At 37.4% G+C, this 144,179-nt stretch overlaps 5 protein-coding genes across 8 annotated transcripts; 3 read left to right on the top strand and 2 right to left on the bottom strand.

Moving 5' to 3' along the window:
* Positions 1 to 31,550: 31,550 nt before the first annotated feature.
* fndc5b (fibronectin type III domain containing 5b) lies at positions 31,551 to 62,698 on the top strand. 3 transcript variants are annotated; one of them, XR_454777.4, is made up of 7 exons: positions 31,556 to 31,953; positions 44,552 to 44,667; positions 47,469 to 47,667; positions 51,860 to 51,949; positions 53,800 to 53,986; positions 55,643 to 56,134; positions 56,823 to 62,698. XR_454777.4 is itself a non-coding variant. In XM_015605834.3 (6 exons), the coding sequence occupies exons 1-5, from the start codon at positions 31,878 to 31,880 to the stop codon at positions 53,937 to 53,939; spliced, it is 621 nt and encodes a 206-aa protein (XP_015461320.3). In that variant the 5' UTR covers positions 31,551 to 31,877; the 3' UTR covers positions 53,940 to 53,986; positions 56,823 to 62,698. The 3 variants fall into 3 exon arrangements, 2 of the variants coding, with proteins under 2 accessions (XP_015461320.3, XP_007249471.3); XM_015605834.3 differs by lacking the exon at positions 55,643 to 56,134 and having other exon boundaries at positions 31,551 to 31,953; XM_007249409.4 differs by having other exon boundaries at positions 55,643 to 62,698.
* A 9,597-nt stretch (positions 62,699 to 72,295) lies between these two features.
* On the bottom strand, positions 72,296 to 95,235 carry ldlrap1a (low density lipoprotein receptor adaptor protein 1a). Its single transcript, XM_049475302.1, is given in 10 exon segments — positions 72,296 to 75,520; positions 75,523 to 75,617; positions 79,474 to 79,508; positions 79,768 to 79,889; positions 80,631 to 80,726; positions 81,472 to 81,544; positions 82,542 to 82,656; positions 83,605 to 83,717; positions 84,806 to 84,948; positions 94,951 to 95,235. Coding segments are annotated over 10 exon segments (882 nt in total). The 5' UTR covers positions 95,012 to 95,235; the 3' UTR covers positions 72,296 to 75,491.
* Positions 95,236 to 97,202: 1,967 nt separating this feature from the next.
* On the bottom strand, positions 97,203 to 117,661 carry maco1a (macoilin 1a). The gene is made up of 11 exons (XM_007249415.4): positions 117,357 to 117,661; positions 114,741 to 114,882; positions 113,505 to 113,631; positions 108,537 to 108,660; positions 107,552 to 107,730; positions 105,831 to 106,347; positions 105,582 to 105,740; positions 104,128 to 104,310; positions 101,516 to 101,636; positions 100,053 to 100,227; positions 97,203 to 98,918 (listed from the first exon to the last, which is right to left on the bottom strand). The coding sequence occupies exons 1-11, from the start codon at positions 117,440 to 117,442 to the stop codon at positions 98,716 to 98,718; spliced, it is 2,016 nt and encodes a 671-aa protein (XP_007249477.3). The 5' UTR covers positions 117,443 to 117,661; the 3' UTR covers positions 97,203 to 98,715.
* A 563-nt stretch (positions 117,662 to 118,224) lies between these two features.
* On the top strand, positions 118,225 to 123,314 carry srfbp1 (serum response factor binding protein 1). Of its 2 annotated transcripts, none has more exons than XM_022683165.2 (3): positions 118,225 to 118,323; positions 119,400 to 119,955; positions 120,820 to 123,314. In XM_022683165.2, the coding sequence occupies exons 2-3, from the start codon at positions 119,425 to 119,427 to the stop codon at positions 122,359 to 122,361; spliced, it is 2,073 nt and encodes a 690-aa protein (XP_022538886.2). In that variant the 5' UTR covers positions 118,225 to 118,323; positions 119,400 to 119,424; the 3' UTR covers positions 122,362 to 123,314. The 2 variants fall into 2 exon arrangements, with proteins under 2 accessions (XP_022538886.2, XP_022538884.2); XM_022683163.2 differs by having other exon boundaries at positions 118,235 to 118,343.
* A 995-nt stretch (positions 123,315 to 124,309) lies between these two features.
* On the top strand, positions 124,310 to 135,893 carry e2f3 (E2F transcription factor 3). The gene is made up of 7 exons (XM_049475300.1): positions 124,310 to 124,833; positions 128,213 to 128,315; positions 129,160 to 129,379; positions 129,493 to 129,661; positions 130,365 to 130,475; positions 132,611 to 132,749; positions 133,745 to 135,893. The coding sequence occupies exons 1-7, from the start codon at positions 124,558 to 124,560 to the stop codon at positions 134,026 to 134,028; spliced, it is 1,302 nt and encodes a 433-aa protein (XP_049331257.1). The 5' UTR covers positions 124,310 to 124,557; the 3' UTR covers positions 134,029 to 135,893.
* Positions 135,894 to 144,179: the final 8,286 nt, after the last annotated feature.

The raw sequence follows: 144,179 nt of genomic DNA, 5'->3' as shown, positions 1-144,179 counted from the left end.
CCTACGCCAGAACATAGTAGGTCAGCACTGTAATTAAAAGGCTATAAAAGTGAATGGCAGGGAGATAACCGCGATGAAAGGAGGAAGACATAATGATAAAAAGTCCCTCATCCTGCCTGCAGGGGGTTCTTGGCATGGGGAGAGGGGTGTCGGAGAACGAGGGAGAGCATCTGTTCTCAGCAGAAAGCAGGTTCAGTTCGGGACAATGACACGGGGACCAGGCAGCAGTTGTCAGTTCTTTAACTCCTACCTCAGGCTTCATGAATATGTGATGGGTCCAGTCGAGGTCACTATTCCCCACAGGAAGCGTTCTCTACAGCCTAATCTACAAATGAAGCAGCTCAGCAGCAGAGCAAACCCATCGTTTAGTGCGTAAATCTTCTGTCGCACAATAGGGTTCCTGGAATGTCAGTAAAGAAAAAAAAAAGGATAAGCCAGCTTGCTGAGTCATTTTCAGTTAGGTGCACTTGTTGTGGAATAGAATAGCTTTGTGCCTTCTCCAGTCATCTAATGAATGACTCAATTAATGTGGGGAGTCTCATCATCTCAGTAATGGTGGAATTCAGGCGAGAACATTTGCGTGGTAATGAGAAACAGGTGCTGTTTTTTCTTGCTTTTTTTTTTCTTCGCTAGCGCATCATTTGCTCTCCAGGTTGGATTGCCTCTTAAGACTCTGTGGAGGTACTCCAAGGTCACGGCCGAGCAGCTTCACCGCTTATTGCGCTGGATAACACAAAGCTTTAGAAAACGAGAAGATGCTCTATAATCTGTTGGCTGGCAGAAATAGAGAGTAAGAGTCTCTAATATCTGACTACAACATCTGTCTTTTGCATAAACCGCCCACAGTGTCAAAGAGAAAAATAAAAACAGCAAAAAAAAAAGGCAGAATCTCTGACTAATCAAGGTGGTAACCAACTTTGGCTGAGTGGGCGGCTTCTTCCAGTAAAGCTGGCTGCTGTTTGTGGAGTCAAACATTTTAGAGCTCTACTCATCATGCGTCTTTTTAAACATATTTATACATACTGTATGTAAATTTGAGGCTTCGTTTGAACTGTATTGAGAGATAAAGCTTGTATAATTAAGCAATAATACTGGCACTTACATCGCAGGCACCTTGCAGGCATCTTGTGTCTGTGACCGCAGCACAGCAGTGCCAATACTACACGTTATAGCACAAACCTCGAGTGTATTATTGTGATTATACCACAATTCCATTATCGCTGTTTATTGAGAGATTTTGAGTTAAAGAGGACGAGAAAATACGATCCGTTTGGTAAAAAAAACTCCACGAGTTAAAATAGTTCCATTGCTGCTCTGTTTGTAGCTGCGTGGTTTGGGTTGTAAGCGCTGCATCGTTGCTAAGTTACCTGCACATGGTGGAGTAATACATAGAGAGCTTCGGTTACAGTGCATTACTGGCTGATAACGGCACTCACAGAATGCCTTTCATCCAATCACACTGCAGGGTTGAAAACTAACTGTGGTAAATAAACCATAATGCTGGACAATATGGGAAAAAAAAATTATATCATGGTATATTTCCTAATTTCGGTCGACACAATATAGTTCCGAAAAAAATATAATCAGTATAAAACCAGTGACATAAGGAAAAATATTATAATATATTATAGAATTTAAAGATAATCCTATGATAAACATTGTTGATTATGTATTGACTCATGATCAAAATGCACCAGTAGTGGAAGATTCTTAAAAATCTAATTTAAATACTCTTTCATGCATAGCACAGACATTTAATATATATAATTTTTTTATGCACATAATTCAGTTTAACAGGATTTTTACACTCTCTGTAATTAAATGTACAGTTTAACGTCAGTGTTCTTTTTATCTGTGATATAAAGGCATATTATCAATATCACAATACCAAAAATATTGATATATTGTCCAGCTCTAACTAAACAAATAAAACTGAAGAAATCATTTAAACAAATGATTAAATATAAAGAAGAAAAATGTGTTTTTTTTTCTCAGGAGGAAAACATTAACACACTTTAATACCCTAATAGCTTTTATTTCCTCCAGAAATACCCGTGGAAAATGTTTTTTTCACACCTCCATGCAGAATTCTTTCAGTTGTGTAATGCTCTATCTATAGTCTGTATGGATGGTTTCAAAATTTCCCTAAGCACCATCTGACACATTAAAATTTCACAGTTGATTTTTATGATGAGAGCTTTCCAGAACCCGATTTGCTATTTATTTATTTATTTATTTTTTTAATCTCTTCCTAGACTCTACAACCTTCTTTCTGAAGGTCTCAGGAAGCTCCAGGGTGATCTACTCACTTCAAAAATCAACACCTATCCAAACTAATGTATAAAATTTTCATAAGACAGACTCATGCATGTGCTCTTCAAGCATACTCTAATCATTTGCTGCTAATATCCTGCAATGATTCTCATATTAGACATTTTAAGTAATAATACATTTGGAAGTGTCCTAGTTTTTACCTCACAAGAAGTGTACATTTTTGTTCATTACATTTTGCAACATATGTTTAAAAGTCATTATATGTAAGCTCTATCTCGCAATCTTGTTCAAATGAAGCTAAAATATCTATATGAATAAATAAATAAATGAATGAAGTTACATGTATATAGTGCCTTTCTAGAAACCCAAGGACGCTTTACGCTTTACATACTCAGCACTCATCCACACACTGGTGTCTATATCTGGACACACACACACACACACAAACTTACATACATACCACACACACATACACATACTTACCACATCAATTTAGAGTGTCCAATTTCTATGGGTAATTTTAGAGTATTCATTTAACCTGATCACTTTTTTACATTACACTTCAACTGTATAGATGCACAAGTTTTTCTGTTGATTAACAAGCTAAAAGTATGTATTGATGTCCAAAATCTCCTATAATCTTTTCACATTCTGTTCTCTATAATAGTGTAAATGTATTTTACATGTGCAGAGTATGAAGAATGGAGGGTGGAAGTAGAAGCTGGAGAGCTGTAGAGATGAGCAGTGAGAATGGGAGCAGATGAAAGAAAGCCGCGCCAAGAGGAAAATGTGACACTGTTCTCATTTGAGGGGAAAAATGTGGCAGCAAAATGTAAAAAAAAAATCACTTCCTCACCCAGTGCAGACAACAAATGTGCTCCCATTTTCCCTAATGAGAACACAGTGGCAGCAGTACAGAGGCTTCAGAGCATGAAAGGGGATTGTATGTGTGTGTGTGTGTGTGTGTGTGTGTGTATGTGTGTGTGTGTGTGTGTGTGTGTGTGTGTGTGTGTTTGTGTGTATATGGCATATGTCTGTTAATAAATGAACAGAAATTCTTATGTGAAAAATTTCTCAGTCATCAGTCCCCAACTCCCTCCATAAAAAAAAGCAGACGTCACGATACTCATTGCCATTGCTATGTTTTACCCAATAATAGTCTATTTTCACACCTTGTACCCGCACTGTTAAAATATAGTGTCAGAGTTTAGGAATATATTTACATTGAGAGGAGTGGTGGTCTGGAAATGAGGTGTGTTCAGGTACATTTCTGGCATCTATCTCTATGGTGCGCCACTGACTAATTAAAACCCTGACAACAGTCAATAGTCAGCCACCCAATCCTATCTTAGCCATGCAGGAGCTCTGTACGCATTGTGCAGGGTCATTGCGTGTACACCCCTGCTCGTTTCACAAACATATGGACACAAGTCCAGCTTTTACACCAACAATTAATAGAATAAAGAATAAAATAAAAGAAAAGAAATTTCCTGCTGGCGCATCTTCACAGCGTGAACATGCATGTCAGTTTCCTCTGCTGAAATGCTCAAAGCACCACGCTGTTAAGATATCAACACGCCAAAGTCAAAGCGTACATGGCTCTTAAAGGGATTGAAAACTTGCACACTGATAGGTTTTTTGAAATAATTATTTATTAATGGGAATGATTAATTCAAAAAAATTAGCACATGCCTTTTGCACATTTCGAGCCGCACAAACCACAATACCAAAGACAAACCGACACACCCTAAATCCAGCTGCATAATGTGCAATTTATCACTGAGCAATAGATTGCTAAAATAGGGCACACAGTGACTAAGATTTGGTTTTGGCTTATTCAGATAAATGCAGTCATTGTCAAGCCAAAAATGTTCAGTAAGACTCACCCAACCCACCCCAAAAACTGTCGTTATGAGCCTGATTTAAACTCAGACTATTTTTTTGAGCATGACCCGACCTGGCCCAAGGAATAGGAATGGTGATGGGAAATCTTGGGTTGGGTCGAGTTCGGGCAGAGAATCTAAGCTTTAAGACCAATCTGTAAATCTATCAGTCAACTACATCCTAAACGTGTTCTATTGGATTGGTCAGATTAAACTATATTACGATCTTTAAAGCTAAGTTTTGGCGAGGCTGTGATCACTGCAGCCTCAGCTTTCTGTTCTTGGCTGAGAGAACTGGAACCTGGAACGTGGTCCTCTGCTGCTGTAGCCCATCCATCTTAAAATCTGACATGTTGTGCATTTTAAGATATATTTCTGCTCACTACAATTATACAGACTGGTTATGTGAGCTATTTTTCTTTAACAATTCTCATCAACAAGGCTGATCACCATTAGGAGTGAATTGTGAATTGCTGTACTAAAAATCAGGAGAACAGCCATTCTAGAAACACTCAAACCAAACATTACTTGAGTCTTTTGATCTATATCTACAGGATTTTATTAAATATATATAGGGCTGGCTGTAGATATATAGAATGCTACATATATTAGACCAATAGCCGAAAGCTACAGACCGTAAGAAAGCATTGCTCCCTGTCAGCATGAAAAGTCTTAGGCAGGCTTACTGCTGATCTGAGCGGTGGCCTGAATAACCAGTGGCGACAGAGAAGAATGAGAGCGGTAAAAGAATGAGAGCAATAACTGAGATTGCTCACAGAGATCTGCACATTCTGCCTACCCCACACTTCTCTGAATTGTTCTCCTGCAGGCTGATAGTAGCCACTAGTAGCACACACTCATACTGGGACAAAAAAGTGTAATTTTATCTGAGAGTTAGAGCTTGTGTCTGTGCACTGTCAAGGGAAGCTTTATTTTGAATATTTTTAATAAAAAAAAAAACATGATTTGCTCCTGGGCTCCCCCTACAGTCAAAATGCTGAACGTATTTTTTGAGTCACCCCTAAGAAAGAACAAGTTACATGCAGTGTTGGACATTTGAAGAGTTAAAAAAATTGTAAATTGTCAGTGAAAGTGAAAGAAGCATGTAAACTGTCATGGTAGAGAAATATAATGGGCTATATGGCATGTCCTGCTCGCCTCTCCAAAGTTTCATAGAGCTGTTAGCGGTATGCTAAGCCCTGAGAAGTAATGATACAGATTATTCTCACTCTTCACAATTCATTATTATGATTTGCCAGCTGTAATTTTTTTGTTGTTGTTAGAAATGCTTCATCCTGCTGCTTTACGAAGATCAGAGAGGGTTCTGATTGGCCTGTTCTCTGCAAAGAGTTTGTGAGTCTTTGCACATTGTGGGTGTGCAGTGTTTTTTCCACTTCTGAACTGGATGCATTCAAGAGCATCATGGCTCCCATTAAAACTCATTTCACCTCTGAATTCTCTAAAGTATATCCATGTCTGGTAAAAGTAAAAAACAATTAAAGTCTTGAGTTTTGGCCTTTAGCCACAAGGTAAAGTTGGGGTTTGATTAATATTTGCAACTTGGGATGTCTGTAACGCTAATATTGACCTTTCTGGAGGAGAGAGGTGCTCAGTAAAGGCAAGCTAAGGAAAGTCTATTTTTCCATAATCACATAGTCAATGGGGAATCTGCATGTTTTATTCTGCAAAAAAAAAATACAGATATGTAATTAGGCTTCCTAATGGTATCTAAGCATTTGTGTCCAAAGTATCACTTTTTCTATCACTTTAGCTTATTATTATTATTACTTTTCTTAAGTTTCAAACCAATGCTCATAATAATCTTGTTTTTTTTATGCAAGTATCAGAACTGCCTGTTTGTTTCCGCATAACACAGAGCATTAAAAATTTCTTACCTCCACAACTAATCCATGTGTATCTTTAACCTCTTGTTGAACCTCTAATCAGCAAAAATAAAAAGAGAGAGAGAGAGGGAGAGAGAGAGAAAACATACACTAATTTCCTGAAAGGTTCAAATTTATTGAGTTTCAGACAGTGACACACACATAACAAATAAACACTTTTTAGTTACATTCTGGACTTTCTTGAACATTCTTATTTTAAACTCAAGTACGAACTGTCAGTGTTTTTGGGACTGTGGAAACAGATCCAGGATGCTACCTTTTACACTTTACTGCCAATATTATTGCAAGCTGTATTAACCACCCCAGGGGGGACACTATTTGGCACTAGGTGGAACAAACTGTACCCTGCACAGCTGACTGTTCAAAATAAACGCATAGAAACGTTATGTTCATGGAGGAAAGAGTAAAACTTTTACCTTTTTTATTTTGCTTATAAGACACACAAGTTGAAATGGAATGATATGATTTGGTGAGATTGGGACCAATAAAGTCTAATCATCAGTTTTGGTAAATAAGTAAATATGTATGTATCCATGTTTAATAACAAAGCTGCATGGCTTTAGTGGTGTTTATCTACTTCCTACTGGCTTACACATATATAATGTCATGGTCATATAAATTAGGTTGTAAACTGTAAGATTGAAAAGAGGCTCTAATACCTCTACTTTATCTCTACAAGATGAGATAAGTTTGGACATGGAGGCATGCAAGTTCTATAAAGTCCGATACAGACATGATTAGTTTCTCAGGGGTCTGTAATTTTATTTCCATTCGGAACAACCATGTATATGTTTTTCATAGATGTCGTCTGAGAAAAATACAGGCCGAATTACCTACTGTTTTTTGCTGAACTCTGTGGTCCTCTGGAAATGTTAGTGCTGTTCGGCTCAACATCTCGAGTTACGTCACCTCACGTTTAATAAAATTTGTCTATATTTGTCCACTGCCACGCACCGTAATAAGACTTTGAGTGGCGTTTCCACGGAGATCCATGTAAACACAACAGTGAGTGGAAATGGAGGAGCTACTGAACATGATGTCATGTGACCAAGAAAGCCAAAAAACTCACTGCTCCTCCTGCTTTTTCAATTGCAGTTCAGGTGTAAGAGTTTTATCACTGAGTAGAAGTTTAAAATATTTTTACAGACGTCCCCCTGAGAAACTAATCCCGTCTGGATAAGGATTATGGCATACTGGGGCATATTTTCCCACAGATGCCCTACAATCAGACTAGGGCAGGTTATGTGTGTGGATGAGCATTATCCTGCTAAAGAAGAAGCCAGACAAAAGCTGAAGGATGTCCTGCTTTTTTGTTTAAATGGTGACCCAAGCCCTTAACCACGACAACCTTTCCTCTTATTTTCAGCAAACTCTTTTTGCTTATTTATTTACTTACTTAAAAAAGTCAAAGTCAAAGTCAAACATTACTCAGAAAATGTCAAAAGAAGGCAAAATGTTCCCAATCTCCTGTAGACAATGTACCTTGCAGGCAAAAAAAAAAAAACAGCTGACCTAGTAACAGCGTGCCGTTCATGTTTTTTTTCTTTTCTCTGACTGCTACTTTTTTTGGCCTTGAATGAAGTGAATGTGTCCGCTATGCCCGAGCCACAGCGCTAAAAAAGAGCAAAAACAGCTCACTGCCTGTGCCTGGTTTTTCGCATTAAGTGCAGAATGTCTACATCCAACTCCAGAACACACAGTGCAACAAATACAGTGAGACACAAACACACACACACACACAGACAAAGAGCGTGGGCGTGAGTGATAACAGAGTCAATAGAACATGCTGCCAGAGAGCCTTTTCTTTCAACGTCAGGGACAGTCAGTGTGACACACTGTCTTTCTTCTACATCTCCAATACATACCCACACACACATCCATAAGAGCGCAGATAAAGCTCCACAGCTGATGTCTGCTGTCAGTGGGAGTGCCGCAGTTATTCATCAAGTCCTTTTCCTCCCCCCCCCCCCCCCCTCCCTCTCCCTCTCTCGCACTCGCTTCACTCTGCCTGCAGCTCTCTGAATCCCAGACTCAACAGTGAAGGTGCATTTCATCGAAGACAATCTACACCTGCAGGACTGTAATCCACAGGGATTACAAAGCTGTGTAAAATTGCTCTGCTAAAGCCCATCACTGACCTGTGCCACCTAAATACATCACCCAAGATACTGCAGGTTTATCCTAGCCAGCCATGTAGCCTGGATTTAATTCAGAAAACAAGATCAACAATGATGCACTTTATCAAGTGTAGCATAGTGGATAACAATACCCCTTTTTTAATCACTTAAACCACATTCTGACATTCTGGTCAGACACACACCTTTTCAATATCAAAATGTGTTACGCAACATATGGGGGGGGGGACGTTAATGCAAGAAATTATGTAGATCGTGGCTTACGTGTGTGTGTGTGTGTGTGTGTGTGTGCAGGTGTGCTTATGTTCATGCTTGTGCTGATTTACTGGAAGATCATCTGTTCATCTGGCAGAATTAAAAGTTACCTTTAAGTCTAATTAGTGCAATTTCCAGTTGTTACTTCAACAGAATGTTCATTGTCTCCATTTCCAGAGAGTCATGGGAAGAACAGACTTTTTATTTGTTTGTTTTCTTTATTTTTATTAATTGTGGAATTGTGACAATACAAACTGATACCTAAACAAATTAACGGTTTGAACACACTCTCTCATTAATATTTGTATTTATTTGTATCATGTACAAAAAGGGTTTGGTCTTCACAAACACGTGACATTAAAACCCAACCCATGTGGTTTGGGATGAGTTGGAGCATAGAGTAAAGGAAAAGCAAAAAAAAAAAACACTAGGAACTCCTTTAAGACAGTTGGAGAGCCATTCCAGGTTCCTCCTTAAGAAGCCAAAAAAATGCTAAGAGAGGGCAAAGTTGGCATCAAAGCAAAATGTGCTACTTTAAAGAATCTAAAGTATAAAATACTAAAATATTTTAGCTTGTTTTACCTTATATTGCATTTGTGTTCCTTCATTGAAAGCTGATGTCTGATTCTTATCCTCAGTGGCCAAAGTCTGTCTGAGACTCTTTTAGTTGTTTCACATACACATTTGACCATCTAGTGGACTTGCTTATAGCATAATCTATTTTTTTTATTTCAGGTGCTTATTCTGAAAGATAAATAGAGCTGATGTCTTCAATATTAATCCACAATGTAGAACATGATAAAATAAAGTGAAAAGTGAGAAGGGAGGTGTCCAAACCACCAGTATGACCAAGCTTAACCATGCTGGTTGAACAGTGTAATGGTGTTGGTAGAGACAAAGTAGAGAAGGGTTTTAATGGCATAATGACAACTTTGCATTTCACTTTTACTGTCTGGATAACTCAGGTTAGGCACCTGCCTCCATCAGTATGGAGGTTAATGCTTCAGCTAGAGAAGCAGCTCAGTAGCAATGTGCAGTAATGCAAAACATGTGAGCAATCATTACACCAGCATGATTAAATGAGCAGATTGACCATCTGGGCCGATCAGCATTACCAGAATCACCAGGCTGATTGACAAGCATGACAACCATACCAAAATCAAGTGCAACACACACTGCTGGTTAACCAGCTAGCTTATGAATACAGGGTATATTTTCACCTGAATGACCAACTTTTCTACCAAACCAACCTCTTCAACCATGAAAAAACATCCTATTAGCAAAGACCGCTGTTCATCTGGAGTTTTCAGCAGGTACGAGTTTGTATGCTGAGTATGCCTTTAACTAAGGAACCGGGAGCAAAGCTAAGCTTCCATCAGTGATGATAAAGAGAATTTCATAAATACAAAAACATGCAGTGTTTTCAAATTAGTTGGAGATGAGCAGCAGATGAGAGATGGTTGTGGGCAGCCAGAGGCAGATCCCCTCAGAGACTCATTCACACATCTACATCCATCCACTCAGACACTCCGATCCACTCATCTACACACATCCACACACATCCACTCATCTACACATCAACTCCTGCTCCACAACGTGACATTTATAAATATGCATTAGAGCCCACACAACAGCTCTACCGCACGCAAAAAGGTCTTCCATCAGCAAGTGCTCTCTCTCTCTCTCTCCCCCTTTTTTCCACCCACACTGGAGCATGCAAGCAGCACAGCTCTCACACTCTCTCACAGGAAGAGGCTCATTTTACTGCTCATATTTTCATATTGGAGAGAAAAATCCAAAGAGAGAGGAAATGAAAGAGGGAGACACAGAGAAACTGAGAATGAGAAGAAATGTAAGCATATAAATTAGGGGTGAGAAAGAGAGAGAAAGGATAATATTAATTCTTTAGACCTCTGCAGTCTCATACAGCAAATTCTACTCTCTCACAAACAAAAACAGCTGTAATATCCCTTATATTATACACAGACAGAGCGAGATGGAGGAAGAAAGAGTATGAGAGGAAATGACTGAAAAATTAACATGATAAAAGAGAGACAGTAAAAGAAAGAGGAAGACAGAGAAGAGGAAAAATACATAAAGAAAGAGAGGGAAAGGATAGTAGTGAGAAGGAGAGTGTGCACATCAATAAAGCATAACATTAAGATACTCTTCTTGTTTATACACCCATTAACCAATTCCGTACATGTCTGGCTATGTTCACATTTACCAGGCTAAGTTGACTTCAGATTTCTGCTCAATTTGGCTTAGATCTGATTTCTTGATTGCTGTGTGAACATGCTAAATATATATTTTTTTCAAATCAGATTTGAGCCACTTTCATACAGTATGTGGTCCTAAATTGGATACATATCTGATCCATGAACATGAAACATGAGTGTGAATGGTAAAATCTGAATTCACATGTCTTTTTTTTGCTATTACGCATGCACTACGTGCTTCTCTCTCGTAGCGGCAAAAACAGCAAAAGCAAGACGCCTGGCCTTTCTTCACCTCCTCAACCTGAGCATGTACAGACAAGCTGTTTGCTCTCTACTCGAGCAGAAGATGCTCCACATATGAGCCTTTAACGCATCAATTTCCCTTTATAAAGCTATGAGTCGTCTCACAAATATGACGTTTTTGTTGGTGGTGAAGAAGGCGATGTTTATACACGTATCAATGTGCGCATGTGAGGCGATTCAGGGACAGATTTGTTCACATTAAACACAGATACAGGTGACTTACATTTGTGAATGTGAACCTTCAAGATAGCCAAATCCAATCTAGGCAGAAAAATTGGATTTGATGTGGCTTGTAATGTGAACGTAGCCTACGATCCTAATTTCCTTCGGGATCAATGAAGTATCTATCTATCTAACAGACTGTAGTTGTACTGTTTCTCTTATTTCTTAATTATAGAACTACAAAGTGCTACTATATGAACGAGTAAATAAATTTGATGTTATGTACATAATGTTTTTGTAAGAGTGAGAAATATGTATGAATATAAAGAAAAGACAGATGAAGGAAAAAGGAATAGAGTGAGAGAGGTACTGGTCTTTATAGCAGTGGTTTGCCGTGGGGCTGAATGGTAATGAATGGTGTTAGAAGAGCTATAAAGGCTGTAATGTGCTGAAACGGCCTCTTTAATAATGTGTCTGGATGAGCTTATAACAGCATTAACATCAATCTGAAAGAGTCCGCAGCAATTCATGATCATCCCCATGACTCCACCCACCCCTCAATCCTCCCTCATTACTGCCAAGAGACCAGGACTGATGCCCTGCAGCATAATGTTCTTCCACCCAGGACTCAGAGCCTTTAGTCCAGCAGCTGGATGAGTGACAGGTGAAATATACATGCACGATGCACAAGCAGATGTTTCATAGCGCACTCATGGGAAGATCTAATATCACTGCAGGAAAACTGAACAGTGATCCAAGCCTCTGCAGTCTCATAAAGCAAGTGATGCTCTCTCACAAACAACAGCTGTAATATCCTTCATATTATACAGAGAGGGAGAGAAAGAGAGAGCGATGGAGGGAAAGAAAATGATGGAACAAATATGAGAGGGAATGACTGAGCAATAAGCAGGATAAAAGAGAAACAGAGAAAGAGAGAGGAACACAAAGAAGAAGAATATATTCTAAAAATAAAGAATACAAGGGGGAAAATAAGGGAATAAAAGAGAGAATAAGAGAAAAAATAGAAACAGGAGGAAGAAACCAAAAAGAGGGATATAAAGAGAATATTAAAAAATAATAGACAAATAAACAGGATAATTAAGATATAATGATTAAGCCAGAAAAGAGAAAGAGAAGGGAACAGAAAAAAACAGACATAGGGATAAAGAGGTACAAAAGAAAAAGCCAAGAAGTAAAGAAGAAGTGAACAGGATAAAAAAAGAAAGAGAGGAAAGAGAGAAAATGAGTGAGAAGCAGACATGAGAGATACAAAAAGAAGGGAGAGAGAAAGAATCAGAGAAAACAAGTTAGAGGTAGACATGAAAGAGAGAGTGAACACAAAGAAGAGAGAGAATATAAGAGGAAATACAAAACAAAACAAAAAAGGTAGGAAGAGAGAAACAGAAAAAGACAACATGAGAGGAAACAAGTGATAAATAAACAATTGCAAAATAAAAAAGATGAGTAAAAACACAAAGAAAAAGTAGAAAGAGAAAAAATAAATGAACTAAGACAGGACAAGAGAGAGCGAAGGAAATAAGTGAGAACGAAATAAGATAAAATGAGAGAAAAAAGTGATAAGTTCATGTAAAAAGAGAAGAAGAGAAGTCAGAAAGAGAGAGAGATAGACAACATAAAATAAAGAGAAAATAAAAGAAAACAAGAGAAAAATAAGCAGGAATAAACAAGAGAGGGTAATGAAACAGGAAAGAAATGAGACAAAGAGAGAGAGACCATAGGAGAGGAAACCTGTGAGAAATAGAAAAGAGTGGAGAGAGAAGATGAGGGAGAAACACAAAGAAGAAGAGGGAAAGAAAGAACAAAATGACAGAAAATGAGTGAGGAAGAGATAAGATAGAAGTAATAAAATATAAGATACAAAAAAATTGTTAAATACATAAGATAAAAGAGAGAGAAAGAAAGGAGAAAAGATGCTGAGAAACCACCAAAGAGGACTAAGAGCTAGAATGAGAGAAAATAATGATGGAGTGATAAAGAGAGAAAATGAACATTTCAAGGGAGAAAATGGTACCGCCGTTGTTTTTAGTTCTCTTTCTGTAATAATTTTGTAGTATATTCATATCAATAAAGCATCATTGAACTGGACTCAAACAGTGAGAGAGAGAGAGAGAGAGAGAGAGAGAGAGAGAGAGAGAGAGAGAGACATAGGCTAACATGATATTTCTCCCTCCCCAATGGCCATGAATACAAATGAGACATGGGAAATGGCCAGCAGCTCAGGAATACAATTTAAAATTCCTAGGAAGTATTCAGAGTGTCCTGGGGCCTTTCCAGCTAATTAAAGTGCAGCAGGAGCCACGACTGCTGGAGTAGGACTTTTAGACATCTCCTTTAATACCCCTCCAACACACACACACATACACAAACACACACACAAACAAGAGGAGGAGAGGGCACATTTCTGTTCAGCCTTCCCTACAGTGTGAGCCCTTCCACCACATCCTGACTCATAACAACAGTTTATTATCGCAGGACCTTTCCTTTCATTGATTTTCAGAGAGCTAAATGACATTTTTTGCATGCAAGCATTACAGCTCCCACAGGCTCATTTCCACATTATTATAGAACATGCTAGGAGACGGCGAGTGAGATAAAGGAGAAGCGAGAGCCGCCTCGAGAGAGTGTAACAGGGTCTAATGTCGAAACCCATTGCTCAGCTAATGTTGTCTGCTGTACGTGTAGGATGTAAACATCAAGGAAAAGAGCAGAAGCCCTTTAGCTGCAGACTAATCCAGTCAGGGTACAGGAATCCCATGCATTTAGGAATATGCAAATTGTCTGTATATCTGTCTACCAATCCACTCTATGTGTCTATATATAGAGTCAATGAAAAACAGAGGGAAAATATATACAAACCTTTTTTTAACATAGTTACTCATTTCCATCACCTTCCAACATCCATCCATCAACCACTTATGCAAGAACACCTTAACAACCATTTGAAAACATTTGGAATACCATAGCAACTCTCTAACAATCATTTAAAATACCATAATAACCACCTGGGGTATCCTAGTGACCATTAATTTCAGGTTATCACTAAATAATTTAGAGCTGATTGTTGCTGGCTGTTTGTAGAGGTGACAAACCTCAGATCTGAGGCAAATCACTGTGTGTGAATTTTTGAAAGACACAATAAAAGTGATCACCAAGTGATCACAGATGCTTCCAAAGGCCCCGACAAACATCCAGCAGGTTTAATATCTAGTTTTATCTCCAAAATCAGTAGAGTGAAAGTAGAGTAGAGAGTAGAGTGTTTTTACAAAAAACTTCCATTCTTGCACTATTTCTTGACAAAATATTGTTTAATTGCAGATCCCTGCAGGTGAAAGATCTTGTAATTTCTAACCCCACACCCCTAATCAGTAAATAAGTGTGGAAACCACAACTACTAGCTGTATAGTTGTATACAAGTTGTATATGCTCCCTGAACCACTCTTTTACTATTCCACCCCGATGAATTCTGGCATTGTCATCTTGGAATATGCTCGTGTCATCAGGGAAGAAAAAAATCCATTGATTGAATAACCTGATCTATATTCAGTATATTCAGGTAGTCAGCTAACCTCATTCTTTCAGCACATACTGTTGCTGAACCCAGACCTGACCAACTGCAGCATCAACCCCACTTCATTTACTTACTTAAATCCAGGTGGAGATAATTTTGTTTTGGACAGGCAGCATTATTAAAGTCTTTAATCGCCTTTTGTAGTGTAAAAATCCTTTTATTTTGAAGGTAATTCTTAAGTTGACTCTTTAACTTATGTTCAACCACTTGACAGATGACATTTAAATCACTATATCCTAAGGTGTTGAACTTAAGACAACCAGATTGTGCCATTTTTACCAATGGACAGACATTTGTTTGGCTAATAAAGTCTATTAAATATCATTTCCTTTAGTAGTATGCCTTTGCCATTCTCACCCATAAAGCACTTGTTTTTATTTGTTTTTATTATTGGCCCTCCAAAAAATGTTTTCTTGGTCTGCACATTAAATGATTAAGTAAACTTAAGAAAAACTAACCATTAAACAACTTTGTTCTTTCCTTTCTTTGAAATAAAATTACTAAAGGCAGCCAAGTGATCATTCAATTCAGTGAGTTGAGCAGAGTTTTCTTATTTGATCTCACGAATCACAAGGACACGGCTCCACAGAGCTGCCATGGGATACCCAAGCCAAGTCTACAGTGTCCAGTGACCAAATACAATGCAAGTATGTTGTGTTGTCTACTTTGTGTCCAGCTAGCTCCTAGCCTAACTGTCCTCTGAATGTTCCCGCGCCCACTCACAGGCTGGCCAAATATTTACTGAGCTAACAAAGCTCGAGGTCCATCTGTGCTGAAGTTCCGGCATGCATGTATTCTTCGCCAAGTGTTTGTCTCCAAATCTGCCGCAGCGCTGGATGAAACAGGAGCAAACAACACCTAAATATTGACAGAGATCAATCATGTTGCATGCATGTATGCAGCTAAAAACATTTTGCAAACATGTTAACCCAACTACCCAACAGTCTTAGTGTTTGCAGGTAAAATGTGCACACTATGAAGTGTTGTTGAGCTTAACTGACATTTTCATTAAGATGTATGTTACTTAGGATGAGTCTCGAGGGAAGTTTTCTATACTGTAGACCTAATAGCTTCATCGACCATATGGAAGTCTATCATATGGCCACACTGCATAGCTCTAGAATAACAGTTAAATGTAAAAAAAACTACTAGACAGAAGCCAAGACACTTAAGTACTGTTGCCCCTCTTATAGCTCTTCAATCTGTCCTCTTATTATTGCCCTCCAGAATGTTTTGGGACACAGTCACATTTAAAGAAGCAGTCCGTATTATTTTGTTTCTAAACTGAAAGCAGAAGCATTTCTGAGATTAAAAGGGACAAAATGTGTTTAATGGTATCATTGTGCTGGAACAACCCTCCCTGCTAAGCCTAGTATATTTATTTTAACAACTGGGGTGTTGGGTCGCTTTTCGCGGGAGTTCTTCTGGCCACGTCACTCGTCTTTAAGTACTTATGTCACAAGTACCGCCTCTAAAAGAGGATCTGTCTCAGTTTTACTGAACGCGAGCGGCTGGTGGAGCAATGGAGACTTCAGAAGGGGAAACTCAGAGCTCAGTAGCTCATTCACTCATAGTAAAAACAAAGTTTTGAAGATTGAAGTTTCTGACTCTCTCTGCCTGAACATAACCTGGAATCGGATTCATCCACTCTGATAGAAGACCACATCACATCCACCCAGTTTAAAATGATTTTTCTGCATGCTTGATGCAAATACCCATTCTCACCAGAGACGGCCCTGAATCCCAAAACTTATGGATATCAGCTTTAATATAGCCCTCAGTTCCACAATTAAAAATTTTAAATCAAAGCAATGGATTAAAGTATACAATTTTACTATACACTTCAATTTTTGCCATGTTAAAAATCACCTTTTTCCTTACAGTTCTCCTTATTCAGGATGTCATAATGTTTGGCACATAGCAATTATAAATACACTAAAGCAGTCAGGAGTACTACTTTTGCATTATCTTTTGCATGCAATGGCTGTAAGCTCTAAAGGAAGTATTTTGCCAAGCCTTTAATGAAGTCATATTTAGATATTGCTTGTTTTGGCTATCCTGTTCCCTTACGTTTTCTGTTTAGCATATGGAATTAACTGGCATGAACTGAATTTAAGTCAGGTGACTGACAAGAACTTACCTTACGTTCCATATTTAAAGAAATATGTATTTCTTTAAAGTATATTTAGGATCAATATCTTTTTATAGAATGAAATATCACCCAGTTTACAGAGATTGAACACATTTTCTGTAAGATATTCCTATACATCTCACTGTGTCTTCAGCAGTTACATTATCAATGAAGATAAGTGTGCTAACACCTGTGGCAGCCATACATATTCAAGGCAAGATGCCCCCACCACCATGTTTCACAGATGAGGTGGTATACTTATTTTTTGTAAAATGAAATGGCCATACTGTTTTTGTGGTTTGTTAATTGCATTGTTGCCTCTACATAATCTGTTTCAAGAGCATGCTAGTCTCTGATAATTGCACACCTTCCTTTTGTCTCTCTGAACTGTTGGAAAAAAAAAAGAAAAATTTAATAACTTTCCTTTTCCCTAAGTGCCGATTCTTCAGCCATTAGCAGTGGAGGTTTTCCTTGGCCTACATTTCCTTTTGAGATTAATGAGCACAATAGATGAACAATAGGAACTACAAACCCCAAATATATTTGGTAGCTTAAAGACAAGGCTAGGTTTCTAATGAAGCAATGTAACACAGCTAAGCTAATCATAAACTCCCATAAAGCCAAGTGCACCAAACATTATGGTGACCTGAGATGAGAGGAGCTGTATGAAAAAGTGTGTTCATTTCTACAAGGTGAACGTGAAATGTATGCAAATATGTGTAAATAAAAATCTGGAATGTGTTTTTAAATTATGTTTTCTTTTATTTGAATTTTTAAACTATGGAGCAGAGGAGCATATCAAGGACACATTCTTAGTCCCATACATTATGGAGGGCACTGTACACTAATGTTTATGTATAACTTTTGATTGGTCATATTTTTTAACAAGGTCAGCTCTGATGTTGATTGGCAGTTGTCAGATGTGATAAAAATGAATTTATTCACTTACAGATATTATGCATGACAGCAATAACAGCAATGTAGTGCATCTATAAGGCGAGTGGACCAGCGTTGAGTGAGCGTAAGTGCCATGCAGGTGTTTCTAATAAAGCAGATAGTGAGTGTGTTGGTTTTATGGTAATGACTTATTAATAGTAAAGGATTAATAATTGAGTAATAAACCTGCAGAGGGTTAATTAGAGCACTGTGTTTCTGCAGGAAGAGCAGGAAGAGGAGCTAAGCCAGACAGTACTGGTGAACACTTTCCAATCACAGGGACTGCACCCTCAGCAGCACTGTATTCTCATCCATGCCCTTGGTAGGGGCTGAGGGAAAGAGCTGACGTCAGATCCAGGGTCATTTACCAACTTCTTCCAGCTACTTTTCTCCAGTCTTGTCGGGAGGACGGGCTCTCCTCCAGTAGCCAATGCCAAGTCTGCATTCCTGCACCACTTTAGCAGATTTACTCATCACCACCAATCACCCCACTTGATGGCTAAGGGGGGTTGATTGAAGCCAGACTGAGTGGGAAGAAGAGGGTCAATACATGTTTGACAAATTAAAACCTCTTAAAGCCAATAGGGCCCACACTTCTGTTTGCAATAACTGTAATAGCTAATATAGTTTTACAGTAAATAGCTTAGTAAAGGCCTTGAAATCATAAAAATACTTAATATAAGTATTTATACACTTAATATAAGTGTTGTTAATCAATATTTATTACTCTTATTTTTCCTTTTTACCAGGTTATATAAGGTGGGCTTTTGGATATATGTACTCTATTTGGATACACGCATACCTGTCTACTGTAATTCTGCTTGACTGATACACATTGTTTGGATATACTCTCTTAAGACAGACCTTAAGAACAAATTCATAGTCATTTTGACCTGGACTGGTTTATTTGTCATTTTCTTTTCATCCTTTGTTACTTTCTTAATTTGCATATTATGTTTTATCCAAATCCCAATCTTTCCTTTGTCTGACTGTCAGCAAACTGCCTGTACACCATTAGGGCAGGTTATTAGGCTCTAATACTAATGGATCTGACCACACATGTACTTATTATTATTCATCCATTATTCCTCCCATTTACTCTCATTCATTTTTGCACATGCACAAGCCATAGAGTTACCATGTCCCAACTGCCACTAAATATAAATAACTCCATGAGGGCAGTTCATACTTATCCACGCAACAACTATTTATGATATTTTATCCCCTATTCCTAGCATTCCCAACTATTTTTTTCTTCCTCACCCTAGGCCTAGAAGTTACATTTGATAGTGTAACTGATAGTCCAAACTTCATGTATTTCTTCATGGCAGGTCTCCAAGCTCTAATCCACAGCCATATTGACATACACTCATCTACTTGTTGTTTTTTCCACCGTTATTTTTCCTACTCCTTAAGAAAATGCACTTTTCTAGTTCATCAGTATGATTTTATGTACCAAAAATAGCTTAAGGGTCTCCTTTCGCTAACATCTACTTTTTGGTGTTCTTTGTGAAACACTATAGGTCTCTCTGAGTTGTATATGATGCTGCATATGAAACTGTTTCTCAGCCTCCATTGACTGCAGTAGCTAGTAAAAGAAAATGCTCAGAAATACGAGTTGATCAGAGAGATGTTAGGTGTCTACATCAACCAGTGACTTCACGGCCTCAACCTGCAATTTACAACAGCTCATTCAAAGCAGTCTGGTCAAAACACACTGTTTAGAAGCTTAATTAACATATATGAATTGTATAGAGTAAAAAGGGCATTCTGACACTTAAACATTGTTTATGTATCACATCAAATGCCTTAATTTAAAATTTAAAATAAGATATAGAACCTATAAGATTAATAACTGAAAAAAAAATCCAAGCTCCAAGTTCAAGCGGTCAACAAAAGGAAGTTTAGAAGGGATTCTGATGAATAGGGCTTTGGCAGTGTTTTCAGCGCCGCACAGTAAGTGCTGAATTTATGATTGTGTGTTATCAGTGACTCCGCAGAACAGGGTGGCCTGTAAGAGCGCCCGAAAGCGTACTGCGGCTGCTCTCTCTCTTCCAGCATGTCAGCTCTCTCAACCTTGAAAAATCCACCCTCGTCCATCCGTCTTTCCTTCTGTGTGCCTATTTCTATCTCTCCCTCATTCTGTCTTCCCTCTCTAGCTGTCCTGAACTGTATTCGCCCCTTCATTCCTCTTCCTTTCACTTCTCTGTCATGCTCAGTTGCATTCGTCAAAATGATTCTGGAGGTCATTCTCTCGTTTTAATGAGTATTAGCTGGTCTAGTATGGGAAGCTGAATAGGCTGCATGTAACAGGAAACACCAAGTAACTGGAATACATTAGAATAGCAGAAAACAACCAGATTATGTATGGGAAAATAGAGAGAGGGAGAGAGAGAGAGCAGGGCATAACTTCGGGCAAATGCAATATGGAAATTTTCAAGTATTATATTATTTCTCAGTATGCATTTTTTTTGTACGTTTCTATAATCAATTTTTTTTTCTTTCGTTCTGGCTACTAAGTTCTGTATCTAAGTAACAAAATTCCCTCCTGTATTATTATTTTCTTCCTCCTGAAATATGTCATATAGCATAATTTTTAAACCGTAAATCTGTAGTTTATCTTTTTGGTTTGTCAGTTTATTAATGTTTTGACATAAAATATTGATAAATGTTTATTTTCCATTGTTCTATACACTAAGTGCAAGTAATTATCTTATAACTGAAGAAAAATCAGATTTTGCCAATAATCCGATCTGCATGCACTATAATGGGTGTTCAGATTATAGTAAAACTCCAGGTTTACATGAGTCAGGCAATTGGATTTGTACTTTTTAACCAGCTATTAATCTCACAAAACAATGTGACGTAAAGTCAAGCTTCCTGCTGTGGCTTTTTATAAACATGGTCCTACTTCATAGGATGTGGGTCTTTTTTTTTTGGTGAATAAAGACAGGCTGTAATGATCAGGTTGTACTTAGACATGTGCAGATGCTAATCAAAGTATATTTTATTAGTTAAAGTACAAGAAAAAGGGGTAGTCAGAACAAGCAAGGTCAACACCAGTTAACAGCAGCAATAGGGATACCAGAATCGATATATATATATATATATATATATATATATATATATATATATATATATATATATATATATATATCATTTAAAACTAAATTCAAAAGCACTAAAACATGCTAAAAAGCTCAAATTCACAAGCACCAAAAGTGCTTCAGGCAAAAATAGAATAAAAATAATAAAGACTATCTCATATGAGGCCTACAGAAAAAAAAAAATCCTTCTTTCGATAGAAATAAAATACTCACACTTACACTCCAACACATTACCTTTGCATGTTATTTAAAAACAAGCAGAAAGTAATTAATAAATGCGGCTCAGGTTGTGTGGTGTGTTGCATTATTTTGCTGATTAGGCCAGAACTTTAATCAGGTCATCAGTAATCAGAGCATCGTAATGAAAGCAACCTTCCTAAGCCCTGGCATTAGCATAGCTACTCTGGGAGAAACTACAAATGAGGAGTATAAATCATACTGTTAACAAACAAATACTAAAGCCAAGCCTGATCAAAGCGTGCCGTTACAATGCATTAAAGTGTTAATCTTTAATTTAGCACCCTCAAGCAGTTTACAATGTTACTGAGTGGAAGACAGCAGACGGCTACTTAACACAGTGCTTAATGGTTATTTATATGCATACTGCACTATATACCTATAATGGTAGGCAGCTTGGAAACACTCAGATTTACATGTTTCTCTGCAGTCCCATTAAGGACGATTTGGTCAGTTATAATTATAAATTCATATATCATTCATCTTCAGCCAGAGCTGGACTCAACCACAACAGGAACAGATCACTAGGTGGGAACAGAAATACACATCATCCAGTAATGTGAGAATAAGCTGAGGTAAACATGATGGGCAAACAACATTATGTTAGCTGTAAGTTGAGGCATGCAACTGTGTTGAAATCATCATTTAAACCCTTTATTTATTTGATCATTATTTGGTAAGTGTTTGGTTTAAAATATCTATATTTTGACACCCAAGATTCTATTTTGGGGTATAATATTTATCATAGATTACATCAAAAATCTGCAATTTATTTAAATCAGATGTCTACATCATTTGACATATTTGACATATACCAACATAAATACTGTATTCAGTTTGGGCAGTAATTATGTTGATGTGGAATATCGAATCGGGTGGGAACAATGAAATCATCAAGTGAATGCAATCCATCACTGTTTTATAGTGTTAAGGGAAAAAGATCTTCATGAACACTGTCACTTCATCTGCATCTCCCGGCTTTTAATTTTATTTGTTTTACAGCTGCATGATACTGTTTCAGTAATTAGTGGAAGCAAACAAACAATTACTTAATTAAGAAAAAACATTGTCCCACCTAATTAAGCAAAAAGCAGTCTAGTGCTAATATGGACCTCAAAGTACAGCGAAATAACACAGCCAGGCTACCTCAGATGAACCTTACATGTCCTTTTACCATTTGAATCAACAACACATTTAATAGTATGCTTACACAGTATATATATAAATATATATATTTATATTAGGGGTGGGCGATATGGCCCTAAAATAATATCACAATATTTCATGGTAATATCCCGATAACGATACTCTTGGTGATATGACAAAAAAAAAATACACTACTGCAACAAAACAAAACTTATATTTTATTATTGTATAGGATATGATATTGCACTCCTCTAACTGAGATATTAAAAAAATACCAGACTTTTAGCAGATTTGTCACAGAACTCCAAATATAGGATTAAAGTAAAATTAATGATACTGGACAGATATAATCTAGTAGATATATAATATATAATAGGAAATGAGAAATGTATGAACTTTTCTTTTGCTTAAAACAGCAAAAAAGTAGAACCTTGATGTGATAATTAGGGGTGAGTGTTATGGCACGATATTTCAGGGTATAATATCGTTCACGATATTCAAAAATGTTGGCAATATTATCACGTGCGATACGTTATGGCACACCCCTAATATATATATATATATATATATATATATATATATATATATATATATATATATATATTGTACATATGTAGTATGTACATTCAAATCTTTTGTAATAATACCTTTTAAAGTGCAATGCATTTAAAACTGCCATCAATCAATGGCATGTACATATAATTTAATTAAATTGCTAAAAATGCAATCTGTTTAAAATTATTTATAAGTGTTTGTGAATAAGATCAGAAGGTTAATAATTATTTTACATCTAATAACTCTATTATGCATATTAGCAAAGCTTAATAACACCTGTGTACCAACATTTTGTGTATTTTACTAGTTTTATTAAATTATTCAGACATTTAGTTGATATTTTCAGAAGAATAGGTCAAGGAAAATTTGCGAAAAGAAAGAGTCAATGGAATGTAAGTGGAAAATAAAAAACAAAAATGTCCAAAAACTAAAGATTATAGATTATTTAAATATCCAATTCAAGTGCGACAATTTTATCTTTTTTGCTTTTTAACAATTCCATTATGTGGATAATGTGAAACTTTTTTCGACCTGCTTGCTTGCGATTCCAAGCAAACAGAGTAGGGACCATAAAGTAAAGTGTAAAACATGCAGAATCATCTCTCTACACAATGCAAAAATCTACAAACTAAGAATCTGGAACGCAGTCCCTTCAGCAGTCTCTATTGTTACTGTGTCGTCACTTTAAAGACGGAGCATTGACAGCATTTCAGATTTGACAAGGCATAGAGCTGAAAACTGAACCAGCCATAAAACATTAAGTACTGTGGGCACCATGCAGTGGAAAAGCACCACTTGGTTAGAGTTTCTTTCCAGAGCTACAGAGCTTGGGGTTCTGAAAGTTGCCTCAACCATTTCACTCTAGGTTTCAGTATGAGGATAGTTGAAATATTATGAAATATTGCGAATGACTACTGAATGTGTTGAAAATTATATTCAGCTGTTAGAACTACTGCAGTACATCAAACTGTATGAGTTATTATTTTTATTAAACAATTTCAATATGAACTGTATTTTAGGTGCCTGCTTGGCTTTAAAAGAAGAAGATAATGAGAACATCACAAGAAAAAAAGAGAAGCAATATCAAAAGAAATATGCTTTACAAACAAAAAAACACCCGTCAGCATGGGGGAGCCCAGCATGAAGATCCTCTGAAGCAATTGATTGTAAACTCCAGAGAAAAAAAGACTCACTTCTCAATGTGGGAAAAGTTTCTGCCAGGTGGAAAACCTTGGAGCACCTAAAAAGTCAAACTGACAGCCTCAAACAGCATCAGAAATTACACACTGGAGTGTGTAGAGTTTCATACCTTCACATCTGAGTGTGAGAAGAACTTCAGTGATGCAACCTGCTCTAAACATAAAACAATTCAAGCTGGAGAAAAGCCTTACCAGTGCATTGTCTGTGGTAAGAGCTTTGCCTGCCTAGGACTGCTGAAATCATATGAAAGAATACACAATTCACCTGTCTGCAGTGTGGGAAGGCAATTCTCCAGCAACTTATACCTAACAATACATCTGAAAATTCATCTGAAAACATCACCAGTGTTCTCAGTGTGGGAAAAGTCTCAGGATACATAAATCTCAAGTGTTCACACTGATAAGAGGTCATTTATCTGCAATAGATGTGGGAGTACTGTGTTAAAAGGTACGAGAAAATACACAAAGGTAAGAAACCCTTTCTCTGCTTGTAGTTTGGGAAGAGTTTGTTCAGACATGATCAGACATTTAAAGAGCATCAAATGTGCAATAGAGGAACGATTTTTGGTTCAATGAAGAAACATGTTTGTAACAAAGATGTAACATAAGTGTTAAAAAAACAGAGTAAAGCTTTAAATAACCCTATGATTTCTGCAATGTATAGAACATGGACAAAATCATAAAACATGGTACATGGAGTAATTGAAACAGATTTTAAAACAAAAAACATTGCTTGTTATCCCAAAAATGAAAGCTCCAGTAAAAGTATACCAAAACTATACCAGAACGGTTTTAGCTTGACCAATCATAAGCTTCTACCTGTCTTTAAAAGATTTTTACTTACACACCTGCCTTGCTGCTTTTAGATGCTGATATTTTGACTTTTGTCTCCATCCTCCCTTGTGAATGCCTGGCAGGGTTGGCTTCTCCCCTTCCTTCTGTGTATGGAATGATCTGCAAGGGTCCAAAAAATGAAAAGACTTTTACTTTACACACTGTTTCTTATCAACTGTAAAGATTTTGACTAACATTGAAATATGTCTTTTGTATGCTTGCCTTTGGAATTGTTTGGTATTTCACTCATTTCCAAAGATGCACACCAAAATCTAGAGTATTCCAGTGAAAGGTCTACTTCTGCACTCCTTTGAACAAGCTATGAAATTCAAACAAAAATGTACATTTTCTAAAAGTGTATACACTACAATACATTTACATTTTTACTAATCAAACAAATGAATTTCAATAAATACAGTGCCATGTTTTCTATTGTTTGTAAACGTGGTTTGTCTATGGCATCAGCCAAAGAACCCTTTGTAGCACCTTTATTCTTTGCCCTTAATTGATTCAGTTACAGCCTCTTCTTTTTTGGCACAGCTTTACATCAGATTCCAGGACATTTTCTGTGATCATTTGGTGCTTTCAGCCACAACATCATTTGTAAGGTCAGGAACTGCTGATGTTAGATGACTAGTCTTGAATCACATTTGTTACTCCGCCTCATTCCAAATGCTTTGAATGTAACTCCATCACTGCCCCACATAGTCTTATTCTAGTGGTAATTCAGGGCTACAGAGTTTATCATGCACTGAACTCAGTGAACCTTTACTTGCTGGAGTTACTAAATATGAGATTGGAGATGGATACTTTTAGTCATATAAGGCATTCATCAGGTGTTGTAGTATTGATCGGATTTTCACGTGAAGTTGGTGGACCTCTCGTAAAAGATTTGAAACTCTGATAAAACAGCACCCGGCAGTAAGACAGGGCACAGCTGCCCGCTGGACCGTTCTAATGCGATGGTTGACTATGAAATATAATGGTCATCAGGCTAGTGTTGAATATTCATGATAGCTCTTTGGTGTTCTTAATTAATCCCTCTTTGAATGTGTGAATTTCTCTAAAGTGCATGAATCATCTGAAGCACCTTCAGGAAGGACTTGAAAGTGATTCATGAGGCTAATGAAAGGAAAGATGAAGAACATTTTGATTTATTTCAAATTTGAGGGGGGAAGTACAATAAATGTCTCAAAATGTCACCTAGGACAGAGGCCAAGGTGAGATAAAATATTGCACTATATATGTCACTAATATTCTCACAATTAATCTCATGTATCTCAAAAATAGCAACTTTACACAATGTCATCATACAAAAGAAGGCAAGAAATTGTCTTAACTTAACTTAAACTCAATTTAAATAGATTTAATTCTACTTATTTTTTAATCAGTTTGCTGGTCCATTCATGATGCAATTATTATTTACTGTACATTATTTACTGTTAAAAAAACACATTTTTCTCCTTGTGGGTGGGGGTGCATCTCATTTTGAGTGTCAAATTGATAATGGCTTAATGTAATGGCTCTTACGCTGGTCAGCCTGAACAGGCATATTTGGACAGGGTGAGAATAGGTGCTATGGATTGATAGTTGCAATATTTTCTTTCTCGTATTATGACTCATTACAGTGATATTTGGGATTGTGGGATTGATACTAAGAACCCACAATCCTCTAGTGTCACATAGAAACATGACTCAATCTGCATTTTTAGAATATGAGTGCTAATTTGCTATTAAATGCTATCAATAACATGGGAGTGAATACATTACACAGATATGCAGCTATGGTCATGATTGTCCCAGTTTAATTATCTGAATTTCACTTTGCCTATAAATCTCATATCTCATATCTGCTGTAATCAAATTTAAGACTACAGTAATGCACTCCTTTCTTCTAATTTACATACAAAAAAGCAGGAATACGTGTTCTCAGGCTAGTACTTACATGTGCAGTTAAGCGTGACCAGGTAGAAGTGGAAGGTGCCCTTTTATGCAGCTCTGAATCTAATTTTCCAATTACTCAATGAATCAGTGTAGAAGTGAGCAGCCTGTACACTGATTAGAAAGTAGAATGAAAGTATTTTTTTGTCTTAAGTTTAGTTAAAGTTTAAAGATTATGTAACAGCCTGACGTGGTTTGATGCAGGTGTGTGATAATTCGTGCATGCTGTTTAAAGGATTGCAGAATTTTTGGTGTACATGATAACTTTACTTGACAGTTCATCCAGGATAAAACAAATACTGAAAAATTTAGATTTCCTTAGAACAGTTAATTTTATAAAAACATAAATAGAGTTTTGTTGATTTTAGGTGTAAATACAGAAGTATATCAATATACTATTCATTTACAAAAAAATGTTGTAATATATAACTTTAGGCTCAATACTACAAATATATATAACCGGTTTCACGGTATACCGTGGTATTAAAATGCACGGTTATCATACCGTGTGTGTTTGCTTATTACCGGTAAAACGCAAGCCAGCGGAGAAACTCCCCCGCGCATGCGCAACTCTGCTCCGCTTCAGCTACTCAGCACACAGCGGTGAGAACGGCAGAAAGTGCATCAGACTAGAGCTTAGATTCTCTGCCCGAACCAGACCTGACCCAGAAAATAGTCTGAGATGTAGGCATCTGTTTTTTAATTATATATTTTATTTTTAAATAAAGCTCTGGTGTGATAATCACAATGTTGCTAAGTAACCAATTATTATTGTTAATGAAAACGAACCAAATAACGAAAACTGAAAGTGAAACTTAACTAACTCATTTATAAGCGCTGTTTTCACTCCCGCAGTTCTACAGCGGGAGGTGTTGTGCCGATTCGGTCTGCGAAGCGGGAGTCGGATTGAGCAGGGAGTCGGATTCGGCATAACAGCGGCAGCACCTCGCGGCCCGCGGTGTTAGTTGTAAGCGCTCGCGCTAGCCGCAAAATACGACAGAAAACACTGAGAAACTGCAGAATTATGTATTGGACTAAAATATGAGCACGAGGAGATAAAAGAGAATCTTTACCTGTGAGTAGCTCATACAAGAACACGCAAATCTCTCTCTCTCTCTCTGTGTCTCTCTCTCGCACGTGAACTTCTCCGAACTTCTCCACTGTGTTTAGCTGTTCTTAAAAATCATTTTAATAGTTCTATGCTTCTATGTTAGTGTTAATTAACATAATTCTGATCATATTTCGCTCATTCAAACAGCCCGAAAACAGACTTGTAATCTTGTAATCAACAAGCTTGTAATCAATGTGGCCGTAAAGTCACAGCTAAAGGAGGAAATACATCAAACCTGATCTCCCATCTCCGAGAACACCACCCCGCTGTGCAGCGCTAAGTATGTGTTTAGTTTATAATTTTAATCTGAACCTAAATAAAACCTCTTTGTAGTCGTGCACAACCCATGCGGTAAGCGCCCGCAAAAGCGCTGAGTTATCCGAAATTTGGGCACGCAGGTACAGGCGTGAAGTGCGTGCTACGATGGATTCACGTGTCCGTGTAAAGGTCCTGGCCGGACTGGATGTGAAAGACGCCATTCATTTACATGCGTTCATTTTCAAATTCTGATGTGCCTGTTTTTCATATGTTGAAGGTTTTAAGGTGTGAAAGCCTTAAAATAGAAATCTCTATTGTGAGGATCATGTCAGAAATAAATCCCCTCTTTCTGCAGGATCTGGTTATATATCAACTATTTATGTATACACTGCCCTTAAGAGTAGTGGAAAAACATGGTTTCCTTCACCTGATGGTGTAGTTTCTACAATAAATAGTTAATTGAACAAAAAACCTTTGTTGTAATTTCTTTAAGGGTCAGTTCAATAATATATGTAACAAACTGTGATACCGTGATAACCGTGATACCGCGGTATTTTCTGAGACGGTTATCATACCGTGAAAATCTCATACCGTTGCAACCCTAACTACAACTGTACCCAGTTTAAAATGTACTATCAATATGCACAATAATCTATTCTAGAAGTTAGAATGTAAATTTCTAGTAGTATATCAATGTTTGTTTGCTAACTGTTTAAAAAAAGTAGTAAAGTAGAATTAAGTAAGTACAAGACAACAGATTGAGTCACACACCACAATTTTGCCAGTGTTAAATCAACAATTTAACAATTCAAATCAATTGAATTCTCACAGGGTTAATTTAATACTAATCGCGTTGATTCATTTTATTTAATTTCTGATTTATTAAATGCAGCTTTAAAGGTGCTTTAAACATGCTAAAGCTTGTTCTTTGTCCATTGTTTTTCAATCAGCTGAATGTGATTAAATGGTTTACACTACACAGGATTTTTTCTGCATTTTTAATAATAAAAAATGCTACAAACAACATGTTTGCTTTCATTCAAAGAAAGCATGTTTAAAAAGAGATGTGTGAGTTTGAAAAGCCTTTTAAAGTTTAGAGCTTTGGATATAACATTTCTTTACCATTTACAATGTTTCTTCACACTCACATCCCTATTTTTCCTTGGGGATCTCGAGCAGGGCAGCCATCTTAGTACAACCCTATCACTGGGAGGTTGCAGGTTCAATTGCATGGTGACGCCACAGTCGTTTGTGGCCCAGAATCCCTGAGAGAACAGTTTCTCCTCACTTTCAGAACTAGCAGTTAACATTCTCCTCCAAAAGAGTTTAGCCATCCAATGATTTTAAATGAGTGGCACTGTGCAGAAAAAAAAAATAAACATTGGTGGCACCCTCAGTAAGGAGCCCCTGCTTACTGGATGGAAATTATAACCTTTTTTTTTTACTCTGGTTATATGGAACTTAGGGTTTAGAAGAAAAATCCATATGGGTTTAGAATTCACTCAATATGTAACTTGTAGCTATAAGGCCTTACATGCTTAGATGCTGAAACACCTAGACTGGTTCACACACACCCACACACACACACCGCAGTATTGACTGTGTCTGTTTACTTTTTCCCAGGGGTGAGTTATTTTCACTAGAGCAGCAGGCCACTGACTGGTAAGAGTTCACGAAACGAGGATGTGGAATCGTCTCTACGGACCATCCACAACAGCAGGAAGGCACGGATTCACCTTCACACCAATTTCCAAACTCTCTCCACACACACACACACAAACACTGATCTGCTTGCCACAGCCTGACCTCACCAAAGGCAGTAATGCATCTGCTGTCCTGATTTCTTTTATTTATTGTTATTTTTTTATGGAAGCAGAGAAATGTGCTAAAATGCCTATAGTATGCAGGTAGAAATGGAGGAGAGCATGTGAAAGCATTACGTGGGGTTGGCTGCAGCTGTATGTTCGTGTGTGACATAAATGTATGCACTGATGTATGTATGGATGTGTGTATGTGTGTATGAGGGAGTCCCTAGTGACTGGGCTGTCTTCCGCTTCCTTGACTACGTGTGTTCTCCGGTGGAGGAATGATGCTGGAGCACCTGCTGAACATATTCGAGTGGGCTGTGGACTGTACTTGTCAGAGATGGTTCCCCTGACAACAGGTAATGGCCTGAGGGACTCTTCCTGGAGTCCTGTATGCATTTTCGCCCACCAACTTGCAAGTCCTTCCTCCCTCCATTTCATTTGTGATTTTTTTTTTTTTGGTTTGCTTTTGCAGAAACATTAATTTTGCATTTATTTTTTAATACTTTCATAGCTACATTTGAACTGTCTACTGACCAGGGAAGGAAGTCATTGCTGTGAGGATTTGATTACATTCAACAACTCCATTGACATTGCTCTACAGCTTAATGCTGGGGGCTTTAAACCCTCTTATTTGTGGGACTAGACAAGTTGTTTGTGAATTGGAACATATGTGGGTTGCAATTTTGATGCAATTTTAGTGATGCAGGGTATTTTGAGGCAAAATGTAGAGAACTCAGGAACCTTTTTTTTTTAAAGAAGCAGATTTTGTAGTACACGATTTTACCACGTTTACAGTTATGTATGAAAGTCAAGAAAAGTTCAGGTTTGCTTCTGTTTGTTTTTTTTTTTTTTTTGCATTTTTTATTGAAACAATGACACAGCGAATGCGTGACGCAATCAAAGCTAAAGGCGGTCCATTTTTTTTTTTAATTAAAAAAGTTTCCAAAGAAAAAAAATCTAACAAATAGTAGTGTGATATTTTGAGTCTCCCTAAAAAATATAATTTATACAATAGAGGGTTCATAGCATCGTTTTTTGTTTTTAATAATAATAAAACAATTATTTTACAGGTACTGTAAAATTTGGAGAATTTGGCCTATGTTGATTTTGTATGCAACAGTCACTGGGGCATGTGTTCGTAATACAAAAGGTGTGTAGAGAGAGCGTGTGTGTGTGTGAGAGAGAGAGAGAGAGAGAGAGAGAGAGAGAGAGAGAGAGAGAGAGAGAGAGAGAGAGAGAGAGACTGGACCGGAATGTAGATTGAGAAGTCTGACGACAGCAGCAAGCCTTCTTCTTCTGCAGTAAAGAGTAAACTATAGCTTGTTTATTCTGGAGTAGCTCAGTGCAGCGGTGTTTATTTAACGTTTTAATACTAACAGAGCTCTTTCTCCGCTCGTTTCTATATATTGTGTTGGTATTCTGGACTCACCGTCACTCTGAAAAACCGTTGGTGTTTAAAAAGCGCCCTTAACGGCCATGCGCACGAGCTGAACGTTTTTTTCCCCACCCGCACTGATATAAAGCCCGCTGATTGGCTGTTCGCATGCGAGTGGGAACTAATGTCCAACTGTATGGTAGAAGCCCAAACCAGAAGGCCAATCACGTATCGAGCGGGGCGGGCTTTAGCGGAATATGGGTGGAAAAGGAAAATTAACGCCGTGTCTCAGGTAGACACCGCTGAATAGTGCTCTGATGGCGCCTTTCCGAGTGTGTGTGAGGGAGTTTTGCTCTTCGCCGTTCGCTCATGAGACGAAAAACGCGGCAAAGACGACGAGCCGTGGCTAATGCTCAACAGAAAAGCGGCCCAGGCTTAGCTTTAGCCGAGCGACGGCCCTCTTGCGAGTAAATGGGATTCAACGTCGTCCGAGAATGGAAAGACTCTTCTGAAGGATGGGAGGAAAAAGCTTCGCTGCTGCTACGCTGCTGCTGTTTTTGGGCTGCATCTCCGTGTCCTCGGCTGATGCCGGTAAGTTTAGCGTGGCAGGCAGCTTTAGAAGCCTTTAAACGACGTGTCTGAGGAAATGTCTGTGATTCTGGTGCCCTGAGGTAAAAAACAAAAAAAAACTGAAGCCAATATCTGTCTCCCTGTTGTGAGAGAACGCATTATAAGGCAAAGGCAGAGACACTGTGTGTGGGACATGTTCACTGAGGGCAGGGGCAGAAGACATGGACAACCTGTTCCTCACATAGATAGATAACGTTACATGGCTACAGATAACACTACATGCATGGAGCAACAGTAGCTAGTTAGCTGTTTAGTCAGCTAACTTTGCGCAATTATAGTTATAAGTCCTATAGCTACGTAGCTAACGTAATAAAGATGAAAAAATGGCAAAACCTGGGCCTTAACCTTGCGTTTTTGTTCTTTAATCTTGTAGCTCATTTATCTGCTCATTATGAACCAGGTAGGTTAGTTAAAATGGTTGTCATTATTGTAGGCCAGCAAGCAATAAGAAAAAAAAATCAAAGTTTCTACTATAATTGGGTGCAAATGGGGTCTTACCTAATGATGAGGGTCATCACCATTTCATTTTTCTTGAAATTTTGTTTGCCAAAGGCTGAAATGAAAAACTATATAATTGAAAAAATTGGATGAAACCCCATTTCTTCTCCACTCTACTGAATGAAAAAAAAAAAGAAGTTTTATAACCCATTTTCTATTTTCGAATTTAGCTTGATACAGTCAGAAAATTAAACTGTTTAACGCCACACTGACCAATGAGCATTTTCCATGCCATTCTTAAGCTTAAATGTGTGTCTAAGGTGAACTGCTTCATACACACAATCATCACAGCAGCTTTCAATTAAACTACAGGTTTTGAAAGCATGCTTTGGATAGAAGTGCTTCATTCGGTATTTCTCATCCATCAGTCAGTTCATCAGGGTCATTCATTCATTAAATGGACTGGGTTAGACTCAGATTAGGGCTGCACAATATTGGGACAAAAATATTTTGACTCCAAATTGCAATGATCTTAATCAGAATCTTGATCAGTTTCAACGATTAGAGTTATATAGCTAGCTAAATGACACTGGGTCGATATTATCAGCCTCAAGTAGATATGAATAACCGTATTTTTTTTTTTTGTAGCATGACTTTAAATTTAAATGTCATGTTACAAGATAAGCATTATAACATAAATTTACACCATAGATATATAGTTTATTATTTTTATACGAAGATATGAAAAATGACCATATCACAATATCGCACCTGCTATGCAAGTTATCATCTATATGTGGTTACAATCTTAAAAAAAATGTATGTGCATGGGATGACACAACAGAGAATAATAGTATGCTGTGAAACATGGTATTAAATAAGGAAAGGAATTAAGGAATTCATTTGATTGTATTATTATGAATATATTAGCCCCAAAAGCATATCGAGATATTACTTTTTATTTTTATTTCTTTGTCATATTGGCCAGCTCTTGTTTTATTTGCCTCATGTGGCATTTATACGTCCTGCAATATTGGTGCACTGAAACAATTTTCTAAATATTTTCTTCAAATATTTTCTATCCCTACTTCAAATATAAACTGCCTTAAATATATATGTCTTAAAATGTGTATTTATTTTTCTTTTAGCATCAATCAATTAGTAGCATGAACTTTATTAAACATCATATAACAAGGTGGTCAGTTAACAAAAAGTGTATAAGATGCCAGTTTTCCCATCAGCTGTGCTATAGTACTGGTAATGTCCACTATGTAAAATAAGAGAAAAGGACCCTTCAGCACCCATTGTGGAAGAAGAACAGAGTGATCTGTTTCCACTACAAGGCCAAAGAAAAGCACTCCTTTGTGTATACAGTACATTACAGCCCTAATAATGTTTTGCTCAGTTGTTTTGATCAGCAGCGCAGTAGGCCCGTGGGTCTGCTAACCTGTAATATTCATTGCAGACTAACTCAGCAGGTCTGATCCTAACCACCCACGCTCCATTATCCACATGCATTCAAGGAGATTCACTCTGCGCTTGCATGCATGTACCTTTATGAAATGAGGAGCAAATAAGCACAGTTGAAGAGGTACGGAATCCAGGCTGCATAATAGGATTACATGTTCAAAATACAAATCAGTAATGACAATCCTTTAATAAACAAATCTGTAAATAAGCCATAAACAGGTTGGATTTCCATGTAATTTGCTCCCCACCCCCTCCCATCACAGGAAATTGTAAACAAAGAAACTGCAAATGGAGGAAGATGTGACATACTATTGTATATGATCTCAAGAAGGAATTTGTTTACTGGAGCTGAAATGCAGCCAACCGTTTCTATCTTTAAAATAGAAAATTGGCTTATAAACAGAGAGAATCCAGAAAGCAATGGAAGATTTATTTTATATAAATAGGCAGTGAATAATCTAACACAATACGTTTTCAGTGTAACCTTTTGAACAGCATAACCTATCAGATGGTACACGCAGCATCTAGTTTTCCCTTTCATGTGAACAGGAGAGGCTCCATCAACAAAGGCTTTAACCATATCATCTCTAATCAGGCAATGCAGCAGAGAACAGCACTGATCCACAGCGCGAGAACAAACGGGCAGCGCATTCACTCCTAATTGAGGGAATAACCCAGTTTACAGACCGCCAGTTTACTACAGAGCCACAACAAAGACAGCAGGTGATGCCAACATGCAGCAAATGTGCTAAAACGCTGAATAGCCACCAAGGTTTCATGCTCCACTTTATCTGCTCGTTGTGATGAGTGTGTGTGATGAAAGATAGAGGTGTGAATCGCTAGGCTCTTCTGCCTCACTCACTAAATGGCTGTTTCGTTTGACAGTGACAGTTGCTTCATAAAAGTTATGGAAGGACATCATGAATATTTCATGAGGCTGATATTGTTTTGCGAAGATTTGCATGCTCCTGTGATGTGTGAATTGCGCACAGAATGACGACACATAGCCAGCCCTTTTTGCGTGTGGCAAAAAATATATATAATAAAGCAGAGAAGGAAATTCAATAACAAATACTGCATTAGCTATATTTTAATGCGCTATTATATGTTACAAATAGTATACTATAAAATGAATACACCTGTCTATTTGTCTCACCAGCATAGGTTTGCTCTGGCTAGTGCAAGTATAGCTGTAAACAAGTACACATAGACAGGATTCAGATGATGTTAAACTCCACAATGGCACCAATGGCCTGTCAGACTCAAAGAGACAGGGTTGCACTTTGGCTCAAAGGCTGGAGCTTGGAGTTCAGAGGGCTAATCCGCTCAGCCTACGGCTTGTATTCAGCCTTGAGTGCCGCTGACACTGACTGTGACTTGAGAAATGAGACTGGAGGAAGAAATTACCAAGGACCTCACCGATTTCCATAAATACACTTTAAGCATGTTTTAATTGCCTTTTCCACAAAATGCAAAACACCAGTATAGGCTGACATGCCCAAAGTAATTGGGTATGAACTAGTATTGTGTCCCATGACATAACACATGCCCACTGGAAGCTAAAAAGGGGAATATGTAACATTCCAGAGGCAGGATGCAAATGCAAACTGCTTAACTTAATGACATTTCAAAAATAAACAAAGAACAAAAACTGAGACAAAGAAACAAACAACACAAAGACTAAAAAAACAAACAAAGGACACTCAAATACTAACAAACAAAGAAGCAAAATAAGCAAACAAAAAAAACACATTAAAGAAAACAAACTAGAAATTTGGCTGATTCTAACACAAGACTGTGTTAAAAACAAAAACAAAACCAGCAATTAAACATAAATAGAACAAGACGGTCAAACACAAAAAGAATGATGAAAACAAGGAAACATGTATATATACAAACTGGGAGACTGGGAACACCTGAAGAAGGAAACAAGGCGACAGGATAACAAACTAGACAAGTGGGAACACTAATGACTGGGTGGGGCTAAAGTGGAGACAATGGAGGAGACAAGACAGAAACAAAACAGAGCCATGTGCTAAGGTGCACATGACAAGGAAAACAAAGGAACTGCAAAGCAGGAGAGTTATGACAAAAAAAGAACAAAAACACAAGGCATACAAAGGCTAAAGTGTGACAGAATATATGAATGTAAAGATCAACTAACTGTCCAATTAACGTAATGATAAAAAGCAAAAAAAAAAAAAAAAACTGCAGAATGGAGAGTTTTTAGATTTAAGCAGGTATATTGCTAGTTCAGAACATGCCTTTAGCGTATTTGTTTTATAAATTATATATTTTTAGCTATATTTTTTTTATTTCAAGTTTTTCCTAAAACCACTTACTTTTAATACAATTAATAATTTCTAACTCATTTCTGTTGGATTATTTATCATACTATAGCATTTAAACTATATAATGCATTTTGTTTATTTAATTGTATTTACAACTCTTCAGAAATGTAGGTTCAGTCATAATTTCTACATGATTAAATGGTTATATACTAGATTGTTTTATGAGTATTGGCAAATGTGTGTTACAGTGTACATATTAGGGATGCAAATGATTAATCGACTTTAGATTAATTGTCGATCAAGAGGTTGCTCGAACAAAATGTATTACTCGCGATTAATCGCTAGAGGGCGCTACTGTAGTAACTTGAACAGAGCGTGAGAACGAGAGGTGAACACGACTCGCGAGAGACCAGGGTTGAAAACAAAATGAAGCGGGCGAAAATAAGTGCGGTGTGGGACCATTTCAACAGTGTTAATTTAGGCAAAGAAGTCAAATGTTCTCTGTGTAATGCGGTATTGAAATACAAAAGTTCCACTAGCTCACTCAGTTATCATTTGAACGCCGTCACAGTTTCACTGAGAGCGCGAGCGTGTGATGAGAGAAGGGCGGAGGACATTACAGAGAGGATATGCAGCATGATCAAGAGAGATTTGATGCCAATCTAGACAGTTGACGGTACAGGGTTTCAGGATCTCATTGCATTGAGGATTGTTGAGGATTTCCTAATTAATAGCCTAGATGCAGTTTCTTCATAATCTATAGGCTCAATAATAATCTGTTTGGCTCTCTATTTAATTTCTTCTATTCTTTTTTTTTTTTTTTTAATATGTCTAATGGTACAAAAACGCAAAAACTGAGCCAGTCCTTAATTTATTTCTTTTTTTTAATTAAAGAATGTATTTTCTTATACCATAAAAAGTCTGCTTTCTTTTCCTAATGCATAATTACTTGAGGAATATATAATATAATATAATACAATATAATTATCATAATATAATATATACTTTTTGAGCTCAGTGTTTTAACTATTTAGCTGGTATTTTTAAAGGCCCTATTGAAACACTAAAATTCAGGTAAAAACGCCGCTTATCAATTAATCGAAAGTCGATCGATAAGATCAATCAACTAATGATTAACGAATTAATCGATAATTTGCATCCCTAGTACATATAGTTATATAGAACAGAAACATCCATATTTATTTGCTATATTAATTTCCTATTTGTCATTTATGGCCATTCAGTGTGTTGAAATAATTGACATCAGTGTTATCTGATCCATAACTTTGAGACAATGTCTGCAAATTCCATCTCTATGAAGCCAATTCCTTTTACTGCCAGCTCAGTTTGAGAGTAATTATATTTCTATTCACTTTGTAAGTGAGGGCTAGGCCAAATTTGTCCTTTCAATTAACTGGTTTATTACCAAATTTTAAGCAGACTTGCCAAGATAGACTGATTTCCAAGCCATTGCATTTGTATTTCTCTCCGTATGTGCTGTGTGTGCTTCACGGTCCACAGCATACAAAACCTTGAATAAAGGCTGCATCTACAGTATGCTCTCCAAACTTCCACAAATCTGTAGATAGTCTATCCGCCTTCCTCATTTCCTACTCTTTCAAGTTACCCAAACAGTGTCCAATTAAAGGAGCTTAACAAGTATAAAAGTGCTGTTATGTAAGTGAATCAGTGTGAGCCTTGGTTGAAGATACAGTCACAGCTGCATACTCGCTCATCAGACAGGCCTGCGCTCTACCCTCTTCACTCTTCACCCTTTTAACAGATTCGCTCAGGCTTGATTGTTCAAAAGAATTCTGAAAAGCTGTTTGCAATCAGATGTTGACACAAGAACAATAGGAAATCACACAGTTAGGAAATACCTCTTCTCTGCATCTGTGTTTGCTTTCAGAAATCTAATTCTGAAAAAGCTGCATTCACAGTGGGCTTGCAGTGATCCTCAGAGTTGCTTAGTCAGAAGCCCTGGATATGTGGCTGTATGTTAAATTTTAGACCGTGGAGGATCTCTGAAATTTGTCACTGTAAATATTCCCTTTAGCCCGCCTAAGGCAGAGATAGATGTTGAGACCCTGCTTATTTACGAGGCCTGGCATGGCCAAGGGCTGATGAGGCAGCCAATCCATGCCAGCATCCTCAACCCTGGTGGAGTAAATCACTGCAGCAGGCGCAGGTGGTGAGAAAGAGAACTGGCCATGCCTATGTCCTACATTTTTCACACACCTCATACTCATGCTGAAACTGATAAACCTACAGCAGATAGAGCAGCACAGGAGATCACAACTGTGATTAAAAACCTTGCAGAGCTTTAATGTAACATTGTGTGTGGGCCTGTGTGTGAAAGTGAACACCCTGTGAGGTGGTACAGCCTCGTAAAAGAACTCATGATCTCACCACTTTACCAGCAGATTAAGGCCAGAAGCCAGAAGTGACAATACAGTGGAACTGCAGTAACAGTACAGTAAAGCAGGTTAATAGGACAACACGAGATATAACACACAAAGCAATCCAGACTGTTCTCATACAGAGTTCCCCAATGGTGGACAAAATACCTTCCACTACCAGATCAGGAGAATCTCTCGCTATCTTTAAGAAACTCCTGAAGACAGAGCTCTTCAAAGAGCACTTACTCTCTTAAACACCTCTAACACACTAACTACTTCTATCCTCATTTCCTTCTTCCTCTCCTTCACTCCTCTATCCTATTATTCCCCTTTGTCCTCCTTTTATCCCTATCCAAAGATGTTTTACCTTTAAACTTATTTTACATTGTACTCAACTATTGTAAGTCGCTTTGGACAAAAGCGTCTGCCAAATGTAATGTAATGTAATGTAATGTAATAACTGAATATAGTAACATTGCGGTAGCAGTGGTGGCTTAATGGTTAGAGCACCATGTTATTGATGACAAGGTTGTGAGTTCAATTCTTGGATTCACTAAACTTTCCACTGTTGGGTTCTTGTGCAGGGACATTAAACATCCCTGGTGCCCATGTGCCAAAGCAAAGGCTGGCCTCTCCTTGGGGGAATGTGTGCTCACAGCTTCGAGGCCACAGTAAAATTCCACCTGTGTCTGACCGAAATGGTGATAGAGGTTTTCTTTGTCCTCAATTGAAGATACAAGCAAAACTAGTTTTTAGGGAGTAAAGAGTATAGAACCAGGTCATTTATACCACAAAAATGACACATTTATTTTAGGCTATGGTTAGGTCATAATTACTATTTTAGAATTTCTTTCAGCAGTCTTGACACTTTTCCGGATTTCAAGATGCAAAACAGAGGCAAAAAGATAAGAGGGCTCCTTATAGCCACAGGGCAATGCAAAGACTCCTCTCACACAGGGATTTTAGGTCAGCAAGTAATCCAGCTTAGAAAAACAGTTAGCATTGTGCTTCAGCCCAGCCGAGGGTTTGTTAGCATCACTTGGAGGCCTGCTTATGTCTGCATCCCTCATTTCAATTTTATGTATTTTGCTGCATTTTTTATTGTGATTTTATATTTTATATTTATAACACTGTATTATGCTTTTTTGGTATGCAAGCTGGAATGTTAAAAATATAGATTTGTAATGGCCTTTTCTTTTTAAAGCAAGCAGAAAATACATATAGGCTGTTTAATTCTAAGTGCTAGAGAGGCAAAATAAATGAAAATATGTGAAAAACCCTATTCACTTTTAGGCCTTCTGTGAAATATTTGTTTTGTATAGTTTCATTTTCAAGCTAAATCTTACATTTTGGTGCATTACAATTTTTGTAATTCTTTTGTAATGTTCATTTATCTTCTATATCTCATTTCTTGCCTGAATGGATCAAAACTTATCATAGGAATAGCGGTATATAACGATTTGCCATAAGAGTAATGTAAGATTAAAAGAAAAGGTATGAACTGGACTACACATCACTCCTGTTGACTACATGCACTTGGATGCTGGAGTGAGCGAGTGAAATATGCTGAAGGGTTACAGAGCTTTGGGTCAAGTGGAAAGCCTAAGAGCTAATCAATAGTTTCAGAACACATTTGTCTCTGAGGACAGACCAATGCACTTTGCTTAGGCACGATTTGTGAGTCGTGGGAATATAGATCACTCATGCAAGTCCAGTGAGACGAGTTATTACTAGGCAATGAGATCCAGTTAAACTAATTGAATGCACTGGGACATCATTTTACTCTTGATAGAATAACGACTGAACAGGAAACATCAACAGAATTGTATTCATTGCTTGGTTTTAGCACCATATGACAGATGTCAAGTGCAGCAGTAGATTTGTGCCGTTATGTTCCTTTCCAAAAGAAATAATCACATTCTGGGTAAAGCAGCTGTAGAAATACATTATGTAAGGTACCCTTTGTAGTAATTGTATGAGCCAATGAGTGTAATCAACACGCTACACTATATGTCCAAATGTCTCTCCTTTCTAATGAATTTAATCATCTAGTTTTATAAGTTGCTCCCACTGCTGACACAGATGTGTAAATGCACACATACAGCTTGTCAACTCCCTGGACTAGGGCTGGGTGTCAAAATTTTCTCACTCGCTCTGTTTCTCCCTCTCTCTCACTCACGCTGTCTTTTCATTCTCTCTCCTGAGATATTATAATACAGTCTGCCTGACCTAAACCACACTACACTATTGTTACTGCCCCCTCTCAAAAATACAGGGAACTAGCAGCATAAAAAATAAAAAGAATCATGATTATAAATTATTTTTAAGCGATTGACACCACTAAAATCTTTTTTTTTTATATTGTCAATGTCATGCTGATATTTTTTAAAAATAACTCCTACAACTGAAATGCATAAAGCAGTATGCGTAGGGGAAAAAAAAAATATAGTTTAAACACATGCAATGATATTTGTTTTTAATAAAGCGCTACAAACATGCTCACTGTTTGTTCCAGCCAGAGACTGTAAAAAAGATGGACACCGTGTCTCCGTTACCATTTATTTAATGAAAATGAAGCCAAAATCTTCCGCCATGTTGGTGATCCTGATACCCGAGTCTGCGCAGTAGAGACCAGAGGAGGGAGAAAGACTGTGGAGAGACAGCCTACTCATTTAAATAAACCCTCCTCTGAGGGCTGCCTCGAGGTCACAGGCTGGTCCCGCCCATAACCAGCCCTTTTACAATAACCACACCTTTTTGAATCGAGCTGAATAACGTTTTAAAACAAATTCTTTGGGGATATAAAAACATTACAATATAAGCAGAGGTTACACTGGCTGTTGCATTTAAATAAAGGAGGTAGAATTACAGTATATTGGAAAAAAAACATGATTGAAAGTTGTCTGTTTTGCCATTAAAACCTATGGGAATGGGTGGGGTTACACAGCTTTCTGCAACCGAAGAGCAGGGGGCGCCCGACCTGAGTTGGCTTCACTTTTGAGAGATGAGATTATTGGTACCAAATTTTTTGTATTGTATAGATAACGGTATTGAAAATCTTAAAACGATACCCAGCCCAACCCTGAACTCAAATAAATAGAAACATTTAGCAAATAAGTAGAAACAGTAGAGTCAATATCTTGAACAAAACTGAATAATGTGAGAGTATAGATTACCTGTATTTAAAAGTTCATGAAGTCTAATACTGGAGTACCATCATACATTGTGTTGCTGTTCCCATTAAATCCACAGTCAATCTGCTCCAGAATCCTCAGGTCCACAGTGACACCTTACTGTATCCAGGTGTCCTTGTGGAAATAGAGAACATACCAGTGATGACTCAGACTTTTAAGCTTTACCTCCCTCGTTATTTGTGCCTGAGGCTGTGTGTAAATCTGTCCTGCACTGTGGATCACCTGCATTAAAGCTAAACTGTTGTCTCCTATTTATGGCTACTGGAACCAGTGTAAATGGAACACCTGCAAGCACAGGGGGATATGTTACATCACTAACCCCAATATGACACCATACATCTTCAGATTAAACACAAATAAAAAACACTGTATGTGGTATAGATACTGTCATAGTCACTCTGCCTCATAAGGTCAAGGACACCTCAGGGCAACACCTAAAGGGATGCCCTTCCTGACATTCTTCCTAGGACATCCTCAACATGTCCTATCTGATCATGTGTCACTCTTTTCTCATAAAGGAGGAGTCAGTGTTGGCTGTGTTTTGGAAGTTTTCCAAATGCACCAGTTTCTAAGCAAATCCATAAATAAATCATATAACTTGATTAGAAATGCCAGTCTCATCAGAAAACTGTACCGTGCATGTACTTGCATCCTGAAGTAGACAGCGATCATACTAAATTAAGAATGACAGCACATATTTTTGACCTTATCAGTGTTTGCTCTCTGTAAGATCCTTGAAAGACAAGAAATCCGCATTATTGTTTGTCACATCCAGTGTCTGTTCTTTAAATTACATTTATGGCTACACAGTATATATCAGTATATGTTACAATAGAAAATGTTTCAGTAACAGTGACTATAATTTTTAGGCGCATTCTTTCTGATATTTCCATATGCACCATTTACATCGTCTCTGACTTAATTCACATTATATGAATTGGTAAATTGGTAATGAATTAGTAAGTTCCATAAGAGCGGGGGAATTTTTATTTGAATTAGTAAGTTAGCAGTAAGTATCGTGAGATCTCGCGAGATTAAAACGGACAATATTTCTCGTCAGGCTTAAACCTGTCTCGTGGGGCAAAAAAAACAGTTAAGTGTGGACTTTTTAAGAGGGATCTGGTAACCCAGTAGCGATAGCGATAGAGTATGATGGCTGAGCAGTGAGAGCAGCTCTCAGCAGAAGAGGAAAATTCTACTTCTGCTATTTTTAAATTGTATGTCTGGCTGCATTTTGGCTCCAGTGGAAACAATAAACGGTAACAGAGTGACCAACAAGACACAAACCATATGTAAATACTGTACATATTTCATAGGCAGTTCTAATCCCTCTGTACTGTATTTAAAAAAAATCTGTCTCTGTTTGCACTTCAAGCATAGTCTTAATATGACTGGTTATGGTTATTCATAATCAAATTACAGGAGATTTAGGAGAAAAAACACACAAACCATAGTCTTAATCTGACTGGTTATGGTTATGCATAGTTAAATTCCAAGAGATTTAGGAGAAAAAAACCCTAGGCTTAATATGGCTGGTTGTGGTTTGCACTTATTGTTTGCACTATATAAGTTTAATTTTATTTTTTATTCTTATTTCTATTTCTTATAAAATCAATGTGTGAGAGAAACTAGTCTGTTAAGTTTGCGTTAGATGATTTTGTCAAATAAAACTCTAGTTTTCAAGCCATTTTTCATGTTTGACGTTTTCTTTAAAATCTTATTTTTAAATCTCGCCTCATCTTGTTCTCGTGAACCCAGTATCGTGTTTCGTCTCGTGATATTAGTGTCTCGTCACACCCCTAATCAATACTGATCAGTGCTGTCACTGGTACTTGTATATGGTATTGGTACTGTATGGGCAGTAGAGAGCACCATTACCATGAAGCGGTTACTGACATGCATAATCATCATAAAACTGCTTTTTCTAAAATAAATCCTATGAAAATGGAATGCTATAAATGTCAGGATTTACAGGCACCTGTTGAGTAGTTATGTCAAAGGTGGTGTTGGTATCGATGCGCAGTATTGTTAGATACTTGAATATCTGGCATCAGTATCTTTATGTTAAAGGTGGCATCAGTTCATCCCTAACAATAAGTAAGTGTGTGATGTGTTTAAATGTTAAACAAGATTAACTTTCCTTTTAAATATTTTCCATAATTAAGGGCAGTGAGTGTGTGATATTTTGATAGATGGTGCAAGGCAGTTAGTATCCTCCTCTGCTGTCAAGCAACATTAGGGATGACTAGGTATTAACTGTGGTGATTTATGCATCACCACTTTACTATTCTGACAAATGACAACACAGTCATACCATCTGAGGCCTTTTTCTCTGCTGCTCATTTAATTCATGAGGACAAAACACAGCGGCAAAAGGCGGGCGGCAGCATGTGCTGTGAGCTGTGCCCAGCCGCTTGTTTTGTTTTTCGACCATTAAAGGCATTGTGGCTAGTCCAGATAACAGTGTGGAAGCTCCCACATGAGTAAATAAAAGTAAAATGTAATGGAAGTATCGATTGAGAGCAACCTCAGAACATGTTCAGCATCAGTGGGCTTCTGCGAGCTGGAACTTAAAACACATGGTTCTGTTTGGTGTTAGAACCAAGAGAGAGGGAAGATTTGTGTAAAAAGCAGCATATGATCTTTACCACACACACACACGGGCAGGGATGTTTTTAGATGTGATGTCTGTGCTGTGAGTCAGTACTGCTAAAAGATGCCGCCCTCCGAACACCCTTTAACTCTCTTTTTTGACTTTTATCTTCAGACAGTTTGTCTGCCCCGCTCAATGTGACCATCAAGACATTGGAGGGCAACGCGGCTGTGGTCACATGGGACATACTGGAGGGGGACCCAGTCATCGGATTTGCCATAACACAGCAGGTACTGACAGTTCAAACACATTTGAAAGTGAAATGGAACATTAAGCATGTTCACAGGCAGGGGCTGCCACTAAGATCAGGAGATCGCCAGTTCGAATCCTGTTCATGTAGCTTGCCATCGGCTACCGGAGCCCTGAGAGAGCACAATTGGCCTCACTCTCTCTGGGTGGGTAGATGGCTCTCTATCCCCACATCATTCCAAAGGGTTATTTGTCGCTAAGCACTAGGTCTGCAACTTATGATTATTTTAGAAGTCGATTAATCTCACGATTATTTTTCTGGTTAATCAATCAGTCACAGTTATTTCTGCCATGCCCTCTCTTTCTGCTTGCTGTGGGTTTTGCTTCTGTTTCTAGCTTTCACTTTTGATTCAAAACGATAGAAACAGCTAAACGTGGGATTTAAATGCATGTCAGATGTTTAGAACATTGCCTTTTGAATGTGGAAGGTGCTTATATTTAATGAGAAAATGTGAAATCTGTTGTGATTGGGTGCTTTTTGAGACACAGACCGTGTTTTTGTCCCCAATAATTTGTTTAGTGCTACTAATTGTCGATTAGTCAACAGCGAACTTTTTATTCAGCGAATTTTTTTTTATAATTCAGCCCTACTCAGCTCAAAGTGTCTGTGAGCTGATGTATCGGCACCGAGTCGATGCGCTTTCCTCCGAGTGTGCTGGCTACTCAGAAATGCTGTACATGTTTTAGAGGAGGCATTTTGCTAGTCTTCACCTTCCTGGTTTTGGAGCATCACTAGTGATGGGGGGAGTCCTAATGATTGTGGGTTGGGTAATTGGCCATGTACATTGGGAGAAAATGGGATAAAAATGAGAAAACAAAAAAAAGACATGTTCACAGGTCCAGATAAATCTTCAGGATCATAGTATTGGTAGATAATTGATACATTAGTCAATAACTAATATGTAGTTGTACAGTAATGCTGTAATGCTGCAATAATTTTGATGTGATATAGCACTTTTTTGTTGGCCTGGGCACACATTAATTTGTGTGTGTAGGTGTGCGTGTGCAGCAGTGACTCAGGGAGATTGACTGATTGTCTGCATGGACCAGTAATAAGCACTGGAATTATTGTTATTACTGCCTGTCACCCAAATCCCACACCAAACACTACGTATACACACACAACAACTCTTTGTGTAAAATGCTGGCTTTTTTAGTGTTCTTTGTTCTGCAAGATGTGGTGAAAACATATAATCTAGGTCTTATATCAAACATGAGTGCAGAATGTCAGCTTTAGTTTGGGGTTATTTACCTCAAAACTGATTGAAGAACAGGATTTTTGTTTGTAAATGTTTCTGTTTTTTGTGGAGGGTTTTTGACTCCCCGTCTGACTCGTCTTCAATAAATAAAATATTGCTCAATGGCTCACAGGTTGACTGATTGACTTTACCAATGCAAGAAATCCAACTTTTTTATGGTATAAAAGCTCTTAGGTTGTTATGTCTTTTGGGTCATTATCCTGTTGATGTTTTGATGCATTTGTTTGGTTCCAGTTAAAATGCTTCTGTACACTTCTGCACTTATTTTGCTGCTGTCATATCTAACATCTATAAAGATGAATGATGTTGTTTCGCTGGAAGTAAAATATACCCATACAGGATGTTTGCCCTGAGCCACAGTGTGCAGGTTATTATTTGCAGGGACGCACACAAATATCAGAATCGTATTGGTATTGGCAGATAGGTGGAAGGTCATTATGTATTTATTGTATTCAGGAAGAGCAGAATGTTTAGGTGACACTGGTTCACTGTTCTACAGTCTCTGAATTTCATTGATTTAACTTCACTTAATTTCATGTGTAAGTGTGTAAATGCTGCAGTAGAGAGTGCAGTAACACAATCTGTTCCAATATTGCTTTACTACAGACAAAGGCTTTGTAAATTTGCATTGTTTGCTTCTTTTCCAAACTTTTGTTTATTTCCATTACTACAGACCAGCTTTCATTTGTTAACAAGTTTCCTTTTTTCAGTTTTACAAGATCTGATGTGCTTAAATGGCAAAAAATGGCTTAAATGCTAAAACTTTTGAAAGGTAGAGTATATAGTGAAAAAATTCTAGTATGAATGTGGTTTATTTTATTACAGCCTCATGGTAAATAATATCTTGTTTGATATCTGTGCAAATGTTGAGAGAATAGGGATATTAATGGTGCTTCTGCTGTGGAATCTTGATTACTGATCCTATGTTCATTCCCTTCTAAACATGCATGAAACAGAACTGAACTGCTTAATTTTTTGCACCAGGAGGGGCATAAAGTTATCCAAAAGCAGTGTGTAAGACTGGTGGAGGAGAACATGTCAAGATGCATGAAAACTGTGATTATAAACCAGGGTTATTCCACCAAATGTTGATTTCTGAACTCATAAAACTTTGTTATTTCAGCCATTTCTCATTTTCTGCAAACAAATGCTCTAAATAACAATATTTATTTATTTATTTTACTTAAATTGCAAAATCAGAGAAACTGATTCAGAAACTGAAGTGGTCTCTAAATTTGTTCCAGAGCTGTATATCGCAATATCAATATTTTATCCCATCTGTATAATAATCACACTGCTTTTGAATAGAATAGTAGCATTTAAACAGTATTATTTTGTTGATTTGTTGGTGCATTTAGGGAGATATCTTTCACAGTCTTCGGTCCTGCTTTTTTCACTTTTTTGTTAGATGTATTCACATTTGCATTATACTAATGAGAATATTAGCTTAGATACAGGCAGGTATATGTGATGTGTGGGTTTGAGTCCCTTATATTTCTGTCTATGTGTTTGGTTTGTTCTAGAAGAAAGATGTGCGCATGATGCGCTTCATTCAGGAGGTGAATACCACCACTCGATCCTGTGCATTATGGGATTTGGAGGCAGATACAGAGTACATTGTCCATGTGCAGTCCATCAGCATGAGTGGCACCAGCCCGCCCAGTGACCCGGTCCTCTTCCGCACTCCAAAAGAATCAGAGAAACTCGCCTCCAAAAGCCCTGGTAAGTCAGTGTAAATGCTTCAATATCTGACATTTAGACTAAATATAGAGCTAAATATATAACCTCCCCCTCCAGAGCCTGTTTATTAGTAGAGATATTGACCAAATGCATTAGGTTATTGCCAACTTATTGAAAAAGTGCTGAAAAATGTTTTTCAGACTGATCTTTCTCATTGAATTTTGGCTGCATGAGGGGATAAACACAGTGGGGAGGCTGTTATACAACCATTCTAAATATACACTGTAATTAAATATAGAATTGCCTGTTTGTGTATTTCGCCACATAACTCCAAGAGAGCATGTCTTATCTTAAGAACCCCACAATATGACCAATTTTATATTTTATAATCCATTTAGTGACCCACTTACTCAGATCAACTTTTTTTCTGGGGTTATTTGCTCTAGCAAGGCAGCCATTTTATTATCCGCACGGGTTCCCAGCACTGAATAACTGGGCTAACCGGTGCTGACATTTAGCTTAAAACCTTGGCCTTGCAGTAAGCGGTCAGGCATGATTCACACTGTGCAGGGGCTGAGGTGACATGGAGAGTGATGGAAGACTGCTACGGTGAGATAGAAAGGCTCAAGAAAAGCTTTGCTGGAGGCCCCTTTTTAACTCCAGACGTCTGTAAATGCTTGGCCATAGCCGCCAACATTTCTCGTGACTCCCACATCCATTTCTGAGAGATGGAATGGACGTGGAGAAATGACCAAACATTATTTTCCAAGAACTTTCTAGCGTGACAATCTCTCACAAACAATAGGAAAGCCTTTAGCCTTTAGGAGAACACCCTAAAGGTATAAAAAAACAAACATGCTTTTGTTTAGTTTTGTTTCAGCAAGGCATAGTTTATAGTAGGGCTACACAATACTGGAAAAAATTAACATTGCAAATCTTTTTTTCAACGATATACATTGCGATATTAAACACTGTGGGGTCCATGATGTTACCAGCCCCGCCCCAACCTATGTCTCACGTCCAGACCGATCAAGAGCTGAATCAGCACCGAGCACTCAAAACAGGAAAGCAAAACAACAGTTATCTGCCCTTTACAGACGTCTGGAGTTAAAAAGGGGCCTCCAGCAAAGCTTTTCTTGAGCCTTTCTATCTCACCGTAGCAGTCTTCCATCACTCTCCATGTCACCTCAGCCCCTGCACAGTGTGAATCATGCCTGACCGCTTACTGCAACGCCAAGGTTTTAAGCTAAATGTCAGGACCGGTTAGCCCAGTTATTCAGTGCTTCAAACATGGGGATCTCAGACAATGTGCTGTCATGGTTTAGATCATACCTCACTGGGCGCTCGTTCAAGGTGTCGTGGCAAGGACAGCTGTCCTCAGCCCACTCCCTATCCACTGGGGTTCCCCAGGGTTCGGTACTGGGTCCCCTTCTCTTCTCAATATACACTGCCTCTCTTGGTCAGGTTATCCACTCACATGGCTTTTCCTACCATTGCTTTGCTGATGACACCCAGCTATACCTGTCATTCTCACCTGAAGATAACGCAATCTCTGCACGGATATCATATGTCTCTCTGACATATCCTCTTGGATGAAGGAGCATCACCTTCAATTAAATCTCTCAAAGACTGAACTTCTGGTCATACCAGCAAAACCATCTTTTCAACAAAACTTCTCTATAAGCATCGACTCTCTCTCTCTCTCTCACCGACAAAGGTTGCTAGGAACCTGGGTGTTATGGTTGATGACCAGCTCTCCTTCACGCACCATGTGGCCTCGGTTGCTCGATCCTGCCGCTTCACGCTTTATAACATCAGGAAAATTAGACAGTTTCTGTCGCAACAGGCCACCCAACTCCTGGTACAAGCAGTCGTCATCTCACGCCTCGACTACTGCAATGCCCTGATAACTGGCCTCCCGGCCTGCGTAGTAAAACCACTCCAAATGATCCAGAATGCAGCAGCACGTCTGGTCTTCAACCAACCAAAACGGGCACATGTCACCCCGCTGCTCATTGAGCTCCACTGGCTACCAGTTGATGCTCGCATCAAATTCAAAACTCTTACAATCGCCTACAAGGTGATGACAGAACAGGCTCCTTCCTACCTGCACTCACTCCTGAAGGCTTACGCTACCTCCCGGCCGCTGCGCTCCTCCAATGAACGTCGCCTCGCTTTGCCAAACACTCACACAAAGCAATCCAGACTGTTCTCATACAGAGTTCCCCAATGGTGGAACAAACTACTACCTTCCACTACCAGATCAGGAGAATCTCTCGCTATCTTTAATAAACTCCTGAAGACAGAGCTCTTCAAAGAGCACTTACTCTCCTAACACCTCTAACACACTAACTACTTCTAACCCCATTTCCTTCTTCCCCTCCTTCACTTCTCTATCCCTTTATTTCCCTTCGACCTCCTTTAAGCCCTATCTAAAAATGGGTTATCTAAATTCCTATTACTTTTGTACTTCATTATTGTAAGTCGCTTTGGACAAAAGCGTCTGCCAAATGAAATGTAATGTAATGTAATGTAATGTAATTAGGCATTTAAATGGCTTTTTAAAAGGTAAATAAGAGCATTTTTCTGTGATTAAAAAAATTCAGCTGTAACTAGAAAACATATCTGTGCAAAACTGTGCTGGACTGAAGTGCACAGCTTTCAACACGTGCATTTACACCTACTTGCCCAATCATATAGATGGAGGCCATGCGGTTACCTCGTATTTACTCCCTCCCTCGCAGATGACACATTAGATTTCCGAAGAATAATTTCTGCTTTTAATGGGACATGGCAAAAGTAATGGGACACTTTGCCAATTCCTGTCCCATAACATCTGATAGGACAGGTGTGTGGCATGTGTGGCAGTGTATATTGAATGTGTACTTTAGCTGCATTGAATTTTACAAGGCTACTAATTGCAATCATTACTATTGACACATGCTAATGTCTGTCTGTATGCAAAAAATGCATATATTTATGAGCCACTGAATTCTCCTGGACAAAATCAAATACCTACTACACTGATTTAGTCTCTATTGCTGCCATCAGAATGCACCAGAAAAGGCGCCAGAGCTGCTTTACAGCTGGGTCACTGAGCTGATGGCACGTGTCAACTGTGACAGGCAGATAACAGGAGCATTTACTAAAAACACAGTTTCATAATCAGCCATTAGCACTAACGATACTCTCCAATTAATCAACCAAGCAGTATTACACTTCACTTCATTTCACATGGCTCGAGGGTGGCTAATGAACACGGACAGTTAATCTTTTCCTCCATACGCCTCCCCTTCCCAGCGCTTCGGGGTGGCTTCATGTTGTTTTTCTTACTGGACTCATGACATGTATTGACATTGATGGTGAGCTGAAAAATGCCCAGACTTTCACTGCTCAGAAGCCTGAAATAACTGATAACATTTCAGTTTTACCTGAAGGGTATCGACGTTTTTATCCAAGCGACAGAGAGCAGAAAAGAGACAAGTGGAACTTCTTTCATTCGTTACGAGACACTGCTGCTCCATCAATCCAGAAGGCCACTGCAGAGTGCCTAGTCTCCAGGGCTTGTCTAAGGCTAATCAGTGAACACAAATAGGAAACTCACAAATTATCTTAATTACCACCAGGCACTTTAGATCTACTGCCAAGAAGAAGACCCGGTCTTTTCTCCTGGCGAGGCGAGACATCTCTTTCAAGGCAGGAACTGAAAAAAGCCTGCCCTAAAGAGAACCTCTGAAACTCAGAAACTGATCAAGGCTCTGAAGTTCTCCACTAGTCGTCTTCATGATCAAACGGCAATACAGAGAAGCTACTGCTCATATCTGCTTTTCCTTAATTGTGCCACCATAAACACTTCCCTTATAGATTAAGACGCGTCCAATCAATGTAGATAATGAGGACCAAACTTTCTATTTTTAAGTGACAGATTGTAGCAAAGTCTAATTTATTTTGACATCCTTTAAAAAATATCAACATATAGCCCACCCCAGCTTAAATCATCATATGCTGACCTCAAACTGCATCAAGTAAAAGACTTGTTTTTGTGTTTTCAGGAATGATATATGACATGCTTAGATTTGATATCTTTGAAAAAAATAATCTAAGTCAGGCTTTAAGATGGTTGCAGGTGCCGTTTTTGCTTTTGTCATTTTTCCCTAGCAACAAAATATTGACTAGAGCAAACTGGAGTGTTCACTGAATTATCCTTTTAAAAAGTGTCTGTGTCTTCTATCAGATGAGGTGACAATGAAGGAAGTTGGCCAAGCAGCACAGCTGAGGGCTGGAGAGCTCATCATTATAGTGGTGGTCCTGATCATGTGGGCAGGTAAGATTTTTTTCAGGTAAAGGCCAGCAATACAGAATTTGATATATAGTCTATTTTGAAAATACAAATGCCTTGATGTAATTAAGCAGGGTATGCCCCTATTCATTACCATCAAAATACATTCTAGTGGTACTTGTGTCCATGCTATCCGTGTCCAGTCATACTCACCCTAAAGTGACAAAATAGTTACTTCTGGTAACTTACAGCTTTTACCTACCTGGGGGAGTCCATTCTTGTAGAAAATAATGAAAAATAGAACCTGTAATTGAGGAAAAAATTGCAGCTGTGAATGGGATGCTTGCACTGTTTTTTAAAGTATAATTATATATAAATAAGAGGGTGTGTAAATAAATAGTGACGGATAAAAAGCATAACCTTCCTGCCTGTTCTGCTTCTTGCCCTGTCTCTGAGCACTCACCCTCACTACTCATAAAGTGTGATTCTCATCTTACTAAGGTGTGGAGCGCACTTTATCACACTTGTTGAACAGAAAAGTCGACAGAACAGGAACAGACTGGCTTGAGTTGACAAAAAGGCTACTGTAGCTCCGATAACCACTGTGTACAATAGTGGTTTCTCTTCTGTCAGTCAAGAACCAGAAGGCTGAGGATGCAAAGGTTACAGGCTGTACTGTTGTAGAATGGAAAAGCATAGCCTGGTCTGATACACATTAGTTACTCTGCTAAGACAAACCCGGTGCTGGGGTCAACTTTTATTGATAACAGCATGAATTCTTGGACCCAACCTGCCTTGTCTCAGACTGGTGTATGTGGTGTAATAATGTTGGACAGGTTTTAAGCACATCTTAGGCCTGTTAATACTTAAATAAATACTTATTGCTGATTATCTGCATCCCTTCTTGGCCACAGTTTACCCATCTCCTAACACCATGTGACAAAGCTGCAGTTATCCTAACTGGTATAAAAAACATGACATTCGGTTTATTGAATTTGAATCTTAATTAAACCCCTCTGAAGTTTGGTAGAACATGAGATGCGCAGCATGGATTTCTCTGAAAAATCGAAAACTGTTAGATGCAGTAATATCAACATGGATAAGAATCTCACAGAAATGTTGGGGAATTTATGATACCAAGATACCAAGAATTTAAACTGTTTTTAAAGCTTAAAGATTCATCTCATATAAGTTGCGTGGTAAGGGGAAATTCCATTCAAGTTAGTTTTCTCATCCTCGTCCACAGAATATTCCTCTTCTAACGGAACGTTTAGCATACATACAAATAAGATATCTCATTAACTTAGCGGCTTTAAAGCCTTGCTGTGTTTAATTAAGGAGTTAACGATATCAAAACAGGCTTTGCATTGCTGATCAGTGTCCTGAGATTGATTAGATACGCCTCCCCACACTCTGATCTATCCGTGGATATGTTTTCCTGCTGCAAGTGTGGCTTGTTTGAATGATTCCCTGCTGAATGGTGTACAAAGTGGCTGAAGTCCAATGGGAAAAAGTCCTCACTCAGTGTGTGTGTGAGAGGGAGAGAAAGGGAAAGCACGTTGAGTGGGAGTTTCTTTTGGTCTAATTGGACCTCAGGGGCTTTCCAATCTCAGTGTAGTCCCCATCAAGCCAGCGGAAAGACCAGAGAATAAATCATCAAACATGACAGTTGTGGCACAACTAAGAAAAAAAACAGAGGAGCTCATCACACTTCCTGAGTTCATTTATAATTGGTTTGTAATGTTTTCGGTCACAAACATAGAGTGATCCATCATCAGCTTTTCTATTATCTCCTTCCTCCCCCTGACGTTTCTCATCTGTCACTGCCCCTCTCTCCTGTTCTGTCCATCTCAGTGTCTAATTCGAACTCTCTCTCCCTCTCTGTCCTCTCTCAGGTGTGATAGCTCTCTTCTGCCGTCAGTATGACATCATCAAAGACAACGAGCCCAACAACAACAAGGACAAAGCCAAGAACTCGTCAGAGTGCAGTACCCCTGAGCACCCCACAGGGGGCCTCCTGCGCAGCAAGGTCTAACAGCGGCCTTTCTCCACAGGCAATAACAGGCTTTAGCCTCAGGACACGTAAGTTAGTTTTGAAGTCGTTATTTTAACAATTTAGGACTTAAAATTCTCTTAACAGAGGGTCAACTAAAGATAACACACACACACACTGGCGGTTACAAGACGAGGTGTGTTTAAAAAGGAACATAATCAAACTTTATTGACAGGCACTCTAAGACCACGACTGAGGATTTCTGCTTTAGCCTATATTGCCAAGATCAGCCAAGATATCTTTGTGTGTTAATAAGGGTGTCTTATCCTGCTTATCTTGGAGTTTTAATGCTTTTAATTGGAGTCTCTTCTGATGAAGAAGGGCTTTCTGCTAGACGTTGGAGCTTTGCAACATCTATCAGTGACAATTTGCAATCAGTGACAAGAACATTAATATGGTCAACAATTAGTAGGGCAACAATTAGTCGGTGTAATCGGCAACGTAGCCTATAAAAAATGGTCGACAAGGAATTTCATTGTAGTCGCGTCGTAACTGTGATGGAGCGAGAGAAAAGGAGAGAGCGCACTCAAAAGAAAAAAAAAAGGCAGAGAGAGAGAAAGACACGCACACACAGTGAGAGAGTGAGTATCCTGATTCAAGCTTCAATCCTTCATAAACATTGATAACAGTTTAACAGTTTGTGTGAATGTTTCCTATATATGATGTATTTTTTAGTTTAATATATATACATCAAACTATCAAAATGTACTGTACAATTTGTCTTGGGGCCTAAATGTTTAGCTGTCCTCACCAGTAGGAAGTACAAATAGAGGGCATGACAAAAAATAATCGTGACTAATTAGACAAAAAATGGCAGATTAGTCGACTAATAAATAGTCATTAGTTGCAGCCCTAATGGTCAGGATGTTGAAAGATCACCACCCTGCATATATTGGATGTAGCATGTATCATTTTAAAGAACACAATTCTACATAAGGCTACATGAGATTGGGGGAAAAAAAATTCATATTGCAATATAAAAAAAAAAAACAACAAGAAGTCAGTCTATCCAGTACTGGAAAAAAAAATTGCCAGATATAATCTATTTTTGGTCGATATGTCATGGATAATAGCAATTTTTTGCGATATTTTATTAAATTTTCCTTGACATGAGATTACATGTTCTGCAGTGAGACTACTGTGTATGTGCACATTGCAGCAACAATACTGAAACAAATATAATGTGCAAAAACAAGTACAAATCTGCTGGTTATAAAGACTAAATGCCTACTGAAGAACATAGATGGGGTGGAAATAAATGACTGACCCATCCTAATTTTTAACTGGCCTATTATCTTGTAATACGTTTATTTTTTTTTTAATTCTGCTTTACTGACAATATTTCTGCTTCTAAAGGGTCAACAATGGGTGCAATTTACAGTGGATGAGTATATTCGTTAAAAGGGGTGTCCACAAACATTTGGACATATATTTTAGCCCTTTAACTTTAGTGTAAAATGAAGGAAGCAAATATCAGCCACTAGACACAGTCCTGGCTGATTTCGTTTTTATTATTTTTACTTTATAAAACATGAGTTACCTTAAAGTGAGTACCTTAAAGACCACTTTGTGTTTCTTTATTGTGTGTAGTTATATTTACAATGCGCAGCTTTAAAAAATCTGGTTACAAGCCAGTACTACAACACAATACACATCTCCATTATGGTTTGTGTTTCCTCTCACAGAGCTCCGAGACATATTAGAAAGCCATCCAGTGACTTCATTGTGAAACAGACTGACTGCCCATCCTCATTTGAAAGACTCTTTAATATTATATTCTATCAAAAATGGAACCATGGACCTTGGTGCTTGTCTGAGAAGGACACAGAGACAACCTCCCACTTGAGCACATCTAAAGAGCAAAGTGGACTAAAGAAGTGAAACGTGCCAGACTGTGGTGCGAAGAATTCCCTCGGGTCTGCATCCAAACTGGGAGACGGTACGGAGCTGCTGCCTCAGCAGGGTGTCCCGGCATGCTGAAAGCTGCAAAGCCCGGGATGCTGTACCACCTGAGGTGCATACCTTTGCCTCCAGCGTCGCCTCACACAGATAAGGCGAGATGTGTCATCCCCTCGGAGGCAGATGCTAAATAAACCAGGGTTGTGCGATGAATGGAGGGGAAAGATTTATTTTTCCTCTTTTTCTAGTATCATCAGACTACACTTGCTCTGAGGAAGGTGATAAACTAAAGATATTTCATGCATCTCTTTTCCACTCAATATTCTTAATCGTATTTCTTCTCTTATATTTTTCTCCCACTTTTTACTCATTAAACCTTCTGTTTTCTTTTCCATGCATTCTGTTCTCATACCTGTAGTTCTGCCTCCAAATCAGTCACAGTTAATGAAAATGTTTATTGGTGCAGCGGGATTTCTCTCCATAAGCACTCTCTTGCTCTCAGGGCATCCAAGTAAACACCCACAGGACAAATAATAAGAGTGACTCATGCAGAACTTCATCCAGAAGCATTTTGACCGAATCACACCTTTCAGAAGCACCACCATTGAACCAACTACGATATATTGATGGTATATTCGTATATTAATACAGTGATAGGAAATATATTTAATCACTTGTGTGTCTTGAGTAAATCAAAACGGCTCGCTCTGATGTCTCTGATGAGCACATAAATGTACAGTATAAGTTATTTTGGTCCTCATAACGTAGTAACGGTGATTAGCATATGTTTTATGAGTGCCGCTTTTATGCTTCTGCTGTGAAGTGTGGCTACAATAGAGAATCAGGTGCCTTCCCTCCAGGCGTTTCCCTAACATTTTTTTATGCCTCCTTTAAAACCTTCACTCTTAAATTCCCTCTCCTCTCGTTTACAACTTCTCGTGTAACAATTTTTTTCTTTTTTGACAGTTCAAAAGAAGTGGGTGAGATGGCGGAGCAGCTTGACAGCAGACTGTCACAGATGGACTTGTCAGTTACAGCACAGTGTCTGATGGGCCACTGTCCTAACAGCCAGCCTCCAGAGTGAGCTGAACATGTGCTCAGTTGTCGAGCAGCAATATAAAAACGTGCATACGGCAGGTCAGAGGTCAACAAAGAATTAATTGATTTCGCCCATCACAGACACTGCACTACACACGTGGGTTATGTTCATAACATTACAAACTATAATACTAAAAAAAAATATAATAATTCACTTACACTGCAGGCTAAGGTAACTAGGAAAAGTTAAACCATTAATTAAATATTAATAAATAGGTCTTTTTGACTGCTTATTGTTCATTTCTGCCAATGCAGAGTTAATAATTGCCATATTCTTCCCCTTTAATTAATTCATGGGTTATGTAATGGGGAAACAGATGGGAATAGACAATGATTTGGGTAAAAAAAAAAAAGTAATAAAAAATCTAGCTCATAAATAAATTATATAAATCAATATCTAACTGTGCTTTCACACCATCAGGCGACAGAGTGGCATTTCCTAAAGAAGTACACAATTTAGTGACAGTTACTTTGTAAGAAAATTTAACTCCATTTATGATGCAGTTAAGTGATATTCTAAACCGAATGGCTCAACAGATTATGTGGACCAATCATAGATATAGACACGGGGGTTTGAGTTCCCAAGATTCTCATCTTTGAACATAATTTGGATCCTACCAGTATTTCCTTCATTTTCCTGGATTAAATGGTGCGTTTTTGGGGCTACACAAGGACAATTAATAGAAAACGGATATCTCTGGTGGGTTGGTTAATTGATAGGTAGCTTGCTAAATTAGCCAGCCTGTTACTCACAAGAGACAAACTTGAGGGGAATTGAGGGACTTGTCGCCTGATAGTGTGAAAGCAGGGTACGAGTTAATCCTATCATCGGGGGATTGCCAGTAAAGTCCTGGGTGATGCTGAGAGGCACAATTGGCCTCACTCTCTCTGGGTAGGCCCATAACTCAGCTGATATGAAAGAACTGGCAAACTAGGCTAAGCTGTCCAATGATGTTGCATTAGCAGAAAAGATGCCTCATGTGACCCTCCTAGCACTGGGATCATTCTGTGTCAGAGTCTCCTCCCTACTAGCTGGGTAAAAATGGGATTAAACACTTTGCAAAAAGCTCGGCAGTTTGGAAATGACAACAAGAACTTACAGACATGCAGTAAAAATGTCTGTAAATGTAGCTGGAATTAATAGCATACTGTAATTTCCACACACTGATTTTGACACACAGTTGTGGGCAGGTTCTCCACAAGTCAGTTACATTTACTATTATCCAGCAGTAATCTGTATGCGTGTGCATTTAAATGGGAGGCCCTGAGGTGAGGCAGCCATTTGTATTCAGTTCCCTCTCTGCTCAGATTGATGGCGGTGTTAATCAGGTGTGTTGAAGGGTACCTGAAGGAATCTTGGTGCAATTAAACAGTCTCCTGTTCAGACGAGCGGCCATTACTCCCCATCCCTATCACTGTGGCAGCGGGGCTAAACGAACTATCCTCTCACAGAGACGTTACGGAGTACCCATCTCACCTGCTTCATCGTTTTTCATTTCGCCCCTCCCACCACCATTGCCAGAAAGCCGGTAGTTCTTATTTTAATGACTGCTAATTAACCTTGGCCACGGGGGAGAGAGCAGGAGAGCTGCTGGGTGAAAAATGGCTTTTATCAATACTGTGTCTAGGCAGCTTACATAAAGGGACAAAGGGGAAGTCAGGTGTGAAAGTTAGCTTCCGCCAAAGAGGATTACGCTTTCCTCTCCACAGATCATTTTCCTCCCGCGTTCACTGTGTTCCCAGCTCCAAACAGATACGACAGGGAAGGGGGCTGGCTAATGAGAAAAAGGCTGCAGTAGAATCTGGCTCAAGTCAGACGCAATGTTCCTAAGCAGTGTCCTGCCACATTGACCGCAGACGATATCAGGCTGGGCGCTCTGGCTCCCGACCCAAAAAACAACCAGAGCAGCAAACCCTCATTACTGAACTGGATTCCTGCAATCACAGACCCCGACTTACATTTCAGGCTCAGTATTGCAGTATTGGCTTTCAAAGCCAGCGCTCTCACAGCGTCCCAGGCTCCTGTTGCGCTTACACCTTCAGATTCATTCATTTGACTCTTTGATTTCAGCACCTGTACACCGTAAATCTTTACGTAAAGCAAGTATTCAGTAATGAGAGTGTAATTCTTCTTTCAACTGATAAATCTCTGGAAGCACAGTTTCACAGTTTCAGCAAATATAAAGAAAAACCCCTAAAAACTGCACCTGTCTGTTAGGGGTGGGCGATATGGCCCTAAAATAATATCACGATATTTCATGGTATTTTCAGGATAACGATACTCTTGGCGATATGACAGAATACTTAAAAAATAAATACAATATACACTGCAAGAAAAAAAAAAAATATATATATATTATTACACACAATATAATACTGCACACCCCTGAGTGGGATATAAAAAAAATAATTGTAACAGATCTAGAATGTCATGCTAATTATAATGCACTCAAAATATTTCCATGTATCCAGGATTAAAGTAAAATAAATGATACTCGACAGATATTTTCGGTCTCAAGTAGATATCAAATGTGTGGGTGATATGGCACGATATTTTAGGGTATAATTTCATTCACGATATAAAAAAAAATTGATGAATTTATCGCATACGATATGATATCGCACACCCCTACTGTCTGTTTCTATTTAAACTCTTTTCTATCAGAATGTAAAAGCAGAAGAAACGTTTTGTTTAGTATTTTATAATCCAATAACATATAGTCTGATTGCTGTATTATTGTGACTGTAAAGTTTTCCACTAAAAATAACTGCTTAAAATGGATTTGTTTACATCGGTTCCACATAAAATGTTACGTCAACACAATAACTACCTTTCAGTTGACTTACAGTAACAGCATTTGGCAGTCTCCTATGCTCCCTAATCATGTTAGAGAGAGCTAGGAGAAGACAGCGTCTTGTCTGAGCAGTGTGCCGTGTGTACTGAGTCTGCTGTGTGGACAGCATCAATGTGGCACACTGTGCTATTACAACCACTAGTTTATTGCAACATTAATTGTTGTGTTGTGTTCTAGTGTAGTTATGCTTTATTTTAAAGGCACAGTCCAAGTCCAAACATACACGCATCATCAGAAAATAGTTGCACCTAGAAGGTGTTGGATTGCATTTCTATTCAGACGGAAGATAAAAGGCACTATCTATTGAGCTTTACATAATAAGAAAATATTTATTATATTTATTGAGCTACACATAAAGAAGATACACAACATGGCATAAGCCTTGGAATGGAGGTGTAGAAGTTCTTTATGTTGTTCTGCGATAATCCATTCCATGCAGCTTGAATATTCCTGCAGATTTTGTTGTAGAGGTGGAGTGTTGATAGCATGACCAATAGAATCCACACATTTTCATTGGGGACAGATCTGTCAGACATAGCATCTGTGTTGCGGCAGCAGTATGTGGACAAGCATTGTCCTGTTAGAGTGGTGCACTGAAGTGCGAGTTCAGAAAAGGGTCTGGATGCAACTCGTTTTTTGATGAGTGTACAAGACCCACCCAAACTTGGGCAGTGTAGAACCACCATCCACATATATGTAGAACCTTGATCTACAGATATACACTATGATATATAACATGCACCTCATAGATATTATCTATTCTGTCCTTTACAGAGTGTCATTTACATCAAATAGCGAATACGCAGAAGCATATTTCATTCATATTTTGGAGGTACAATAAACAGAGAGCGTTTGTGGTTTTAATCATAAAAGAAAGGAAATATCTTTGTTTCTAACTGGTATATTAAGTTCTACTAATCTGCTTGTCCATCCACATACTATACCAATATCTGTAAACCATCAATTAACATGGCTAAATGTAGATAAATACTACGGGTCTGTGTATAATAATGGAATGCTTCAGTGAATAATCAGATTGACCAATCAGATTGGTTTTTGGTCACACCACGACTAAAAAAACGACAAAAATCCTGTTTACACCTGGTCAGTTTATTTGTATTGAGTATAAGGATCATATCTAAATAAGGCCATGCCACATAAAATGTTAGTGTAAACACACCCAAGACACAGATACAAATCTGATCACCCAAACCACTTTACGAGGTGGTTTAAGTGCCCGTCCACACAAATCCAGATATTTTTAAAACGTTTTTTGGCTTAATTTTTTTTTAAATATCCCTGTCCATACCACTCAAAGATGCTGAAATGAACATTCCCCTTCAATGCAAAGTCGAAAAATTTCACTCAAAGACACGTAGGATTCTCCAGACATTCGGAAGTTTTCTCGCCACTCTCAACTACTTTTCAAAACTGTCCCACCAGGTGCTTGTTAAACCAGGCCTGGTCCAGAATCTCTCGATTAGCGGTAAGGTTTGGTAAGGCTCCGGACAGGAGGATTGGAAAAGATCTTAATGCAGAGCATTTCGATACCTTCGCTGTGTTAGGTTATGTGAGAGTTTTCAAAAAATCTCCATCTTGGAAAGCGTTTTCGAAAAACTTTGTTTTCAGTTGATCGTTGACCAGAAATGCCATTTTCATGTAGACGGAAGGCCAAAATGGAGACAAAAATCGTAGTTTTTAAAAATATCCAGATTTGTGTGTCTGTCTATATATATATATATATATATATATAGAGAGAGAGAGAGAGAGAGAGCAGTGTAAACACATCCATGTCTTCAAAACACATTTAACAACCAAACCTTCTCCCAGTACAACTAAAATCAGAATGCAATCCAGACATTAGTCACATGAAGTGTCCAGGTGTAAAAAAGGTCAAAAACATTGCCAATTATGTCTTGGTATAAAGGGTGAAATGTACTAAATGTGACTCTTCTTTGAAGCTTTGTTTTAAGATACTCAAGACCCATACAATCTGAACCACATTGTTATTGAGGCTTATAACAAATCTGCTGGACGTGTATTTGTGAAGTTGGTTTAATGCAGAGTGTAAAATCCACTGCTGCCATTGATACTACATTCAAATCCACATGAAGATACTTTACCATGTCATGGTTGAAATCACAATCAGGGATTTTCAACAACAGTGGTAGTCACCTCAGTCTGAATTTTGTGAAGCACTGAAGGACCTGCAAACAAGTTTCCCCACCCAAAATAAAGCAAGACTGCAAGAATACTATAAAGAAATATTCTCAAAGATTTTCATTCTGTTTTCTTTTCTTTTATTATTATTATTTTTTTTTTCAAAAAAGCCTTCTGATATTTGGACTGAAACATCTAAGAGATGATGTTATCTTCGAGAATATGTGGGGCACACGCTACTGTAATCTTGCTGTGACACCAAACAGCTTTTATAAATCCCTGATTATGGCTTTATGATAGTAATGTTAAAAAAATATATAAAAAACATTTCTTGTACATAGATCTGTGTTGTGGCTACTTCTATAGCATTCCCAATAGTCCAGTAGGCCAACGGTAAGCTAGGAGACCAAGCCTTAAAGCAGCTAAAAGAGAGAAAGATGCTAATAGCGTAAAGGTGGGACTTACCTTAAGTTGCATTTAAGCGTAACTGAGACGGTCATGAATATCATTTGTTCCACATATTTACTATGACGCATGGACTACAAACAGAAGGAATGTTTAATGTAAATCATTGAGTCTGTTAATTGTTGTTCATAAAACAATGCTTCATGAGGGCTAGCATGTTTCTGCTATTCTATACAAAGTTATACAATTTATATGGATAAAAAAATAAATAAATGTCTACTTATGTACTGCCACAAAAATAATAAAGTATGGAATATTTTCAAACAGGCTATGATTCTTTTTTTTTTTTGTACATGAAATTGATTTACAGTTACTCGCACAGATTACATCACCCAAATTGAACATCATAAACCGATGGTTTGTATCCCAAAACCAAAAGACACAAGCCTGCTGTTAACTTGTTGTAACAGCTGGTAAGCATGGTGGAAGTCTGTAGCATCTGTCAGTGTAATTTTATTGTGCACAAAATAATTACTTAGAAGTCTTAAGTAAAGCCTTAGGGCAATTATCACACTTGTAATTGGTATCTGTGGTCCAGATCAGTTGATCAGTTTGTTTACTTAGAGTGTTTTCTCCCTCTGTTTGGTTTGGTTTCAGACAGGCACAAACCTAAACGTAACAAAATGTGCAACAATAAACCATGCAAGCTAGGGGTGTCACGATTTCGATATTATATAATAACGTCATGGTCTCGAGCATCGAAGTCAAAAAGAGGATCGACGATCCCTCCCGCAAATGGCGCAGCACACTGTAGCCGACACCGCTGCTCAAAGAGCAGCCCTTTCTCCAAAGAATGTGGACATTCATCTTCTTAAAGAAAAACTTGAAAATATAAAAATAACAGTTGTTTTGTCTAGCCTCAAATATGTTAGTTTTGGTACCTTAAGGAGCATCTTTCTCACAGATAAAATTAATAATATATCTGCCCGACTAGCTCAGTCGGTAGAGCATGAGACTCGATACTTTTTCCTAAATTTCCTTCGGGATAAATAAAGTATCTATCTATCTATCTATCTATCTATCTATCTTTGTTAAAGAGAAAAAATTGTCATTCTCAGGGACTGAAAAAGTCTTATTTTTCATGTTTAACTGTTATAGTAGGATAGAGTTCAGTTTGTCAAGGCTCTAATTGTTCTATTATTTTTTACATGACTGTTCCTGTATTTTTTGTATTATTTATTTTGTTATGTGCACACTGCTGCTACCAAAAAAAAGCCACTAGATGGCATTACAAATATATCTTAATTAAATTATTTAAATTTGACCATAAGTGCCTAATGTGGTGTGTTACAGATCACTTGTATCACTTTGCATCACTTATATCAAGCCCACCTTTTAAAATAAGATATTGTACATTTGATGAATCAAACCAATGACTGACCATAGACTAATCTAAAACTGGCGTTGGCCTCTCTGCTGTAAAAAAAAGAAAATAGAGAATCGAATCGTGACCTTAAAATCGGAAGTAAAATCGAATCGAGGATTTAGAGAATCGTGACACCCCTAACGCAAGCACATTGCCTCCTCTGATTGGTCAGAGCTGTCTGGCGTGTTTTAATCCTGGCTTTACAGTGCAACCAAAGATGGATGTGTGTAAAATAAGCCTAATATGTTAGATTAGCTTCTCTGGATGATCAGTGTGCAGACTGTAAAGTGTGTGTGCACATGGATGGATGAATGAATGATTGAATAAATGAATGAACAGGCAGTCCAAAATTTATTTACTCTGGAGAACGTGTCGGGTTAAGCAGCCCTCCTGCAAATGGCTTTAGTGAAACATTATGAGGCTTTGTGTTGCTCCAGCCTATAAGCATTTATCTCCGCAGAGCTGCTGCTGAGGGCTTAAGTGCTTTTCCCAAAGCAAACATATGAGACGTTCCTCTGCGTGATTGTGATTGATTCAGCAAGGGTCTACACTTAAGGCCAGCTTATGTTTGAGAATCATCATCATCCTTGAAGCATCCGTAAAGTCTGGCCTTCCTCTGTGCCAGCAGCAACATCAAAGTCATCCATTTGACTGTGACACACACAGATGGCACACACACACACACACTTATCAGATTTCCTGCCTACAACCTAGACCATCAACACGACATGGAGAAAATGAGAAGATTCCTCAGGGAGGGAATTGAGTGTGGAGACTGAACTAAACAGAAGCTTCAGGAGAGAGGGTTGTGCATTGTTGAGTAATCAACTGTATCTTAAGAGAAATATCCATCATTCTCCCAGCTTTGATATGTTTATCCTCAGCAAGTCTGATGAAGTATCATCAACCACACTCTGACAGGTCTGTACACACTCACAAACACATTTGTCTTATAACAGATCAGGATGTGGATATTAATTTTATAGATGGTCATGACATAGTAGCTGAATTTTTTTGGAGTTTGCACCAATATGTGCAAGAGCATTGTCCTGTTGGAATAGCACACCATGCATGTGCTATTCCGAGTGTGCGTTCATAAAATCATAAAAGGTAAGGCCACACTATTTGCAGGGTCTCATTAATGTAATGTTGGGCTATTAAGTTGCCTGTAATGAAGACCAAAGATGATCTGGCACTTTAATGCAACTCCTTTTTTTTTTTTTTTTTACTTTTTCCAGTAGTCTCAAAGATTCAAGAAATCATGACTATGTTAAGAACACTTGAACATCATAAACTTATCATGGACACGAAGCTCATGACAATACTGGGATTTTAATTATTTTTTTTAGAACTGTCCCTTTTCTGAGGCATGAAGGCCTGAGCCCAAATCTATTGAACATACGTGGCTTCAGTGGCTCCCATTGCTGAATAGTGTAAATGTGATCACACTTCTCAGTTTACGTCAAATGAACTAATATTAGCAAGTGTTTTTATTGAGTTTCCAGCCAGTACAACTCAATAAAATGAGTTTAGAGAACTTCAACCTGAACACAGTCAACACAAAAGAAAGGATTTCAACCATGCTCCAAAGCACTTTCTTCAATATTGGTTCTTTCAGCTTTTCCATTGGCTTCTAGCAGCATGGAGACACCATTGTCTGTCACCCAAAGCATTAGTTTTTATATATTTTGTGTAGCTGCCAGGCTTTAGTGTTATAGGCTGTAAGAGCAAGCTATCTTTATTCTGTGTTGTGAAAAGTAACCGTATGCTGGCCTGATGCTACAGTGTTCACTTTTGTGTTACCACAGGATTATTCTGTCACTACTGGCCGTTTTTTAATATACAAAATACCATAAGAATTGTTTTTGTGATTGTGACAACTATATTTATTAAATATGTTAAGAATACCTGTTCCATTTTTAACAACAAACTTATTTCAAAAACTAAATTCCTTGAACCCACGATACTAAAAAAAAAAAAAAAGTTGATTCAACTTAACTGAGTCAAGTCTTCATTTAGCTTTGACTCGGATAAGTTGAATAAACTTAACAAGTTATGTCTTCACAACTTAACTGAGTCTAAACTTAAGAGTGAACTTAATTTTATTAATATTTTTTTAGTGCAATGATTGTCATAAAAAATATTTATTTTGTAAATGTGAGCGCAGAGATGCTACCAGCTGTTGTCAATCATGATCATCAACAGAAAGTAGAGAGGCCTAAGACTGAATGAATTGTCTCAGTGAGAGTAGATTCTAAAATAGATCAAAAATACGTATTTACCCCATTTTATCCTCAGTGTAGCTAAGCCAATTAACCTACCCGCTCACTAGGACATGCACATGCCTACTGTGATACATGTGAAGTCAGCCTCTGCCCTCTTCATTTAACCACCACTATCATTGCATTACTAGGCAACCAACACACTCGGAGGAAAGCAAAGGATCCCCAGCTTTGCTTCATCAGCTGATAGACACCTGTACTGGTCAGTGTCACAGGGGGAGTGATGAGGGTGGAAAACGCCATCTACCCACCCAGAGAGATATTTTTTTTAATTAGACATGTATGTTGTATACATTTATTATCCTCAAGGTGAGTGTTTGTAACCTTCCAACCACAACAGCCCACACACACACTCACCTTCTTTTTATCTAAATCATTCAACCCTAGCCTGAGAAAATAAAATAAACACAGTTACCCTTATTAACCCAAATACAATAAGCTAAGCCTTGTTTGGGGTTTAAAGTTGGATCCTTAGATCCTTAGATTACTTTCTGGCCTCTATTGTATCCACTAGAATTTAACAGACCTTGCCTGAACCTTTGACTTCTGAAATATTGTATATTTAAATGACCTCTGTTCTGATTGGCTGACCTCATTGTGTGCCTCAATTTAAAAAGCAGTCTAGGCTGAAACACTCAATAGCTTGCGGGCAGGGGTAAACTTCTTTATGCTTAGGTGAATATGTAAATATGCTGGTTTTCCTGACATCACAAAAAACACCCAACTCAGCCTTTTGCTTATTATTGTACTCTGTATGAGCTATTCCAGTCTGGATTTCACACACATCACATTCACACAGTACTGAAAGTGCCAGCTCTTGAGTTTAAATGACCTTCTACTCTCAGCTCATACTGGTCATCGACTCATTCCTTTCTCCTTGATTTACTGTAAATGCAGTAAGGGTTATTGAGGAATAGGCTGCCTGGTCACTAGGTTTGTTGCCAATTGGGCATTTACGGGACCAGCTGGGATGCTAGCATCAGCAACCTACGAGTGTGCAGGATCTACAGACCCAGCTGCAACATTTACAGGTGCATCTTAAAAAATAAATATCATCATTCAAAAAGTTACTTTATTTTAATAATTCACTTCAGAATGTAAAACTCATATATAATATAGATGTATTAAACACAGAGTGATCTATTTTAAGCGTCTATTTCTTTTATTGTTTATTGTACAGCCAATGAAAACCCAACAATCAGTTTCTTAAAAAAATAGAATATTATATAAGACCAATTGGTACTTTTGGCAGCATCCTGCTTGAAAATAAAATCTGCATCTCCATAAAAGTTGTCAGCAGAGGAAATCATTAAGTGCTGTAAGATTTTCCAGGAAAACACTGCACTGATATTTGACTTGATATAACACAGTGGATCGAAACCATCCTTGACCATCAGTTAATTTCACATTTCATTTGGAAATCAAGGGAGCAGAGTCTGGAGGAAGAGTGGAGAAGTACTCAGTCCAAACAGGTTGAGGTCTAGTGTGAAGTTTCCACAATCAGTAATTCAATTCAATTCAATTCAATTTTATTTATATAGCGCTTTTTACAACAAAGGTTGTCACAAAGCAGCTTTACAGGAAAAACAGTAATTGTTTGAAGAGTCATCTCATCTGCTGGTGTTGATCCACTGTGTTTTATTATCAAGTCTAAAATCAGTGCAGTGTTTTCCCACAAAATCTTACAGCACTTCATGCTTTCCTCTGCTGATATTTTTTTTTTTTTTGAGATGCGAATTTCATTTTCCAGCAGGACTTGGCACACTGCCCAACTTTTCAATAACATTATATTTTTTTGAGCTGCACCTGCATGTCATAAATGTGCCACATGATGCCATATGGGACATGATGATATGGGACTAACAGTATCTCATCATGTGTCCAAGCTAGAGTCCAAGCTACAGGGTACTAGAGCCTCCAGTCTTTCAATTGTAACGTACATACATCACCATTACATTCACACATATACAGATTCATTTAACAACTCCTGATGGGATGGTAATTTCTTGCCATATGCTAATTATTTTCCTTTATATCGCAGCACTAATTTGAATAATCAAGCGTTCAAAGCTGACATCTCAAATCTTAAAATCTGGATAATCTTGATTTTTAATAAATTAGAAACGATGAACATTTTGTGTTTATTCCCCAAATCTCCAACCTGTGCCCATTCTCTGTTGACTGTATTTTTCTTATGTGAATCTCATCCTTTATCTCATCCTAATCTTGCTTTCTTTTACCTCCACATCACCCACCTTCACTCTTTCCTGAATATCAATGATGCTGCTAAACCTTTAGTTCATGCATTCAGCAGCTCTCGTATTGATTGTTGCAATCCCCTGTTTATCTGCCTTTCTGCTAAACATGTGAACACACTTCAGCACACTCAAAACACTGCCAGTGTTCTGTCTCTCTCTCTCTCTCTCTCTCATGCACACACAAACACGTGCACACGTGCAGGTAAAGGAAATAAATGTTGTACAAAAATAGAAACACAAATGAATACATCTAAACAAAAGGCCCTATTTTATTAATGTGTAATTATACAGATTTATTATCAGGTAACAGCAATGTATTTACTGCTGGAGTAGGCACTCTTACACATGGATTACAGCAGTACATTTTGTTTAATATGTAATATGTAATAAATATGTAATATGTAATAAATATGTACAGTACCAGTCAGAAGTTTGTTCACACCTTTTTTATTCACATTTCTTTCTTTCTTTCCATTTATTTCCTACATTGTAATTTAATTAAAAACATGAAAACAATTGAGGGACATATATGGAATTACAAAATACAAAATAAAAATTGGACATCCAGAATCCCCTGATCTAAACCTGATCAACTGAGACGGTGATTTGTGATGAGCTGGAGCTTCACAGCGTGAAGGAAAAGCAGCAACTATTGTTCAGCACCTCCAGGAACTCCTTCAAGACGCTGAGAAAACTATTCAAGGTGACTCTCTCTCATAAAGACACTGAGATTAAAATACCAAGAGTGTGCAGATCTGTCCTCAAAGCTACTTAGAAGAATCTCAAGTATAAACTATAATATTCTGGTTTGTTTAACACTTTTTGCTTACTGAATAATTCTGCATGTGTTCCTGTATAGGTGTAATAAAGTCTTCGATATTAAATTTGCAATGTAAAAATACATCATAAAAAGAAAAAAACACATTAAATATAAAGAGCTGTGTCCAAACTTTTGACTGATACTGTACATCGACTTATTTTATAAATGTAACTACTGAGTATCTCAGTAGCTGTAGCTTTATTTTCTCTCATGTAATTAAGCAATACTACACGGGAGGGAGAGCTATAGCGTATAATGTACCACAGTTAGTTCCGACTCTGCAATGTGATTGGCTGAGAGGCGTTTTCAGCCTGAAATGCACTGTAACGGAAGCTCTCCATGTATTGCTCCGCCACAAATGGGTAACCTAGCAACAATGCAACACTTACAAACCAAACAGCACAGCTACAGAGCAGCAATTGAACTGTTTTAACTTGCAGAGTGTTCATAACCAAACAGATCACAGAGTTTACATTAAAGAGGACGAGAAAATACGATCTGTTTGGTTATAAAAAATAAAAAGAGTTAAAATAGGTACATTGCTGCTCTGTTTGTAGCTGCACTGTTTTGCTTGTAAGAGCTGCATCGTTGCTAGGTTACCTGTATGTGTCGGGGTAATACATGGATATCTTCGGTTACAGTGCATTACCGGCTGATACCGGCTGAGAACGCATCTCAGCCAATCAAATTGCAGAGTTGGAACTAACTGTATATATATATATATATATATATATATATATATATATATATATATATATATATATATATATATATATATAATTATATTTATATGAGCTGCATTACCAGTAGTTACACTCTTATTCCAGCTTCCTAATTGACTGCCTACCTGTCCAGCCTGACACTGGTCCAGTTTATGCCACCTGCCACAGACTAGCTGCTCATCCTCCCCTCACAACTAAACTGAAGTTTACATGAACTCTGGGATCTAGGAATTTTCTAACTGCTTCCACTGCTGCTGTGGTTATTCACCTTAATATATTAGACATATGTGGCTGTATAATGACTTAGAATATCATTAAAAAGTTACTTTTTATTTTAAGTAATTCAGTTCAGAATGTGAAACTCATATATTATATACATGTGTTACATACAAAGTGATCTATTTTAACGTTTTATTTCTTTTATTGTTGATGAGCATGGCTTACAGCCAATGAAAACCCAAAAATCAGTGTCTCAGAAAACTTAAATCAATTAGTACTTTTGGCAGTGTGGGCAGTGTGCCAAGCCAAGTCGCGATAAAAGTTGTCAGCAGAGGGAAGCATGAAGTGCTGTAAGATTTTATGGGAAAACACTGCACCTACTTTAGACTTGATAAAACACAGTTGACCAACACCAGCAGATGATATGACACAACCATCACTGATCATCAGTAAATTTTTCATTTCATTTGGAAAATCAAGGGAGCAGAGTCTGGAGGAAGAGTGGAGAGAAACACAGTCCAAACTGCTTGAGGTCCAGTGGAAGTTTCCACAATCAGTGATGGTTTGGAGAGACATGTCATCTGCTAGTGTTGGTCAATTGTGTTATATCAAGTCCAAAGTCAGTGCAGTGTTTTCCTGGAAAATCTTACAACAATTTTTATGGAGATGTGGATTTCATTTTCCAGTAGGACTTGGCACACTGCCCACACTGTCAAAAGTACCAATTGATCTTATATAATATGATATAATATATATAGATACTGACTTATATAGATACTTACTTTTGGAGTCCTGCTGGAAAATGAAATCCGCATCTCCACAAAACACCGCACTGACTTTGGACTTGATATAACACAGTGTATTGTGCATTCAACACAACATAATCAAGTCGCGCAAGTGGACACGTATCGCTAGGACAGATATAAAGAGATATCAAAAACAAATATATTATAAAATAAATTACTTTTCCAGGAAACAGATATTTTTCTTTTACCTGCATTTTTGTTGACCTGCAGTTTGTCAATGTTTACTTATTTATTTGTTCTTTAATCTTTGTTTTGTTATTTATTGGCCATGGAAACAGAAGCAGATGTTGGGAAAGCAGTGATGCTGCTATGTTTGCGTGTACAAGCTGAATGACACGTGGAAAAGTGGAGACTTGTATTAGCTTCTATTAGCAAATTTCGAGGAAAATGGGCAACATGTAAGTTTCTAATGATCAACATGATGAGGACATTAGAGGCTGGGGCATTCGGACTGTGTGCGTGTGTGTGTTGGTGCATGCATGCTGAGGAGAGAGAGAGAGAGAGAGAGAGAGAGAGAGAGAGAGAGAGAGAACATCCCAGCTTTTTTCTGGGTCCGTGTGCCGCCCACACGTTTTCAGACACGTTTTATTGTAGATGGAGAACGTGTGTGTGTTGAGAGTCCTCTGGAGGACTGTGCGTCACATGGTCCAACCCACACACACACACACACACACACACACACAGCCAGGCTCAAACACATGTGCTCTCTCTCTCTCTCTCTCTCTCTCACACACACACACACGAACGAACAAGGGGGGCTTGTGGACTTGTGAGAATTCATCTTGACAATTTACTTTGAAAAGCTGCATTATTTAACACTGATTGCGTCACAGAGGAAGGTTTCCGTCTTCTGCTGCTGCTGCTGCTGCAGAAAAGAGCCGGAACATCGAAAGAAAAGAGATGGATTTCAGCCGTCTGTCCCCTCGTACTCATAAAACGAAGGGCAGACAGGTGGAAAAAACGAATGAGGACAGACCGCGTGGAATAACAAACAGGTCCACGGTTCACTTTTTACAGCCTTGTATATAGTACACACACCCTTGAGATGCTCTCGCTCTGCGCTGAGCTCTGAAGTAAAGCTTTAAAGCTTAAAAAAAAGGCACTGAGAAGAACACGGTTCTGTGAAGCACAAAACACAACACAGGTGCTGCAGTGAGGGGCTGATGGCAATCAGGTTACGACAGTGCGAACAGAAATAGACACAAACACGCTGTGAGTGCTCACGAGGTGAAAAGCAAAATCAGGCCCTAACTTGACAAAGATGATGATGATGAGGTTTCTGTCTCTGTGTGTGTGTCTGGATCACAGACAGACGACATAAAAGTGTCAGTAGCATTAAGTGTGGAAATGCTGCCCCCTGCTGCTCCAAAAAAGCCACCTAAACACAATCTGTATAATCTCTTTATTTATTAAGCTTATATACAAATATCACACCACCTCATTAAAGTGACTCTGAATTATAATGATCAGAAGGAAACATTAAAACATTATTCACATGAAAAAAAGGTGATTTTAATGCTAACTCAGGTGGAAAGGTCTACTCATACAAACAAATAGTATACTGAAAAGATATTAGCATTTATATTTTGGTATATACTGAGACATTTTGATATGTTTCATGTTGACCTATCAGCACTGTCCAAAATCAAGCTAAACCAGTATCTACAAAAAAACAGAAACATTACAATAGAAAAAAACAACAACAAAAGCAACAAAAACAAAAAAAAATAAAACAAACGTGTTGGAATTAAATGGAACCATGTGTAACATGGTCTAAAACAAATGAAATGCCTGGAATTGTGCAATAAATTCATACATTTCATTATAGAGTCTGATATAATGGCAAAAAAAATCAATACATTATTGTTTAAAGTATTGGAAGCATTTACCCTGTTTACACCTGGTCACTTATGAGTAATTCCAAACCTGAATTTCTGAATTTTTTATGCCAAATTAAAACTGAATCAAATGAATTCAGTGAGCAGGTCATTCAAATCAGTTTCTTAATGTGGAACATGACTGTAAATATTTTAAGGCTTAAATCCTAAAGTAACATAAATGTCACAACAATTTCATAACTTTTATTTTACCAATTTGTTTTAGAAACTACTAGGGCGTTTTCACACCTGTAGTTGTTTTCTATGGTCCGGATCAGTTACTGAGTTTTTCTCCCTCTGTTTGGTTTGGTTTCACCCAGGTATAAATCTAAACTCACTAAAATGCGCACCAATAAACCATGTGAGCATGCGGTCTCCTCTGATTGGCCAGAGCTGTTTGGCGCAGGAGCAAGAAAGTAAATATAGCGAGAAGATTCTGTGTTACAGCATGCATATCTGTGCAGTGTGAAGCTGCTTTAACACAGAGCGTTTTTTAATATAACACGCAGCACAGATGTACACGTAGTGCACGACTGTGACTAGTGAATGCAGCACACACCACATGTGTAAACAGCATGGAGCAGAGACAGTGTTTGTTCAAAGCTGTAGTAATTAGCGATATCTGGCTAACATATTAGATTAAACTGCACCTTATCAGCAGTTTAGCTCAATTAAAAGGACTATATTTGATAGCTGGGGCGAACCACCTCAACTAGCTGGTCTCGCTCTGGTTGTTTTGATCAGCACCCGAGTGCGATTACTGTTTTCACACTTGCTCAGTTGAACCACACTAAGGGTACAAACAAACCAGCTGTTTGTTTTAACCGGTTCAAATAGTGCTGGTGTGAAAATGCCCTTAACTGTTAAATGGGTTGGAACAGATTTGATAAAGCAAAAAGTACACTTTTAAAATGAGCTACTTTTATTTTATGGACTAACCCAGCACTCCTACATCGTGTAAATAAGCTAAGATGAACAAACTCAGAATCTCCCACTGTCTCAGCATGTTCAGTGAATGTCACTTAGGGAGTTAATGGGTTAAAGTGAAAGCCAGAGTGCTAACTGTAAGTAAGTAACTTTACAGTATCAGTATCAGGATTATATCCGGATTTGGCCAAGTGTGAACACATGCAACAACCAAAAACCTTCTCAGCACAAACCAAAAAAACACCTGTAATAACTGATGGGCAAGGATCAAATTAGCATATTCTGTTCCACACAGTAATTGAAATTTTAAATGTGTAAATGCACGTGCTTAAAATCTCATCAGGATTCATTCCAGATACTAATCACATAGTGACCAGGTATAAATGGGGTCAATCTTACATGCTGTACACATATGAAATAAAACGATATGTGGAAGATTCATAATTCAAAAGTGGAGATCAAATCTCAAGGCAGAAAAACTGACAAAATGTCATGTAAATATATAATTATACAGTATTTTACATTATTTATTCATAGATTATGTCATTGATATCATTGGCAAGTGTTTTCATAATGTTTAAACAGTAGTATAGCTCTCAGCTTTAGAAAGGAAATACTGCTACATGGAAGTAATACTGATTCTATAAGCTATACATAACAAATAGTGACAATAAGACTAGATGGGCTGCACTACATGTCCAAAAGTATCCAGACAACCCTCATAATTAGTGATCATGTGTTACAACAGCTATTAAACAACTGCCAATAGAATGGGACCAGCCTGAACAGGGACACATACGCCCAAAGTTACCATGTCCAATACCAGCCATAAGTTAAAGTGACATAAAGCCTATCTGTATTGTGCTGTGGTTCTCTGTAGAGGTCAACCTCTGTATTTATATATTTCATCCAGAGCTGCATTTGCACACACAGCATCTGTGATATAGAACACATTACTACCAGAATGCTGCAGTATGCTGTGGTGCTGTAAAGTAAATATCTTTGGGATAAATTTCTAAAAATCAAGAAAATTAAGGAATGTTTCCACATCTAGTGTACATGTTTCTTTTAGAAAAATGAGTCAGAATCTTCTTTAAAAGGAGAACTCCGGTGTAAAATGGACTGTGTATTAAAACATGATAAAAGATGATAAAAGCTTTGTTGAATAGCCCATCTCCGCTCTCCCGCAGTTTTTTTTATGTCTAGTATTTTGTGCACTTTGCCAAAACAGGCTTTTAGAATGAGTGAGATAAATCACTTTTTTCACCGTTATTCAGGCTCAAAGCAGCTCCACACCTCATTGGTAGAATCCAGAGAGACCTGACATTTAAAACGAGGCATTTAGAACTTTAAAACTGCACAATCCCATAGTGTAGGTAAATCTCTGGGGGCCCCCACTTAAATTTAAGTCACAATGTCCCGTCTTACGCATTCTAAAAACCTGTTTGGGCAAAGTGCACGAAATACGGATGAACAGAGGTGAGCTATTTAACATAGATAAGTACTTTTTATCACATTTTCATACACCCAAAGTCCATTTCACGCTGGAGCTCTCCTTTAATGTTCTTGGTTTAAGAAGAAACACTGTATTAGCAGACTACAGGTTTTTGGACATGTAGTGTGACTCAATTTTTTGACCAAGTTCTGAAAAACAGGCCATATTGCTTTGGTATTTGAGTTCCTGCCTCATACTTGATGACTGAAATGGAGAGTCCAGTTTATTGTGGCCAGTTTTCTTCTACCATCTCCAACAGCTCTTCGGTAGTCTTACCATCCGCTCTCAAAGGCAAAAGAGGTTGTCAGTGCTGTGTTTCCATTGGCTTTGTCGTTTTCTGGGTCCGAATTACAGCCCAGAGGGGTCAGCCCAATGTCCAGGACTTGGGGGTTAGTACGGGACTCGGCAAGTCTGGGCAGAGGGAGAGAGAGAAGGGTGTAAATACAAAGGGTGCTATCCACTAATGATAGTACAGATATAATGCAAATTACTAGGAATATGGCTGTCTAGAGAACATAATGAGACACAAAGCAAAATAAATGATAGTGTAACTGTTACTGCTACATTATCAACTACTGTTAATAAAGAGTCTACAGATATGTTATATTTGTATCAATGGATCTAGATGATTTCACCAGAAAATGTATGTATTTTACGTTCAGATTAGCAAAACTTTAAAGCCACTTACTCTTAACATCCTAAACAATGTGCAAAATTTTGGACACACCTCTGTGTTTTATTTATTTTTATGTGTTTTAAATGTTTGTAAATGTAATATTTAAAACATTGAAGCTGTAAACAACCAAGAAAATATTTTATACTTTAGATTCTTCTAAGAACCACATTTAACAGAGCTAGCACTGTGGTTAGCAGCTAATGCTTATAATGCTCCAGCAGTGCTAGCCAGGCTTAGCAGAAGGCTACAGGCAGATTACATTACATTACATTACATTACATTACATTTGGCAGACGCTTTTGTCCAAAGCGACTTACAATAATAATTGCTAATAATTGCAGATAATGCTATCCTCAGAATGGTGAAAAAGCTACAGCTGATTATGAGACGCACTGACAATTTTTGGGAAAAAAAAAGGATTTTGAGTGTGCCTTATTGTGCGAAAAATGTGTTATTCTAAAATGTAGAAAATAAAGCTAATAAGATAAAAGATAATAAAGAAAAACTTTGAATGAAAAGGTGTGTCCAAACCTTTGACTGGTATTGTATATAGAAACAGCTACTAAGAAAGTATTCAGTATTACGTATTCAATTATACACATTACAAAATAGAGACTAAAACTTTTGGTGATGTGTAAGATAATAATTTCCTAAAGAACAGTCAAATAATCACTACATTCAAACTAGAGGGTTTCGACGTGAGATGTCTATGGTAATGGAATCACTACGGATCTGTCAACGTTTTCTACACAGATTGTTCTGGAACACACCAGTGTAGCTGCAGCTTTTTCCCCCAATCAGGCAGAAGCCCTCAAATCCACTACTGTAATCAGTTGATTTCAGATCCTAAGCATCTGATTTGCTTTAGGGCTGTACAAATGGAATACGAAGCTGCAGACACAGTGCATATGATCTGTGTGAATGAGATATGAATAAACTTTCATTTAAAGAAACATAAAAAAAAAAAAAATATCTATTCTGGTAGAAAGAATCTAAAAAGAGACATGATTATGCCATAGAGTAGGGCTGCACAATGTACAGTATACAGTATCTGTTAATCATTATTGATGATATTTGTCTTAATACTGATATAAAGGCCCCAGTCATACTTCTTTACTGTGTGCCATGCATTATGAACAATCCTTTGATGGTGTGTTATTTCGTAATAGTAAGGAAGGTCTGTCTTTAATGATCTATGTCAGATTTAGAGTTTACAACTGTGTAAGACACCGGTGTCCCAGGTGAGCAGGTGTCTATATGGAGTGGCTCGTTGGGTAATGCAGATCTAAAGCTAATGATCAGTTTCTGATTAATTTTAATAATCTCTCTGTGCATTTTCAAAGTTCTCAGTGCCTCATTTTAAATATCAGGGCCCTCAGAATTCGACCAATAAAGTGTGGAGCTACTTTGAGCTTGAGTTAATGGTGTAAAAATAGTGGTTTCTGTGCATGGACAACACCAACATTGTAAGCCTGTTGGGAGCATCAGCTAAAAGTGCTGTATTTAGGAATGCTGGGAGTGGAGGTGGATTATTTGACAAAAAGTTTATTTTGTTTTTCCCAAGTCCAATTCACACCTGATTTCTCCTTAAATCTAAATTGCATATTATATTATTATTTATTGACTTCAAAATACAATTACATTTTTTTTTTTTTTTATGAATTGCCTTAACATACACGGTAAAGTATTTTTTTTTTCTTTCATATCGTGCAGCCCTATTACTAAATGGCACAAAACTGGAACAAAATTAAACAGACTGATTAGTTTGAACTACAAATGATTCACTTGATTGTGCAAGATTCAACAACAAATGTAAAACAACAAATGGAGTTGGTGCAGAATCATTTGGTGATGAAAGGCTGGGGGCTGGAGAAATATACACAGTACTGGGATGATGGACAGAACAGAAACTAAGAGAAAGGGTGGGATCACGTTATTTGGGGAAAAGGATGAGCTGAGATTGGGATGGTTAAGACCACGGCAATCTGGACAACCATTCATTACCTGGAGAGTATTCAAAGCTATCCAAACTGCAGCTAAAGACAGAGAAAGTAAAGTACACAGGAGCTTTAGTGATGCAGACATTTGCTGCTGCTGCTGCAGCGTCTCATTTCACAAAATCTTGTGGTAGTAGCATCAAAACACATCCAAGAAAAAACATTCACAGTTCAGCTGTCGCCTGTAGGAACTGGCCTGTACCAGTAGATGGCACTGGCAAAGGAATTTCACCACATCACTACAGTCATCAGATGATGTATTACTTACACTGAGCATGAATTACATTAAGAGCAGACAGTAAAAAAACCCATTTGGCAACTGGTTCAGAAAACATTCTTATTAATGAAATCACTGTTCAGAAAATTATGAAGCATGTCCAGGCTTCAAGACTGATTTAGTGAGATAAATATGAGACAGCAATGTTTATAATTTTACCTATATAAACATAAAAGTATTGTTCTTATTATTCAACAAACTAATTTAAGATTTAAAAAAATCGCACAGATATTTTAAAAACTGATTTAATTCTTGTTATGTCTGTTACATAGTGAGCTATATCATGTTCATAACAACTTGTTTATTAAGTTTGTTTATAAATGCACAAATAATTGTTTAGCTTTCGCACAGCCTTATTTTAACCACTAAACGAGGTACAAAGTGTAAAACATCAAAAACAGTGTATTCTGCATTTATTCAGTTTAAAATCAGGTCCTTGTAATTACATCTATATTTTGTATTATTTATTTAAAATGCTCTCCTATTTTTCTCCTCAATTTAGCTAGTCATATTTTTTTTCACAGCACCCTTTTTTTCTCTGGTTTGGTTAAAGATGAACCAGATCATGCTCCAGTCGATCTTTTGGTCGTGAAAAGCACCCTAAGGCACGTCATATTCAAAATAAATATACTACAAGCTAAATATCCTAAATACTAAACAAGATTGGAAAACAAGATTTTTGCACAACTGTATAAAGAATAAAAGAAAAAAAAAGAAATAGAATCTAAATATCAGTGATAAAATTAGGAAATTAGATCTGAGGAAAAAGTGCTCTGGCAGCTCAAATGTATGAGACTGGAACTAGTAAAAGTAAAGTATGTACCATGGACACTAAAGAATGCTACACTGACCTGCAGAATATGCGTGTGGGACCTTCTGTACTCACTGTAAATGTGATTTCTTCCCGAGCCATTTCTCTGTTCGCACTGACATCTCTAGCCATAAAAGAGTTTTATAAAAACTATTTTTTATTAAAGAGTTTGTGGTGTTCACTCTGAGAGAAAATTTGCAGTCACTGGAAAATATAACCATTAAACCGAAGGCCTCTAGAGACTGCAATATAAAGTCAGACATATTATTTCACTAGTGACCTTTCCATTCAAGTTCTCCTCAAGTGCATCAAAGGCGCCACTGTAACAGTGCAGTCAGAAATCTGTTTGATAGGCGTGTGTTTATCAGAATGCTCTTTCATTCTGCTGTGCTGCTCAGGGATGCACCCTTCCAGAACTAAGTGGAGGAAGATAGTGAGGAGGATACTGGGGAGGAGATTACAGAGAGTCAGCTGGTTAAAGGTGTGTGTATTTCAGTGGGTTTTACCTTGAAAAAGCTTCATCCAGTCCATCATCTAACTCCTGCAAAGAAAATGATATGAAAGAAAATACTGATAACCAACTTTTTTTGTCAGTGTCTATTTATGCAGAATGCCCACTGGTGTTGTGGCTGTTGGCTACTGTATAATATAAAGACTGTATTTTAAATATTTGCACTCATATCTGAAAAAAATCCTGAGGAAATCCTTGATCCTTGTAGTATGTTTGTTTTTTTGGAGTTAAGAGCTAAGAGTTAAGATTACATTATGAAGCATGTGCAACACTGAAGCATAACTCTTACCCAGATAGTGTTGTTGTTCTCAGATTCACTGCGATTGTCCACATGGGCTTCCTGATTGTCAGTATTTTCCAAAACAACCACGGGGCTGTCTTCAATATCCAACAGGTTTCCTGTTGCTGCGTCTAGAGATGGCACATGGCAAACATTTTAAAAGGGGTTTGAATTTTTTCCTGCAATTGTTTCAGTGTGTTCCTGATATTAGTAGCTACACAGTACACAGTAGCTTTCCAGTGTTTAATCAACATTTTTGTATTAAATTAACACTGTGAAATTGTAATAAAAGTGGGAAATTTACTGTGTACTAGGGGTGGGCAATATTATATTGTATACAATATATCGTGACAGAAATATCGTGACATTAAAAATCCATATCGTGATAATAGGGCTGTTCTGTCTTAAAAGTAGTCTTATTATTTACTGTGAGGCTTTAAGTGTATTTATTGTATAATTGTTTTAGTTTGCAGTTTATATGCATGCACTAAATATTCTGCAATATTTTTTGCTGCATTATATTATTTTATACTATATTATTTATTTTGCCACATTATGATTATGCTGTTATACTCTTATACTATATTCCTGAAATTATTTTTTTTTTCTGTTTTCCTATATCGCCAAGTATATCGTTACCGCAAAACTACCCTGAAATATCATGATATTATTTTAGAGCCATATCGCCCACCCCTACTGTGTACTAAGAGCAACATTTAGAAATATACAAAATTCTATTCGAAAATCTTCAGTGATCAATTTTAAATTAATCTAAGCAGGCCATCTAATGCTCCATCCACAAACTATTAATATCCAGAGTATAAATGTACATGTGTTTATGAATATATACACAATATGTATGTCTGTAGTACCTGTTCCTTTCAGGCTGACCGCGCTGTCTGATGCGTCAGGTTCTGAACATGTGCCATTACTAATCTCTGCAGCTGGACCTGACTTTACTGGCTGGTCTATAAAATAAAACAATTAAACTAAATACATTTAAATAATCAAAATGGATTGACACAGTAATGAAACATAACATAAATAATATTAAAAACACACAATACATAAAAATCTATTTACTATGTATTAGGGGTGTGATATAAAGTATTATACTATAAAGTATAATAACGCCAACATTTTTGACACAAAATGTGTTATTGTAATCTTGTATTTTCTTGTTTTTTTCTTGTTTTTATTTGTACTGCTATTCACTGTATTTACTTTTGTTTGTTTACAGTTTAGATCCATGCATTAACTTTAGTTTTGTAGTAGAACTTCTGATTGTGAGCTGGAATCTGGGCAGTGTGCTCATGGCAAGGTATTCCAAAATAATAATAAACAGTTATCATTAAATATAAATGCATATTGCAATATCTCATTCAAAATTATTTCTGTTAATCAATTACCCATTTCTGATTATTTTAGAACTTATTATAGTCTTAGATTTAAAACACTCTGCACAGTGTAGCAGACCTAAACACCACTATCATGAGAAAACTAAAGAGTAGTGTTCTCTCTAACTCTCTTAAAAGATCAGATGAGATTGGCCTTTCCTTCAAAGGCTCCCCTGGGTCTATAGCTAAGGCTTCAGGCCTGTCCAATCAGTCTGATAAATGAGAGCCCACTTCAGCCTAAGATCCTCTCAGCTGCTCATATCGCACTGCTACTCGAGGTGTGGACAGTTAATAGGGCTCTTAACAGACACCGTACCTTCTTTGGTGTTCTGCCAGAACTCGAAGGCCACTCTGAAGGCTTGAGCTACGGTCAGTGTCACGGCCTGAGCCTGAGGGAGCAGGAGAGAAGACATAACTGACAACACTCCACATTATTAGAAATGACTACTAATAAACCTGCTTTCTTTAATTCTATCTTTAAAGGTCATGACATTTTAACTGACGATAAAAAAATCACAACATTTTCCCTGAGAACCTGAAAAGAGTTTGTATCTGGGAGGACAATTTCAGTTACTTTTATAATATGTGTGCTTGATCTATCTCTCAAGATATGAGTTATGAAATATGATTTTTCTTTTTTTGTTGGATTAACTGGAAGATTTCTACTATATTTCAAAGTAAACCCAGTTTTCCTGCTCCACGCTCAATACTGGGGGGTTATTTACCTCTTTATTCCACACCTGCCACTAGGAATGGTATCAATAGGTGCTTGTTTATTGTGTATATGTTGTATAAGTGGTGTCAGCAATAGGTGTAACTTAAAGTAGCTGAATGTATGCTTTAGAAGAGGTGTCCAAAAAATCTGGACATACTACATATTGTAGCTATTTTGTTCAATTTTTAAACTAAAATTACATGCCCCTGAATCAAGTTTCTTATTATTTAGCTGTGCCAACATTTTGGGAGGAAATCATCAATAGAAATCACCCCAATTTAAATTGACTTCTACTAAAAGCCAAGAAGTGAACAAACACAGATTTATGTAATTTATCCAAACTTTTGAACCTAAAAATAGTCTAAAATGACACTAAGCTATAAACAATTGTTCAAATTAAGATGTTTAGTAGCATTTAATCATTAATACATACCTAGCAATAATGTAATAACACCAACAAACCCTTTAAAAAATAGCCTTTAAATGCAAAATGCAAACATATCATATTGGGGACACATAATCTCGCCAGCCATACTGGACATTCCTATTTATTACATTCATTTCAATGCTGTTCAAAACAAAATGACAGCACAACACTAAGTACAGTAATAACAGCCAGTACATATCAATAACATATCAGTTTCATAAGAAAAACAGTAACAGATACTCACCACTTTCCTCTTGGCACAGAGGAAGGCATGACACTCCAGTGTTTCATTCTGTTGGTTCTGGGCAATGTAAGCAAATACCTTGTCGTGCATTTTATCTGCTGTGCAATATGAGATTCTGAAAAGAACAGGTCACAAAATGAATGTTAAGCAGGGTTAAGACTGGTTAGTGTTCAGAAGTGTATTTATCTTTGCAATAAAGAAGTTTTGGCGTGATAAAACACCACATCACATTAGAACAAAAACAGGTAAAAAAGCAACAATAATTTTATTCGTATATTTTCATCACCAGCTCATTTAATTTAACATCATGGCTTACTAGGGCAAAACCAATAAGCAATCTTCAGATAAATTTAATGGCTGCTTGATTATTTTTCAGGAGGAAACAAGTGGAAAGTTACAGAAATTTGATTATTTCCCCCTAAACTCTTCCACTTATATACTGTCCACACAATGTGTTATGATACGATAAACGATGAACAGAGGAAAGTCGCGTTTATTCTTTAGGGAATCAAAAGGTATTTTTCTTTGACCTTAAAAATGTGTGACATTTACTGTATGTGTCAGATTGTACAGCTAAATAGTATTGTACTGATTTATTTTCTGCCGTAGCATCCCATGATATTGAGTATTGGTGTTCCCACATTATTGCAATTTCCATTTTAGACATTACTGTGTTGCTTTACTCACAGTCGCAACATTTCTATTGATTCCTGTTTGGAAGAAAAGGTGTAGAAATTAGAGTATTCCCCCCTAACCTATTCCATAGGTTAATATGTAAAATGTGTTTCGGCCATCACACAGTCAGATTATTAGCAGATACCTATAGTTTTCAAAGCATCAAAACAAATTAAAAAAAGTCTTCCCTTCTTGCCTGTGCCCGAACACCAGCATGCTAGTATTCTTGGCGTCTTTTTCACATTTATATTCTTACCAAGAAAAGGTCTGACTGGACAGATTACTGTGCTGCAGCCACTCTGATATTAGAGGTGTATATAGTATCTTGGTCATTTGAAGCTTTACGAGAATGAGGTGGTGTTTTACACAGAGGTGGAGAGAGCTTCACCTGTATATAGAGACACTCTCGATCAGCTGATTGGACACACTGTCATAAAGAACGATTCCCTGAGGTGTGACCTTCAGAGCCACCTTGGGGAGCTTCCTTCCACCGGCTTTAGCCTAAAATCAGTACAGAATGAGAGGAACAAAAGAGCAAAAGAGTCAAAGAACAAACTGTGAGAAGAGTGTGTTCCAAACCTAGACCTAAGATTTTTTTTTGGAAATGTTCCTTTTTCTTTAAACTTGTCATTTTTATAAAATAATGCTTTATAATGCAAAAATAATGCTTTATAAAGATAATATTTAGGAAAATGTTACTGCCGGAAAGGGGGGCCGACCTTGAAATTGTTATAGAACCTGTAAATTATGCTAAAGTGTACCAGATTGAATGTATTACAGTCTTAACAAAGGTCCATAAATGGTTATATGTGTGAACCCACAGTGTTCTAGGAAACTAGGAAACTTAAAATAAGGACACAACATTGACTTCATGCTAAAGTTCTTTCCATTTTTTTTAAGATTAAAAGAACCTAAGCATAGGTTTTATCTAGGCCTGGATGATTTGTTAAATTCTTTTTTAACAATATGTACCCAATTGTTTTTTTAAAATACACAATATTTATCTCAGTACACATGATAACAGTCAAAATGCATCAGTAGCGACAGATCCTTAACAACTATGATTCAAAACTGTCCAATACTAAATACAGTAATTTATATTCAAATTGTCCAGTCCTTCATTCAGATAAACTGGACCAACTGGACTTATACTGTCCATTTATTATGATACAACAGAATATAGATAGATGAAAGTCTTGTTGTTTCTATAAATAATCAATCATTTTTTCCTTAACCCAAAAAAAACTTGTGGGACATCTCCAAGGATGAGCGCTCTTTATCTAAGGCCAGGTCTGGGTTATGGAGCCAGATCCTTAAAAACTATGATTCAAAACCTGTCCCATACAAAATACAGTGATGTACATAATTTTTTTTCAGGCCTTCATTTAAATAAACTGGACCAACTGGACCTATACTGCCCACACAATTTATTATGGTACGATAATTGATTCTTTAGGTCATCAAAAGGTTTCTGTACCGATTTATTTTCTTCCTTAGCATCCCATGCTATTGAGTACTGTGTTCCTACATTGCATATGCAATGCATATTGCAATTTCCATTTTAGACATTACTCTGTTGCTTAACTCACCGTCGCAACTATCCTCTTCACAGCAGCAGCCGACAGATCTTCGCCTTTGGGCTGATCCACCACAGTCACCCCCAAATACCGCAGGTTAAAAGTCATGCCCTCCACAAGGGTCTCCTTGGTGTCAGTCCAGTTCTCTGGAAGCTCTGAGAAAACAGAACGAGGGTTATGGTTTATGACAGAAGGTCAAACAGCTACAATAACAAGCCCTGTGCAAACGCCTGGGGTCAACACAGACCCCACTAAGCTGCATGCTACTGACAGCAGCTGTATGTAGAGTTAAAGTACAAGGCTGCATGTAAACACACATGCATTAAAACACCAATATTTGTTTTATTTAAGCTGAGCCTAAGCCCCTCTGCTCAAAAACATTCCTGGAAAACATGCCGGCTGTCCTTGCCGGCTTTAAGCCACTCCTTGTTTTCCCAAAATCATATCACAAAGTTGAGGCCCAAACATACTCAGAAATAATGGAAAACAGAGCAGCTCTAAATCTCCAAGGATGAGCGCTCTTTATCTGAGGCCAAGTCTAGGTTATGGAGCCTGTGTTTATGAGGCACTGCGACGATCCGTGGAATGTACAGATAAGCCTTGATAAGAATCATAAAAAGACAAGAATATGGCCTAATTTTCCTTTGGGGAGTGTGGAACTGCATATTTTCTCTTTTGTCCTTCAAGTCTCCTTATGTTTAACTTTAGTAGATATTTGAATAAATAGTGTGTAATATGTAACATTGGTAAATTATATAACTTATAACACAGTATAAAGCTTGTATATTTGAAACTGTAGCGCATCTTAATGTGTATGTATTCTGCATTGTTAATGTCCAAACTTATGTCTGAACAAATTGCTGTCACAGATGTGCAAATGTATATAACACAGCATCAGACAGTCCCTCTAGAGAAGTATTGCCAATATTATAAGACTCTCTGGAGCAGACAGACATTAAACCCATTGGCACCATGCCTAATGCTAGGCATGTATTAGAGTACTAAATCCAGCAGCATTGAGCTGTGGAGCAGTGGAACTACAGGGATTGGACAATGAAACTGAAACACCTGTCATTTTAGTGTGGGAGGTTTAATGGCTAAATTGGGCAGCCTGGTGGCCAATCTTCATTAACTACACATTGCACCAGTAAGAGCAGAGTGTGAAGGTTTAATTAGCAGGGTAAGAGCACAGTTCTGCTCTAAATATTGCAATGCACACAACATTATGGGTGACATACCAGAGTTCAAAAGAGGACAAATTGTTGGTGCACGTCTTGCTGGCGCATCTTTGACCAAGACAGCAAGTATTTGTGATGAATCAAGAGCCAGGGTAATGTCAGCATACCACCAAGAAGGACCAACCACATCCAACAGGATTAACTGTGGACGCTGTAAGAGGAAGCTGTCTGAAAGGGATGTTCGGTTGCTAACCCGGATTGTATCCAAAAAAACATAAAACCACGGCTGCTCAAATCACGACAGAATTCAATGTGCACCTCAACTCTCCTGTTTCCACCAGAACTGTCCGTCAATTATTGGGGTCTAAAACCAGGTGTTTCAGTTTCATTGTCCAACCCCTGTATGTTCTCTGGAATTATGCTGGAATGATTTCTCCTCATCACTGACTGGCCACATTATTAGAACCACTTACTTGTTTCTACGCTCATTTGTTCATCTCTTCACCTACTCAAACTTTATAGTTATATCCTCAAAGTTTATAGTTCTATAATCCCTATAATTTTGCTGTAATCCTTCTGAAATGGTCGTGTCTGTGGCAGAGTCAATTTTTTTTATACAAATTGATCTTCATCTGAAAGATCCAGTATCGATTCATATAAACTTGAGATGGATCCTTTAAATTAGCCTATTTTTGACCCAACTAATAATTAATTCTTCACTTAAACACAAACATTTTTAAATCATGGTATGTTAATGATCTGTTGTAGAATTACAACATACATTATCTTAAAATCTCTTTTCATATTCAAACAAAAACTGCTGTTGTAACAGAAATAAAATAGAATACATAGTTGAACTGATATTGGATCAGATATCAAATTAAGTTAGTAAATTTTGGATACAAATCAATTGATTTGATTTAGGATTGAATCAGTGATGATACTCTGTGTTGTGGCATGTGTATGAATGGATCAGATATAGCAGTAAAAATAACAAAAGTTTAAAGGGTAAAAGGAGGTCATACAGAGAAACAGAAGGACTACAGCTATAGAGTCTTTAGTTATAGAACAACAAAGTGTTTTTATAGAGACAGTGGAGATGATGAAAGGAAAATTGATGCACAAACAGAGGTGTTGTTAATGTCATGGCGTGATCAGTGATCAGTGTATGCAAATACAATGTTACACAAACTCACATAACAAACTTCTAGAAAGATCTTCAGAAATTATATATATATATATATAACACATTTTAGACAAGTTACAAATAACTACCACTTTAAAAAGAAAAACAGTCTACCTCAAACCTGAAAAAAAGAAACACAAACCAATATAAAGAAACCAACTCTTGTGACTTCTACAGACTTTTATCGATACACACACAGAACCTTTAAGAAGGAATTTAGTTTTTTACTCTCAGACCTGACTTATGGTCCCTCACTAGTACCAAACTTGCCCACAGTGATTTAAGGGTCTGCAGAGAAGAGCTTACAGTATAATTTCCCAGACTACCGGTCCAGAAATAATATATCTTGCACAGAGATTATTGATGATTGTCCTCCACACCTGGAAGGCGTTCTCAGAAGCTCATAAACAAAGAGGGGCGTAATAACACAGCCGGAGTGATGGGCAATCTCACTAAATACTGATTAGTGGGACACTCAGAAGCCCTTAATCACAGTGGAAGGCTCCACTTTAGTTGAATGATTATCATCAGGAAGCATGTAGGGTGGAGTGACCAATGAAGTGTTCAGGCTGGACAGACCCTGAACTTCTTCTTCACCCGAACAATGAACTTTGCACTGCACATTGTGTTTAACCTCTTTTAATAACATCTGAGAAAGTTTGGACCAACAATAATTTTGAACCCTTAAAGCCACTTTGTTTAAAATAATTAAACAGGAAATGTCTCTAGTCAGGAAACAATCTTAACCTCATAATATAAACTAAAGGAGGATATGGCTAGTTAGAAATTAGGAATGTGTGGAATGGATGTAGACAAGATTGAGGGAGGCTAACAGGTTTGTTTTGGTGTCTTTTATACTTAATGAAAGTGCAGCACTTGCTGACAAATGCGAGTGAAGAGGTAAACCAAACTGCTATAACTAAAAGAAACAAAGAATCCTCCATTCACAAAAATGTAATTGCAAAACAGACACAGAAAAAAGATTATCTCAGAGTCAAGAGGAAAGCTAGCCATTGCTTAGCTACCTTGACTACAGATGCCCTGAATATTAAGACAGCTTAGTGCATGAAGATCAGTTTTATGTAGAATAGAGTAGGGTAACAACAATTTGGCAATATAGTAGACAATATTGATTCTAAAAAAAATTGGAAGCTCCAAACCTCAGTGCTGAATAATGGTTATATTGTAAGTGCTGGCGACAGAAATGCAATGAGGGAGGGGTAATAAGCACACAGTTTACACTTAACTTGCTCTGTGTCTCCAAAAGTGACCAAACACAATAGATTACAAATTAACTCATTTAACTATATCTAGGCATTTAAAACGGCAATTGTAAGGCCGTGTCCACACAAATCCGTATATTTAAAAAAAAAAAAAGAAACTCTCCCAAAAGTGAGTTTTCTTTGTCTGAATTCTGGCCTTCCATCCACATGAAAACTGTGTTTTTAAGTCACTGAAAACTGAGCTTTTTAAAGATGCCTTCCAAGGTGGACATCTTTGAAAACTCCGCTACCAATGGAACCGTTTTTATGTTACTCTTACATTACCTAACACAGCAGAGACACCAAAATGAGCTTCCCATCCATAGGTACAAACCTTACCACGAACAGAGATTCTGGACAAGCCTGGACAAACAAGCACCTGATGGGACAATTTTGAAAATGAAGAAGTTGTTACTGAGAAGTGGTGAGAAGGAGAATTCCATGTTCATTTTAGCTTTTTTGAGTGGTGCAGGGTTTCTGTGTGGACGGGAATATTTTTGAAAAAGCTGCTCGTGTGGAAGAAGATATTTTTTTTAAAAAGGGAGACAAAAACCTATGTTGTTAAAAATATTTGGATTTGTGTGGACAGGGCCTAAACCCCACGTTTCTTTAATTTTAAAGCGATGAAAGACATGGAACAAATCATTGTTGACTAACTGGAAAAAGAGTCACCTTACCAGTTGAATACCAACATAGTCATTAGTCGCAGCCCTCAGATATCTGGCCTTCATTCTAATTTATATTATCTCATTTAGATGTGAACAGTAAAGTGTCATTAGGCTGGATAGTGGTAGCTTGTGTTTGCCTATGCCTGCATTTGTGTATGTGTGTGTGTGTGTGTGTGTGTGTGTGTGTGTGCAAAGAGTCATTTCACAGTATAGAGTAAGTTTTAAAATGCACATGTGAATTAACAGTAAACAAATTGAGGGGGAGCAACACAAACCAAAAAGAAGAAATGGACCTTCCTTAACATGAAACACTAGACCCCATCTAAAACCTCTAATAAAAGATCAAAATGTTGGGTCTCGTTCACGCTTTTTCACCCCAACGTTACATCCCTGTCTCTCTCACAGAAGTAACTCCTCATTAATGTAGGAGTGTGTGAGTGCCCTTCCAAAGCTGCAAAGTCACACACCTCCAATGAGAAACTGCATCGTTTGCAGCAAACATGGCTTTGTAATGAAGAGTGACTCGACTTGACTTTTTTATTGTGTTTTATAGGGGGAGGATTTATAGCCAGTGCCTTAGGATCTCTTGTGTGTCAGTGTCCCGCTCATACTAAACAGGTGCAGGATCTGATGCAGATGGGAAAGGGGGTGCACCACCAGGACACGGCCAGCAGCAGCTGTTCAAGCTTTTCCAACTGCCTCATTTTGTAAAAGGCCATGTTTTAAGCCTTGAAACATTAACTAGCATGTGTTTCTGTGAGATCACGTTCCAGGCCTATTGTCTACATTTTTGGACCATGTTCAAAAAGCAAGCTGTACAGAAGAATGTACTGAACAGACCTCACTGAAACTCTCAGTGTCAGGAAAAATAATCATGATTGGCTCCTTTTAGGACGTTTGAATTCTCTGGAAAGTTGCAATGATGCATTTGCTTCCAAATAGTCAAGTAAGCACTGTAAGTTAGAAATCATTTTCATTGAATTACTCTGGAATATCACCAGAAATGGCCTAGAAAACAGGAAGAATTCCTGAAACAGATTGTTTTCATTCATGGTAGGATCCCTTCTGGCTTGTTTTCCTATGAGTACTTGATCAACTGATCCAGAACATAGTAGCATTTTCGATCAGTTCTTCCCTGTTTCTTAATTTAGCCAGGTAATTCCTCTGCTGCATTCTTTTCACTGGCTATCAAGCATTAATTTTTCAGTTTTAAGTGTGTTTAATATCCTATGATCCACTCTGACTGACCTACCTGACCACACAGCCCCCTGTTTATTTAAAACAATGCAATCGTCACTTTTTGCATGAGCGTTTTTTGTGTGCGTTTGTGGTTGTACAAGCTGTGGACTGATATCTGTTGTCATTTGTAGACTACTACTGTGAAATAACGTAACGTAAATGATGTTTTATACTGACGTGAATGGTAGAGTGTGTATTAGCATAAGTCTCCACTCATTTCTGAAAGAACTGTTCAGTTGTGGTTTAAAACACAGAAAAGTGAAAACTTGGAAGTGGATAGGGTTTAGAATCAGATTCCCAATCCATTTAAATATGCCTGGATTATACCAATTCAGAGTCAGTGGTCCAGATTAAGACATCCCTTATGTTGCTGATTTTTTTTGTTGTATTTGGCAGCACCTAAGATCAACTTAACTTTTGATACAAGTCTATACAAACTAGCAATGGATCATTTTTAAGAGAACAGAAAATCAATTTCATAAGTCACTCAGCACAAGAACATCTGCTGAATGCCTTAAATGTGATGTAATGGACGTGTGCTGTCAGCAACCCATCAATAACGCAGCCCCTACGGGAAGTCATTACCCAGACATTGTGAATAAATAGTAAACAAATTGAGGGTTTATCTAATCTAAAAATCTTACAAAATATTTTGTCTGTGGCTTATTTACTCTTGTTTTTGTGTTGGTCAAACGTGCTCAACTGTGCTTGCTCAAATATGCCCAAAATATTACATGTTCAACACTTTTTAATACTGCCATTTGCCTAACAATTGCCTTATGCTTGAATAATGTATTTATTTTTTTTTATTTAAATTCAATTAGCCAGCTTCAGATTGCTGTTATTATTTTGCTCATATTACATTTATTTATTTTATTTCCAGCATTTGGCTTAAGCCCTTATAATGGGGTGACTTACAATTTAATCTTTTTATACAGGTAGGCAAATGTAGAATGGTATTGGTGTAGCATGGTATGATTGTCCATGTGGTTGCCATTGTCTTGGTTAAGGCAGTATTGTTAGCCAATGTGCCACACCAACAATACATAGTGGAAAGAATAGGCAACTAAGTAATGTACTATTGGTACCAGCCTTATTTCTTCGCTTACTTTTTCAGTCTGGACTTTTTCAGAACACGGTACCTCAGTGAGCTTCAACTTGGCCTTTAGCTTGAACGACAAGTCTCAAATTCTTTCTGAAGGCATTCCAACCTGTCGTCATGGTGTTAAGCCCTCTCAACCTTTAAGCAGCTCTTACAGGGTCAAGAGCACTCTCAGGTTCTCAATGTACCCCTCAGAGAACGACACAAATCAGCCAGAGCTGTGGGGCTCCTGAACCGTAAGTGTTTGTGTTTGCAGCTATTCAGTCTTATATATACTTATACTGAGGACGGTATAGCGGAAAGTTCAACATTCCTTGGGTATTCAACAGCTCCACTAGCTTTCAGTTGTAATAAGAGGTGCTTTTCTAGAAAACCCAGGGGGACTGTAATATTACAGTTGCCCCAAAAAGTCGTATGAAATGTCTCCAGAGACAAGCTAACTCCCCTGAACAAATTTCCCAGGTCAGAGTCAGAGTAAGACTCATTTAATTAACTGTTCACTTCAGTGGTGACCTTACTGAGTAATGCTCCAAAGCCAGGCTTGGGTCACAAGCTTGAGTATTTGGTAAGTTTTCTAAGCTAAAGATTTAGGCATTGAAGCTTAGGCATTAAAGTAATAAACAACATGTAAAATGTTTTTTTATTATACTGGGCAGAAAGCATTTACATTCATACATTTACAGTCAACAAAATAAATAAATTATTTAGTTTGGAAGGGCTATGTGTTGGTGTTAGAGCTGCTAGTGGAACTTAACAAATCCATACAGTGACTGGAGTTCTTCTTACCAGCATATAAGTAACTGACCAACAATACCTTCTTACTATGCTATGCAGCTAATTCTTGCTAATGCCAAATACCAAAAGCTTGCTCTTGCTGAATTTAAATATCATTGATAAAAGTTACTTTCAGTAATTCTGTATGATTTTGCATTTCAGTTGGAAATCAAGGAATCCGAGTCTGGAGGAAGTGTGGAGAGGCACACAGTCTGCTGAGGTCTGAAGTTTCCACAATCAGTGATGGTTTGGAGAGACATGTCATCTGCTGGTGTTGATCCACTGTGTCAGTGCAGTGTTTTCCGACAAAATGTTACAGCACTTTGTGCTTCCCTCTGCTGATAACGTTTATGGAGATGCTGATTTCATTTTCCAGCAGGACTTGGCACACTATCCACACTGCCAAAAGTACCAATTGGTCTTATATAATATTAAAATTTTCAGAGAAATAAATGCTTAAAATAGATCACTCTGTGTGTAATACCACTATGGACCTGAATTACTGAAAAACTTTTTTTTTTTTCTTCTCAATGATATTCAATTTTTTTCAGATGCACTACTAGACCTTAGATTCATATTAAGCTTCTTTCCACAACAAAAATGTAACATCAAAGTAACCCTTTGGGAACATGATTTTGAATGCTTTGAAAATACTATAGCATACTATAAATTTCCTATAATGGTAAATTGTCATTCCAACTGAGGCTGAAGCAGCATTCTGGGAATAGTTTGTTTAGACGCTGTGGCAGCGCTAAGAAAACTTCCACAACAGCAAAATAGAATGTTAGAGAAATTAAATTTAAGGGGTTACCAGATGACAAATAAAATTCTAACTTACAGTAGTATAACCAAGCTTAATTACCAGTTTCTAATGGGAAAAATAATTTCAGGAAATCAAGCAGAAAGCAAAATCATACAGTTCAGCACAAAACAGTCCAGAACATCAAACTTCAAACACCAAAATTGAAGAGCTGGGATGAAAAACTTAAATGTAGAATCTTAAAAGTTTGTTTGTTTCCTTGTGGTTTTGTAATGGTGCATAATGGTTACTGACATTAGTCTGTGTTGTTCTGGGCTGGGTTTCCTAAACACCTAAGCCAAATGTTACACAACTATATAGTTATTTAAATGTTGTCATCACACTGAGCACTTGCTGTATTGGTTAAGATGATCTTAACACTAATGTTTAGAGGAAACTAACCTCAGGTAGTTTGGGATCTAAAGGATCAGTGTTCCACAGGACAACAGTAAACCATTACAGTGCAAACCATTGTAGTTTAACCCAATAAAACACAAACACCTACATTTAGTTGAATAAAAATGTAGTTAGTTAGCTAGTCACATATTTATGGACAAACACACTTAGCTACACTATCGATCAAACATTTTTGAACACCCCTATTTTCTGTAGTCCAGTAGCAGTGCTGTATGTGCCAGACAATCTGCTTTTTTATTTTGTCATCTGAGCAATGAGTTTATTACTGTATTTCGCCTGTCAGAACTCTATATCGTCTCCTCACTGCTGAAACTGAGACTTAGTCCAATGTTAAGCTAAGCTGCAGGCACTGCCATGTGGGTCAGCCAAACTGACTGGCAACATACTTAATCTGTAAATTCTCTAAAGAAAAGACTTATACTTTTAATAGTTATAGAGTTGTAACTTGTCTGTGTTTCTGAGTCTTTTTTGTAGTTATTTTAATGAAATGCTGTATATGCTGTGTGTTGTGTAAATGCTGCAGTAGCAAGTGCAATAACACAATCTTTTCCCATTCTAATTTTCTTTTTTTAATCCACTTTTTTCACTTTTTAGTTAATTAGCTTTCCTTAACCCTTTTATACATGAGTTATCTCCAGTGATGGAACAAAATGTAAGAATGTTGTTCTCTCTCTGTAATACACAGAAAAGAAAACTCTAATATTCTACTATGAAATCTATATAGCAATACACACATTTAACTAAATGTATTATGTTTTTTCCAATGCATTGGACGTCTGTGTGTAATATTTTATATTTTATATTGACCTGTTCTAAATCACAATAAATTAGTAACAATTAGTTAGCCGAGTTACTGTTTCATTGGGTTATAAACTTGTTCACTGAATAGGTCATTGTCTACAGGTCTATGGTGTAACAAAACATTTAAAAATAAAGAACATATACATGATGTCCATTGTAATGGATGCAGGGTCTGAAAGGGTTAAATCACTGGCAGTTTTATCGCACTGGATTTTATAACATTTCCGGTTATTGGCTGGACCTGAAGCGCTTGAATGGCAGAATAAAGGTAAAAGTGGGGGTGTTCTAAAACTTTTGACCGATAATGAATATTCTCTTACTCTTTAGTATCGGTGACGTGTACACACACACACACACACACACATGAAGTGCTTTAAGGTGGATTGTTGTCTATCCTAAACGCCGGGCTGTGCAGGTCAACTTCTATGTAGCACCGAGAAATAAAGTGACTGAAAACTGAAAAATAACTGAAAACACTTAAACTAACATAAACTGAACTGTAACAAGAGAGAACATTAAAGATAGAACCACCAGATAACAGCAAATAAAGGCGAGACTGATTTTAAGAACTTGTTTTCTATCGGAATTGTTCATTCCACCTTAAACGCTACCGCACTTACACTGTGGAGCCTCACTATTTAAGGTGGAACTGAACACGCAGGCTGATGTTTTCTCCTGAACCCCCAGAAACAAAAACTAGCTGTAAAGGGGCTGTGAGTTAAGTTACTCACTGTGGTGTTTGCTGAAACTGGGACTGCGCAGAGCTCTGCCGGCTGATTTCAGCACGTCCATCTCCAAATCCTGCAGAACTCACAGCTGAAGACCCTCAGAGACCCCGACACAGCCCGAACTCCCGCAGTAAACAAGGCTCATCCGCTCCGCAACTTTGTTTTACAGCTCAGATATCCTCAACTTCCACAGCCTCCCAGTGGGCGGAGCTACAGCTGTTCGTCAGCGGGAAAGCCTCTCGCTGTTTGACATCTGCCACTATAACAGGTTATGTGTTTCTTTAGCACTGAGATTAGAGGCAGTATCTGGTCTGTTACCGTTCAGAACATCTTCTAAATGTGGACCATAACTCCCCCATGTGGTTATCAGACACATTATCAGAACGCTGGATTCACTACAAGCAGTTTTTTTTTCTTCGCTGTGTTAAAGGGTCCTTATATCACCCCAACTCTATTTGTCTTTTAATTAATTAATTGATGAATTATTTTATTTAATTATTTGATGATTTTTTTAAATAAAGGATTTTAAAGAGTTATGTAACACTGTTGAATGCTTCGGTTCTTAGTTCTATTATTTCAAGTAATTTGTGTTTTTGTTATTTATTAATGAAAAAAAAAAACTCCTCAAACAAATTTCTTAACAGTCTCGACTTGTTTATATTTATGTCCTCAATATTTTATAAAGCCCAGTGCACCAGTGAAAGTTCTAGTCAAAGCTGACAAAACAGTAAAATGCAATTTGACTCCGCTATAGTAATTAGAATACAGCTTTCATTGGGAACTAGGCCTCCTGACCACAGCTTTTCCTGGGCCAGTGTCAGTGCCAGTAATTCAAAATGTTAAAAACATAAATTGTATAGATTACACACAGAGTGATCTATTTTAAACGTTTATTTCTTTTATTGTTGATGATTATGACTTACAGCCAATGAAAATCCCCAAAAAACAGTGTCTCAGAAAATGTTAATATTATATAAGAACAATTGGTACTTTTGGCAGTGTGGAAGTCCTGCTGGAAAATGAAATTTGCATCTCCATAAAAGCTGTGGGCAGAGGGAAGCATGAAGTGCCTTAAGATTTTCCGTCAAAATATTGCACTGAATTTGGACTTCATATATATCTACATATTTAGCAAACCACTGCATTTATATTGCAGTTCTCAGACGTTTTTCAGCTCTCATTGTTTTTTTGAATGCATTGCATTACAGGATTAATGCAATGAATTTTGCATTTGCATTTTAAAATGAGGCATAAAAATAAGCTGAAAAACAATACATCTACTAAAAGGAATGTATTTTTGTCCACCTACCATTTGTACTAATTGTAGCATTAGGAGTCATGTCAGTGCACTCTTATTGGTGTATGTCAGAATGTTTGCCTGGTCAGGGAATGAACCTTAGTGTGCGTGTTGTTACCAACTACACTACTCTACCAAGTTTTTTTTGTAAACTTTGAAAATGTTCATAGAAAAATCTGCATTAATTTTTTTTTCAAATATGTATCAAGCCGTAAGAGCCAAATCACACAGCATATGCACATCAATGACCTGCTGTTACATTTATACATTTCCCCACAACCTTATACTAACCCTTTACTAGCTTATACTCTACCTCGCCAGTAGGGGCAATGGGCAATGGGCACAGGATCCCAGTCACTGGAAGCAACCATGGATAGTCTGATCTTCATACACAGATTTTCAAAGTGTGCTTTAGACATTCTGAAATGCTGAATTCAAAGCCCATCTAAAGAATGGCTGTGCACTGCCAAAACTAAAGTAGATTAAAATGTTTTAACTGTGCACAAGGTTTACAAATAATTGAATGGAAACCCAGCTACTGTTTTACGGAAGTACTAGTACTTTTATAGTTGTAATGTACATGTGCACGTGCTTTTGCAGTAAAAAATTACTTTAAATACAAGCCTCCTATTTATGTATGGCTCAGAATAAATTAGTGTATACTGTTTCTTTTTTTCTGAAAAAAATAAAATAAATAAAGACAGACCAGAAATAACTGCTTTCGTCTTTACTCTCCACAAAATCTTCCAAAAAAGACCCCAAAACAATGTCATAGCAATCCACACAAATACTTTTCCAAAAAAAAAACAAAAAAAAAAAAGAAACAGGGGAACAGTAAAAATTGAACATTTGACAAATCATCCCTGCAGCAAAACAAGATCTAATCTCAACAAGCCTGTTGCATAATGCTAGTTTCAGAGCAATCACTTAAGAAAACGCGAATGACTTGAATAGCATAAACTGGGCCGATTTGAAAGTAAGTATTAAGATTATGGTCAATTCTGCCAGCACTGGATGATACGTATACAGTGCATTTTTCCTTGTATACTCGTGCTTTTCTCTATGGCTATCTCTATCTCTCAGATAATAGTTAGGATGATGATCACTTGATGAATATAGTGTTTGTGTTGAAGGAACTTGGCACTTTTTCACTGAAATTAAAACATTCAGCAATATATTTTTTTACAATATTACAATGTGTACAAAAAGTCGTAAACAAGCTTAAATCTGGAGGGCCATTGAAAACTGAAACAAAGAGTAAACCTGGGAGTCAGTAATTATTCTATGACATCTGTATCTGTTGCCCAAAAAAAACAAACAAAAAAAAACAAAGAATGTGCTGAACAAAAGTACCACAACTGAGAGAAGGGACAATTATGTGTTGATTGAAGGTGTTGTGTGTGAAGTACTTTAAACAGAAAATAATTCAAGGCACTGCGTAAAATGATGAATGAAAGATCAGCTACCCACACTGTCTGTGTAAGCTAAACTCTATTCATTTAATTTGGTCCAGTAATAAAGAAGATTTGCATTGACCGCGAAAAATACAACATTCCCGAATATTTATGCAGCATATTAATCAATGAACACAACATCAAGAGCAGTCTTTTCTGAACCATTACCTCAAATTTGGCATCACCATACTCTAAACATAGGTGAACTAAACAGCCTCGGGCCAGAACAGAGAGCTTCAAGTTGTATAAGATGAAAAATACAAAACTAATAACAATTCTTTATCCGTACAGAAACACGTTTGTTTCCAAAAAGAGAAATGTACAATACTATGGTCAGAACAGATCTGAAACATGCTCCTTTAAACAAATCACAGCATCTGGATAAAGAAACTCTCTTTAATTACAAATACTCTCATCTCATGGTAATAAAAAATAAAAAAAACATTCATTAAACTTACCATGGAGAAAATTAAGTCCTGCATTCATTCTGGCACTTTAAATTACTTAGGGTGGTTTCACAGGCAGGGATTAAGCCTAGTTATAGACTTAACTTCCTTTAAAATGAAAATTTTCATTCAAAATGCTGTGTCGTCCAAAATTAGGCTTAATCGCTGTCTGCGAAACTGCCCCCTTATGTTTAACACAAATATGGGGAGAGACGAGCCTCTGTTCATGGAAGAAGGTTAATTTAACACATCAGAACAAATGGACTGACTGGGAGGACACACAAGCAGCACAGGCTGTAGTGCCTTAACCAGTGAAAGCATTTTACTAAGCTTAATATTTGAAATTTACAAAAGAATCCTAATATCCAAATTGGGAAGATTTAGTCACTGTAGCATCTGTTTCCTAGAATAATAATATATAATCTCCTCTTGTTCAACCAACAACAGGGAACAGATTACTACTGAGAGGGTGTGGGGCTGTAAAAACACTCATAAGAAAGTACACATACTGAGCCTGGTCATATTGAGAGCAAAACAAAGAGCAAAACAGAGGGCAGGGAGGGATGAGGGTTCACTTTTTCAGTGGCTGGTAAACAGAGGCGTTGGGGTCCAGACTTGAGGGACTTGTGTCCATGAACTGTGACGAGTAGTGAGGTGCGACTGGGGTCATATTGTTTGTGTCAGTTGAATAGGTAATGCTGGGCATGACTGCCATGACCTCAGCTATCTTCTGCTTCAGCTCCTTTATCTCTTGTTCTTTCTGCAGAATCTGACCTGCAAACATAAAAAAAGAAAGCATGAGAAAAGGTAAGAGTGTGTATTTGTATGCCCACACTTGTCAGTATTTCTATCATGGGGAAACTTAATAGACACACCATTGTTAGCCATTTTGTTTTAATTCCAATTAGGGCTGGACGATATGGGAAAAAAAATCTTATGACGATATAGTTTTCCATTTCAGTCATATTCTATAAATAAATAAACGTATAAATAAATAAAAATATAACACGAACGCACGCACACGCACACACTAGGGGTGTCACGATTCTCTAAATCCTTGATTCGATTTTATTTCCGATTTTAGGGTCACGATTCGATTAGATTCGATTCTCAATTTTCTTTTTTTAAGAGCAGAGAGGCTTCTTTCAAAAGGTCGGCTTGATATAAGTGATGCACAGTGATACAAGTGATCTGTAATACACCACATTATGCACTAATTTAATAATTTAATTAAGATATATATGTAATGCCATCTAGTGGCTTTTTTTGGTAGCAGCAGTGTGCACTATTAAAACAGCAATGTTCAACATAACAAAATAAATAATAAAAAAAATACAGGAACAGTCATGTACAAAATATTAGAACAATTAGAGCCTTAACAAACTGAACTCTATCCTACTATAACAGTTAAACATGAAAAATAAGACTTTTTCAGTCCCTGAGAAGGACAAGTTTTTTTCTTTAACAAAGATATAATATTAACTTTATTTGAGATAGAAGATGCTCCTTACTATCCAAAACTATTAACATATTTGAGGCTAGACAAAAGTTTTTCTTTAAGAAGATGAGAATGTCCAAATCTCGAAATCGTGACACCCCTAGCACACACACACACACACAAAGCAAGCCACCCTCTCTCTCTCTCTACCTCACACACACACTCACTCACACAGCGAGTCCCCTACTTCTCTTCCACACACACAAACACTGCCCTCTTACATGGCCCAAATATTATTATAGATTCAGATTCAGTTTTCGTACAAACGTATGCTTTACCATAAAAGTACCACGGTCAAATGCCATAGTCAAATTAAAGCTTTTGTTAATTTTCGAAGTAAAAATAACTGAACAAAACAGAAATAAGTTACGCTAAAATATAAAAAAAAAAAAAAGAAATAAAAAGGTAACCTTGTGCAATCTCTAGCTGTCTCTTGGCATCTCCGAGTGCTGAGAAAAGGTCCAGCTTGATTCTGGTTTCAGCACTCAGACTGTTCTCCAGGTGCTGGGTCTTATCCTGCATGGCTGACAGCGCAGACATGAGTACCTCTGTATCTTTCTCGTTTTCTTTATACTTGCGCAACTCCTGCAAGGCATAGGAGAAAGATAAAAACATGAGAAAACACCTAAGCATTTTTTGTTGTATTTTCCAACATTTTAGGAAGAGAAATTCTGCATAAGCTTTCTAAGACACATGTAAAGTATATATTTTTTTTTCAAATCAACTGCAGTGCAGACCAGCTATCGGCCTCAACACGCTGGGAGGAGAATTTTAATCAGTCGACTTAAATAAGCACGACACACCCTACTGTTAAATCCACTTTTGATGAAAGTGTGGACAATTACACTGCCCAGCATGTATTTCTCACACACTATAATTCCTTAGAAGAATGAATACTTTAAAATACACTAACCAGTTATAGCATTAAGACCACCTCTTTGTTTCTACACTCATTGTTATTTTCACTGAGCAATATATCATTCTATAATTAGACTGTAGTCCCCCTGTTTCTTTGCATACACTGAAATATCGGTAGTATAGGAGCATAATAACACAATTACATCCTTATTAAGTGCAAAACACTTCAATGTACTGCCACAATTTCATCATATTTTTAAATGGTGGTATGAATGCACTTTTATTGATGCATCGGTCACTGCATGGCTACCTAAAATATTGTTGATTCTTATGTAAACAAATACACACTAAAGCATTATGGATGATATCTAAATCAGCAAAAATCACTGAGGTCATGCCCTCGACTCATTAGCATTAGCCGCTAACTGCAGCACTAGCTGTTTCGTCTATTAGAGGTGTTAAAAAAAGCTACGTGGAATGAACCTCTACCTAATATCGCCCTGGCTTACTGGAACACTCAGGGTTCCTCAGTGTAGCCCTGTCGGGCAGCACTAGCAGCTAACTGCGGCTAGCCTTAGTAGAAATCTTGAAATCTAAGCTTACTGTTAATGAACAGAAGCAATTTACTAACTCAAATAAACAGTTTTCATGAGAGAAATCTGTGTAGATTAATATCCAGCGCTTTTTTTTAAGAATTACAGTTTTGTTTAATTAGCTTAGCTTTACACCCAGCGGCGAGACCTGCTGAATTTGAAGGAAAACATGGCAAGACCCCTGTTCTTTACTAGTGTCTCATTAATGCGCCTTATAATCCAGTGTGTCTTGTGTATGAAAATAGTCCTTTATTGATAGTGCGCCTTATAATCCAGTGCACCTTATAGTGCGAAAAATATAGTTATCAAAGTATGACTCAGCAGCAGTTTAGGCACCTTCTTGAACACCATACTTTGTTCTGCTTCAAGTCAAGTGGACCATATATAGCTTTAATGGTAGATGTCAGATGTCTGCAGCTCACCTGAGCTTTGCCCTCCAGCTCTCTGAGCTGCTCCTCTTTAAACTTGACATCATGAGAGAGTTTCTTGCACTCAGACTCCAGCTCTCGGATGCGTGTCCTCAGGGAATCTGTGCATTCCCCTCTGAAGTGTAAGGAGAACATGCATTGAGCTTTCAAACGCAGAAGCATTGACAACTGGTAAAGCAAGAACAAAGGCCCCATTCACACCTGGCATTAACATGCATCCTGGGTGATTCAGTCCTAAGTGGTTAGCACAAAGTTAAGGTGGGAACAGGATATGATGCATCTTTGATCACTCAAACTGTATTTGGAGTGGTGAGAGACGCATATCACCACATTAAAAGTGTATTAAGAACATCGAAGCATCTCCATGTGTCCCTGACAGCTCCATATAATGCCTTATTAAACTTTATTATAAGTCAATGCTTCATGATTCTCTGCCAGAACATCCGTTATAACCATGAGGCTACCACACCGTCCACCAACTGTATGGGTTAGCTGAACAACTACAATAATATATTTTAGAGAATAAAGGTGATACTTCTATCTAGTGTGTAAGTGAAACTAGCTGCTGTATCTAAATTTGGGCTGAGGACTGAACTATAAATGGAATTATTGTAGATAAGGCGCTGTAATATTATCACAATATTATTTTTTAAATAATATTCTTAGTGCCTTTAAAAAAAACTTTAATTAATTAATATCAAGAATATGCTACTGCAAGTAAATAAGCATTAATGTTTTACTTAGTATACATACAACAGTTTCATACATTCACTAGAAAGAAAAAAAAAATCTATAATCGTTTATTTATATAAATACAGTAAATAGCATCATAGAAAACAAACCTCTGTAAAGAATATCAATAAATATCATGATTCAGAGTTTTATATATCCTGTCAAATTCAGCTCTGGAAAAAATAAGAGACCACTTAAAAATTATGAATTTCTTTGATTTTACGAAACTGAAAACCTCTGGAATATGATCAAGAGGAAGATGAATGATCACAAGTCATCCAACCAAGCTGAACTGCTTGAATTTTTGCACCAGGAGTAAAGGCATAAAGTTATTCAAAAGCAGTGTGTAAGACTGGTGGAGGAGAACATGCCAAGATGCATAAAACCTGTGATAAAAAAAACAGGGTTATGTCACCAAATATTGATTTTTGAACTTTATGAACATGAACTTGTTTTTTTTGCATTATTTGAGGTCTGAAAGCTCTGCATCTTTTTTGTTATTTCAGCCATTTCTCATTTTCTGCAAATAAATGCTCTAAATGACAATATTTTTATTTGGAATGTTGTCTGTAGTTTTAGAATAAAACAGCAATGTTCATTTTACTTAAAAATATACCTATGAATAGCAAAAAACAAGAAACTGAAGTGGTCTCTTATTTTTTCCAGAGATGTATGTTTGCTAAATTATTGCATACGACATGATATTGCACATCCCAGGGTGTGTGTTAATGCCAGCCATAGCCCCCTAACAGGTATAATGGAAAGCATTATATGGTGTTACCAACTAACAACCTTACATGTTAAGCATGGATTTGAATAATATGAATTTGGTACACGAAAATGAAATATCCGAACCAGTGGTTTCTTCATTCAAAAGCAAGTTTTGCTTAATCATATTAGAGATGGAAAATTGGACAATTCCAAACCTCTAAAAATTGTTTCCTTACAGTCTTGACTTATGATACATACACCGCCAATATTTACATAAACCCAGGGTTCATACACTTTTTAACCAATAAATTTACATTATTTTTTATGACTTTCCATGCCTTCAAGGCAAATTTTCATGACCATATGATTTTTAAAACAGTGCACACATGGACAATAAAACCAAAATTCAACTAAAACTATAATCGAAATTGATTAGAGTAGGCCTGAAATGAATCTACTGAATCGACTCTGAGTTAACACATTTGTTAGCTCAAAACAGATTTTCTCCATCGATGAACGGAAACACAAAGATTAATAGAACAAATTTCCATGACTTTTCCAAAACTTACTGGGTATTTTTATTTTTTCCAAAACTTATCCAAGCCAAGAAAAAATGGCTATTTTCAAATTCTATGACTTTGCCAGGTTATTCATGACTGTACGATCCCTGTAGACCAAACACACTAGCAAAAGTCCTTTTAACACTAGTCAGAGCTGGCAATGCAAAAAACTAAACCATGGTTTAGTTGATCTAGTCTGAGTTGCATCAAATGCAGTCGGTCATTTATTTGGTCCAGGACCACTGCACCTTTTGAACCTGCTGTTGTGGACCAAACTTAATAATCCAAATGTCTGAACCATACTTGTAGTCAGCTTTCTAAGCCAATCTTTGATATGAAAAATATTAGCACAAGAAAAAAATTAACTCTTGATGACCTTGATATGCATACAAAAAGTTTTTTAGATAATAACCTGATTTTTCTAGTCATTTTTAGATTTCAAAACAGCTCCAATTCACTATGTATCCTATTTAGTCCTGCACTGACTTAAAAGTCACTGACAACCCATTTGAACTTGCTTAAAAGACATAACTGAAGTATAAAATCAGGCCAACGCCTCCATCACAGTTTGCCGTGCTGTGCCATGCCCTGCGTGGGCTTTACCTGGAAGCTGCAGCCAAAGCAAAAGCGCGGGCAGCTGTAGCTTCCTCCAGCTTTTTCCTCTTCTTTTCATCTGCTAGCTGCTTCTCTATTGCTGCCCGTGCCTCCTGCTCGGCTTTCAGGCGCTTCTCCAGCTGAACAATCGTCTGCTTGTCCTTCTGCTTGGCCTGTACAGCATTATGAAGCCTGATGAAGACACACAGACAAAACACCATTAGCACCGTTATGCAAATGCTGGCATCCTGATGACCCAAAACTGACCAAAAACATGCACTGCCATACCATGTTTTATACAGGGGTATCATGGTATAAATGAATACTCCAACTTAACTTAAACCCATTTCAGTGGGTTTTTTATATTTAAAGTACTTCAATTGTGAAACAAATTTAGCTTTTACTGTTTTAAAAAAGTAAATTGTTGTGTAATTTAATAAAGAGGTCAAGTATTGTGAAAATAGGGATTTTGAGAGTCTAAATCTCTGTTTGAATGTCTTTGGATGTATTTTGTGTGGTGCTTGCTTCCTTCTTAAAATCTAAATTTGTGAGATAGTAAACAAATTCTGCATAAAATATTAAAAATTTTGCATCTTTACCTTTATGGTTTTTGGAGAACAGTTCATTTCTAATCTCGCATTTATTTATTTATGGTAACAGAAACTGAAAACATGTTGCTTGATTGCAAAGGGATTCAACTGGGATTTAATTTATGAAAACAAGGCTTTGAGTTGGATTTTTTACAGGTAGCTGTTAAGAAGATGAGAGCTGGTTAGATAGAGAAAGTCTAGTTGTTTGTATGAAATATATATATATATATATATATATATATATATATATATATATATATATATATATATATATATTATTTGTATGTAATGTCTGTATTTTAATTTGAACTTGAGTTATGGGCCTGAATTCTAATAGCAAGGCTTTAATCGGGTGAAAGAAGCGATGTGCCACAGTCGGCCTTGGCAGGTCTAGAGCGATTAAACCGCAATGATAACATCCAGCTTTGGCTGGAGCATGTTAGTCACAATGCTAACTGTTTTTTCAGAGCTGGATTACTCGCTAATAGTTGCTGACAATGTCAGTGAACTGGTTGTTCATGTAGGGGGTATCCAAAGTAAACCTACGTAGCTAATTTTAATTCTTTTTATAGAATGATGGAAGATTTTGGAAGTGTATGAGTGTGGCACCAGTTACTAAAACTAAGGTGCAAAAGGGATTCTCTGTTCACTTGCTTTTTTCACTAAAATGTAGATAACAGATAAATGTCTACAGTATGATAACCAGCCATTTTTATACAATGGTATACTGTGAAACCAGTTACCGCTGCTCCTCTTGTCACTATTAACCATTTAATCTATGCAACCTACTATGTCCTTTTTAAAAGATAACTGTCACTGTAATGATCCTGACATGAAGCACTGGATTGCACTGTTTGAACTGTGAGCTCTCACTTGTTCTGCAGCAGCTCATTCTCCTGGCGGAGCTGGCCGAGCTCTGACCGCATGTTCCTCTCCATGCTGCTCAGAGAGCCGATCTGACTGCGCAGGTCCTGCTCCACCTGACGACTCGCCTGCAGGTCTGCCTTCAGTTTCTTTATGTCCTGCTCCAGACTGCAAAAACACACAGCACAATAATGTTAACAAAAAAACGCAACAAAAACAGACAACTTTCAATCATAAACTGAAATCCAAGCCTCTTACCGCACCAAAGCATCCGGTTTACTAAGCTGGTTGTTGGGTATATAGTTCTCCATCACATCTCGATGGGTGCTGGCATTCTTCCCTACACCCTTCTGCTTCTTCTCACTTCTGTTGGATGTGGATGAGGTGGGCACGCTGCCATTGGTTGAGCTGTGGCTGCGGGGGGAGGAGTTTTTATAATGTTTGGAAAAGGAGCCTCCACCTGTGCTGCTTAAATCCTCTTTGAGGAGATGAGTCTCGGCACTGCCCCCCAGCTCATTGTTCAGTCTCTTGCTGCTCAGGTAGTTCTCCATATACTCAATGTCCAGCAGCTTAGAGTCCACAGTTTGTAGGATATTGTTGTTTATTCCTATACTGTGCTGCTGCTGCTGTTTCTTGGCCTCCCGCTCTCTCCCACCCTCCTTGCCTCGCTCCCGGTGTTCCAGCTCCGGAAAAGATATCGGCAGCTTCTTGGAGGCAGGAGTGCCGTTCTGAGCCAGCAACGTCGCGTCTGCCTCCAACATGCCTTTAGAAACAGCTACAGAGACAAAGAGGGAGATAGATCAGTCTGGAGAATAAGAACATGATGTCCCATTGTTTTTTTGGTTTATTTTTTTTGTATGTTGTTTTCCACCACCAATTATTGGAGAGCAATGTGAATTAATGCTGTCCAAAACACGCACACAAAGAAATCAAACACTTTTTTTCCCTCTTTTAATCTGTGTATCCATTGAGTCATCATCTCTTCTGGACATCTTGGCAACTGTATCACAGACACTGCCAAGAGGAGAAGTAAACAAAAATACAGCCTGAATAGGAGAGAGAAAAAAGCAGGACAGCAGCTCTGAACAACGGCTTGCTGATTGTCCATCCCATGTCCCTCCAGCAATGGCTGATTTGGCAGCTGGACCTGCTTCAGGAACTGCATGGACACCGGGGAGGACATCCAGACCTGCTTTACTAAACAATCAATACAGCATTAAATCAGTTGTAACTATATTATGAATGCTGTATTGATTGTTTTTAACTTAAAGTGCAACCGATAAGCAATTGTTTGTTTTTTAACTGACCGTGCAAGAAGTAAAACAATGACTATAAGGCTACAGTGCTGGACATCAGCTTTTAATCAGCTCTAATTTTATTGCTAGGCTGTATACCGGTTCATACAGTATACCGGAGGGGAAATTACAACCGTTATGCATTTTTTTTTTACATACCGCCATAGGCGCTGCGGAGCACTGTGTAGAACAGCGCCACCAAAGAAACACAACAGAAAAGCCTCTTAGCTAATGCTAGCCAGTTAGCATAACAAGCTAACTCACTGACAGTAGCTCAGCTGTGTGGGGCTTCACACTGTCCTGCCAGGAGAAACATGAGAACAGAACTCGTGGAGCTTCTGCTGCTGCTTCTTGCAAGATGAGTAACTATAGCCCTTTTAAATATATTAATACTGTAGATTAAAGGATAATATAAATGCACACTGAACTGAATTTATTTGTTAACTGGAGAAGCAAAGAAATTGTGATAAACTGATTAACTGCTTAAATAATGTAATGTGTCTGAAGGGCCCTAATAATACATTGTTAATTGATATTAAACTTCACAATAGAACATTCGAGAAATATCTCTTTTGAATACTTACATTTTGAGTATTTCAGGTTTGTTTATAGTGTTTATGGAGCTATTTAAAATATTTACTTTAGTAAAGGAAGCCATGGCGGTTGGCATATATCTCTTTTTACCTTCTTCTGCCTCTCTCTCCTGCCTCTGTAGCATCTGCTGATCTGGAGGCAGGGCCTGCTGTAAAAGTTGCATATAGAACTCATTCTCCTTCTGCACTTCCTTCTGCTTTCGCAAGCGCATCTTGTAGCTCACATAGCTCTTAAAGCCGAAGCCCAGAGTCACCACAGGGTAGCCAATGCTGTAAAACAGAAAAAAGTTCTTTAAGTTCTTTAAAAAACATGTATATTTTCATTAGACATGTAAACTAACACTGTTATTTTTAGAGATGTAAAACAGCAAACATGCATTAATCTAAAGGAGGCAATTTATAGTTTTTTTTATAATTTTATTTCAAATTTTTCCCCATTTTCTCCCCAATTTACACGGCCAATTACCCCAATCACTAGTGATGCCCCAACACACCAGGAGGGTGAAGACTAACATATGCTTCCTCCGATACATGTGAAGCCAGACACCGCTTCTTTTAGAGCTGCTACTGATTGGAGGAAAGCGCAGCGGCTCGGTTCCGGTACATTAGCTCCCTGTGCTGTGGACACCACCCTAGAAGTGATGTGGGGAGAGAGCACCATCTACCCACCTGGAGGGAGCAATTGTGCTCCCTCATCAAGCCGGCAGCTTGATGGCAAAGCTGCATGAGCGGGGGTTCAAACCTGCGACCTCCCGCTCGTAGTGGCAGTGCTTTAGACTGCTGGACCACTCTGCGCCCAATTTATAGGGTTTTAATAAGGAATCGGAATATTGTTTAATAAAAACAATTTAAAAATATAAGAAAAACATATAGTAATAACAAACTTTATTGTCTCTTAGACAATTATGAGATTATAAAAATTATAATGAAATGAAATAATTTTATTCAATGCAGTGTTCTGTCATATCGCCAAGAGTATAGTTATCGCAAAAATCCTATGAAATATTGTGATATTATTTTAGGGCCATATTGCCCACCCCTAGAAGACACTGCCCGATCATATGATGCCATCTTACCAGTGAGCAGCAAAAGGACGGCACAGACCCACATGAAAATTTTTCAGGTCTTTGAATCGGATGGCTGCTTCGATATAAACAAAGAGTATCCACAGAGAAACCGTGGGCAGACACACCCCTCGCTCTGAAAAGACATAAAACACACAGAGGCCATTAGCTAAATTCATTCCCTGTGTGGTAAATCAAAGATTTCCATTTCCTATCAGACAGTGGCCTTACATTAATATTAATAACGACCATTACCAATCACACTGCTGGGAAAACACTTGACGACACTTACAGAAATCCAGACATAAAAGACGTTTATACGCTGTTTATTTTAGTTTCTGTCATATTATTCTAAAGTAACATCATTCTACAAGATAAGTTTTTGATGGCTAGTACTCAGACCTCCTTCTACCAAACACTGAGTGAGTTATTTTAACACAACAGATGCACTATTGCGTGATTCCCATTTGAGTTAAATCTAAATTAAAACCCATCCACTATCTAGAAAAGTCATTAACCTTTCCTCATTGACCCAAAGACTACAAACAAAACACTTTCAAGTTGTTAACACTGGGAACAATTCTTTAGGCTTCCTGCCAGCACTCTCTTGTTCAGACTTGCTAGAAGACAAACGTCAGCAGTGGCTATCACTGTTGTAGCTTCGGCTGGGTGAGTCTTACTGGAAAATATCTCTCTTCTTCTCTCTCTCTGTCTGTCTGGGTCACTCTCACTCTCTCTCTGGACAAGTGTTTCAATAAACTCCTTCCCAGTGTTGGGAAGGTTACTTTTAAAATGTAATCCCTTACAGATTACTGATTACATCACTCAAAATGTAATTTGTAACGTAATCAGTTACATTACTTCAAGTGAGTAACGTAATCTGATTACTTTGGATTACTTACAATATTGTCGTTTTTTAAGCCTGAATGAATGTAGCAACCACATATTGCATATTATCCTTTTATTTTTCTTTCCAGTTAACAAATAGATAAACAAATAAAACAGCCTTTTCAATCACTCTATAAAAATACTTATGAAACCATTTCATCAAACAATTTTATGAAACACTTCTATAAATTGATGATAAAACAATTAAAAACCAAACAATGTAACAACAACTGTAAGCTATCTATTTGCAGGTTTGCCACCAGTGTTAATGTTGAAAACAAATTTTGATTTAGTCTTAGTTATAGTTTTGTGACGAAAATAGCATTTAGTTTTAGTCACAATTCAGTAATTTAGTCGACTTAGTTTTAGTCAACTTAATGTCATAAGAATATAGTCTACTAAAATTACAGTAAATTTAGTCCACTAAAATGTAAAGGGTGTAAATGTAAATGCTTTTTTCATCAGTTCCCTTGAATTATTAACTATACACGTATACGAAATGAAACGTTTAATAACCAATTGAGTAATATTGTTAATGTTTGAATGTGAAATATATTTATATATGATTTAATGTATATTATTATTATTATTATTATTATTATTATTATTATTATTATTATTATAGGTGTGTGACTATATATATTTTACATTTAAAATTTTGCTCTAGAAATCAGGTCATAAAATACGGCAACGTAGAGCTGCCAGCCATAGAAATATAATTTGACTCAGTAACATGTAATAACGTAAAAGGTTTCATATTATAACGTGATATTTATTACGTTATAACGTGATATCTATCACGTTATTTCGTGATACAAAACTATTATGTTATTTCATGATATGGTATTTTTACGTTATATCGTGAAATTATCATGTTATTTCGTGATAAGAAATTATCATGTTATTTCGCGATAAGAAATTATCATGTTATTTCGAATTATGAAATGATCATGTTATTTTGTGATAAACATTTATCAAGTTGTTTCATGATATTTTAACGTTATAACGTGAAAACATCAATATGGTTTTACTTTGATACATGGCCAAGCCAGCGCGCTTCCATTTCACTTCACGTCGCCTCCAGCTACAGTGCTCAACAACTGTAGAATTCCACCATGCCTTAAACCAAGCTTGAAATAGAACTGAATTAAGTCATGCAGACGAGCCATGTTCCTTCACTGAACCTGGTAAGTGTTGAAGTGCTGAATGGCCTAATATCATGAAATAACATGATAAATGTTTAACATTAAATAACGTGATAGTTGCATATCTCAGAATAACGTGATAATTTCTTATCTCAGAATAACGTGATAGTTGCATATCTCAGAATAACGTGAAAGTTGCATATCATGAAATAACATGATAGTTCCTTATCTCGGAATAACGTGATAATTTCATATCACGAAATAACGCGATAATTTCTTGTTATAACGTGAAAATACCACATAATGAAATAACATGATAATTCCATATCATGAAATAACGTGATAAGTATCACATTATAACATGGTAAATTTCACGTTATAACATAAAACTTTTCACGTAATTACATGATACTGAGCCAAATATATATTAGGGCTTGGCAGCTCTGAGTTTCCGTAATAAAACAACTGAATAGTTAAATTATAGTTTAAACAGAGCTGTAGATGCAAAAACAGCTTTTAAATGATCTAGTTTTTAGAGGTGTGCCAAAAAATCGATTCACATAAGAATCTTGATTCTCATTTACTACGATTCAGAATCGATTTAAAATGTCCCAAAATCGATTCTAAGGTCCAATCCCATTTCTTCCCTTGGCCCTACCCCTCACGGTAAGTTCACACTGCAGCGGCACGAAGCGTTTTTCGCTCCGCCTCCCACTGCCCAAAGCGACCGTGGCCGCTGCAGTTTGAACAGACCCACACAGAGCGTAGGTGTATGAGAATCACCGGTAAGATGGCAGAACAAGCACTATATTACCTTAGATTAACGTGTAGTTTTAATGTTTTATGGCAGAATGCTTCATAACAAGCATAAAAAAGATCGCTAGTAGTTAGTTTCAGTTTCTGTTAGCTAGCTAACTAGCTAACTTTCCAGTTCCACCTTAAATAACGCTACAGGTGGCAGCGGGCTGCAGCATTTAAGGCGAAACGGAAAAATAACAATAAGCTAATCAGAGCTAATTTCAGCTCCCCATCACAGAGGAATTAAGGAATGGACAATATGAATTACTTTCTCCACCTCCTGCCCCCTTTCTGAAGAAATACAACGGCCTAAAATTAACTAGTTAATCAGCAGCTGCTCCTGAACTTTAGCGCTCCACTGCTATCATCACATCAGCCCAGCAGCGTCACCTACACACCACCGCTAGTAGCCTTATAATAAAGCAGTGTTATTTATTATTTATTTATTGTTCATTAACGTCATTGTGATATCCCAGTGATTCCTCTGTCACTGAAGACCCACATTCCTGCACATTTTATTGTTTTTGTAACACATTACCTTCTCCAGGACCAGTGTATATTTTGGAGGCTTTTTTTTCAATAAGTTTTCAATAAGTTTTGAATCAAAAATCGATTTTGAATCGAATCGTGGCCCCCAAAATCGGAATCGAATCGAATCGTGAGATAGTAAAAGATTCCCACCCCTACTAGTTTTATCTCCAGCACTAACCCAGCACACCTACTGGAGCTACAGTCTATAAATGAGATCAAAAACACACCTTCACACACTGTCCTGTAGAGATGCTCTCAGGATGTACTGAGAGACTTCATGAGTTAAAGTGAGAAACTTATGAGAAAGTGCTGTAAGGAACTTTACACAGACTTTTGGGTTCATAGATTCACTTATTTTATTGTTTTATTTTGGATATATTATTGAGTTCCTGCTTTAACACTAGCTATATATCTTTCCCACTGTGAGACTAAACAGATGATCTGATCTTAATGAGTGAGTTCTGTATCAGTTCTGTGTTTTAGTGCACTGCTGAGTTAAACACATCAGCTCATGAAATAACATTAGTATTAAAACGCTGATCTCTGCATGGAGATCTGTGGGACTCTGCTCTGCAGAAGCTGAAAGATTAGTGGTGTTTTTACCGGAGATGGAGTCGCTCCACACGGTTTACACGTTATCTTGTTTTTTGCGACGTCAAAGGAGAAATATATCGCCCCTCTCTCTCTCTCCTTGCTGAACACTGTCGAGTTAACTTCCAGTCGAGCTCCGTAAGTATCGACAGGTTAATTCCCGGGTTTGTAACTGAGCGCGCAGCGCTACTGCAGGAAAAACAGGTACTGATTGGATGAGTACCCCGCTTGTCCCGCCTCTCCACCTTCGCTAAAGTAGCAGTGATTGGATCTCTTCCTAACTGGTCACTACCTTTCACAGAACTAAATCACTTCTGATTGGATTTCGTCCCTGCCAAACATTTTCGTCTCGTTTTTATTCGTTGACCAAAATGTCAATTAATTTCGTCTCGTTGTGTGTGCGGAGCCGCTGTCTGCCCCTCCTCCCTGTGTGTGTGTGTGTGTGCGCAGCGAGATGGGAGAAGGGGCAGACAGTTCCCTGTCATATCAGAGCGATTCACCGCAAAATGTTATTTGCGTTTTGTCAGTGTTGGAAGAGCAAAAAAATAGGAAAGTACCGCAATGTAATCCTTTAATTTTAGCAGAGTAACTGTAATCTGATTACCATTTATTGAAGCAGTAACTGTAACCGATTACAGTTACTTATAATTTGTAATCTGATTACGTAACGCCGTTACATGTAATCCGTTACTTCCCAACACTGCTCCTTCCTGAACAAACCTAATGAGCAGGAAAGTAATACATTATCATAACAGTGCTCAAAATACCCATCTACTCTTCATCTACTGGGAAATTCCAATTAGACTTAAGCATGTACATTTTTAATAAAGAGTTTAAAGGCAATAAAGAGTAAGCACATTTGTATAACAAAACATTATGCCATTCAGTGTATGTAATAAGTGTAATAGTTCAGAATACTATGGAAAAGGAAGATACAGAACATAACCTTTTCATTTAAGTAATTTTCTCCTTTATCCTGATCAATAAACATAAAAAATGACTGAAGAGCTTATGATATGATATGTACCTGTGTGCCACACATATTGTACCCAAACGTAAGTGCTTGCAGCGAAAAACAGCCATTGCATAGGGATGAACAGGAGGCATAGGATGTCTGATGTGAACGCAACACAAACAAAGAACACAGAGAACGCCTAAAGAGAGAAAACATAAATAAAGAGAGAAATTAACATTGATTCTGTATATATTAACAGTACTTTAAAAGAATTAACCAGAGCAATAAGCCAATTGTAGTCAGGTGTAAACAAGCTCCATAAAACCAAAACTAGAGGAATAAATACAAACCACAGTAATTTGAATTTGTTGTGGATTAAGTAAGACAGTGTAGAATAGCGGACACCTAATTTCTTATGGAGCATTTTGGCTTAACCTCATAAGCTTCACTTGGCTTAACTTGAAAGAGGGCTGGTGTGGCTGCAGGCTGTCAGTGCTATCATGCTGGAATGCATCAGATTCCACTGGATTAATCAGTTGCTCTCAAAAATTAAATGTGTTGATCAAATACATGCTCTTTCTTGGTTTTAATGGAAAACTGCTCCCAAACAGGACTTTATGATAAGATCGGTGATCCAACTGACATTAGCATGCATCCTGGGTGATCCGGTCACAAATCCAATTCTTGGCTTTTAAATTAATTTTCTGTAACCCCTTGTGATTGGATTTTTCACATTATTTTTTACTGGAGTTGAACTGGTTACAGTAAGAGTCTTCCAGTTTTTTTGCATGAAGCCTTCAGTTCTCAGCCCAAATCAAGACGCGCCGTCCAGTTTAGTTTGCCCAATAGCCACAACTATCCCCTTTACCTATTAGCTTGTTATTTTAACATGTTCAGGTAAGAAGAGCAGACGTTGGATGATGTGCTCTCATGGTTATTGCATATATTCTGGCAGGAACAGTGACACGGATAATGCAGGCAGTGCTTTGCTTTTATATGTGTCTCTGAATGTGGTTTCAGTGCCCAAGTTACAATGTGTCTTTGAGATGCACTGTATCCTGAAATTTGTGCTGGCCACTTTCAAACAGATCACCCTGGACACATGTTAATGCATGGTGTGAATGGGGCCACAGTATAAAATCTTTTGGGAGAACATAACATCTTACTTCTTCTATCGGTTCTTTTTTACTAATACTGTCTCTTAGGTTTTATAATGGTGTATGAGTGATGTTTGCTTGGTTCCTGACATTTTTTTGGGAAAATCTAATCAAATGCCTAAGACTGTAATAAGTCTTGGGAAACACTCACCAGTCCCTGGTATCTAAAGGAGTCATACACACTCCTGATGAAGAGCCAGAAAGGCCATAAGTACTCAAACCGGAACTCTAGCACAAAGTCGGCTAGCAGCACCAGTCCCCACACCAGAAGGAACTTCAGGTAAAGAAAGGTGCTTTAAAAGAAAGAAGAGAAAAAAAGCTCAGAATTAGACATGGTATTAAAAGAGATTCTAATAAAGATTTGATTTGTAACACATTCGAATGCTAAGACAGAAGCTACTCTCCAATAACTATCGAACTATCCATGAATAAAAATTTAAATGTCTTGCATGCACATACAACTCCACAGCACATCCATAACTCATGTTTATTTTATTTTCTTTCGAAACGAGCCAGAATTTACATTTTGATTGTTTGAGCGCAGCTGTGCCAGTTAATATGCTTTCACGATGACAGAAGTAAATTGCAGTTTATATCATGATGAGATAAGAGGGCAGGGAAATTTGGAATAATCCAATAACTGAGGGAATTTCCAAGACATTTCAACTTAATTTTCCAGACTTCTGCTTCTGGACATAACATGAGAGTGTCAGAGAGAAACCACCTTTTCCTCTTTTCTGAAAGAATTGATACTTCAGACATTAAAGATAGATAAAACAGGGCAGAGTGCCAGTAGACTCTGTCTATGGAGCAAATGTGTGAGAAAGGACATTATCATAGATAATGGTCACATCTGCTTGATGACACTGAAGGAGCCAGCAAATGTTCTCACTTCAAACGTCTCACTTCTGATGTACTTTGCACACAGAAAACAAAGAGTGCATATACTTAAGACTGAACTTGATTTACAGCCTGCCTGGTCAAATTGTGATTAAAATTTTGTCACCACCCCTAATCAAGCCTTTTTATTGGCAGCAGATCAGAAAACAAACAGAATACCATTCAGCATTTAAACATGATGGGCTTTCACAAAGAAATGCTTTAGTCACAGTATTGATATACACATTATTTGTAACTTAATATGTAATATGTGTTGTATATAAACTCCACCAGAAGGATGATGGGAAATAATCTTAGAAAGAATCTCTTGCAGTTAGTGATCCCCAGTCTTTGTAAAATCTTAGCCTGTGAGTAAAAAGTCTGTGACTAGTCTCTTTAGATGTGAGAGTGTGTCAGACTATAGTCTATTAAAAGTCTTTTCAGAGTCGTGCAGTGTATGGACAGCATAACTTAGGTTTATCAACAGTCCTGTGAGTAAATGACACGATAGCAGACGAACAGGCGAAGTCCAGCCCTCTCCAGTGAGCTCTGTAAACTCAGTAACCAGTGAGTTAGCTCTTAGCCAAGCTACCTGCGAGTTAGCTAGGTTAACTAACTAAGCTAAGCTAGCTAGCTAAACCTGAGACCAAACCTAACTAACGCTGACATAGCTAGTGTTATATAAACCAGTCCTGGCTGTCGCTGACAAGGAGGGTTAACGTTAAAAGCTAACGTTAAAGCTGCAGCAGTGACAGATAGGCCGGTGTTCTGTCCAATTGTGCTACCATTTCAAATCGTGCTACCACAGGTTTTGTACATAGGAGGAAAAGCTGCCTGTTTGGATAAACTAAAACTGCATCTGCATCAGAATAAATATAGTTATCCCATTTTCACAGGGGAAATGAAATGCAATTTTCGCCTATTTTGAGGGTTCTTCTCCTAAGCTTAGTATATATTTTTAATACATACAAAGTCTGTTTATTAATCACAGCTTTCCTGCATCTTGGTATGTTCTCCTCCACCAGTCTTACACACGCCTTTGGATAACTTTATGCCACTCCTGGTGCAAAAGTTCAAACTGTTCGGCTTGGTATGATGACTTGTGATCATCTATCTTCCTCTTGATTATATTCCTGAGGTTTTCAATTTGGTAAAATCAGTCTATGGGTAAAACCGAAGAAACTCATAATTTTAAAGGGTCTCTCATTTTTTCAGAGCTGTATAAGATAACTTAGGATAGTTTTCTTAATATTATTAAGTAGTAACGTTAGTAAATGTGAATTGCTAGTGCGCTTGTGTAGCACATGGCAAGCAATTAACAGTAAGAGTAAACTCGTTAAATAAAATGCACGCGATGAGAACTAATTTATTTTGAAAAACATATGAAACCATTTAAAATTGTGGGGCAGCGCATGCGCAGAACTGCTAGAAAGCACAAATCGACAGAACACCTGAGGGGAGCTGCTGCTTCTCTCCTCCTCCTCCTTCCTCTGTGCTTTTGACAGCTGGCATGCATGAGGTGGACATTGTGGAGACACTGGCATGGTCCGGGTGTTCAGTAGAGTTGTGCTACCCATCAATAAGTGCTTCCTAAAGGCACTGCGCCTGCGCTGACATACACTTTTTAACTATTTTTCTTGTATTTTTTAATAATAAATCTGTTTTTGAGGTTTTGTTAGTGCATTACACAAAAAATAATACTAATTAATACAACAATTATTATTATAAAAAATACAGAAGCAGTTTGTAATTACCTCTCATTGCCATAACTTTACCATGATACAGTGATTTATGCTATCCAAATAAGTTATACCAACCTACATCTAATTGGACTTCAACTGGGAACATGCTCTAACATCTCCAGTAACAGTTAACTAATGTTAAGTACCTGCTCTGGATCCCCTCGGCGATTCGGTTCCGTTTTAACGGGCGACGGAGCTTAACGTTACTGCAGTCCGCATTGCGCCGCTTCATTCTCCCACCATTCACTCTCCAGCTGAACGGGCTGCTCCACACTGCTCACGACCAACAGCAGAGACCAAACCTCACTCTCCAGAAGCGCCTCACCGCAGCCCTGCAGCACTGCTGGAGCACGGAGATGACATTATTTCAGTTCCACGAGAAACAAAGAAAAAAATAAAAAATAAAAACACTCCCCCTCACCGGTGTTCTATCAAGTTATGCTACACGTAGATATGTGCTACTTAGCGGCTCTGCGCATGCGCAAAACTATTTTTTTGTGTTTTATTTCCAGGGGTGGATAACCCCGGTCCAGAAAGTAAAAATCCAGCCCATGGTTTTGTCCCAACTGCCTGAGTGACTCTAATGAGTAAGCTCAACTGCGGTAGAGCCGCCCAGTTAGTTGGTACAAAACCCCGGGGTGAATTTTTACTCTCTGGACCTGGGTTATCTACCTGTAGTTTTTCCTGGTGATTTATTTTTTTCCCTCGGTGCATTGTACAATCTGGACTTACAGTTATCGTTTACTTCAGTGTTACAGCCGTGTAAGAAAATATGAATAAAAATATAATAAAATAAAAAATATATAAATGTTTTAATCACTTATATGGCCTTAAATGTATCCTGATACAGCGATTTGGGCTATTTAAATATACCGACACTTCTACTGCATGCAGCATGTTCTAATAATTGTAATTTAATGTATTTTTACAGTTAAACGTACAGGACAGCACGGTTTGACACGGTAGCAGAACTCGACAGAACACCGGCCGCACTTTTAAAAACGTGATGACGTCAGCGCCGCGTCGCGTGTCGCTTCTTTCCATTTTTTTTACGTACGCTAAAAAAAAGTAAGATGGCGGCGCCCTGGGCGAGAAGTTTCCACGCATAAGAGAGTGAGTTTCGTGGTCTAAAGGTGCGTAGAGAGCGATTACAGTCCGACGCTGTGATTATAAATGAACTGGATCAGGTGTTAGCTTTCTGCGTAGCTGCGCTGTTTAAGGTAAAGACGTGTAAACAGCGCTGTGGTGTGTGTTCAGAAACAGCAGCATGGCACTCAGCTTACAGTCCACACTGTAGACAACTTTACTACAGTCAACATGTGGAGCCAATTATCAACTAGAGCTGGGCAATATAGAGATTTTATTATATTGTGATGTATTTTCTAATCGTATCAACAATATGCTTTAATATCCATAGCATGGCAGTTCAGCTTACAGTCCACACTGTATTTTAACTACAGTCAGATTGTGGAGCTTCTAAATTATCAACAAGAGCTGAGCAATATAGTGATATTTTATTATATTATGCTATATATTGTATTATCGTATCGACAATATGCTTTAATATGCATATGAACATAGGTTTGACTTATTTTGATTAATGGAATTACTGTTTTAATTCAGTTTTCAAAATGGGATAATGGAGATTGTACATCTTCACATTTAAAAGCTGCCAGAGGGAATTTTAGTGGATGTACATTTGCTTTTGTAAGAAGCCTGTAAAGAACTTTCTTATGTACCAGTTTTTTCTTCTTCTTCATATTTTACACTTTTCCTTAACAGAAATACAAGGAGGTTATGTTTGTACCTTGTTTTGAAGCTGCATGTAAGTTTAAAGTGAGTTGCTTATTATTTGTTAAAAAAAAATAAAATAAAATTCTCAAAACTAAATGTAAAGGAAACACTAACTTGTGCATCACTTTAAATGGTGCTGTTTGTTTACAAAAAAACTAAAGTTATGTAAGATGTTTTTGTTCTTAAAAAACTGAATCTAAATCGTAATTGAGAATTATTCATATATTTGAAGAATATTGAGATTATTATTTATTTTTACAATATAACCTAGCCCTGTATCAAGGACATGGCTTTGATTCCTGTGTGAAGATATAAGTGTCTGAAATGACAGCAGTGTGTGTCATCTCTGCCTTCATTTGATGTGAATCTCTAATATCCTGATCTCTTTCCCTTAGAAGTCTACAGAACAACCAGAGAAAGATGCCTGCAGCACTAAACCTCAGCAATGAGGTGGTGAAGATGAGGGCTGAAGTGAAGAAGGTGAAGGTGTTCGTCATCCGCAAACTCACCCGAACCATTGAAGTACTGAAGAAAAAGAAAGGAAATGAGGCTGTCTTGGAGAAACACAAGAGGCGAGTAGCGAGGCTGCATGAGGAGATCAGAGAGTTAAGGACACTGGCTCCCGACGTCATCACCAAGACTGCTCTACAGAAGGACATCGACTTTAAGAACGTGTGTCAGAATAATAACGCCAGCCTGTCAGAGCGTGCCATAGCACGCATTGCCTCACATCCAGACTTCAGCAATAAAATCCTTAAGCTCAAAAAGGCCATTGAAGCCTTCGAAGCAGAACGGAAAAGCGATGCTAAGACTGACAAAAAGACAAAAAAAGAAACTAAAGCCATCGAGCAACAGAGTGAGGCAGAACCGGGGACAGGGGACATGGAAGAGGCTGGCCAAACGGAAGACGCAGCAAAGCAGGATGAGGATGCTCCAATCACAGAAACAGAGGTACTGGATTTAGACTTGTAGCAATTTAGACTAACACACAATGAGTGCATTTCATAGGGCTGTCTATTGGCAAAAACATGACATTCTAATACGTATGCATGGGTTACAATACTGCAATACTGTACGCAAGGCCATTTATTGTGATTTTTATAGCATAAAAAACAGGCTATTGTATTTATAAAATCAGAATACAAAAAGTTTTACATAGTTATAACAGTGTGATGTCAGAGTACATTACTGTATCTAGCTGTCATGGTTTAAACACATCACAAAGTAAGCTCTCTTAGACACCAGTCTTAACACAACAAAACATGATACTGTGTTTCTGAAAAACGATACAGTATTTTAAAACAAAACATTGTGATACAATGCAGTTATGATATTTTCTAACAACCCAAGCATTTCTTGTAACATCTGATCATGGAAAACCCAAACTTAATGCTCTGGCTTTATTTAAAACATCAAGCCTGCATTATAAAAAATACATAAGCTGGCAGCTGCTCACGTATTTTTGCAGTCTGTATGATAATGCTTTGGTTAAGAGTATTAATGGCCTGAGAAACACAGCTACTGAGCTACAACCCAATGTGCAATATTGTCTATATGTGGGTATATATAACACTGACATCACTATTTTCTTTATTGTAATGGGTGTTTTTCTATCACTATTTAAAATTCAAATTAACTCTATTGCTGGGTTACTCGCCACTTAACAATAGTTACTAAATCAAAACTAAAAATAGCATATTTCCTTAAGAAAATGAGTGGTCACCTGTTGCCTGCTAGTGTGACTGCAGGGAGGCTTTTAAGCTCTTGGGCTTTTACTCAGTATTGTCCTGAGCAATCTTCTCTTTTTTCTTACAGAAATCATTAGAGACAGATAGCACATCAGCTGAGGTGATGAAGATGAGAAAAGCGGTAAAGAAACTGAGGATGCTAGTTATCCGGAAGCTCTCCCAAGACATTTCCAGTCTGAAGAAGATGAAAGGTGAAGAGTCTGATCTCAAAGAGTACAGAGACAGTGCAGCAAAGCTTCAAAGTGAAGTCCAGGTTTTGAGGGATCTTGTACCTGACCATGTTACCACAAGAGCCCTTCAGGGGAACATTAATATGGAAGAGGTGCTGCAGAACCCAGAGTCCAGTCCATTGGATAAAGCCACTGCACGTATCGCCACGCACCCACGCTTCATCGAGAAACTCCAGACTGTTCGGGAATCGATTGAACAGGAAAAGATGAAGGCTGCACTGATAGAAGAGGAGAATATGGTCAGAGAGGTGACTGTGGCTGAATATGGGGACAGTGATGATGAAGGGGATGAATCGGATTTGGAATCAGATGATGATGACGACGACGACGATGATGATGATGATGATGATAATGATGATGAGGAGGAGGAGGAGGAGGAGGAAGACAACGAAGATGAAGAAGAGGAGGAGGAGGAGGAGGAGGAGGAGGGAGAGGATAAAGATGATATCAAAGGAGATGGTGAGAAAGCAAAAACGATTGAACAACCTGTAAAGGTGATTAAAGTATCTAATGTTGTAAAGCCACCAGTGGAGGCCAAGGCAGCTACTGTGGCTTCAGTATTAAAACCAAAAGAATCTGCAACTAACGAAGCTGTGAAAACAGCAGTGGTCACTCCTAGTGTTCCAGCAAAGAGCAAGAACTCAGCCACACCAGCCGGACAGTCCATCCAACCTAAAGCCAAAAAGACAGAAAATAAAGAAGATAAAGAGGAAGAAAGTGACTTGGAGCTGTCTGATGATGAGCAGGAGAAGGAGTATTTTGACGACAGCACTGAAGAACGTTTCCACAAGCAGTCTTCTCTCTCTGAGGAGAGCGATGAAGATGACTTCTTCCTAGGCAAAGTAAGCAAACTGAAGAAAAAGAAAAGTGCATCATCTAGAGCCGAGAAAAAGAGTGAACCTAAAACAAGTGAAGTACAGACTGCTAAGGAGTCCAGCGACAAAACTCGGGAGTTCAAAATGCAGTCAGTCTTCTGCTCCGCCCTGTCTGAGTCTGGGGGATCTTCTCAGAAAGGGCAGCATCGTGGCTCAAAGCCACCACACTTCCAGAACCAGAAGAAACGTCCTGATGGAGATGTAAAACCATCCTGGTTCAAAAGCCAAGGCTCTGGAGCTGACAGGAGGCCTTCAGCAGCTGTATCTAAAGGTCCAGGTCCTAGGCAGATGGGTGCTGGAGGGACCAGGATGGGCAAACCTGAGTTTGAACGGCAGCAAAACCAGACTAATAGAGGTGCACATGGCAAGCCTTTCAGACCTCCTCAGCATTCCCAGCAGGCCATGCACCCCTCATGGGAGGCCAGTCGGAAAAGGAAGGAGCAGCAGTCTCAGATTACAGCTTTCCAAGGGAAAAAGATTAAATTTGATGACGATGATGATTAAAATCTCTTCACATTTGCCACCAACACCCACTTCAAGGTCCTCTGAAGTTTTGACTGTTTTTTTCTTTACCAAGACATTTCTTTCTGATAAATGTATTCTGTTTAGACAATAGACAATTTTCCACTACATGGTACTAACTCTACCCATACCTAATGCTCTCTTCTTGCTACCTGAAATGTTTTTTATTTTCCACTACATTTGCCCTGAAATGTAGTTGTTTATGTTGCAAAACACCAGACACTGCCATCAGAGTGACAACACAGTTACAATAAAGTAGAGTGACAATTATCTTGGGTCATTTAGTGCTCTACATGGAACCAAGAGTGTGCAGGTTCTCAGAAAAGTACCCAGTTCCAGGTATGTATTCCAGGAAAAAACAAAACTGAGTAGCTAAGTAGAGTAGAGTTGAGTGGAGCAGGTAGCATGCAGTGGAAAAGTGACAATAATTTACAGCAGATTTTGCCAGATATTTTCTATAAATATTTTATTTGCCATGAATTAGTCAGGTATTAGACCTAGTATTGGGTACACAGTAATCCGAATAGATTTTGGATGATAAAAGGAAAATGTAACAGAGGATAGGTCAAATCCTTGTCTAGCAAACTGAACAAAAACTCACTTAAAAATAATGGTGTTCCAAAAGGTTATTTAAACAGTACTAAAAATGAATGGCTTTTGATTTATAAAAGAAATACAGAGTGTAATGAAAAAAAATTCAACTGCAACCAAAAGTGTAGAATGTGATTTTCCAGTAACACATTTAAACATAGGGGATGGTTAAATGTGTTACTGGAAAATCACATTCTACATTGTTCCGTTTTATATATTTTGACTGCATAAAATGTTTTGCCTCTTTTTCCATAAAGTCTGTGAAGTCTGTTCAGCTGTTTGTGTACATGCAAAAAAATGTGTTTAATGTGTTTTAAGGGCAAAGATTAAAAACGTTTCCAGTTGTTTGACTTTATTTATTACAAAATGTTTTTGGGCATAAATCTATTGTATTTAGAAGAATGGGTTTTCTAGAAAATTGCATTACACGGGCAAAATGTGTTTATATAATATTTGTCAATGTAGTCGCGATATTAAGCAACATTCTGAACCGATAGTTGTACTATAAACAATATGATATTCTTCTTGACTAAACAAGAATATTGCAGCCTGGTAGCATTGTATTTAATGGCAGCGAACAATATAATTCACAATTTCAATTTGAACACTTCCCAATTTCTGAATTACCTTGCCAAGACTGTGGCATTTAAAGTGTTGAATTCAGTAATAGCAAACAAAACCTGACAACCCACAGGAACGCACAACAGTTAATTACTAAAGAGTACTTAATATTTGATAAACCATATCCCAATCAAAACCCAGTCATAATATGAAATAAAAATGATTATGGCCTATATAAATGTTATATTTGACAGATGCCTTTGAATCCAATTTTTAAACGTTTTTTTGTTGCTATTATTTGTAGGTGTCATTCAAAATATTTTTTGTTTTGTGTTTTCGTTTTGAAGAAATCGTGTTTACTATTAAATAACTATAAAATGTAATTAAATGATTGTGTTTCATATTTTATTTGGAGAATGAGTTATTAGATTAGTATTTTTTTATGATGTGTGATGTGTTTTTATTGTAGATTATATTGTAGTTTATATATTCTTGTACCTCAAAAACCTGTGAATTATAAGTTTATAAAAAATATAATTTATAACCAATGACTATAATGTAATAATTTTGTGTATTTATACTAATAGACGACAGCCGGTCATTTTTATTAAAAAAATACAACTCTCCAAAACGTCTGATTGGTTGGAACGAATACGCGTTGACCAATCACGGCGCAGACTGCACTGGAAATGACCAATGGCGTGCAGCATGCAAATGCATTTCAAAAATTTCCCGGGAAATCTGAGTTTCGCGGGAGGGCGTTTGGCGCGTAAACCGCATCCCCTTCATTCATTGTCCGCTTCCTGGAGCCATTTTTGAGCGCCTACGAAGAAGTTCGCTTCTTCATATTTAATCGTTTCCATCTGCTGCTTTTGCGCGCCGATATTACAACGTCTTGGCGATCACAGGTCCGCGAGGGTCTCCTCTCTCGGCATTGGGGTCTATTTTTGGTGTTTGGTTGTTGAATTTGCAGAAAAAGGTTCATAAACAAAAGCGACCGCGCAGGAGAGTTGGAGTGTGTTGAAGATGAAGAAGGAGCTGTCCTCGGCCCCACACAGGGCGATGATATCGGGACTTGGCGGCTCTACACTGGAGCAGAACGGCGGGCTGTACAGCGCTTCAGATCGCCGTGGTGTATCGTATTCTTCAGGCACTTACATTCAGATGATCACCTCGCCGTCGTACGCTGCACAGTCCGCTGAAGTCCGGGTGTCGGAGTCCTCCGCGGGCAGCTTGTACACAACCCCACTCCAGGGGCCTTCAGTCGGGGCAGAGCTCCGAGCCGCCGCCGGGCGTTCTCTGGTAATATATAGTTAACCACATTTAAACCCTTCTTCTGTGTGTGTGTGGAGTGTGGCGGTGTTGAGCGTGTATTTAATTATTAAACTTATCGTTTAGTAGGCAGCAAGGCTTTTAAAAGCGTTGTTGCTATTTTGTCAGTGGATGAAGCTACAAATACTATTTAGGGTCAGCTAATGTTAGGTTATTTAGCTAGCTAAATCCCCGCAATTGTTAGCTCGGTTAGGTTAGCCAGCTAACGCTAACCTCGTTTTAGTAACGTTCTCCTGTAGTCGGTGTTATCTGGACTGACCTGCTAGCTAGTTAGCTAGTTTTTTTTTAGGTTTGTTTTAGTTAGCGTTACAAAGGTTAGTTAACATTATATAGGTGTGTAATTATAGTAGTCCGAGAAAATTATGTTTTATTGTAGTCCAGGTGTCTGTAATTTTAGGTGACTACAGTAATTTTGCAGAATTTGTAACCCCATATTTTAATTTGAGAATGTACTACTTCATCAAAATGGGTGTTGATGTGCTGTAAAAGTTTCATACGTTCCATAGAAACAAGAAATTGTAAAAATTTTGTGTTGTAAATAGGAACTTACAAAGACTTCGAGTAATATAGCAAATCTAATCAGAATCTACAAGACTAATTAGTGCATACATATAAACATAAATAACTGCACAACGTGGTAGTCCAGCTGTCTGTAGCCTACATTTTAGGTGACCAGTCATTTTACACGATTCCAAAAAAAACCCCTCAAATAAAATGTATATATTTTTTATGTATGTGGACTTTTACGTTTGTATAAATGTACGTATTTATGTGTATCAAAGGTGTAACTATCTGGTTCGTTTTTGTTTGCTTTAGTTAGCTAGCTAATACACAGCTAGATATAGGTTAGCTGTGTGTTTAGTTATAGTCTTAAGTTAAACATTTTTAGTGCACATTTGTTTACTTATTAGCGAAGCTAATTACTTAATATTTAAGTAGCTAACGCTAATTGTCGAGCTGTTAAATATAAAAGCTGTTTGCACGTTTCTAAGTGTGAAATTACCGACTAGCAGCAAATGGCTTTTCTCTCTAACATTTGTTTAGAAGATAGTAGCCAGTCGTCACGTAAATTGTACTTTTAAAAACAGCTAAGCATAATCATATTATGGCTTAAAATAATATTTGTGTGTAAAACAGACGTGGGAGAACCATGCAAATGTATTTTTTTAAAGAAAAACTGAAAACAAGCAGCTCTTTGGTTGTGTATGGGAGGTGAGCTGAAGCCTAGGCCTTGGTTAGTGTTTAGATGGGGGATGGGGTCTTTTTGTGGACCTTCCTTTGGCGGGGGGTTAAGTTTTTGAGGCCTCTGTTTTTTTTTTTTTAGTGCGTTTTATCTGTTTGTGTGCACAAGATTTCAGAAACAGACAGTGGACTAATGTTCTAGTCTGCTCTGACATCAGAACACAGGAATGGGTGGCAGAGTTGGGGCTTATCAGTAAACAGGCCTGTTGTTGACGTTAGTGTTTGTTTTTGTTTGGTTTAAAGTAGCTGCTTAGCTAGTTTTCTGCCTATAATTCATTGTATAACATGTCTGTCAGTATCTCAGATATATAAATGTGTTGCCATACAATGATACATTTTTTGTTTTGCTTTAATTTTGTTTAGAAACTCTTGTCATAACTACAAGTGCTTAAATTCAAGACTACCCACAACCCTGGTGCAGCTTGGTCTTTTCTGTTTCCCTCTTCTGTTTTACACCAAAAGGAGTTTTACACATTATTAGAGGAATTAACCAACACAGGATTCACATGTTCAGATACTGACCTACATTCCTGTCTAGTATTCAAGGATATGGGAGTAATAGTTTAATGGCTGTTAATGTAAACTGTCTGCAGATATCAGTGTTTAGTCATAATGTGAAGGAGAATTGTCGAGTAGTAGCAAGGATAGGTTGTATTAATGTGGTATGTTATATAATCAAGATGTATTTCACAGTATTTTGTAATGGCTATATATATATATATATATATATATATATATATATATATATATATATATATATATATATATATATATATATATATAAAATTGTAATGTAAATAAGTTTATTGTTTGAGAATTTCCATAAATCAAGTGTCTAGAATTTTCATTCATTTCATACATTCAGTAGAAACCAAAAAATTGCAACCTTTTGTTGTAAACGGGTTTACCAAGACTTCGAGTAATGTAGCAAATCTGATCAAAATCTACCAGAATGATTAGTGCATGCATATGAAATGCAAATATTAACTATACAAAAGTCCCTTAAAACTTTACAGTAAATCTGCTGCTTTGAAGACAGTAACATTGTGATATAAAAATGTGATAGTAGTATTGTGATTAATAACAAGAATGTTGTATATGATTATTTGGCACAATTTTAAAGTTAGTGTCTAAATATTATGCCTTTGTGCTAGAGGTGGGCGGTATGGTATTTTTGCGATAGTGATACTTTTGGTAGTATGACATTAAATAAAAAAAATATATTTCAAGAATACGCTACTGCAACAAAATAAATTGATACTAATAATGCACTCCAAATATCTCCACATATCCAGAAATGAAGTAAAATGAATATTACAGGACATATATAATCTGTCTCTAGTAGATATTTTAATGGGAAATGAGAACAGTGTTAATTTTTATTTTGCTAAAAACAGAAAAAAAATAGTACCCTAATGTGATAATTAGGGGTGGCGATATTTCAAGGTATAATAGTGTTCACGTTATTTAAAAATGTTGGTGATATTGTGTACGATGCGATATGATGCGCCACTTTTTTGTTTATGTGCCTTTATGTCCGCTTTTAGAACATTTGCCTAAAACTAGTTTTTAAACCGTTCCAGAAATAAGATAATCGCTAAAATATCATTCACTTATATATGAGTGTTATCTGAATCATTATTTCTGGGACAGTATATCGTCAGAGCAAAAATAATTATTGTGACTGCCCAATTGGAATTATTTTTAAAGTAAAGCAAGTGGTAGAGGCTTGCACTAATGACTAATGACTAAGGATTTACTGCTATTCTTAGTCATGTCTGATGAATAAAAAAAAATCTTTTTCAATCTATATAGCTGCAGATGAAGTGTGTTGATGTGAGGCTAATGCTCATTGCCGTCTAATTTAAACATCTGTGTAGCATACCCTCTGTTAGTCATCTGGATCAAATGTATTGATTTCCTCATTTAACTGTATTGATTAGTTTTAATTTTCATGAAATGCCCTCACTGAAGTTTTGACTGTGTTGAATAAGTATTAAATGTTTACTGTAGTGTTGCTGTGCCCTGCATGTGCTAGGGATAAAACTGTTCAGAATTTGGAACATGGCTGTGTTTTTATTGTAATGTTTTCTGTGTGTCTGCACAGGTTAAGCGGCGTTTAGAGCTGGACACTGTGGAGCACCAATACAGTGAACCAGCTAGGATGCCCAGGGGTCGCAGAGTAGCTATTCGAATGAAGAGTCCCAAAGGTATCCCCACTAACTTCTCACACAGATGCTAAATTGTGTGTTTTAAAAGGGAAATGGGAATGCACAATGATATGGATCTATTAGTATGGGTGGATTATTACTTAAATTGCCCCCGGCAGGTGTTTAGAATTTGTCAGATAATAGCTATTGATTGTAATCCAGATGTGACAGTTGACTATAGTAATTACAGGGTTTGTAACTACATGCATAAATAAGTAATTTTACATTTAGAATGTCTTTTTCTACCCATTTATGTAGACTTTTGTTTGTATAACTGTTTTTATGTCAGTTATGTGTATCAAAAGTATTGGATATTAAGTTCATAGCATGGAATTCCCATGCCATTGGTTCCCTAATGGACCGGATCAATTTGTTTTTGGACTTTTAAGGTCTCATCCTACACTTTTCTTGCATTGTTTGAGTTTCTGTCCTCTATTGCACCTTATTTAAAAAGCATGCAGAGCTGAAACACACCAGTATAAATCGAGTGTTTGCGGCTTACTTTCCATATACATAAACTGTACAGGGAATAGTGTGTTTTTGAAACACAGTATAGGCTTTGACATGATTTTATTAATTTAAGTATCCAAATTGGAACACAGTTTGTCTCAAAGTTGATGTATAAAAAAAGTTGTGTGACGCTTCACCCATTATTTGTTTATCTATACATCATGGAAAATGGTGCTTATATGTAATAAATTGTTTATAAATCAGGATGCATAGATTAGTTGAGAGATTTTCTGATTCTTATGTACTGTATTCCATTTGCAGATCATATTGTTCTTAACCCTTGCAGCCAACACAACAAAAAAAATGATGTTCTGAGGTTTTCTTGATTTAACAGCTCCTAAAACTCCTCCAGAGAAGACACGCTATGATACGTCCTTGGGTCTCCTGACAAAGAAGTTCTGTCAGCTGTTGGCTCGGTCTTCAGACGGAGTGCTGGACCTGAACCGGGCTGCTGACTTGCTCAACGTCCAGAAGAGGCGACTGTACGATATCACCAATGTGCTGGAAGGTGTGCATCTCATCAAAAAGAAGTCAAAGAACAACATCCAGTGGCTGTAAGTGTGTGGCAGGGTTGATGGGAGCCTACGAATAGCGTTGGTCAATTTTATTATTTATTTAATAAATATTTATTTTATATATATTTTAAAACATTTTATTTTTTTTGTAGGGGATCAACCCTGCCATCTGATGCAGGGCAGCTCACTATGCCCCCATTGCAGACTTTGAGCAGAGAGATGATTGCCCTCAGAGATGAAGAGAGACGACTAGACGAGCTCATTCAGGCCTGCTCTAACAATGTCCAGCAGATGACTGAGGAGACGCACAACCAAAAATATCCTTTCTTCTGTGTTTTTCCTTTTTTTAAATGTAGTTTATGTTACTCTGAGGAATCTGATTATATGTGTAGCTTAATGGTGTGTCAGCAGTTGATGTTGGCAGTGTATAGTATGATTTGGGTTTGGCCATCTTGACTGTTTACAGGTAAATGTAAGTGACCTTTATCCATGTAATGTGAAGAAATATGTACCTAAATTGGCTGTTATCGAATCCCGGATCATGCTGGGCACAGTCAATGGGTGACAGAATTGACCGTCCTCTCTCTGGGTGAATAGGTGGCCCTCGCTCTGGATCACTGCTAGTGATATGTTGGTCAGCACAGACATCTGTTAGCTGTTGTTTCCTCTGAGGAAAAATGCTGCATCAGTCTTCAACCTCTTAGCATTGGGGCATTACTAAATTATTGAATTTGCTAACTGTAGGGTGATGGGTGTGGGCTATGAAGAAATACTACAATAAAAGCTCTGAAATGTAGACCAGTGTTGTGGTGTACAGTTTTGTATGTAAACTATGACACTGGTCACTGGAGGAAATTTGGCCTGTGACCTTTATGGTCCCCAATTTTTAAATAATGTTGAATTTATGTAGTGATCATCCTAACTCTGATTGGCACTCTAATGCACATTTTCTGCATCTATCTGTAATGTGTTAGTGGTTTGTCCTGATGCCGTCTGTGTAGTTTCCTTATCTTCCTGCACATATGCTTATGTCACGTATCAAGACATCCGAAGAATCAAAAGTTTGCAGGATCAGACTGTAATTGCTGTTAAAGCTCCATCAGAAACCAAGCTGGAGGTGCCTGACCCAAAGGAGGTAAAGCCCTTTGTTATGCTCTTTAAAAGTTTGATTTGCTTTTTAAAATAATTGTATGTTAGGGATTTACATACAGGTGCTGGTCAACGAATTAGAATAATTTGAAATAGTGCAATCATGAAATTCTTTGAATGCATTTTTTGTGCAGAAAGCAAATCAGGTGTTCACCGCACCTGTCCTACTCGTTAGACTAATCACAGAACTCGTTACCTGGAAAATTTGCTCAGCTGAGCTTTCCAAAAGGCCCATTTAGGCCATTTAACTGACACTGTTGTTTTATTGAATTAGAATAATGGAGAAACCGTTTCATTGAATTAGAATAAATGCTCGAATTTTTGTTTCCTGTGAAGAGTGTTCACTGTGCAGTATAAAGTCAGGGTTGAGTAGAATTTCTAAGTTGTAAAATCAATCATGGGTAAGCAGCGCGACCTCTCAACCGGAATAGTGGCTCAAATTCAAGCCCTTCGCCAACAAGGCTTGACCCAAACTAAAATTGCTGAGCAGCTCGGCATCAGCCAGTCTTCCGTCTGCAAAGCTCTCAAGAAAAACTGCAGCAAGCGCACCAACTGTTCCGGCGTCCGAAAAACTTCTGCTCGCGACAACAAGCAGCTGAGAAAGATCGCAGTCAGCAACCGGTTCAAGTCCACTTCCGAGCTCACCGACTTGTGGAACAAGCAGACCGGCGCTGACGTCTCCAGATCAACCACTTACCGTCATCTGCGCGAACTCGGCTTCAAATCTCGCGTTCCAGCAGTAAAACCGATGCTGAACAAGAAACAAATGGAGAAACGGCTGAAGTGGGCCAAAGAACACGGCGAGTGGACTGCTGAAGACTGGCAGAAAGTGGTCTTCAGTGACGAATCACGCTTCTGCATCTCCTTCGGTGACCAAGGTCCTCGTGTCTGGCGTCGTGCTGGCGAAACCTACAACCACGAGTGCGTGAAAAGATCCGTCAAGTTTCCCCAGAGCGTTATGGTCTGGGGATGCATGTCCGCTCGAGGTGTAGGGAAACTGCTTCCTCAAGAAGACTGTCAATGCTGCCGTATATCAAGATGTTCTGGAAACGTTCCTGATTCCGACTGTTGAGGAACAGTTCGGCGAAGAAGACTTCATATTTCAACAGGATCTTGCACCGGCTCATGCGGCAAAGTCGACCAAAGATTGGTTCACTAAAAACAGCTTGAAGTTTTGGCATGGCCGGCCAACTCGCCTGACCTCAATGTCATTGAAAACCTTTGGGCCATCGTCAAGCGGAAAATTCGCGACAGAAAGCCTACTACGCTGGACCAACTGAAGCAGAACATCGCCACTGCCTGGGAAGCTGTGAGTGCAGAAACTTCGGTCAAATCGATGGCGCGGAGACTTCAGGCAGTCATACAAGCCAAGGGGGCAGCCACAAAATACTGAGAAAGTGATGATTGTAATTATAATAAAAATTATTCTAATTCAATGAAACGGTTTCTCCATTATTCTAATTCAATAAAACAAGTGTCACAGTTAAATGGCCTAAATGGGCCTTTTGGAAAGCTCAGCTGAGCAAATTTTTCCAGGTAACGAGTTCTGTGATTAGTCTAACGAGTAGGACAGGTGCGGTGAACACCTGATTTGCTTTCTGCACAAAAAATGCATTCAAAGAATTTCATGATTGCACTATTTCAAATTATTCTAAGTTGTTGACCAGCACCTGTATAGGTTTGTGAAATGTATAATTCTACTCATCATGCACAAAATGTGACTGGCAGGAAAAGGATGAATCTCTTTGATTTGCTGTTGCCTCTCTGGTTGCAAGTCAAGTGATAATGGATGCACCAGTCACTTATGTTTCCTGACTAGGCAGATTGAAATCCCTAAAATTAAACTGATCTTTATTCTGTAATGATTAAGTGGTCCCTTAATTTTTTGAGCAGTGTAATACACACTCATATTAGTCATGTTACTTTGGGTTGTAGAATGGTTTAAGTAGCTTTTACACAAAGGCAATTATTGAGCTTTATTTAATGTAACAAGCTTAATTTGAAGCTTAATTTATTTTAAGGTGACATTCTTTGCATTGGCTGTCAAAGTGCACTGTTGCACTTTTTTTCCAGTTTGTTGACCCTTGTTCATGTAGTTTTTGTTTGTTTATTTTTCTTCAGAGTTTGCAGGTCCATTTGAGCAGCTCGAAAGGCCCCATTGATGTGTTCCTCTGCACAGACCCCAGTGGTCCTGGCAGTGCGCTGGACAATGGCGTGGATGTAAATGGAAATGACACAGCCTTCCTCAGAGTATCCAAAGGTGAGGTGGATGTTTACCAATAACAGAGCAACCCTAACTTATAAAGGGTAAAGCAGGGCTGCCCAAGCCTGAAGAGTTTGGATCAACACCTGCTGCTATTCAACTTGTTTGATTAATTTAGTAATCTATTACTTTGATATTATTCCTCCTCTTTTTTTTGTCTAAACCCGAACTGTATATAATATAAATTCAATTGAGAAGGAACCTAGTACAAGCCCTCTGCGTGTTATACTATCAGTTCTCTTTTTCCTTTTTTTTTTCCTCAATTCATACAATGCTTAATGTTATTAGGAAACCTAGAAATATTAAAATACTGTGATTTTCAGAAACACGATCACATTTTATTTATTTTACTTTACATGCAAGCTTGTTGGCAATGGTTGACATTTTGTTTAAACCCTGCCCTCTATAAAGTATTGTGTTGTTTTGCGATCCAACTGTCATTGTCATCGTCAATCTTTTTTTTATTTTATACTATAAGTGGTTTCCGACAATTGAAATGTATTGGCTTACATGCGCTGTTGCAATCAATTATAATATTGAATTGTAACCCCTGTATTGATATGTATTGCCTTATGCAATATTTGCAATAAACAGCCCATTGTTTTATTAATACATTAATAAAACATCAATTAACCCGATTACCTAAAATGATTTATCAATATTTGTATGTTCTATTAAAAAGGGGCCAATGAAGAGATGTTACTTATAGCTACTTTATTTATTATTACATGTACATACATATTAAGTAATTGTATGTAGCAGTTTTAGTGCAGCTTGCTCTGTCCCAAACCACACACATTTGTAATACTGTACTTACTATTCATTAAGTGGATCACTATTTTTTTTTTAGCATTAAACATGGCAGTTTGAGAGCCTCTGCTTTCACAGAGGCTCATCTTCTTTGCGTCGATGCACATTATGCAAATTGTGTTGTTCTTTTAACTGTATCGTGGAATCACTTCTACATTTCTTTCTTTCTTTTCTGTGTACAGAAGGTGCAAACTCTGATGTGATGGATTCTGCCCAGGTAACCAGCACCTGCACTAGTGCTCCAGTTAATGGGAATTCTGCACAGACTGGAAACATGTCTCCACTTAGCTCATCACTGTCCTCCATCCTCCAGCAGCCCATGGAGATGGTACCTTTTGTATCTCTTTCACCTGCTTTACTCAGTGAGGACTACATGCTGGGTCTGGATGATGAGCAGGGCATAAGTGATCTTTTTGACTCGTGTGACTTGGATATGCTGCCTCTGGATGACCTGCTGATGGTATGAGCTCTGCTGGAGTTGGCAGGTGAATATGGAGGGTAGGAACTGTTCACAGATGGAATTTACCAATGAGTGTCTTCAGTGGAAATGGACTTGTGTGGGGTTTTCTGCCCATTTTGGATGGCCTATTACCTGTTTGTGTGATGTGACTCCACGCATCCTTTTTTTCTTTTTATGAATTCCCTTACAAAGATCAAGAATCTTAAATCTAAGATGCATGGAATTGTTAATGGTCTTAATCTGTGAAGTTAAAGCCCCCAAAACGTCACAAAAAGACCTTATTTATTTGACTTTTTTCTTTCACAGTGATCATTGTCAATATTGTAAGGCTGGTGAATTTGCACAAATTCACATGGCTGTTTGTATGTTTACAAGTTAACCATTCAAGTTTATAGTTGGTTATTTACCACATGACCATGTCTGGCTGGTGGTTGCATTTATGGAAAATTGTTTAGCAATATAACTTGCATACTAACAGTACCTAATCCAGAAACACTACCATCTGGCTTAGCAGAACTGTAAAAGTTACTTTAGAAAATACATTGTGGGTGTATTCTTGTAATACTAAAATGTAATGTGCTTGAAAGTTCACAGCAGAGGATTGTACAAATGAATTTATATACTGTGCTTTAGCTGCATTACTCACTTTCTCAGGGTCATCACCAGTGCTCCCTTTTTCACACAAGCAGTGTGCTAATTTTATATTAAATAATGCTATTTAAGAGCCCTTAGTCATTATAAAGCTTTAGGACTATTGCATAATGTTCCAAATATAAATTTCCCAACATGCAATTGTCATGTGTATATAGATTATGTACTGTCTCATGCAACATTTGAAATCCATTTTGAAAAGCATTATGCTAAGTTAAAGTAATGGGGAGGGTAATGCGGTGTTTTTGTTTTGAAATGCTTAAACCTTGACTAATACTCTACACTCAAACATGCTTAACAAACATGTAAATGACTTGAACAAGTTTGGCTGTTAGACTAAAGTGTATGGTGCTACTTATTGGCAGCTTATATGGTTATATACTGTACTTTTACCCTGGTCTTGGTGAGGGGCTTGGGAGAGTTTTGATTAGTGTGGTGGCATTTCTTGTTGGTGTGTTTTTTTTTTTTTTTTTTTCCCCCAATTAATTGTGCTGAATTTTGTAAACCTAACTCTCTCTGACTGGATTTCTCATTTTGGAGAGCTAACGTGGACTGTTTGTTGTCTTCCATGGGCTGTGATTAATAAACAAAATGAATGAACGAATGAATGAATAAATAAATGTTCTAAATTAAATGAGGTCTGCTGAAGCAGATCAGCCACTATACCAGCCTGAACTTGTATCAAGGACCACTGGTTGAACGGTACTGTTGGACTGCCTTTTAAGGTAAAGAATGTAGCTTCGACTAGCTCGGTGTACTAATTAAATGGACTTGGTGCTATTGTTTTTTTTTGTTTTGTTTTGTTTTTTTCCCTCTTCCCTTTACACTCCAATGAAGGAAATTTGTTTTTTTTTTTTTTTTGTTTGTTTTTTTCAATATTAGCCAAAGCTTGTTCCACAGCATTTTTCCACTGCATAATTTCCCGTAACATTGGAAATGCCTTGTATGCTACTTTGTCCTTCCTTGACCTTTTGTTTGTTTTCTGTGATGTGTTCGAGTTTGAATGTGCCAGTGGGAAGCCAGCAGAGTTTTCAGTAAGCTTTTACAAATTGAGGACAAATGCAGATAAATCAGGTTTGGGCCAAAATTCCCTTATTGGACTCCCCATCTCAATATCTTGCTTCAGTGTGCAAGCAGGCCTGTTTTTGTGAAGCTGTTTTGTATTTGGTGTGGTCTGTACATAGTGTTGCAAACTGTTTTTAATAAAGTTTTGAATGCTTTGCGTGCCGCTTTTTTTTCAGAGCCTAAACAATTAACTGTGTTGCAATTCAACAGGTCTGGTGTTGGTATACAACATATTTTGTCTTAACCAACATGCAGTATAGTCATTTAGTTTGCAATAAACTGGAAGCTGCCACCAATCTCTCACCTCAAGCTTGTCAACCAGCTTGACTGGGCAGGTTGTTTTTGTTACAGTAAAAGATGCACAGTGCCAGAAGCACTTTGCTAAAAAAAAATGTTTAATACTTGTGTTACAGTGGTTCTTTTTCTGGTTCAGACTATATGGGAAGTCTTTGGTGCCTTAATATACCGCAACAACACCAAGACCTGTTTAGAGACAATCATTACAACACTGTTCTAAGTGAAACTGTGGGCATCAAGTCAGCAATGTAGCTAACTATTTCCAGTTTCAGACATAAACCATGCAATACTCTTTCACTGGAAGCCATATTGGCTCAACCAGAATTCTTTTTGTCAGCTGGAGTTCCATCACCTGATTTTACGTTAAGGTCTGGCTTCAGGAGATGAGTGAAAAAAACTGGTGATTGTGCCCTGTCCTGTACACAGGTCATTTTTCTTCAGTAAAATAAGATTTTTAATATATCAATTTATTTAATGAAGTTCCGGAAAGCAGCAATTTAATGATTTTTGTTACATTTTGACAGTTTAGGCAGATTTTTCTTTTTTTTTTTTTGTATTACAATTACAATTTAAACTTTCAAACATGTAACCTTAAAACCTTTAAATGTAATGCTTGACAATATATAGGTGTGTAATATCCAGATCAATATCAAGAACCTTAAGTAAAAATGATTAAAGATATAGCATTGTTTGTCATATCACTATAGGGCCTATAGTGATATGACAAAGAATGCTATATCTTTAACTTATAGTATAGGCCATTGTGACACAGCCTAAGCTTTTATCATTTATTTTACATTACTTTTATGCTGTAAGTAGTTCTATAAGCAGTACTTGAATACTGGAACAAAAATCTTGAGTTGATACCTTAACTTCTACATAAGTTTTTTTAAACCCTACTAGTATTTACTACTGCATCTCAAAAAATAGAATATCACTGAAATGTTACTTTATTTTAATAATTAATGTCATAATATATGCAGTTCATATTTTTTATTGATGTATTACACACAGAGTGATCTATTTTAAGCGTTTATTTCTTTTATTGTTGATGATTATGACTTACAGCCAATGAAAACCCAAAAATCTGTATCTCAGAAAAAATTGAATATTACCTAAGACCTGTTGGTACTTTTTATCTCCATAAAAGTTGTCAGCAGAGGGAAGCATGAAGTGCTGTAAGACTTTCTGAAAAAATAGAAAACTGTACTGACTTTAGACTTGATATAACAACACCAGCAGATGAGATGGCTCTCCAAACCGTCACTGAAAATCAGTAAATTTTACATTTCAAATCAAGGCAACAGAGTCTGGAGAAAGAGTGAAAAGGCATAAAGTTCAAGCTGCTCGAGGTCTAGTGTGAAGTTTCCACAATCAGTGAGTGTAAATTAAATGTAATGCTCCTTCATATTAGCAGCGCCATATAGAGATACGGCTATATCTGTGTACTCTGCATACTACAATGACTGTTAAAAGTTAGAGAACTAGTCAGGATCTGGATCAGCTAGTACTGACTGCGCTTCCTGTATGTTTGTGCTGTTTGAGCTCTCCCCAGGTAAACACGACCAATACAGTCAGTTCAGATCAATAATACTCAAATAATGATGTTTACAGCGTGTTATATAACATATTTACCCATCATGTAACTTATAGTCAAAATAATGTCTTTAATCTGTTACGAAGATGAGGTTTTGTGTGCTTGAGAAAAATCTAGCTCAAATAAACAGACAGAAAAAAATGTTAACCTACGTTAGCTGGTAAATGCTAACTTACTTTACAGTTCAAATTCAACTTTAAAAAGGCAAACAAAAAAAAGACTTTTAAGGGAGTAAGGTATGAAGATGTCTGTTTATTTGGGCTAAAATATGTTACTGTTACAGCTTAGCTAATATTAGCTATTAGTTATTAGTGTGTTGGTTGTTGACTCTATTTAAGCTAATGCCTTTCCTTGAACTATCCACAATTAAATTAGATATATCCAGTAGTTTCCCAGATAGCCAGCGACTTTGGCCCGGACTCGTTTCTAAGTCGGCACTGCTGGTTTAGAGTCGCAAGCAGAAAAATACTTCTGGCCCACAGCTGGCCCAGTGTCCCTTTCTGACTGTTCTGCATAGTGTCACTGAGCAGTCGTTTTGGTGCTGGTGAAGGACTGACGCACCTGACTTGTTGATTATCTGAACACAGGTGTGTACTGGCTCAAATACGGCAGACGACCCTGTACCAGCACTGTTATAGTACACACACACACACACGCACGCGCACACGCACACGCACACACAGCCTGTTATAGGACTGCTTCACACACACACACGCACGCGCACACACACACACACACCCAGAGAGTCTAATTCTATTGGCCACATAAGCTGTGTGTGTGATCACGTTTAGAGTGATCTAGATGATATTTACCTTGGTGCCCCTGCGCATCAGCCCAGTTCAACCCGTGCGGTTTCTCGTAGCACTTGGCGCGCGGATTCCTCAAACATTAAAACTTTCGTCAACTGTCAGCTATCCTGAAACCTTTGAAGTTTGTAGGTAGGTAGCAAACCTACGTACCTAAGTATTAAGTACCTTTTTTGAAATATCATTTATTTAGATTCCATGTACTTAATAAATATTTTGACCGTCAAATATGAGTTATAACCCTATCTGTGTGTCGCCTCTTCAGTTAGCTAAGCTAGCTAACTTAGCAGCATATCAAGGTGATATTATCTGAGGCAAACTTATCTCAGAATGTAGCATTAAACACATTTCATGTTAATGTAAATGATAATGCAGCTATAACAGTCACTAACAGACAACCAAAAAGTATGGTTTTACTTGAAATTAAAATTGTTAACTAGCTAGTGTACAAGGCCAGAACAGAAGTACTGTTTCGGTAACGTTATTTAGGTTAGCTAAGCTAATAAATAGTTAGCTTGCTAGGATAGAAACCAGCTAGTTTGCTAGCGTTAGCTTAAATGCTTTTACAAACATACATACTGTAAAAGCATTTAGGCTTGCTAGTTAACCAATTTGGTAGTTAGCTAGCGAATTGTTCTTTATTAGCTAACCTAAATGCTTCCACAGAACTTTTGTTTAGATATTGTACATTAGCTAGCTAGTCAGCTAGGTTAACTTAGTGGTTGTGTGTCTCTACAAGTCACTGTGTAATGTTTGTTTTAGCTAGCTTTTTAGTTAAATAAAATGGTGCTGTGTCTGTCAGTTAATACAAAAAATCTTTATTCAGTAATAAAGATCAGTAATATGTTCCTGCACACTCTGCTACTTCGTTAAAAATGTAAGTACTTTATTAACTTAGCTAGCACAGTTTTATATAAACACACTCACTACTACCAAATAAGCTTTAGTCAACATTTCTCTAATTTGTAAAATCACACTAGAAGTTGTTTGTGTGTGCAGTAAGTTATATTAGTATACTAGAGACAAAAGTGTTTTACTTAAAAAATGTAAAATCAAATTACATACAGTTATCTATAACTAGACACAACAGGAGAATTTAACAGCATTAAGTAAAATAGTGGAGCTTTTCAGAGCAATTAACTTATTCATGTTTTATATTATATTTATATATATCCTAAATTTCCTTCGGGATAAATAAAGTATCTATCTATCTATCTATCTATCTATCTATCTATCTATCTATCTATCTATCTATCTATCTATCTATCTATCTATCTATCTATCTATCTATCTATCTATCTATCTATCTATCTATCTATTGGCAGAAAATGAAATAGGAAAATCATAGATGCCTTTTATTATTGTCAGTAAATTAATATATGTTTTAATGTTGCTGCCCCTACTTTCGCTTCTGCTAGTGCCCAATTTTCCAAGTACTTATGTTAAGAATGTGATGCTGAATTTAAAATGGCCAACATTATGGGCAAAAAAAAATGGTCACAATGGGCAAACATAACATTATATTTGCAAATATGACTGCAATAAACATATTTAACATTAAACTATTACTGTACTTTGATTCTATTAGTTGATAGTTGTATCTATAGAAACAAGCGTACAATTAAATATGTGTAGAGAAGGTATAACTTGCTTTTAGAGCCTACTCAGGAAATATAAATAAGCAAAACTATACTGGTGTGTAATGCTCTCAGGCTAATGATAGGTGTTGCATTGGACGCTAATGCCAACATGTTCTCCAAACGGGAGTAAGATATAAATTTACTGAGGAGGAGACATCAATGAATTATTAAATTATCTTTATTTTAATTGTCTTATATTATTTTAATATCTATAATCAACACATTTTCCGTATAATTAATGTAGATGTATTTATTTATTTAAGTAGTACAGTATGGTGGACCAAAAATGACATATGTATAAATAAATAAATGCATACATGAATGTAGAAATAAATAAATACACGCATGAATAATTGTATAGTTAAATAAATAAAATAATACATACATTTCTTATTTATTTTTTATATATTTTTTAATTATTCATTTATATGTGCATTTATTTATTTTAACATTTGTTTATTCATTCATTTATTTCCACATTTATTTATTGATTTATTTCCACATTTATTTATTGATTTATTTCCACATTTATTAATTTATTTATTTCTGTATTTCTGCATTTGTATGATAGTTAGGTAGGTGGTCCTATCCTCGCTCTAAAGCAAGATTGTTTTTTGAGCTGCAATAGTTTTGGCTCTACTGCTCCTGTCTTGGCCTGCAGCGGCGACATTTTGAAGCTGTTGACCCTCATTTATTTTCAGCAGTTGTTACTGCAGTAGGAGTTATAGCCGTGATGTTGCTGTGCCGTCCCTTTGTTTCCTTCTCACTGATACCGGAAGTACAGGACGGTGGAGTGTGCGCCGGGACACACACAGCAGCACAGCGGGGTGTGCTCCGGTACACCAGTGTGTACTGGTGTATACACCACTGTCCTGTTGTGTACTGGTGTGTAAAACACTGTAGGGTTTACTGGTGTATACACCACTGTACTGGTGTGTAAAACACTTCTTTACTGGAACCCCCATGTCTGTTTTCTTGTGAATTACTGTATAAAGACAGCCGCTGTACTTCTGTGTCCCGCAACCAATCCTGCTTTAATTGCTCTAATTACCATAGACATGCAGAAATGTGGAAATAAATAAATGAAGAAATGTGGAAATAAATAAATGAAGAAATGTGAAAATAAATGAATAAATAAATGTAGAAATGTTGAAATAAATAAATGAATAAATGTAGAAATGGTGAAATAAATTAATGAATAAATAAATAAATAAATGCACATTAATATATAAATAAATGTATAAATAAATAAGAAATGTATTTATTAATGTATTTATTTACCTATGCAAATATTTATGCGTGTATTTATTTATTTATTTATTTATTCATTCATTTATATGTTCATTTATTTATATATTTATTTATTTCAACATGTATTTATTTATTCATTTATTTATGTCTATATTTATGTATTTCTACATTAATATGTGCATTTATTCATTTATACTTATGTCATTTTTGGTCCTCCATAGTACAGATCAAACACACACAAACCTATACAGTATGTGTGTATGTACATTACTGTGAAAATGTTTTAGGCCGATGCAATTTTCTTAAAACCAATTATCTCAATATTAAGAGAGTTTTACGTAGCAAAGGTACCATGCATTAAAACAGATGCAAATAAAAATAAATACGGTAAAAAGTAACAAGAAGTCCACAGGTGCCAAACCTTTAACCTTAAACCTATTAAACCAATGTTATTCATAGTACAGAGTAGGGCTGTGAATCTTTGGGAATCCCACAATTCGATTCAGATTTGCAAATTGTATTCTGTTTCTGTTTTCTTTTTTTTCCTTTTTTTTAATATGTAAAATTTATGAATTAAACATAAATTTAATACAAGTCTTTGTTTTATGTCTTTCTTTGAGCTTTTTTTTCTCATTAACACTAATTGAGTAAACAAAATACTTTATTTAAACCAATGGTAAGTTCCTTATTAGTGTTTCCTATAATAATATATAATATATATAATATAATATAATAATATAATAATCATATTGATGTACTGATGTACGAAGTGGTTATTTACGTAAATTTTATGTACAAATAGCTTGTAGCTTGTAGTAGTAGGAATAACATTGTAGGTTCCTGAATCTACTAATTCACCAACAGTAAAAGACAAAGTACCTTCAGTTACAAGCAGTTTGCTTACTCTATTCAGCCCAATGTTGGGCACTGGACCGAGTCAGAAACCGGAAAAGGCCCAGACCTGGTCCTACGTTCAAAAAGACACTGGACCGAGTCCGGTGACCGAATCTCAGCCAGCTTTGAGGAGTCAGAAACCGAGTAAGGCCCAGTCCTGGTCCTACGTTCAAAAAGACACTGGGCCGAGTCCGGTGACCGAATCTCAGCCAGCTTCCAGAACAGTCAGAAACCGAATAAGGCCCAGACCTGGCCCCACATTCAAAAAGACACTGGGCTGAGTCCGGTGACCGACTCCCAGCCAGCTTTGAGGAGTCAGAAACCGAATAAGGCCCAGTCCTGGTCCTACGTTCAAAAAGACACTGGGCCGAGTCCGGTGGCCGGTTCTGGGCCAGCTTTGAGGACAGTCAGAAACCAGCTAAGGCCCAATTCTGGGCCAGCACTCGGTGGCTATCTGGGTTTGACTATCACAGTTACATGCAGATTGACAATTCAAGATATCTATTTTTACAATCTTACTTCTAAAATGGGCAATTTAAGATAACCATTAAATTATGACTAGTTATAAAGTAAATCCTGACTAATATCCTAAATCCTAAATATTTGAATTAAGCAAGTGACACCATTTGTAGTAGTGGTAACCTTAATTACCTTATTATCCTCAGTTCCTTCCAAATATTAGCAACATATAGTAAAATACTTCAGTGTGTATTACTCTGCTTAACCATCATTTTTGGAAGAAAAAAACAACATTATAACGTAATATTATTGCATAGAAGACCTTGATGAAAGTTCTCCAGAAGGCATCTAAGACTCTAAGAATGACTGTAAGACTGTAATAATGTAACAATCATTGCTTTAATACTAGGTATCAGCCTTATAAAAGTGTATCTTCAGCGTTTGCAGTCTCACATAGATTTATTTTACTGCGCACTATTAGGGTAATTACGGTAATTTCACAGCCGACGCAGCTCTCCTGGTCCGTCGTGTAAATTCTCTGCTGTGCTGCTGCTGCTGCTGCTGGAGGAGGATTAAGAGAGACTCTGCTGCTTTCATATTTCTGTATTTGATTGAAAATAAACTAGTAATCAAGATATTGAGATCTTTTCCAGCTGATTTTACCCCCGGATCAGAGGAGGACTCTTTGTGGGTTGTTAACCAGCTTTAGGATGTGTGTTAGCTAGCTAAGTTAGCTAAGTTGTGTGTGTAGTTAGCGTTAGCCAGCTAAGTTAGCTGGGTTATGTGTGTGTTAGTTAACTGGCTAAGTTAGCTAGGTTATGTGTGTGTTAGCTAGTTTAAATGTGTGTTAGTTAGCTAGGTTATGTGTGTTCGTTTGCTAGCTAAGTTAACTTTAATGTGTGGGTTAGTTAGCTAGGTTATATGTGTGTTAGCAAGTTAAATGCGTGTGTGTTAGTTAGCTAGGTTAAATGTGTGTTAGTTAGCAAGCTAAGTTAGCTAGTTTAAATGTGTGTGTTAGTTAACTAGGTTAAATGTGTAAGTGTTAGTTAGCTAGGTTAAATGTGTGTTATTATTATTATTATTATTATTATTATTATTATTATTATTAATAATAATGTATATTTCCCTTTATAATACTGTGACATGATCTGCACTAACTCCTAAAGAAGAACACAGTAAATCCTCAGTAATTAGTTACCATGTTTCTCACTTTATAATACTGTGGTATGATTTGCAGTAACTCCTCATTAGTAATGGGTTACCATGTGCTGCTGTTAACTCCCGAAAAAAGAAGACAGGGACCCCTTATTAATTATCTATGAAGAACACAGGGATGCCTAGTCCGTTATCTAACACAAATAGTTATTCATTTAAACATGATTTCCCCCAGAATAAGGATGTAGGACACAACCTACAGTAAAGCTGTATGTGAGCCATCACTTCTACTGAGCACATCTCCAGGAGCACTGAAGAAGAGCACAGGTTTAGAATAAACAC

The sequence above is a fragment of the Astyanax mexicanus genome, chromosome 3, assembly GCF_023375975.1.
Source record: "Astyanax mexicanus isolate ESR-SI-001 chromosome 3, AstMex3_surface, whole genome shotgun sequence".
In the NCBI taxonomy this organism is placed as follows: Eukaryota; Metazoa; Chordata; class Actinopteri; order Characiformes; family Acestrorhamphidae; genus Astyanax; species Astyanax mexicanus.
This window is presented reverse-complemented; position numbering and strand designations above follow the sequence as displayed.

What these genes read in the sequence shown, in the direction of transcription:
- fndc5b (XM_015605834.3), top strand. Translation starts at nt 31,878, where the DNA reads ATGGGAGGAAAAAGCTTCGCTGCTGCTACGCTGCTGCTGTTTTTGGGC. An exon ending in CGTGTCCTCGGCTGATGCCG is followed by an intron (nt 31,954 to 44,551) that starts GTAAGTTTAGCG and finishes TTTTATCTTCAG; the next exon opens with ACAGTTTGTCTGCCCCGCTC. An exon ending in GATTTGCCATAACACAGCAG is followed by an intron (nt 44,668 to 47,468) that starts GTACTGACAGTT and finishes GGTTTGTTCTAG; the next exon opens with AAGAAAGATGTGCGCATGAT.
- e2f3 (XM_049475300.1), top strand. Translation starts at nt 124,558, where the DNA reads ATGAAGAAGGAGCTGTCCTCGGCCCCACACAGGGCGATGATATCGGGA. An exon ending in AGGTGCCTGACCCAAAGGAG is followed by an intron (nt 130,476 to 132,610) that starts GTAAAGCCCTTT and finishes ATTTTTCTTCAG; the next exon opens with AGTTTGCAGGTCCATTTGAG. An exon ending in CTTCCTCAGAGTATCCAAAG is followed by an intron (nt 132,750 to 133,744) that starts GTGAGGTGGATG and finishes TTCTGTGTACAG; the next exon opens with AAGGTGCAAACTCTGATGTG.
- srfbp1 (XM_022683165.2), top strand. Translation starts at nt 119,425, where the DNA reads ATGCCTGCAGCACTAAACCTCAGCAATGAGGTGGTGAAGATGAGGGCT. An exon ending in CTCCAATCACAGAAACAGAG is followed by an intron (nt 119,956 to 120,819) that starts GTACTGGATTTA and finishes TTTTTCTTACAG; the next exon opens with AAATCATTAGAGACAGATAG.
- maco1a (XM_007249415.4), bottom strand. Translation starts at nt 117,442, where the DNA reads ATGAAGCGGCGCAATGCGGACTGCAGTAACGTTAAGCTCCGTCGCCCG. An exon ending in GCCGAGGGGATCCAGAGCAG is followed by an intron (nt 114,883 to 117,356) that starts GTACTTAACATT and finishes TTTCTTTTAAAG; the next exon opens with CACCTTTCTTTACCTGAAGT. An exon ending in ACAGCTAGAGATTGCACAAG is followed by an intron (nt 98,919 to 100,052) that starts GTTACCTTTTTA and finishes TTATGTTTGCAG; the next exon opens with GTCAGATTCTGCAGAAAGAA.